The following is a 120,341-nucleotide window of genomic DNA, read 5'->3' as shown; positions in this document are numbered from 1 at the left end:
AACTTCGGACAATTAGGACGCGTTTGCATGAATTGGAGGGCCCATATGTCAATAAAACCACTTAGAATTGGGCCAAATCATAATACATGATGTTGGGGGGCCATTAAGCTACCTCCCAGCCAAAGGGAGGGTTTTTGGGTTTGGCCGAACACATCCGGAGGCCGCTGATCGCCATCTTCCACATGTACGCTCCTGATTTCATCCCAATAGGTGTAACCATCATTTGGAGCCTATAAAAGGAGGAGCTCACTTCATTCCAACACCCACAACTTTGAGCTGAATTACAAGAGACTCTATTGTATCTTTTGTATGTTATAAAATAGGTAGAGTGAAGGGAAGCTTTGGAGGAGTGACCGGAAGGTTGGCGCTCTCTCTGACTTCTACCTCGGCTAGTGTAGCTTTCTAAGAGGAATTCTAGAGGAGTACCGGAGTTGTCGATACACTCTACTCTGGGTTCGGAGAAACTTCTTCTATAAAGTAAGCATTCGGGATCATTTCTGATGTTATTTAATTACTAGAAAATATGTCCGTGCGTTGCAACGAGTGAAGTCTATTTTAATCTTATTATTGTTATATGGTTTGGTTAAGATGAAATTCACTGTGGGAGTTCGCTTGGATATATCTATTTTTAGAAAATCATGAGCTGCAGTTAGGAGTCCGATCGTCTCAAGTTAGTATGCGAGTTTTTTTAAACAGATTTCTTATATGATTCCTTCTGTATTGCTAAAAGTGAACGATCTTAAAAACCGACTCAAATACAGATATATATTTCCAAAAGCAAACGAACTTAAAAACCGACTCATACACGGATGACGTACCAAAATACCGACAAAACATCTCCAATTTTTGTAACAGTAGAGATTTAGTCTAAGTAAGATAGATTTCCATATTTATGGGTTCATTGTTTAGTATTCATACTAAGTACTCTAGTACTAGGACTCCGGATAAAGAAGGAAGTTCCTAGGCAAGTATTAGAGTAGTAATTAATAACTTAAATGTGGTGTCTAAGTTACCTTTATTTGTTGTGTATCCCATGAATTTGTCAGAGGTAAACGACAGGTGGTGACAACCATGAATCCCGTCCTAGTAACCCTCCACGTTAGGGTACATCATAGAGCTATAGCGGAACCACGCTGGCAGACCAGATAGGAATTTACCTTTAACTTAGGTTGGATAACTAAAACACATAGAAAGTCATCTCTAGCCTAGCTAGCCTACCAATAGTTGTTGTCCTTGGATAGTCTTAGCCTTAAGTAGATTACACATGTTCCCTGAGTTTGATATCCTTTTGGGGTCACCCGAAGGTGAAGTGCTACATCGGTATTCCGTGCGCTTGCGGATTTATCAATGGTCGTAAGAAATACCAACAAGCATCTCTAGCGTCGTTGCCGGGGAACGGTTGCTAATTTATCTGAGTCTAGGTCATCCTCGTATCTTTATTTTTTATTTCTTCTTCTTTTATTCCTTTCCTTGATGAAGCAACCCACAATTTAAAACCTTTCTGCTCCTCAGGTTGATCTTTGTGAGCTGTCCTGTTCTTCAAAACCAATCATTTCGGATGGCTACGAAATCAGTCCTAGCTTTATAGCCATGATTCAAGAGCAAAACTTCGCTGGTAGTCAGGGTTGGCAACGGGGCAGGGTGGGGGCGGGTTGGACAAGAATGCCCCCACCCCCGATCGCTAGCTCTTCCACCCAGCCCCGGCCCCGAAGCAGAAATCGAAGCCAAAGTTGCCCTCGTCCGTAGCCCCGTCGGGCCCCCGAAACTTGGTCGGGGGCCCGAAGGTAGGGAGCCTGATGACCGGCGACGTGTTGAGGAGGGGAGAGGCTAGCGAGGTGCGAAGAGAGAAAAGACCGCAAGTAAGGGAGAGGGCCAACATGGTGTGGAAGGAAAGAAGTTGTCGATGAGCTTTGGACGGAGAAGAAGCTGGAGCGTGGAGCGGAAGCGAGACCTGCTCTCGTCATCATGCCGTGGGAGAGAGACTACAAAAATACCGTGGGAGAGAGGCCACGCCAGCAGCGGCGCAGGCGCGCGATGCTGCCGAGATGGGAAGTCGGCGACGGTGCAGAGGTGGATGGGACGCGATGATGCAGATGTTGATGGGATATGACGACGCGGACGCATGGAGCACCGAGTAGTCCGGAGTCCCTCGATAGAAGATCTGCACGAGTGGATAAGGTCGGTGATGTCAAGGGATTTCTTCACAGTTGTATACATGTTCACCAATTTGGGCCTATTGGGTTTTATTTTGATTGGGCCATATAATGGGATATACACTTTCGGGGCCCCATAGGGTCACCCGTGGGTTAATTTTCACAACCCGCCCCCACCCCCGCCCCCAGTAACAATCGGAGCCCTGACCCGACTCACCCATGGGGCAAAAAACAGCCTCATCCCCGGCCCCATATGTGGGTGTTGGCATATATTAAATGCCGATTCTATACTGCCAACATCTATATAAAGTCCCGATAATAAAGCATCAAACATAGTGATAGGTGTTAAAATCTCACATATTCCACAAGTGTTGGTGTATATTTGTATGTAGGTGATGAACCCCGAAGTTGGGAGGAAAATCACACTAAAGTGAGAGAAAATATGTATCCATACAAGGATAGATTGTGGACTTCATCAAAATACCCGAGAGTCAGCCCAAAACTTCGAGAAATGGATAAAGGAGGGCCAGAAGAGGAGCTAGGCCAAAGGCCAGGCCAAGGGGTCCCAGCCCAGGTTCGGCCTAACCCCCTGGTTTGGGCGAACCCTGGTGATCGCCGTTGATCCCAGGTTTTGGCGTGGACGCTCCAGATCACCCCCTGATGACGGTTGCGGGGCAGTTCGGACAATTCCCCTTCCTATAACCGTCATACCTATCCTATAAATAGACATCACTTTATTCACTCTCACAAACACTTTCAAGCTTGAGCTGAATTATAAGAGGCTCTATCGTACTATATTGTATACTAGAATAGGAAGAGAGTAGAGTAGAAGAAGTCGAATGAATTCCGGAGTTGTCGGTAATCTTCTCTCATTTCTTTTATTTTGTTTATTACTCTAATTTCAATATAATATTCTTCCTGAGTAATTTAGATTTATCTTGTGAGAATTATCTCTTGGTTAGTTCCTAAATAGCATACGGGATTATTGTTCACTATAATCAACTAAAATATAGTGATTGCTTTGGTGAGTTATAAACACTAAAGTAGATATTAATTACTTAGACGTGGTGTTTAGGTAATTGTTATCCAGTAATTGCTGCGTATCCCACAGTACGTTTAAGGTAGGTGTAGAGGTGGTGACAGCCATCGAGATCACTTAAGTCCTCCCTGTCCGAGTACGTAGTAGAGCAATATCTGGGAACAACAGGTTGTCAATGCCTGAAGTATTGCGTTAGGATTAAACTTAAGCTTTCACTAGACACTATTTCTCACCAGTAAATCATCTATATCCTAGGCTATCCTTTGCTTGGTGTCCTTGGATGAACCGGAGGAAAATCTGACCACACACGTTCCCTTGGATTCGATACCCTTTGGAATACTCCGTAGGGAAGTGCTACATCGGTATATCTGTGCGCTTGCGGATTTTATCTGCGACCGTAAGAATTACCAACAGTGGGATTCTAGAGGCATTTCATAAAGGATTTCTCCAAAATTGCTAGACCCCTAATTGCCTTGCTAGCTAAGGATGTTGTTGGTATTTCTTAACGACATTACTAGAAATATAATTCCCAGCAATGGCGCAGAAATACTTATGGTATATTATGGTTACAGAGTTCATCCGCAAGCGCACGGATATACCATTATAGCATTTCACCCGAGAGTATTCCAAGGGTATCGTATTTATTTTATCCCGTGGAAAGATCATGTAGAGAGAACTCAACTAATAATTTATATATTACTTGTGACAATCATATTCTAAGCATGGGTTAAGATAATCCAAGGGTAGAGTGACACATAAGCATTAACTACTCATCCTCATAATATATCATCTAAGCTAAGTGGAAAGAAAAGAGAAAGGAAATCTATTCCTATATTTCTAGTATACATAGTATACATACATTCTAGCTAACTGATATACTAGCTAATACCCTCTATCCGATGCCCTCCTGGTACTTCGAGAAGCCACCCTGACTGCCGAGTTCCTTACGACAGCCCGTCATGACCATACAACCGGGGCTAAATACGGAGGAATACCCTCCCTAGGAAATTAACTTAGGATTATATATAGGCGCGGAGGAATACCCATACTGAGCTGTCACCATCAGCGGCCCACCTCTCGACCGCAATATATAACCCCAAATAATGATATCACGTAATCTAGACACCACGTCTAAACTACCAGATACTACTCTAATATCATCGTCATGACATAGAGTAATTGCATAAGCAAACACTATACCCGCACCAAAGCATCTCCCAGATAAGCTAGCCGTATATTCAGTATAACATGAACATAATATAAAGTAGGTACTTATATACTCGGAAAGTATTTCAATACCATAAATGTATATAGAAGAGTATTCTAATAAAAGTACAAGGCTTACAAAAGAGGAAAGGAAAGCTGCTAGAGCCATACCCGAACTCTTCCGAAGACTTCTGGACTCCTGATTCCTATTCTAATTCTATTCCACCAGCTAGATACTACTAAACTAAACTTGAGAGAAATGAGAGATCTCTTGCTTGAGGTGTGTTGAAGTGAAGAGAGTGAGCTCCTTATATAGAGGTAGTTATGACGGTTGTGGAAGGGGAATTGTCCGAAGTGCCCTTCAACCGTCATTGGGATGCAATCCTGGACGTCCATGCCAAAACCTGGATCCAATGGCGCTAGGATTGGTTCAGCCGAACCTGGGGATGGCCCAATCCAGCCCAATTTCAGCTGGTGGCCTCCTCTATTGCTCCCCTCCGCAGACCAATTCTAAGTTCTTGGCCTATTCACACACAAGTCTGGTTCTCGACATCGTCCGATTGATTTATCGTCTGAATTGATGTCGATTCTCCTCTATTTTATGATCATTCTCTGCAAAAGGTTAGTATACCTAATACTAGTGGAATATTATTATTCTAACAAATATATGTATTGCTAGCATCACTAATTCTCCCCTATTTTGGTAATATTGATGGTCGAAACTGATCGATAACGACCGTCAACAGATGCCCCGTTTGACTTTGATGATGAGTGTCTAAAATCATTTAAAATCTTTAAGGAATCACTCATCTCAGCACTAATCATCTGACCCCCTGATTGGTCGCCGCCATTTGAAATCATGTGCGATCCTAGTGATTTTGCAGTGGGTACTGTCCTTGGGCAAACTAAGGATAGGAAACACAAAGCTATCGCATATGCTAGTAAAACTTTGACTGGAGCTCAGCTTAATTATGCCACAACTTAAAAAGAGCTCCTAGCCGTAGTGTTTGCCATTGATAAGTTCATGTCATATTTAGTGGGAGCTAAGGTAATAGTTTACATTGACCATGCTGCACTAAAATACCTGCTCACTAAAAAAATATGCTTCTACTCCAAAAATTAGGAGCTACCGATAAATGACTATCTGCGTGACGGCATGCTGTTGAAAGTCACAGACTCTGACCCGTGGTATGCAACCATCGTCAACTTCATGGTCGCGTGCCATGTACCACCAGGAGAAAATAAGAAGAGGGTGATCTACGAGAGCCGCATGCACTTGTGGGATTTACCTTACCTTTACAGAGTCTGTTCAGACGTTCTACTACGGAGATGCGTTCCAGTAGCCGAAGGCATAAAGATCACTGAGAAGTGTCATGTTGCCCCATATGGAGATCACTATGGAGCATTCAAGACACACGCAAAGATCTGGCAGAGTGGATTCTTTTGGCCAACAATGTATGATGCAAAGGAATTCATTCGGAGATGCACAAGGTGCCAGAAGCATGGAGGGATCACTGCTCGGGATGCGATGCCACTAACATATAACCTTCAAGTCGAGCTATTTGATGTATTGGGCATCGACTTCATGCGACCTTTCCCAAAGTCCTTTGAGTGCGAATATAACCTGGTGGCCGTTGACTATGTGTCCAAGTGGGTAGAGGCAATACCATGCAAGGCCGCTGACGCCAAGCACGCCCGCTGGATGTTCCACGAGATTACCTTCCCTCATTTTGGAACTCCGCGGATGGTGATAAGTGACGGAGGGTCTCATTTCATCGATAAGACCTTCTAAAGCTTTTTGCAAGAGCTTGGGGCTCAATACATCATTGCCACTCCATTATCATTCCCAAACAAGTGGACAGACAGAAACGAGCAACAAACAAATCAAGAATATTCTGTAGAAGACGGTCAACGAGATGGGGAAGGCATGGAAGAACAAGTTACCTGATGCACTTTGGGCATATAGGACTGCTTGTAAGACACCCATCGGTATGTCACCGTACCAACTTGTCTACGGGAATTCTAATATATATTAAATTCTAATATATATTTTTTCAGCCCAAAAGAAGTTTAATGTAATTCCTATAATAATATTAGGTGCAATTATGAAGTAGGAACACATATACAAAGAAAGGTTATTCTAATTCTTTAAAATAATCTATGCAAGATGAAATCATGGAAAAATTTATGTAAACTATGTTTAGCATAAGCAATTCACTATAATATTGGTACAAGTTAATAACTAAGTTTAATACCACAAATTAATCAGTCAAAGCAGAAAACTAAAAGAAATCAAATTAAATTTTAATCGGCTAAAGCCATACTTCATCCAAAAAGTACATTTAACTGCACATAAGTGAACATGGAAAATAATTTATTCAAATACTAGATTATTTATCATGCCTAAATATAATTTTTCTAGAATTTTCCTCCTCTGTTTAGGCTTCCTAAAAATTCAATCTACCTTTCTAATAGCCCATCTTTGTTTAATTTCTGTGAGCAGTCTACCCATTATTTTTGAGTGAAACCAAAGAAAATGGAATCTAGGTTAATCATTTACCTCCAGAAAAATCAACACTAATTAATTTGTTCCACACATTAAGTTATGAATCTACAAAGTTAGGGGAAAGAAAATAATCTAAAAATTCGTCTAAAACCGTGTTCACCTAGAATCTTACCCACACCTCTCTCTTCCACCTAGAGCACTTCGTCCTGGGCCCACTTGGCAGCCTCTCCAGCTCGCCCTTTCTCTGTGCCTCACCCTCAGCCGACCAAGAACACAGAGAGGGAGAGATCGAGCGAACCGACGCGTGGCCACAACGTGTCGACGACCTCGGGCTTTCCTTTTCTCGCTCTCTTCTCCTCCAGTCTGAGTCGCCATTCCTCACTCATCACTCAGAGCCGAAGAAGCCGAGGGGAGCAGGTCCTCTGCCTCTCCGTCACCAGCGACCTCACCACTGGCCATGGAGGTGACGACCATCGCCATCTCCGTTTGAGTCAAGGTCACATCTATCTCTTTCGCGTTTCCATCTCTTCACACAATGCCGAACCTCTTCTCTGTTGACCACCTCCCATTTTGTGCATCACAGCCACCGGAATGTGACCACGCCAACGATGCCCTAGAGCACGCACCGGAGCGCCGCCGCTTCGACATCGTTGTCGTCCGGCCATTCTCGTCCATCCCGAAGCAAGCCGTTGTGCCAAGAATCTCGCGTCGACCACCTCTTCAAGACGCCTCAAGAAACATCAAGAACACGGAGAACACATCCTTTTCTTCCTCGACGCCGATCCGAACTCGCCTCCGCAGTCATCGTCGATTACCACTGCCTCAGTGAGCCATTGTTCGATTTCTCGCGCATACACCATCTCCTTGACCTCACAACCCTCGTGCATGCCTTCCTTTAGCAGCTCGTCGTCCCGTTCGAGCCGTCGCCGTTCACCCGAGGAGGAGCACCGCCGTTGAACCGTTCCAACCGAAGCCGCTGCTATCCAAGCTTCGGCGATTTCTTCCTACAGCTTGGTGAGCCTCCTGACCTCTTAGGAAACACATGCATGGATGCATCTAGCAAAATCAAAGCCCCTAGGCAACATGCAGTAACAGCTCATGTATACCTTCCGCTCACCCTCACCATCGGCGCTACTCCGATGTCTCCTAGCCACGAAAACTAGAGGAATGGAATCGTGAGAGCATTCTCTTCATTTTATCTTTTGACCTCATTCCCAATCGAGCCACCAATCGTCGCCGACGAGCTCGCCAAAGCCATGGCCAAGCTCCCAGTCCATCGGGCTGCTGGAGGTTGAAGATGAGGACTTTGTCCTGTAAATGATCAAAAAAATAGGGTTCAAACTATAAAACTTCAGAGATTTACATGTGGACCCACGGACCTAAATGCAGTTCATATAAAGCCTAGGGATCTTTTTGTATATTGGTTCAGCCACCGATCAGTGGACCCATGTGTATAAAAATCTGAAAATGCAAAGGAAAAATAACTAAAACATTAAATGTTTAACAGGAAAACACCCAAACTTGTAAAATCCATATAAAATCAAATGTAACTCATTTTGAGATGATTCCAGTTGCTGTAGATTCTTAAAGTTATGAACTCTATTTTAGAAATATAAAACTTGACACTCACTGTACAAAACTACAAATAATGTCTCTAAAATTTATCTAAGATAGGTCATACATAAAACATGTACAAACTTATAAAATACATAGAAAATTCATCTCAACTCATTTTGAAACAAAATCAAATTCTACAGATTCATCATCATGCACTCTCTGATTAGGTGAAATAAAAGTAATTACTTACTTTGCATCAAATGCCTCTAAAACTATTATCTCTAGAATGATTAGTTTATATAAGCTAAACTTTAGAAATTCATGTAGAACCCAATTTAGCTTAAATTTGAGTAAACTTAAGTTCTATAGGATCACAAAAACATGTATTTCCATGTTATGAAATAAGATTATATACTTACTGTGTAGTAAAAGTCTCTAAATATTCATATAAGGATTTACTAACATAGAGCAGCCTTTAATTTGTAAAACTTGTAGAAAATTCATTTTTAGTCCAAATGAAATGAACAAAGTTTCTATAGAACCAGCAAATAGTTAGCTTCAACATAGTAAAATAAAATTTGGCACCTTTTGTAGAGAACATAGATCAAAACCTTAATCTAGTGAAATAAGAATTTAAACACAGTGTTGTTTAAGTAATACATAAACATGTATAAGTATATATACACTTTAGGTCTAATTAAACCTAAATAAAAACTTGATTGACCAGTGAAGCCATAGTTCCATCCTCATCCACTAAAACTTAGAAGAACTTAGTTCATATAACAATTTCTAGGTTAATATAATATATTGTTAGTTTAGATTAGAGCATCTCTAGTTTATAAAATATGAACCATAGTAGTAAAGACCATAAACATGTGAACTAAAAATGTTTTAGTTAACCAAACTACTTCTTTTGCTCAACTTAAACATACTGTAGCATATTGTAGCATATTCTGAACCTACAACTAAAAAGTCATGAACATATGAAACACTATATGCCTAAAACACGTTGTAACTTGTAAAATCTATAAGAAAATCATTATAACTCCAAAAATTGTGAAACCAAATGAGTTATTCTTATAAAACACACCTCTACACCCTGTGAAGTCTAATATAATAAAAATCACTTTACAAAAGTATTTTATAACACTACCTAAGACTATACTACTATAAACCGATAAAACTTCTAAAATTTATAACTCCCTAATGGAACAAGATAAAATAAAAATTCTTTCACCTAAATTCATTTTAGACCAGTACCTAATCACTGTGCATAAATCATGCATTTTAGAGCATTTTAGATTTTCAGCTCTTTCGGTGTTTAATTGCATAACGTGTCCTTTATCTAGATAACTAGACGAAACCCAGCGTATTGCTGCGGAAAACTAAGGATAATCCATAGAAATAGCAAGCAAAGATATATCCCACAATCAATATAGTATTTTGTCAATTCATGCAAAGAATGGGCCAATGTATGTACAATGAACAAATTTGAGCGGGCACTGACTGGATCCATGGGATAGAGGAATGAGTGGATAAAATTTCCTCCCTAAAACACCATGGGATCATCCAAGATTTCTAAGGGTGTATTTGCACTGACAATAAGTAAATGCATGTGCGTCCGGTTTATAAAAGTTAAAGCCTACGAAAACCTTTTAATATCTTTTTTGATTTATGACAGGTTCTATAACAGAACTTGGGCAAAAAGTATATCAAATAGCAATCAAAAGAATGGAATGTATCAGGACATATATAATACCCATATTAACCTGATTATAAGCATAAGTGAAAATATATGCATGATGATAACTTTTGTAACAACGTCGTCAGATATCTGTAGGCTCGTAAACTTAACTTGTTTAAATCCTGTGTAACATAAATCTGATAGAGATAATAACAAAAAAGATAACCACTATTCTGTACTAACTCTATAAAGAATTGGAGTAAACACAAATTCTGGAGTATAAGGAGAGGCAAACCCATATCCAGATCAGCACGAACAGGGCAGTTGCAACAATCCAGCGACCAAGCAGTAAACAACACAGGGCGAATGCAGAAGCTAAAAATTATTGCAGAAATGCTGAAATTTTTTGGTATACATACCTCAGTTTTTCAATACGCTTGAATGACGCCTAGTAGAGTTCAGAAATTAACTCAATTTTCAATATTGTCATGTGGATGAATGGGAACTAAATGGATTTCTTGACACTGTCATCAAATTGGATGTGAATAAAGTAGCGCGTAGTGTTAAAAATAAAGCAATAGCCCTGTAAAACAATTTTAGTCAAAGAAAACCACTTATCATCAGGACTAAAAATAAAAATGGATAATGAATTAGATTAACCCATGATGCTTAAGAGCAGGGAGAACCTACGCTGCGTAGTGTTTGAACAGTAGTATACAGCTCCTATACTGCAATGGCAACAGTAAGATCAGTAGTAGCATCGTCTCCTCTTACTGGAGTAGTTGTAGCAGCAGCAGCAATATTAGCGTGGTTTCTGGATGAGGTTACGGAGGTCAAGAACATAGTGCATCATACCTGTAGGGAGGATCGGACCATAGTGATTCCACCAGCTTCCGCCCCGCTTGGTTGGTATAACCAATAGGCTCTGGCGCTTCTCCATTGGTGTCCAGTGCGGATGATCACCCTGCTGGCATTGGGGATGAATCGAGAGTCCTGAAAGTTTACGACGGAGTGTGGTTTTTAGAGGAACTGAAAGAGGGAAATAAATGGAATTAATCGCAACTAATGGACCACTCATTGTTGGTGACCGTTCCTGGTGATAAATGCTCTTGCTCCTAGAGGGAGATGATGGGTAGCTCAACAGCCGATCAGAAGGTGAATAGATCAACTCTGGCTATTGAAGTCGGAGATCAACATGGAGAGCGCACATCTGATATCGGATGGTTAGGACTAAAAGAGATGACGTGGTTTACTCACAAAGCAGCAAATTAGCTAGTGGGGATGACTCCTATAGGTATATAGGATTGCATAATCGGTGAAGGAGTGGATTAGGTGCTAACATTTCTCTGATCAAGGCAAGTTTTCTCCTCCCATCCTTTGAACACATTGAATCCCATGATTTGAGGAATGAAAATATTTGTTTGTAAAGTTGCATGTGAACTTAGACTATATCGGTATTTAAAATTGGGTTAAGGTAGTTGTGACATATTTGCTGCATACCCCACCTTGAATAATTGATCCTCTTGCTGTTTGAACCCCTAGAAATGGTTAGAGTACACTCTTTGTGCTCAAATGGGTTTATATATGCTCTATGTGCAACTACTTGCTTAGCCATGCTTAGAAATATGCAAATGCTCATTCCATCTATAATTAAAATGTGGTTTTGATACTTGAACCTTTGCTGGAATAAAATGAATATGATGGGTATTTGCGAATTAAAATGTGTAAAATGTGATTTTATACTTGGGCGGCAAGTGGTGTGCATATGGTGTTAGTTGCATACCGATAGGGGGGAGTGTTTGCCCAAGTCCATAAGGACCGAACTTGTGTCACCCATTTAAAGTTATTCGTACATCCACATGTGCTAGTATGGGATGGCCTAAGCTGATTAATCTATTTAGGACTAGCCTTGCATTCTGTTAGGCCGGTATGTATGAGTTAGTCGATAATTCTGAGGAATTAGTCGATGATTCAGAGGAACTTCCTATTTGCGCCGACGTGGTAGTTTAGGTGACTAAGTCTGTCCAATACAACGGTATTGTGCCACGTGGGTGGGTTCTCGTTGTGTCCGCCACCACGGCGTTAAGTTTAAGGCGTGGGCCCGCCACTTAACGGTTCTAGGCATATTCCAAGTATGCCTAGGATGGAGGAACACGTATCGTGCTAGTGCAAGGCTAGGCTCTAAGTAGTGTAAAGGCTACGTTATGACCTCTAGATCACATTCAACATGAAGAGTGTGGTGGAGTCTTGCAAACTCAAAACAAACTAGAGCGTTCATATCATGTGGGTAAAGCTGTACAAACTTTGCAGAGTTCTTTAAACTAATCGATTAGCCGTGCTCACGGTCATGAGCGCTTTGGTGATGTGTCATGAGTATAGACTTTATGTTTTAAAATGTGATCATGTGACATTGGTTTGAAATTGATAAATGTGTTAAGTTGTGTGTGTGAGGTGATATATTATGACTTGTTGTCAAAGGATGACAACAAGAGATTGATTATGATGGAATTATGATGAACTTAATATTGAAACTTAAAATTTGTTTTGTTAATTGAAGCATCAACTCCTTTACAAAAGAATTGCGAAACAAAACTTGCTTTATGCTGAAATTGAAGTACATATTGCCTTTCTTTGAATATATGCCTTACATGTAGTATGGTAGGATTGACTTGTGCTTGCCAGTACATTAACTTGTTTAATGTACTGACTCTTGCTGTTGATATAACATTTTGTTTGCAGGTTTAGATTTAGTCTTTTGAGTGATGTGGGTTCCGATTGCTTCTTCTAGGATGAGAACTTAATGGGGTAAACCCCTAGTCGGTGTGCTTGTGATTGGGTAGTCAAGCTTCCGCTGTTCTCTAATATGTCTATTTGGCCGGTCGGCCTATGTAGTTATTAAGTTGTTGTAAGTCTTAAGTTTCTTTAATCTTAGTTGTGTTTGCTATGTATAATCATGCTTAAGATGAAAGTGTGGATCTAGTGCACATCCTGGGAACTAGATTCACATGAGTATGAGTTAGGAATATTTGAGAGGTTGTAGATCTTTAGCCATTTTTGTCAAGTCTCCTGAATGTGTAACACATCTGGTCACCACCTTCGAGTGGTTTGATGGGCACATCTCAGGCTGAAGTTGACTGGCAGGCTAAGGGCTCAGCAATGTCTCCAATATTCCTCTCTCGAGGCGTCGGATGTTTCATTATGCTTGTTTGATGACTTAAATTATTCACTTCATCTCTCAAATATAATGGAAGGTCCGAAGTGCCTACGACAACGCACTAGGCTATCCGGACTTGGAACATGGACCTAAAGGGAGACGGACATCACAGGAAGATGCAGCTCTCTGAGCTGGAGGAATGGAGGGACAAGGCCTATCACAATGCCAAGATCTGTATGGACAGAACCAAAAGATGGCATGATAGACAGATCAAGCACAAGGAGTTCAAAGCAGGGGATAAGGTGCTGCTGTTCAACTCACGGGTGAAGCTATTCGGACATGGAAAACTTCGAAATAAATGGATGGGCCCATATATCGCCGTCGACACTTCATCACATGGAGCCGTCATACAATAAAAGTAATATCTTTAAGATAAATGGCTATCATTAAAAAGTTTTTCTTGATCCGTTAGAAGTTGATCGTGTTAGACGTAGTGAATTTAGTCGCTTCTAGCTTCTACCCGGAGTCCTTAGGCCCCCCTGATCCGTTAGTTTTCAATGCCCTGAGTCCTTAGGTCCCCCTCTTGTTATCTTAGGTCTAGGTTCTAATAGGTGCACTTAGGTCTAGGTTGTTTAGCTTATTTTTATTTCATTTCATTCTTGTAATGTGCCTATCATTGACGACCGTATTTGCCGGCCGAAAGACCATTATGCACTTGTACAACTAAAATGGTATAAGAAATTCATAAAATCAAACTTTTAAAGGTTGTAAAAGAATGTTCTCGAAACTTTTCAATTAGTCGAGGGGGCATATTTAGAGGAGGTTTAGATTTCGAGAAGAGCTGGTTGGAATCCAACTAGTGAAAATCTAGAAAAGCTGGGAAAACCACTTTCTGTCTTCTAGTTCATTTTCAAGATTCCGCAACTACAACTTTATAGAATCTACAAAAAGGTGGATATTTTAGGGGAGCTTTCAATTCTAGGAGAAACTGTAGCTATTAGAACCTTCCCTAAACATGTTTTAGAATGTTTCTACATGTAGCTCAAATGAAATATTGAAATGAAAAAAAATATTTTATGACTCACAAAATTAGAAAAAAAATACAAAATATCCTTGTGTATATTGACTCGACATAAATTATTTTGTGAAACATTTAAGGATTAAATCATTCCCACGATGCAATTTAGAAAAACCACACATAATTCACTTATTTTATGTTCCCAGGAAAAGTTAATATCTTTAAATGAAAATTGCTTCCTTCATATTATGTGGCATTTGTTAAAAAAAGTGTTATTTCATTACAAAACATATGCTAGGGCATAAATGGTCCTTACAAGCAAACTTAATGGTCAATTGTATTGTGGTATCATTGGAATTAAGATGTTTATTGTACCGTTTGTTAGTTGACGGATAACAATATCATCTCTGTTCTTTCTTTTCCTCCACACCTTAAAAAATGTTAAATGACATCTTATCAATAGACAACACCTCCTATGGCCATATGAAGTGTTGTCGCTTCTTGATATGGTTACAAGTGATATTTGCTATCCAAATTGAAAGGGAGCATAATTTGAGGATCATAGATCTCGCCTAGATGGAGATGAATAGGTGTTTCCTGCAATTACAAACACTTGCAGCGAAAATTAGTATTGACCGGTTAATCAGGTATCATTGCGGATAATCTAACAATACACAGTGTCAGAAAATCTAATCACAACTAGACAGTGCAACCAAACACAGAGAATATAGGAATTCGCCTATGCACAATATAGACCCGTACAATCCAACTAAGAGTGGACAACCTTGGCCTTATAAAGAGAGTGAAAACCGTAGGGAGATGGAGCACTTTGCACACTAGATATGAGCAAGACCAAGAGGCATCAACAAGAGATAAGCATGCAACAATATGATCACCAAATAGCTCAACAAGAAAGCGGTAAGTGCAGAGTAATGAGAGATAGGAGACATTGCAGTTCAAGTCAGTCGATCCTACGTCTCCGTTGAGGGCCCCGAAAGGCCAAGTCTCTCTTAACCAACTGCAACCAATCATGCATTGGTCTCTTAAAGCAACCACCAAGAGCAAGCTCATGCTCCAAGCGACCCCCACCGGTCCAAGCTCGAATGTCACACAACTTTCGTTCGACAAGGCGAAGCTCGATTTCCACTATTTACCTTTTCTCTTCTTGAGGTAAGGTGTCAACCTTCGCAATCTTCTCCCAAATACACACCACACCCTCACGAGATTCTCTTTCTCCTCTTACAATTAAGAGTGGCAATTTCCCCGTTGGATCTGGGTCCCCGCAGGGGGCTGCCACAACGAGGGTGTGGACGGATGCAGATTTTCTCCCACGGGTCTGTCGGGCGGGGCCCTGACTTTAGACATGGGCGGGGGTCACGCCCGGAAATATACACCATTTCCAAACGCTCAGTGCATTAATCCTCGTCCCAGGAGGCGAGGTACACATAGACATTTTTGATTATTACAAGCCACACTTGCAGAAACGTAAAGGAAATACTCCATCTATCTACTTTTGATAGTTATATTTCATCTTGACACACAGACCAAGGATAAATAATTCTACTTATTATCCATTTAAACATGCTACTAGTTATTCCTCGTAAACAAGCAATTCATTAATATTTACATTTCTCGATGCCCATGCAGCCAATCTTATGTGGAAGAATGGAAAGTCACGTATTAAATCCGAGAAAGTCATTAAGAGGGTAGGTTGTTGGATTAAAATATGCCTATCAAAAATAAATTTTTTAGATTTGGAAATATGCCTATCAAAAGTAGATGGAGGGAGTACTTTATTACATGGGCGACTCTAGGCCCTCACACTCAAAGATAAACAAATAAAACAGCAGAAGACTACGGAACAGCAGCAGCCACAAGCACTCGACAACGGAGCGAACTAGAGATCCAAGCCTTCATCTTCTTCAGGTCCATCCTCTGGATTATTTTTGTGAGCAAGAGTGAGTACCACCACCGTACTTAGCAAGTCACACCGGAAATGCAACAATAATGCATAGGGAAATCAAGGAAATGGCCTAATAGGGTTTATTTTGCATAAAACCATAGTTTAAACATTTTAATCAGGTTAAAGCTCATTTTAAAACACGATCCTGTTCTAAGCCAATATTTTAATCACCAAGGTCGCATGAGCCTGCGAACCTGCCTTAGCCCAGGCTAATCTCCACATGACTACACCATCATGATTTCACCCTCCCAAGGTTTTATAAAACAAAACTAACTTTTGGTACATTACTCAGCTTGCCCATAACCGAGGGCGCGGCTATTCGAATAGTTTTTAACTCTAATCAGAGGTGTACAACTTTACCCACAAGACACAACCTCAACACGCGTTGCCACGCGCCGGGTACCACCACGGTACTCGGATAAAGGTCGTGACAAGACTATCCATCTAGGTCTACCCAAAACATGAGAACCCGCTGAGGTTTCACCGCCCGCTGGTCCCTGACAAGGTAAAGGTTGCCGGATCTTACAGAGAATCAACAATGTCCACCCCCCTTACAGAGAATCTTGTTCTCGAGATTCGAAGACGCTTCCGATGAGGTGAGGATGGGTGGACTTCAGTTCGTCTTCTCTTTCCCATGTTGCTTCCTCTTCTAAATAATTGCTCCATTGAACCTTACAAAAACGGATCACTCGGCTTCGGGTATGTCTTTCAGATGTTTCTAAGATCCTTATAGGCTTCTCCACATAAGTCAGGTCTTCCTGAATCTCAATCTGTTCTGGATCTGCTTGCTCTATCGGGACTCGGAGGCATTTCTTGAGTTGTGACACGTGGAATACTTCATGAACTCCTCCCAGAGATGCCAGTAGTTCCAATTGATAAGCAACTTTCCCTCTTCTACCAAGAACTTTGTAAGGTCCCACAAAACATGGTGCCAACTTTCCCTTGGTGTGGAAACGACGAACTCCATGAAGCGGTGTAACTCTGAGATACACAAAGTCTCCTTCTTCAAAGGCTAACTCCCTTCGACGCGTATCTGCGTAGCTTTTCTGTCGGGACTGGGCAACTTTCAGGTTCGCTTGGATAACCTTGACCTTCTCCTCTGCTTCTTTTAGAATGTCAGTCCCAAAAACTTGACGTTCTCCGGTCTGGTCCCAAAGGAGTGGAGTTCGACATTTTCGGCCATAGAGAGCTTCAAAAGGTGCCATTTGAAGACTGGCTTGGTAGCTATTGTTGTACGAAAATTCAGCATATGGGAGACTCTTATCCCAACTTTTGCCAAAGTCCAGGGCACATGCCCTGAGCATATCCTCAAGAATCTGATTAACTCGCTCTGTCTGGCCGTCCGTTTGAGGGTGATAAGCAGTGCTGAAGTTCAAACGAGTTCCCATTTCTTCCTGCAATTTCTACCAGAACTTAGAAGTGAATTGGCTGCCCCGATCGGAAACGATTCTCTTTGGTACCCCATGAAGACAAACTATCCTGGCAAAGTATAATTCGGCCAACTTACTACCAGGATAAGTGGTTTTGACTACTATGAAATGTGCAACTTTGGTTAGGCGGTCGATAACAACCCAAATAGAGTCATATCCAGATTGGGTCCTTGGAAGACCGGTGATGAAATCCATCCCAATCTCTTCCCACTTCCATTTTGGGATCTTGAGTGGTTGTAGCAATCCGGTTGGCCTTTGGTGTTGGGCTTTAACCCGTTGACATAAATCACAGAGTGTCACAAACTCTGCTACTTCACGTTTCATACTGACCCACTAATATTTCATTTTCAAGTCTTGATACATCTTTGTACTGCCGGGGTGTATTGAGTATTGACTCTCGTGAGCCTCTTGCAGAATAAGCTTCTTGATCTCAGGATCATTGGGAACACAAACACGTCCGCCGTACCAGATGGTCCCATGTTCATCTTCAGAAAACCCAATTGCTTTTCCCCTCATCATATTCTTCTTGATCTCTTGGATACCATAATCACCTTTTTGGGCTTCTCGAATTTGGTAAAGGAGTAGAGGTTTCGCCCCTAAGGTCACTATTTAGCCATAACTAACTATTCCCAAATTCAAGGCCTCAAGCTCTCAGCACAATCCAGGAGGACACTGTTCATAGATGATAGCATTGCAGTAACTCTTCCGACTCAAAGCATCAACCACAACGTTAACTTTCCCCGGATGATAGTGGATTCCCACATCGTAGTCTTTAATGAGCTCTAACCATCTTCTCTGACGGAGATTTAGATCTGGTTGAGTGAATATATACTTCAAACTTTTATGGCCCGTATATATCTCACAACGGTTACCGATAAGATAGTGCCGCCAGATCTTTAAAGCATGCACCACGGCAGCTAGTTCCAAGTCGTGCGTTGGGTAGTTACTCTCATGAGGATGAAGTTGGCGGGAAGCATAGGCTACCACTTGTCCGTCTTGCATTAAGACACACCCTAGTCCTTGTTTAGAGGCATCACAATACACCTGGAAATCCTTGTGGATATTTCGCAATACCAGCACTGGGGCAGATACTAGCTTCTTTTTGAGCAATTGAAATGCCTCTTCACACTGCGAGGTCTATATGAATTTCACTTCTTTCTTTAGTAGCTGAGTCATTGGCCTTGTTATTCTTGAGAAGTTTTCGATGAACCTGCGATAATAGCCTGCAAGTCCAAGGAAACTGCGAACTTGGGTCACTGATTTGGGTTGATTCCAATTGGTCACTAATTCGACGTTAGTTGGATCCACTGCCACTCCTTGAGCTGAAATTACGTGTCCAAGAAATTTCACTTCTGAAAGCCAAAATTCACATTTATTGAACTTGCATACAATTGATGTTCTCTAAGCTTCTCTAGCGCTAGGCGAAGGTGTTGCTCATGCTCTTCTGCTGTCTTGGAATAGATCAAGATGTCATCGATGAAGACCATGACAAACCTGTCTAAATATTCCATGAACACTTTATTCATCAGATTCATAAAGAAGACTGGTGCATTCGTCAGTCCGAACGACATAACCTTGCATTCATATAACCCATATCTGGTCGTGAATGCCGTTTTAGGGATGTCTTCCTCTCGGATCCTTAGCTGATGGTAGCCGGATCGAAGATCAATCTTCGAGAACACGGTTGCTCCTTTCAATTGATCAAAGAGGTCATCTATCCTCGGAAGAGGATATTTATTCTTGATGGTGACCTCGTTGAGTGCACGGTAATCCACACACATTCTCTTAGTTTTGTCCTTCTTTTCCACGAAGATAACTGGAGCTCCCCAGGGTGAAGTGCTTGGTCGGATGTGGCCTTTTTCTTTGAGTTCTTCCAACTGCTTTTTAACTTCAGCTAGCTCTTTGGCAGCCATGTGGTACGGTCTCTTGGAGATTGGCGCTGTCTCGGGCACTAAGTCATTCGAAACTCGATGTCCCTCTTGGGCGGCATGCCTGGTAGTTCCTCCGGAAAAACATCTAGATACTCTTTCACGATGGGTGATGAGGACATAACTAGCTCGGATATAACCATTGAAAGTGCATTGATCCCCCTAGTGGGTTTTGGTGATTAATGACAAATGTGGTTAAGGGACTAATGAGTTCATTGAGTTACTTTCAGGTGCATTAGCCCAAGGTGTGGAAGATGGATGCTTGGAGACCCCCCCAAAAGTATAAAATCAAAGCGGACCGGAACTCGAGAAGTGCATGGGATAGTTTATTTATTGCAATCGAGTTTTTAGGAAAAACCGTACTATTAAGAGGGGCTCCAGGTGATGCTCTGAGATATGTCAAGTACTCTTAGTGTGAACCAAGTGTCAAGTTTCCCTAGGAGTTATTTTTACAAATACTCCATCTGTCCAAAAATGCAAGTCCGGAACTTCCTGTCTTCTAGGTCCGGAAGTTCCAGTTTGGTGAAAAAGATTTTCCTAAGTGTAGTCTAGAAGTTCCTGTCTTCTAGGTCTGGAACTTCCTGTCTAGTTTCCAGTTCAAATTGTGAGTAACGGTTAGATGACGTCACCTCATCCAGTCCGAATCTGATTTTGAGTTTTGGGCCTTGTAATTGTGTCGTGGGCTTAGCCCAAAGGGGTGTGCGCCCTAGGGCAACCCTAGGATGTCCCCAATCACTTTTATTCAATAGCCGTCATCGTTTAGAGTCGGGTTTTGCTTAGATTATTCTGTTGAGAACAGTTTCGCTGCTAGATCGGTTTGTGGAACCCTAAATTCGTGTGCTTAATCATTCATATGCAATTTGCTTGCAATCTATCTTGTTCTTGCTTGTGTTCTTCGATTCACATGCAGGGATTAGCCTTCTCGGCGAGGTCAACCAGGTTTCGACACGGTTGATAACCAGAGGGACGTGGTGCTGCGATTGCGGGGCTCAGTAGCGTGTTCGTTCAGAAGCCGGATTAAGTTGTAACAGGACCATGCACTAGGGTTCATATACTTCTGGTCAGCACCGCTTTGATCCTTGCAATCGCCACATCACGTCCTTCAAGGTGTCACGAACCAGCCACCGGTTGGACCGTCCTTAGCATTGCTGGTAAGACACTTGTAAGAGCTTGGTAAGATGCTCCATTGGGCTGAGTTGTTGAGGGGCACCACTACACCGCGTAGCAGATTATTAGGGATAACCTTCATTGTTTGTTTTTTTTGTGTTTGCAATGACAGGTATGAGTGGCACTCGAAATCAGCGATACCAACAAGATGCACGTAATGACAGTACTTTGGTGTAACAAGTGCTAAGCTCTCAAATGGAGAAAGCAGAGCAATGGCAGTACCACGAATTATTTGAAACAAAGTTTATGGTTAAGGATAGAGCATGTCGTACTATAATCGATAGTGAGAGTTGCAATAACATGGTGAGTTCAGATTTGGTTGAGAAACTTGAGTTGCCTACACAACCGCATCCTCATCCATATTACATCAAATGGTTCAACTCTTGTGGTAAGTTTAAGGTAAATAGAATTGTGAAGCTAAACTTTTCGATTAGAAATTACCATGATACTGCCAATTTTGATCTTGTCCCTATGCAAGCATGTTCTTTGTTGTTTGGTCAACCATGGGTATATGATAATAATGGATCGCATAATTTTGTTGCTAATACATACACATTTAGACATAATGGTCGGAAAATGAAATTGGTACCCATGAGTTTTATTGAAATTTTCGAAGATAATCTTGAAAGGATGAAGAATGGAATCGAGGAAAATTTCAAAGATAGTATTGAAAGGACGAAAAATAGAATCGATGAGATTTTCAGAGATACCAGGAAAGATACTATCTTTGAAAGATACCAGGGCTCAGTAGCGTGTTCGTTCAGAAGCCGGATCGAGTTGTATCGCGACTCCGCCCAAATCGACTGTTTGTCAATACCTATCGGAAGATCGGGACCTACATTCCTCATCAGTTTCAGAAGAATATATATGGAGCTTGGGAGGCACAATATATAGTAGCAAAGGAACGTAATTGTACTAATCAGAAAATGCAAAGTTGAATAATAGTTCAAAGTATTAGTCAATGTGCTGGCCTAGTCTAGACTCAACTCTAGCTCAAGCAAGCACCCGACAACACTAAGGACTAGATATGAATCAATGCACAACTCTGCACTCTGAAAACATACTCCAAGGATGAATGGTTTTTCTTTCTTGGTGTGGCTTTTTTAAGCACCTTTCTGCCTTTTTTTTCTTTTTTTTGTGCGGCTTTTTCTTTCTTTTTTTTCTTTGCACCTTTCCGCCCTTTTCTTTCTTTATTTATTTTTTTACTTTTTATTCAACAAGAACCGACCACTGACCTCGAACATGGACTCAAAATATAAATATCAATATTACAGGGACTCAAATGTAAAATGCAAAACTAAAATTAGATCATCTTAAAAATGGAATGCTCACATCATGTAGGTTCCGTTTTTATAAAAATATCTCAAATCCACTACTTAACAATTCTAGACAGAGAAAAATATAGATAGTCACAGATAGATCTGATCTGATCCCTCCCCTCAGGCGCACAGTACTCCCCTCACGCGCGCGCACAGTGGTACAGGAGCTCTAGAAATCGAGTAACTCCCAAACCGTTGGATAAAAATTTCTCCAAAATACAAAAACGGAAACCCGACGACGAAACGATTCAATTTTTCAAGGTCCCGGCAAGAACCGACAAGATGCAAAACTGGACCTAAAATTGACGTACAACTCACACGTGATAAATCCTAGACCCAAAGTGATGAACAGATGCAATACTCAAAACTAAAAATTAAATCTAAAACTAAACCAGCACTCAACATGACGATGCAATCTAGAATTCAACAAAGCAAAATCTAATAGAACAATGCAACGGCTCAAATTGTCTAGGTAAAGAATAAATATTTTTATGTGGCAATTTTCTGATTATGGGAAGATAAATTACCTAATGGGCAACCGCGCTATGATACCAACTGATGAGGGATGTAGGTCCCGATCTTCCGATAGATATTGACAAACAGTCGATTTGGGCGGAGTCGCGACACAACTCGATCCGGCTTCTGAACGAACACGCTACTGAGCCCCAAAATCGCAGCACCACGTCTCCTCTGGTTATCAACCGTGCCGAAACCCGGTTGACCTCGCCGAGAAGGCTAATCCTTACATGCGAATCGAAGAACACAAGCAAGAACAAGATAGATTGCAACCAAATTGCATATGAATGATTAAGCACACGAATTTGAGATTCCACAAACCGATCTAGCGGCGAAACTGTTCTCAACAGAATAATCTAAGACGATGATGGCTACTGAATAAATGTGATTAGAGACGTCCTAGGGTTGCCCTAGGGAGCACACCCCTTTGGCCTAAGCCCACGACACAATTACAAGGCCCAAAACTCAAAATCAGATTCGGACTGGATGAGGTGCGTGGCTTGTTTTGCAGATTCCCGGCAACTCGGTAGGAGTTTTGACGTGGGACCAAAACCATCTGAAAGTAGACTTCATAAGCTTTCCAAGAAGTACTTATGGGCCCCGAAATTCCTTCTAGATCAGTGAGTAGGTCCGTTTGAAGTTGATGCTGTCAGGAGGCCCGAATCCGAATCCAAAACGTGTAGAACTTTATCTCTTGTCTTCTATGGACCAAAAGTGACGTGGTGATATGAAAGAAGACTTAAAGAAGGTCTTGGTTTGGTCCCCAATCAACTTCTTCAATCATCCATGTATTCCTTACGCTCGGTCTCTTTTCTTTCGCCCAAGCAAGTACCTCTGCAAACAAAAACACACAAAACTCATTGTGTCGCAACGTTTGTTGAAATATATAACAAGTAAATCTAATATAGAACATAAGCACCTTTATTTGATTAATACATAAGGTAGTCATGGTTATATCCGAGCTAGTTATGTCCTCATCAATGGGTATTTCATCCATACTGACGTGGTTCAGAACTTGCTTACAAGGAAATACAGGCTTGGCATGGAAAGTGACTCGCTGGCCAGTACCCCTAGTCATAGATGTGGATCAGCTGGCACAATCTATAATACCACTGTGCTTGGTCAACCAGTTCATGCCAAGAATGACATCCAGATTCTTAGAGCTTAGAAGGATGAGATTAGCCAGAAAAGTGACTCCTTGGATCTCAATGGTTACCAATGGGCTAAAGAGCTTAGCAGGTAGTTGGCTTCCTGGGGTTGATACTATCATAGGTTTGCTAAGATCTTCTACCCTTATTTGGTGTTTTGCCACAAAATCTCTTGATATAAAGGAATGCGTAGCTCCTGAATTAAAAAGTACACATGCATGAACAGAATTAATCAGGAACGTACCAAGTATGACTTCTGGCGCAGCCTGTGCCTCCTCAGCCGAGACATGATTCACACGTCCCCTCACCAGGTTGTTGTTGTTGCAGTTGCCATTGTTGTTCTAGTTGGCATTGCATGCAGATGCAGGAGCTTGCGGACGCTTTGGCTTTGGGCACTTGTCGGCGAAGTGTCCAGGCTCATAGCTGTTGTAGCACACAAGTATCTTCCCAGAGCTATCTCTGCGTGTCGATCCAACCTGGGCAGGGGCAGAACGCTGATTGTTGTTCCATCCTGAGTTCTGCAGCTTGTTGTTCATCTGTGGACGGGGTGCACGCTGTGCTACCGATGAAGAACCAACTTGAGGGGGAAACGCATAACGTGGTTTCTGACTTGGTCCTTGAAACATCCTAGCATTGGCCAACTTACGCTTCTTGCTTTCAATCTTTCGGTGCTTGTCCTCCTGGCGGATCGCCTTGTCGACTAGCATTTGGAAATCTTCGCAGTCACCAGAGATGAGCTGGACTAACAACTCGTCATTCAACCCTTCAAGAAATTTCTCCTGCTACTCTTCATTGGTGCGAACGTCCTCAGGAGCATATCGAGCCAACATGTTGAAGTCGTGCAAAAATTCAGTTACGGTCCTGCCATCTTGCTTGAGTTCACGAAATTCTTTCTTTTTCTGTGCTACAACTCCAACAGGTACGTGAGCTCTACGAAAAGCAGTAGAGAAACGAGCCCAAGTAATAACTTGTCCAACTGGCTGGGTGGCCTGGAAGTGGTCCCACCACTCGGAAGCAGGTCCATGCAGTTGGTGAGCGGCGAAAGCGACTTTCTCCTCATCAGTACACTGGATGAGGTCCAACTTCTTATTGACCGCGTGCAACCAGTCATTTGCTTCGACAGGGTTGGTTGTGCTTGAAAAACTAGGAGGTCGGACTCGGAGGAATTCCGACAGCTTTGACTGCGGTGGAGCGTGTACGTGAGCTTGAGCAGCGGGTGCTTGCGGGTTTTGCATTTGGTGGAGCAAAGCTGCGATGAATTGGTTTTGGTTGGCGAGCACTTGTGCTAAGTTGGGGTGATCATGGATTGGCGGAGGTGGCGGCGGTGGTGGTGGAGGGGCGTGGCCTTGGTCCTAATTCTGGTTCTGGTTCTGATTCTGATTCTGAGCTGAATTCCTAGCACGAGCATTGTTAGCAGCAGTACTCCTTGTGTTCACCATCTGTAGTAACCAAGATAAGAGGGAAAAGAAGAAGGGAGAGATCAGGACAAGAACACGAGCTATTAAACCAACTTATTTAAATTTTATTAATGTGATGTTGGTTACATAGAGTTCAAGTTGCTTAAGCACCACAAAGGTATAGCTATATCACAACGGGCCGATATAGTCCATACCAAAAAGCACACAAGGCAACAAACTCCAGCAGAAGATAAACGATAAAAACATACGCGCACTAAGACTTCGCGTCTACTCTTGAGAACGACTCCTAGAGGGGCTACGGTCCACAAATGGCTCATCCACGTTGCTGATGCCGTGGCGAGGACAGGCGCTTGATCCAACAGGTGGTAGGGTCTTGACGACGGTTCCAGGCATCCCACTCTTCAAGTCCTTCAGCTCCTTGCGTAGAGCGCGAAGCTCATTCTCCTTGTCACGATTCTTCTGAAGCACTGCCTCGAACATCCTCTCCGTCATCCTGTAGTAGACCATACGGTACTTGTCCATCGCGGCCATCATCTTGGACATGTGCACAATGGTGGTGTCCCCTTCATTGCGGGCATCGCGGAAGTCAGCATCTTCTGCGAAACCCAAGCGAGCAGGGTGGTAGTGGAACAGAGTGGTCTTCAACTGGTCGGAGTGACTCTGGCAAAGGGCCCCAATGGCATGGAATGCAGCTTCTTGGCAGGCAGATTCACGGCTGTCACCTTCTCCTGTGAACCAGCAACTTTCTAGCATCATCCGGTTGGAGATGATCATCACCTTGGCACTCCAAAGTGGTTCAAGTACACCCTCGTCTTCGAAGTTGAGAACCACGCGGTACTCCATAGTGATACAGTATCCGACTTCAGCGGCCAAGGCACGAAGTTGCTCCACAAAACCGGCCAAGTTGAAGCAGCGGGTAGTCTCGAACTCAGGCATCTACAACATTTTGAAATAAGAGTCAATGACCAGTTTTGTAAAGAGTGGACAGGTGAAGATAGAATAACGAAGGTTTTCACAATTAAAGAACTAGTTTCTAAAAAAAATATCATCCTAAGGCTTAGACCACTGGCTCGTCCTACGGTCAAGGTGGCTCTGATACCAACTTGTCACGCCCGGAAATATACACCATTGCCAAACGCTCAGTGCATTAATCCTCGTCCCAGGAGGCGAGGTACACATAGACATTGTTGATTATTACAAGCCACACTAGCGGAAACGTAAAGGAAGAACTTTATTACATGGGCGACTCTAGGCCCTCACACTCAAAGATAAACAAATAAAACAGCGGAAGACTACGGAACAACAGCAGCCACAGGCACTCGACGGTGGAGTAAATTAGAGATCCAAGCCTTCATCTTCTTCAGGTCCATCCTCTGGATTATTTTTGTGAGCAAGAGTGAGTACCACCACCATACTCAGCAAGTCACACCGGAAATGCAACAATAATGCATAGGGAAAACATGGAAATGGCCTAATAGGATTTATTTTGCCTAAAGTCATAGTTTAAACATTTTAATCAGGTTAAAGCTCATTTTAAAACACGATCCTGTTCTAAGCCAATATTTTAATATCACCAAGGTCGCATGAGCCTGCGAACCTGCCTTAGCCCAGGCTAATCTCCACATGACTACACCATCATGATTTCACCCTCCCAAGGTTTTATAAAACAAAACTAACTTTGGGTACATTGCTCAGCTTGCATATAACCGAGGGCGCGACTATTCAAATAGTTTTTAATTCTCATCAGAGGTGTACAACTTTACCCAGAAGACACAACGTCAACACATGTTGCCACGCGCCGGGTACCACCACGGTACTCGGATAGAGGTCGTGACAAGACTATCCATCTAGGTCTACCCAAAACAGGAGAACCCGCTGAGGTTTCACCGCCCGCCGGTCCCCGACAAGGTAAAGGTTGCCGGATCCCCCTGGACGAGACAGGCTCCCCTTGCGCCGGGTAAAAGAAACGGCATTAATCCTGGCCCCACACCCTTCCAACCAATGGTCTTTGTTTTGAGAAGATCTAAACTTTCAGTCGGGCCTTACCCACTAGACTTGTGGTTGCACAAAGACCGGTCCTTATATTAGCCGGGGTGCGACTACCAAAGTAACTAGCTTGCACCCTGAGCCCAGCCCAAAAATATATTTTAGTTGCACAAAGCATTTTATCACCCATCCATTGACAAACCAGTCAATAGTCCATAACTAATCAAGTTTTAGTTGTTAACCACCATAGTCTAGTTTATCCAAAAGTTCTAGGTTGGAACTAAGCAGGACTATGCATTTACCTAAAGCAACTAGTCAGTCCATCATGTAGGGTACTAGACTAGTCAAGTTATAATTTTACTAGGGTTCACAAAGATTATGGATATCAAATCAACATAATGGCCATAACCAAGAGCATAGGAATAAATAATAAAACAATATTAATAATGAACGGTATAATTTATAAAGCAATGCAATATAAGTAAAACAACATAATTTTCACAATATGGGATTCAACATGTTTAAGGTAGATATGACTTGCCTTGATCGCTCACAAAGTCTTCAATGTCAATGACGATGAAGAGCTGATCTTCCGGAACGGCACGATCTACACGACCATTGCGAAGAAATACAAAAAGGCTAATAAAATCCATATGAACAGAAGCAATAAAGCACATAAATGGGTTCTACTCATTTTAAGGAGAAATTAGAGATTTGAACGGATCGATACCGAGTTCAAACGGTCAAGATATGGCCATTTGAAGTTTAGGTGTTGTTTAAACGGAAATTTGTAATTTTGTGAATTATTTTTCTAAAGGAAAACTTGAATTATTGAGAGAGAGCGCACGCGGACTGGGTCCACGAGCGGGTCCCACTTGCCAGCCGCTCGGTCCACTGTGAGCCGAGCACACCGACGCACAGGCACGGCAGCAACCGAGCCAGGCGGCTCGCCGGCGACGGCCAATGGCGTGGCGGCGGTGCGACAGAGCACGGGAAGGGAAAAACGGAAAGAGGAGGAGACGACGGTTCTCACCGAGCAGACGCGGCAGCGAGAGGTTGACGGTGTTGCCGGCGGTGAGGAAGAAACGGAGGGGTCGTTGTCATTCCCGCCGTCTTCGTGCTCGACGGAGGGGTGGACGGGGAAGAGGAGGAAGCGGCGAAGCGGATGGTGGCGACTCCGGGCTCCGACGAGGTCCCAACCACCAGCGAGGGGCGGCCGGAGTTGCAACGGCGGCGGCACAAGAAGAGAGCGGCGCGGCGGCTATGGAGAGAGGAGGGAGAGGGCGGCGGTGTGTGGGGAGAGAGGAGGGAGTCGGGGTCCCTTTTATAGGCCGGAGGGGAGGGAGAGAGACGCCGGGGAGGGAGATCGATGCCGGCCATGGTGGAGCTCACCATTAAAGAACATCATCGAAATCCACCGCGAATAATGCTGGATCGAGTGGGAAATTATGGGGGAATTGGAGAGGATGAGGTGGGAATTAATTCCCCTCAATTAATTTGATGAAACGGCGAGTGGAGGAGGCGAATCGGAGGTTGCCGTCGCTTGGAATTCGGACGAAGAGAGAGAGGATGGCTGGAGGTTAGGGATGACGAGTGGGACCCACCTATCATCGAGAAGGAGCACACCTGTCTCTGACTGGGCGCGCAGAGAAGGCAAAACAGACTTCGGTCTGTGGGAGGGGGAATGAGCTGGGCTGGCCCAAGGAGAGGGAGGGGGTGGGGAGAGAGGAGGAAAAAGTACACCGAAGGTCCCTCAACTTGTCGTCGGGATATAAAATCGTACTCGAACCACAAAAGCAGACATGCAAGATCCCTTAACTATACAAAACCGATCACCCCAAATCCTTTGTGATTTTGACCCCGGTTTTAGTCTACGTGGTGGCTGAGTAAATGTGAGACCCACGTGGGCCCCACATGTCAGGTGTCCACATCACCCTCTCTCTTTCCCCTCTTCTCTCCCTTCCTTATCTCTCTCTCACTTCTCTACAAGCTAGCCGGGGCGAGGCGGGAGGGCGGCGCCGCGACGGCCGCCGGTGGAGGCGGCGGGCGAGGGGCGAGCTGGAGCGGTGTCGCACATGGAGATGGCCGCCAGGGTGGATCTGCTCAAGGCATGGCTTCCAGCAATCTTCAAGGTACAAGACCCCGGATGCAGACCAGGGCAGCCGCGCATCCTCACTGTCCCCGCCGCCATCGCCATTGCCATCCTGCGAGCTCGGTCCCTCGTACTTCCAGATCAAGAAGCATGCCAGGACCATGCAGGAGTAGACCCAGACCGCGCAGAGCATGAACCTCCAGTTCAGCCAATACTCAGGAGCAGTGGTGTCGACGGCCATGGCTGATGATGGCATTGCTGCAGTGACGAGGCGTTATGCAGCCAGATTCATAATACAGGATATTACTACTCAAACCATGTCTGTTCTTCAACTGCAAATTAGATTCTTGCGCCAAGATAAAGAGAGGAATTATTATTGCCGACGAAGGGAGAAATGATCAGTACTACGATTCTTATCATTTCAAGACACACAAAAGAAAAAGAAAATCGACGCTAGCCAGATGCTATATATCCTGATACCCTGCAACCTGGATCCCCACGCATGCAGATGGTAAAGATGCAAATCTTTATTTCCATTTCCATGATTCCATGCACACAAAAAAGAAACGAACAAATGCCCCACGCATGCAGATGGTAAAGATGCAAATCTTTATTTCCATTTCCATGATTCCATCCACACAAAAAAGAAACGAACAATATAGAGAAGAATACCAAGAAACACGCATTGGCGCAGAGGAGGGTGGAAAACTAACCCAATCTCAACGGTGATTGGGTTCTTGTTTCTTGACTTCTCCAATGCCTCCCCTTCTCCAACCTTTTCTGCCGCCGCCTCTCTCTCTCCATCGATTCCTCTCCCTCTCGCGACCTCGAACAAACCGAGAAGAAGCCAACGAACCAACCAACCACGTACGTGCTGCAACGCCGCCGTGTTAGGAGACCACGGCCGGTACATCTCCGCGAGCACCCGGCACCCCACCACCGCGTCCCACCGCGCGTACGCGTCGCCGGCGCCGCTGCCAGTGCCGACGCGTTCGCCGGCGCGCGCGACGACACGAGCGCGCCCACGTCGGCCGAGCGGGACGAGGAGGCGGAGAAGCCGCAGCGCTCGCACGCCCCCTCCGCCGGCGGCCGTCGCGGCGCCGCCCTCCCGCCTCACCCCGGCCAGCTTGCAGAGAAGTGAGAGAGAGATTAGGAAGGGAGTGAAGAGGGGAAAGAGTGAGGGTGACGTGGACACCTGACATGTGGGGCTCACGCGGGTCCTACGCTGACTCAGCCACCACGTAGATCAAAACCGGAGTCAAAACCACCGAAAGATTCTAGTGACCGGTTTTGTATAGATAAAGGACCCCGTATATCTAGTTTTGTAGTTGAAGGACTTTTTTTATCCCGACGACAAGTTGAGGGACCTTGGGTGTACTTTTTCCGAGAGAAGAGAGGGGTGGCCGGGCTGGGCCAAGAGAGGGAGAGATGGGCTGGAAGCAGCCCAACAGGAGGAAGATGATTTCTTTTAGCTTTTCCTTTTTATAAAATTCTTTAATTGTTTTTGTTGCCCTAAAATTATTTAAAATTCAAGTAAAAATTGGTTAAATATTTTTAAGCATGGGGAATTTATTAAAAATGTCCACAAGCCAATTTTATATAAATCTTGGTGAGTTTTAATTGTTGGAGGCTCTTTTAGGCTTTTAAAATTTCTAGAAATACATTAAAGCACGATTTAAATTTAGGGCGATTTTCAGGGCGTTACAGTGGGGATGGGGACAGGTTGAGATCTCCACCCGCGGGTCCCCGTGGGGCCCTGGAAGTACTAAAATCGATGTTGAGTTCCATTGGTGAGCTCTAGCCTCGACTCTAGCATGTCTGCCTCCTCTTCTTCTCCAAACATGTGGGTCCTCGACTTGTAACTAACCCCAGCCCAAGTAGGGTCTATGTGGGGTGCACCCTAATCTGGTGGAGCACGGTCTTAGGGACCTCTTGGTCGTCCTCCCATCTCTTTAAATAGCTAGGTACCACTTCAAGGTTCCTTAGATTTCATTAGATTAATGTTTTAGCCATTGCTACTTTACCTTGTAGTTACATGTGTCGGCTAGACCACCTAATTACTCGTCTTTAGAACCCCAACTTATTGTGAGATTTAATTCCTTTTCACAATTTAGATTACTTTTATCTTGTTCTTGCTTATTTCTTTGATTTACTTGTAAAAATAAGATTGATCTGCACCGATTTGATCAACAACCCACGGAGAGGTATATCGATCGCTAAGGTGCAACACAATAATGGCCTGTACGGTTATAGTCCGACCGTCAACTTCTCTTCCAAATCATAGTTATCTCAACTCACTGAAAGATCGAGCCAATCAAAACCGTGATCGTATCAAATGGATCTCAAGGTTTATCAATAACACTACCTATTTATAGCCCCAACTCCTCCATCTTTGGTACCGTTCCTTGAGTCTACCAAAAGTTGTATAGGGTCAAAGAAAATCTGGTATCACACTGAATTGTCTAACTCTTTATGCTTTTTGAACGGTAACCGAGCAACTAGCTATTATGGTATAAAGAGGTGGACAATCTAGTTGCTACTCCCTCCGTATCTTAATGTATAACGCCGTTGACTTTTCGATCAACGTTGGACCATTGTTTTATTCAAAATTTTCGTTCAAATATGAAAATATTTATATCATGCTTAAAGAACATTTGATGATGAATCAAGTCACAATAAAATAAATGATAATTGTATAAATTTTTTGAATAAGACGAATGGTCAAACGTTGGATAAAAAGTCAACAGTGTCATACATTAAAATATAGAGATAGTGAGGTAGTATGTGATTGTCCAATTGTGCTTCTCAGAAACAATTTGGAATACGGCAGAGGACCCTAAGCCTAAGGGTTTTCTTTTTATGGCTTGGGGTTCATCTTCCAATCCAACCATACAAAAAAAATTTGACACTACCAATAAGACGGTTTCATCTAGTTTGTAGGAGGAACAAAAAGTAGTATTGCCAAAAAATTTCAAACCAATTCTAATAAAATCGCACATTTTTTTTAAAAAATAAATGGCTAAAATTTTGTTAAGGTTACATTGTTAACGAACAAAGGACAAACCATTAGAATATACTAGAGATTGGGGCGCGCCTTTGCGCGCCGCCTGTTCACACAGTGTGCTCGCTATGCAAGAATTTTTTAGGGTGCTGCATACACATAAAGATAAAGGTGAAACAGAATATGATAGCATGGTTGTTCATACAGGACAGGGTGAATTGTCTTTGGTTGCATATAAGTACAAGCAAAACAACCAAAGACAGTACGTAAGGTACCGTCAGCTCCTGTTCTGTAACAGCACGCTGGCATAATAGTTTGGGCGTGATTTTTACATGGAAATTGAGTACCCATGCAAAGCATACAAAGAATGATACTAACAGCTATAGAAGTAGCAGAGTGAAAATATAGCCTACGATATTAAAAGGATAACAGCTTGTGTTGCATGAGCATCTTGCTCACAGCACATCTATTGTTGCTTGCAGCTGATTAGTCTGGTGGAAGTGAAAGATGCAGATTGTTCCAACTTGTATGCCGTTGCTTGTTGGAAAATGGGTCCATCCTGATTTCAGGTTAAAGCGCTTTTCTGTGGAGTGGTGAAGAACCATGGTGGTTGAGGAGTGCCCTGGAATCCGTACTTCGATCTGCGATGTCTTCTTCCGCACGATTAGTGCAATGTATGTCATAGAGAATTGCTTTGAAAAGTGCTGCATGATAAGTATATGTTAGTTTTTAAGGTAAGAGGTATATAAAGGGGTAGTGGTGCAGTTATCTTACCACCTTATCCTGCTTCATGAAAGTTGGATTTATGGTTGTGACATAGAATTCGTTTGAGGGGTGCAGAAATTGCGCAATATCTTTGAAGTAGTCTTTGAGTTCAGTTGATAGATTGATGTCCCTCCCCGGTGCAGAAGCACATTTCATTGATAGTGCGTTTGGTGTTGCCTTTCGAAAGAGGAGTGAATGAATACATCAATGCACATTAAAAGAGACGCAAATCAATGGAACTGAAAATAGAAAGAGAAGTATCTGTACCTGTACAAGCTGACCCTATATCGGCTTTTAATTTCTGTTGCATGGGGTGTTGCATGTGTGGCTTAGTCTTGGTTCTTTTTTTCTGCAGGTGAATTGGCGTTGCAAGCATTAACGGAAATCAAAAGTAGAGAGTGGAATCAGTAATGTAATAGTTTCAGATATGGTGCCATAGATGAAAATGATTTGTTGTCTTGATAGGAGACGGAAAGTGGGTTGAAGATCATTTACCTGGTGGTTTTGGTTTCTGAAGCGCGTTTTTCTTTAGCTGTGAGTTGCTTGGTTTGCTTGGCACTGGACATCTAAGATAACCACTCTTGGCTTATATGATGACATGCATCTTGGAGCGTGATAAGACTTTGAAAACCACATATTCTTTAAGCTGCAAACCAGTGGCTTCTATGAACTGGGGCCATCCTGTAGTGATGTATATTTTGCCAGATGCTCTCTTTAGTTCAATGTAGACCATTAGGTTATGGGTTGTTACTAATTTGAGTCTCTGGCCATCCTCCAGCTGATATCCTTGTGCGATTGCAGCTGGTCTGCGCTGCAGAATTGAAATGATGTATTAAGACTGGCGTGTATTAAGCTAGACTGTATATGTTATATCTGTTGGTAAGGTTACCACATAGCGCTGGTTTGCTGTGGTTAGTCTAACCGTGAAAAACCTAGGTGGATTCATGGCTGTATCTGCAAAAAAAAAAAGGTAGTTAAAAGAAATTTATAAGTGCAAATTTAACAGTGGTAGGGAAGTTGCAATGTACACAGTGATAAACAAAGGGACAGATAACAGAGCTGAGATTGCAGAGGAGAGTGTTAGGTGCTTGTTATAGTGTAGTGGTAATGAGCACTGATCTTTGTTCTTCGGTGGATTTATTCAGATACTAAACATGAGTTGTATATTGTGATGTATAATGGGTCAAATAGGGGATGAGTAAAATTATACAGCAGTCTTCTTATTGTTGAAAAAGGCTCTGTTTTAAGGGCTGCTATATGGCTAATACCATTTTTATTTGTTGCCGAAGTATTATTTTCTTTCGGTTTGTATTTGAAGGAATGGCAGGTTACCAATGATTTAAGGGCTGATATGGTTAGGTTTAACCAGGGCATGAGCCATGCGCAAAGAATGTTGGAGTTTGCATGGACATGTAGTTTGAGCTACAGTGATCTGTAAGGTAGGAGGTTATTTATCTGGAAAACAAACTTTAGCATTGAAATTAATCCTTGATTATCCTTTAGCGTATCATCTCTATGCATAGCATATTTATATGAACACACGAATGGTGTTTCTTCATAGCGCTTATATATTCTGAAGGGTATAAGGCACGGCCTACATTCGAAATTGTTACTCAGGCTAGCTAACAATATTTTCAGGTCCATTTGGCACATATGACATCGCACCCCACCAGCATGTGTGAAATAGAACAATAATTTACCTCCCTGGAAGTATCAGCACCAAAATTCATCTTTGTGGATCAGGCCATCGTCGATGATGGAGCAGCTGATCTTCTACTCCAACTCCAATACCGTAAAGTCAGTGACCTGCACTGAAAAACAAATAAATCTAGAAGATGTAAAACAGCATGCTAAAATGTTTACCAGAAAGAGTTGTGACTTGTTAGGTACAAACGCAGCAGTACAATTTTATTAATTGCAACCTAAATCCTCCTTTACATCACAGCAGAATAAATAATCAATGGCAATATATTTTGTCCCTCTGAATCAGAATGTGGGTAAATGCACTACCCGGTAATAACCCACACATATTTACTAACCCACATATCATGGTTACTGAAACATCTAGCATTAATGTTCTGAATTAGATGACCATCCTAAAGATTTCCTATTTTTTTTTTTGGACAGGCTCCCAGTTTGCCCCAAGGACTGCCCAAACTAAACTGAAATACCATCACATATTCTCAATTTAAAATCAGTTCCATTCAATCATGGACCTAGAGCTAAATCTTTCGAACTTAAATATATTTAAAACTGACCTTCGCGTGAACAAGAATCACAGAACAAGAGCAGAGCACATAACTAAGGACTTGATTCAAACGCGTCCATTGCCTGTAACACACAGAGAGATGTAGGGTTACATATATTTAATAAAAAGCTGTCAATTGAACACCATAGCTAAGGAAATGCAAGAGAGCACAGACCAGTGAAGACCGATGGCGTGAAATTGTAGCTTCTATTTCATATAGGAAGCTCTTGTCCTCTGAGCACCAGCAGGATTGACGGTGCTACGAAATAAAAAAAATAAATGCGGTGAGCAAAGCACACTAACGGTAATGTGACTGAAAAGAATACGTAGATAAGAAGTCTATAAAGCATGGCATCAAGAATGCTGTACCCCTTTTTTTTCCCATCAATGGAGGCTAATTCTGCACCCTGAGAATAACAGCACAAAAGTTGTTATATCTATCAATGCTTAGTCAATAGCCGACGATAAATAGTATATTTCATGTGCAGGTAAGGAAGCACTGCATAGCGGAAAAACATAAACCACATAAGCCCTGCATACATATATTAATGCAGCAAAGAAATACAAAATCACCTTTCTGAAACAACAGCTGTATCTATATCCTTTCCTTCGGACGCGCCCACCTCAAAAGTTAGCTTCTTCGATGCACCTAGAGGCTGCCACAATAATGTATAAATCAGAACCTTGACCGAATAACAAAAAAAAAACAAATGGTCTGTCTTTCCTAAGGTAGGAGCAGAACATACAAGGCGCATAATGGGGCGTCGTTTCCTGCTATCAGCATGGGCTTTCTCCATATCACCCACAGGGGTATTAGAAGAAGCAGGCGGTGTCGAAGTATGATCAGGACACTCACTTTCTCTACATATACTTGAACCACCAGCAAAAGGTGAAATGACAGATGATGTGAGTTGCAATGTCTGATCCCTAACCTGTGGAATAGTGCCTTGTCTGCCAAAGAAGTTTCAATGCTATTGACTTGAAACGCGATGTTCCTCTGCATCAAGCTCCTTTCGGTGACAGAAACGCAGAAAGTGAATTTTTGGGACACAACACTCGCAATCTCTCGAGGAATATTGTCTGATCCTCGTTCCAACCTGACAAGATTCATTCCTTGCTATTGTTGCACAGATCTTCCAATTCTTACTCGTGGGAGATATATCACAGAACAGATCAAAAGGCATCTGAAAAAACAGGAAGAAACAATTCGATGTACATAAAACGGGAAAGTATTAAACAAGGAAGTAAATGCGATGAATTACCTATGGGAGCACTGCAACACAAGACAGGAGAGGAATCACAGTATAGCTAACTAAGGGTTGCTAATTTTAAAACAGCTGTACGACTCCAAAAATGTGAACAGGACAATGATATCTGTACAGAACAGCTATAGTATAGGCAAAAACATATATTATTACTATCTAACAGCAGAAAATATCTCGCGGTACACGATGTTCCAAGTGCGAGTAGTGCAATTGCCATTGTCATCTTCAATTAACACCTTTAAGCCTGCGCGAGAAGTGACTCGGGAAAGAGCAACGTATAACTGGCCATGACAAAAAACAGGGTTTTTCAAGTAAATACCAACTGAACGTAACCTTTGTCCTTGACTTTTATTTATAGTCATAGCGTAGCAGACACGGACAGGGAACTGCCGACGTTCTAATGTGAAGGGCCATTTTTTGCTGGTCGCAGATAAGGTTATTCTTGGGATATAAACAGTTTCCCCCGCATTAGAACCAGTTATAATACGCGCTTCGATCACCCTATCACCCAAGTTTGTAACAATCATCCTTGTCCCATTGCAAAGCCCAGCGGTCTGATCTAAATTTCTCAAAAGCATTATGGGAACACCTATTTTTAGGCACAATTGATGTTCAGGATAATTGTTAACTTTGATGCTATTCAAAAATTCAATTGGGTATAAAACATCTAAATCATCAGACTTTTCATTTGTTTTTGCAAGACGATCAAAGCTCAAGTACTCTCTTGCTTCACCAGGAAAAAGTTGTAAAACCCAAGAGTTAATAGCAGCACACACATCATTCGTAGGAGAAACAATAGCACGGTCTTGCAGATATACTGGATCATTGTACTGTTCAGCAAAGTTGGTGTAAACTGCAGCTACAATAGCTCCAATCTTTTCATCATTATTCATGACCAAAAGATCATGAGGGATTTCAATCCAAGTTGGTTCAACATCGCTGCCGTAACTACACGCTGCTGCTGTGCCATCACCGATAGAAAGGATCCAATCACTGAATTCAGCGACTTCGCGTTGCATATCAGAATCTAGAGAGGAACAACGTAAACGCATGTTGATCGATAGCTCTAAAACACATACATATGACCAAAGAGGAGATTTTGATATTGTAGCATCAATTGTTTTCGATCTAACGCCTCCTTCAACAACAGGCAAGATCTGGCGAAAATCCCCACCCAGCACAACTACCATACCACCAAAAGGAATTGATGCAGCTGAATGATCATCTTCAGAAAGAATATCACGCAATGTTCTATCTAAAGCCTCAAAACATCGCCGGTGCGTCATTAGAGCCTCATCCCATATAATAAGAGAAGTGGATTTAATAAGGTCTGCTAACATTGTACCACGCTTTATATGGCAAATTGTTGTTTCATCAATTTCTATCGGGATTTTGAATCGTGAATGAGCAGTCCTACCACCCGGCAAAAGCAAAGAGGCAACTCCAGATGATGCAACAGCAAGAACAAGCTTTTTTTCAGACCTAAGGTAGGTAACAATACAATTCCAGAGAAATGTTTTCCCAGTACCACCAAAGCCAGACACAAAGTAGAAAGCAGGTGATTTTGTCATGACACTCTGCACAATGCGTTCATATGCATTTCGCTGGTCAGTATTAAGCTTGCTACATAATAACGGAGCATTAGCACACAAATCATCTATATCATAAGACATTTCATCATCGATCAATCTATTTGCTGATCCAAAGGAACCATCGCAATTCACAGTAGGTAAATTAAAAGATGACATAGCAACACCATTGCGAAGAAAAGCATGTGTAATTCTTGCAGAACCATATTTCTAAGTTCATTATCAGGGACAGAATATGCAGCATTATTTAAGCTTTGTTGCAAATCAAAGAGAATATCATCAGACATCGCATGCCAATGTTTATTGAAAAATGCAGCTCCATCAGCAATACCACAATGAACAACCATGAGCACAAAGAGCGATCTGAGTTGCGGCCCGGTCCCCCAGCTCACAGCCTCATCAAATGCAAATGACCACTCTCTGTCATCACCAAGCAACCCTCTAGCAGCACAAGCCTCCTTAAATGTATCGTATACGACATCATTGTATGTTCTAATATCTGCATAGCTCCTAGCGCCTCTCACATACATAAGCAGCATTCTCATGAAATACCCTTCACCTGCAGAAGGATGGACATAGTACATTCGACCGATTTTATAACCATGCCGGCTTTCTTTCCAGCTCCTTGAATTTTCTTCCCAAGTAAATCGAGTAGGATACTCGCAGTATGTTAAGTCACGTCCTTTTGGGAACAAATCATTAGCAACAAACCATTCAGTTAATGTTGTTTTTTTTGTAAGAATGCATTTGAAACCACCGATGCCAGGTTTGCGTCTGATCTAAAGCTAACCGTGTTCATGTTTGGTAAATGGCATGCTAAACGCTCAACAGGAGGGTTCCTAAAGTGAATAACATACTCAAACAATCTCCAAATACATTGGTTGGCACATAAATATCGACACTCAATGAAGTCAGCTATTTCATCTATCGGTGCTGGCACAGTAAAATCAGAACCACGCATCTTTTTTCTAGAACCTGATGAACCAGTATCATCAATCGCAACGACTCAGCTTTCTTTTTTTGATCCTAGAAAATTTTATATTGGCATGATCGGGTCCTTTTGTTACATACTTAAATAGATACTTGATCATCTTTGATTTGTTGCACCATTCAACATTTATATGAGCCTCAAATTTACGCAGCAATGACACATTGTATGGCACGACCGAACGATTATCAAGCTTGATACCATTTTTAAGCACATGCGAACCATTGTCACGCCGCCTATAAACAACAAATCCCTTGTCATCTACTGTTGTTTCAGAGTTAAAATCCTTTGGGTATTTTTTAGAACAGGATCCATTTCTCATGCAAGGGCATTTTCTATTGCTATCACCGCATGGGCCATGCATCATAAATTCTTTGACCAACAAATAATCAAGTTCGTTTTCGTTAGGATCAGGGAGTTCAGCACTGATGTATGTGTCGACGATAGATGGTGTTGCATCGGTGCTTGGCGCATCACGCCACACCAGTATATGGACGTGCGGGAGGCCTCTCTTCTGAAACTCCACGCTGTAAAGCACTACACCATATGGTAGGAAAACCAACCGAACAAAATTAATAACACAACAAAAAATGCAAACCAAAGAAATAGCAAAAAAGGGAACTAACCAGCACGCACACGCCCAAAGGGAACACCAGACATAATGTCAGAAACCATTTCATCAAGTTTCATTTTAAAAACCCTGGCCTGGTTCGAACTGCAACGCATCTTCAATTTCTTGCCACTTTGGATTGCAGGTAAAAGTTGTAAAAATATCAGGTGCGCCATAGGCACGGCAAATAGCCACTACATCCTGATAATTCTGGTACATGTATCGCCTACCACCAGTGAAGCTTGCAGGAAGTATTCGTTGCTTACCTACGCTCGCACCATCTAAGGAACCCTTAGCAACTGCATCTGTAATTCCTTGCATGTGTTCGCATCTAAGTTCACGTTGCTGGTCAGCTATGAATGTTAATCTACCCTCTTCAACACAAGCATAACCATCTACTTGGCCTTGAGAGGATAAACGACCGCAACATAAATAAGGATTAAATTGATCTCGACGATAATGGCAGCAGTAACAGTAATGCTCTTGCATAGAAGCCTTTGTTCGTATATCGGTACGATTCAAGTCTACCCCTCTTAAATTTATAACCAAGCTGAAAGCCACGCTCACCATAAGGAAACAGAAGTGGATACTGCAAGGCCATATAAGCAGGATGTAAGCTAGAAACATGGAGTGGGCCAGGAATGCTTTGGACAATTATATCGCGCTTTGCATTCTCCAACGAAAAATCACCTACAATTAACCCAGCAAGTTCATCGGCTGTTGGCAATTCGTACTGAACAGGCCCATTCTCATCTGAACCGACTATTCTAATTGCGAACTGCTCATCACCATTATCAGCTAAACGATCTCTAGCAATCCTGAATTGCTTAACCAAAGGATTACAATTGTCCAGCATATCTAGCAATTCAGCAGCAATCTGAGGATCTAAATCACAGTCTTCGACTTCTTCATTAAGAAGAGCACGCATCCTATTCTCGATCTCGTTTTGAGTGTCATAATAAATATATAGTTGAGCAAACTTTAGTGGGGTTTCTTCGCTAGGTAAAAGTGAGCCTATACGATGATGTACTTGACCATTTATTTTAAAGACATAAGGACCGCCACCGCGATTTAAGCTATCGTCAATATTTGCACCCATTGAAGTGAAAGCAAACAGCGAATTGTACTGCCTTATGTGCTGCAAACAATGCCTGCTTCGAGCATCCCCATCGAACTTCAAAAGCGAATTTAAAGGTTCTGGTGGTTGTGCAAATGGAGGAACAAAAATTTTGCCGCCTTTGCAACAAAGACTATAAGACATACGGCGCTGAGTTATAGCTGAATCTCTCTTGCATCGTTCTTGGTACCAGAACTGAGCACCACACATGCGGCACTGAGTTATATCCTTCGACGTCTCTATATGCACATGCAGGTCAAAAACATATCTATATTTAGATATAATGTCGGTGCACGATAAACTAAGGCATGGAAAGGGGTAAAATAAAGTGGAAATAACTTTTTAAAAATTTGCCGTAATCACTATCAAACCTATTGGAAGACAGGGACGATATACGAGAAAGCCTTTTACCTACAGGAAAAATCAACAGACAACCTGCAAATAAGAGAGGCTGACAGGGACATATGAAGGGAAGTAAAAAAAATACCAAGCATAAAGACCTGCAGCCACCAGTCGTTTGAGAGCCAATTTTTTTGATCGTATCTGTCGTCTCTTCGAAGAGTACCAAGCAGGATAAATAGGGAAAAACCCATCATCTAGTGGAGGGGGGGAAATCACATAAACAAACAGAGGGGTGAGCAGCGATGGGGCACAACAGCAGCACAATAGGAACAAACAACGCACATACTTTTACGCTGCGTAGCAACTGTTTCCCAGGCATATTCACCACCAGCCGAAACAGGAGAGCACGCTAAACAGGAAACAAACAATTTAACGATGACACACAACAAGCTGTGGCAGATCACAAACCAGCTACAAAGGAACAAATGATGATAAAGCATACATCTAAGAGAAGCACTATGGCGTTCTAGCAATCGGCGGTCCCGTCGACGAAGAGGTGCAATCACATGACCCCCCTCCATAGAGCGACTAAACGCAAAGAGAGTAACAATGCAACGAATATTAAAACAACACATAGCCAACAAAATAAACATAATGGATGAACAATTGATTAACACACAAAATAACAGAGAGTAATGTATATACCTCCGTTGATCAAATAGGATAGCAGAGAGTAATGTATATACAAAAGAATGCTGGGAGATATAATTAATATGCTAATAATCAGACATTTTCAAGGCTAGCTTTTTACCTGTACTCTTGCCACGTGAACTTGCTGTGCAAGCTGGCTTAGCCTAATCCTACTTGACTTCAACTGTTGAATGTAAGCCTGAACAATAAAGCAGTGTATATATATACTCATCAATACAAATAGTATATAAAGCCACATTAAATTTTAGCAGAACTTATCAACTTGTGCTCGTATGTGTCCATAAAACAAACATATGAAATGAAATAATATATAATTCATGTTTCAAATAGCCAGCACCCTAATAATATAAGACTCACCGCATAATACATAAGACCCATGTTTCAAATAGCCAGTACCATCATAAGATAAGACTCATGTTTCAAATAGCCAGGACCATCATAATATATAATTCACACCTGAGACCATAAAGAAATTGGAAATGCACATATGAAAAGTGATAATGTTTCTTGCATTGGTAGGCCGGTCAAATTCACAATAAAGCCAGTAAAAATAACTATGTCCTTCAGCACATAAGTCCCAAAGAAAGAGCCAAAAACAACCGCATCACAAAGTCGGTCAGCACATTTAATCGCGAGCTAGCACTCCATGCATGCATGTAGCAAAACAAATAAAGTTGATAACAAAAGCACATATGACAGCACTTGCGTGAACAACATGTACATGTCATATACACTAACATTATTGTTAGGATATATGTTTGTACTTTTCGTAAAGTATTGTACGTTTCTGCAAGCACATATATATACAAAAACACACACACACAGTACATGCAGGAGAGATTCCTTTCTGCTAGCTTGAATTAATAAGCTGTTGAGTTTCTTGGTTGACCGACTAACCTTCTTACTAAGGCTACTTTTCCTTGGTGCCTCTCTATTCTGTGCAAGCCTCCTCAGTGTCTGCAGAATGTGCATATATATACACACACATATTCACACAATCAAGCTGTCAGTCTCAAAAAAAAAGTCATAAAATATGCAGGTTATTTCCTGCAGACAGGGATCGTTCAACCTCCTAATTACTTTTTTATGCACTTTTGTGTGCTGTTGAAGTGCTGCGGAGGGAGATCATCAAATGTATCAAAGGTATGGCTGGATGGATGATTGACTCACTAACCTTAGGGTCTAGTGTCCTCCTTCCTTCTCTTTCTAGATCATTAGATGTTGCTGCACCCTTCCCACTGTTGCTTCCTTCCTTCTGCAAGGCACATTTTTTTGGCCCCTTCAGAAGACACACAGAGGAAAAAATATATATACATATATACAGCATATATAGCCGGATTTCTATCCACTGTCTAAAAAATATAATATGAGAGAGAGAGAGAGAGAGAGAGATGAATACCTTAATGAGGCTATTATTCTTGTTATCCTTGACAGAGTTAGGCAAGGGAACAATCGATCAAATAGGATCCGCCATACAACCTGCAGGCAATATAAACGTGATCTAGATGCTATAGCATATAGAACAAAAAAGCACACCAAATTGTAGCGCACAGGTAAGCAAAAAAGACAACAAAGATGCTGGCTCGAAGAAGATAAATGGGAAAGGACCTAACCCGAACAACACACAATGACAAGGATCGAACAGAGGTTCTTCAATTACTTTGATAGCTCAAACAAAGACTCTACCATAGGTAGAACACAAATTCCCTAGCTCAAGAAAAGCTAAACTGTTATTGTGTCCTATTTTGCAGCATATGCATCTTGGTAACCTAGCAGTGCACTCAACTAAATTCTGTTGGGCCTAATGTATGTGATACTTATAGGCATCAACACAATGCACTGAATTTAGTATGCAAGTGAATTATGATGAATTTTGTGCATATAATCTCCAGTAAAAAGGACTCCAGGATACACCTAACATATACTGCCTCAGAAAGAGCCCGCCGATCTTCATGTAACACAAGTTTCTTGAAATCTCCCCATCGGGAACACTTGCCTTCAACAAAGGCTTTGATCTACCTATCTAGATATTTGCTTTAATCTGGAAGCAGTGTGCCAAACAAATAGTGGAACCCTTACGCAAAGGTGCCATAGCCTTTAAATTGTAAACTACATTGACTGTATAGATGATGTTACAAGGCATAAACTTTATATTTTCACTGCACTATATAGAACAACCAAATCCATACAAGCTGTAGAAAATCCAGGCCATGAATTACTGTATGGTGGAAGGATATGGGCTGAATAAAGGTAATTAGCCAGAGAATCACATGCAAAAAGGAACAGAACACATTTAATTTGTCTAGGACAGTAAACTATACGAAGGATTGAATTAGACAGTTTCATTTATATAAACTCGCATGTAACAGGAATAAGGGCCACCATAAATCAACTCAAGTGGTGGTTTTCAACATGAAACAGTGGGAGAATTAACTATCAAATCTGTAGTTCAGTGACCTAATGATCAGGAATACCCACCTCTTGATGCATGAAAAGCCCAATAGTACAACCTTATACTTCCCTTTGGCTTCTTGCATTTACCATCCTGCTGTAATGATAGAAGGGGAAACATTCAGAACAACAGTAAAGCATATATACCGTCTTTCATAGTAGTCATCATGTAACAATCTACCTCTAATAAATCAATTTCCTGGTGAATACATTCAGATAACAAGTGCATCCCCTAAATCAAAAGAAGGATTGGAGGATAAGATAGTTAAGCAAAACAAATCTGCAATCACAAGGATTTTTTTCACACCTACATAACTATTCTAATCTAATAGTTAATTAAAATAAATAAGCAAGCTGATGAGGAAACCAAGATAATTAACTGTAGAATTCCCAGAGGATAATCTAGCATGTTATGGCAACTCTATGCTGTACATGTGACCACACTGAAGCACTACATGCACTGATGATCTTGCATAATGCAGTATCATTTTATTAAGTATGCACCTGCCCTCAGCGACCTGATCACTAACCCAAAAAAATAAAAAGTAAGGTGGTAACAATATTCAATATATCACTGCTTATTTTTCTTGTCAAATATCTGATAACTGCTCAGTAACATGACATAGGAATAGCTCAAATGTTTTAGTGATCATATTCCTCATGCAGAGCGCCCAAAATAGATATTTTGAGCTGTGTACTGACCCTGAAGCTATATAATCTGCAGATATAACTGTGCCTCAATGCCACTTGTTGCAACTAAATGGGCACCCACATGATTGGAAGTAATCAGTGCCTATCAACAAAGATAATGCAGGTATGAGGTGAATTTACAGTTGTGGTTGGCGAGGGCACCCATTGCGGAAGACAAAGGGAAAAAAATTAGACTATCTAGGGTAGCAAAAATCTAGCTAATGAGAATCTGATTTTCCTAACCTCTGACTTTTAATTTATTTTATTGATTTAACAACTACAACTTCTTGAAATCTGAATAAAAAAACTAAATTATTTAAGAGAACTTCAAATTCTAGGAAAAGTTGTAGCTGACAAAAATTTCCCCAAGCATGACAACCTCATGAATCTACTCCAAAATCTCTATGTAGAATTGTCATTTAATATCAGAAGTTTCAAAATAGAAAATAATATGTAATCTTATGTTTCAAAGTGATCTATAGAATATTCTTTTCTAATGGGTTGGAATCATATAAAACTCCTATAATTTCCATAAAAATCGGAATGGGCATAAATTTTTACTCGCTCTGATCTAAAATGTAGTTAATCTTATCAAATTTATGGTACTACGCATCAATATTCTACGACGAAGGCAGCATAGTTTTACTTCTGTATAAATATTCAGGAGTATCGTGCCCGCACTCTACTTTTCAATGTAATATCTTCGATAAGCTGACCCATTTCAACTACCACCTTTATTAAAACCTAATAAAATAAACATTTCACACAATGTGGTGCATACTTGCTTCATACATTGACTTGTACTTGTACTGTCTACAATATAGTTCATATTAGCCCTTAAAATGTAACCAATGAATCCGAAAACCAGAAGTTCCAGAAGGGTATACAAGCGCACAATATCAGACTATCAACTGGAAAATAGCAACGCCATATTTAAATATAATCAAATATAATTGCCCTGAATCCACAAGATGCTGTCAGAAATCACAAATAGGATAATATGACATGAATATGCCAACATGGCAACAACTAAAAAAGAAATGGTAGTTTAGTGCTACCAGCCCTCTGGACAAACGCATTGTGTTTAGTGTTTACTCATAAGTCCGGAAGATAAACGAAAGAACGAGGGCAACCTGCTCATCACCGGGAATGTCCGTGCCACCATCTCGTCCCTGCCTCCCTTGACCTCCACATCTCGCACACCGCCGTCACCTTGACACCGCAAAGCCACACGAGTCAACAAGCCAAAACGTGATTCGAACACCAAGGAAAACGACCAATGGGGTTGCAGGGAGATGCGCTTACGGATTCGAAGAGGCTGGGATCGGAGGCGGGGTTGGCGGCGGCGGCGGAGTCCCTGGATGCGGCGGAGAGGGCGCTGAGGTAGAAGTCGGACGGAGACCTACCTCGAACGGCCTCGGAACTTAGGGCGGCGAAGCGGATCGGATCGGCGGCGCACGCCCTCGCCCTCCCCCGGGACGCCCCCGCGGCGCTCGCTCGCACGCACGCACTGCTAGGCTAGGATAGGGTTCCCCTCGAGCTCCAGCAGCAAGCAAGGGCGAGATGGGAGGGAGAGAGAGCAGCTAGCGCAAGCGAGGAGAGAGAAGGAGGTGGACGCGGCGGCGGCGGAGCTGGACGGGGCCGCCGGGGCGGAGGCCAACGCGGCCGCCGCAACGGTGGTGGACGCGGCGGAACAAGGGCGAGATGGGAGGGAGAGAGAGCAGCGAGCGCGGCCGCGCCGGAGCGAGAAGGAGGCGGCCGCCGCGGCGGGGGAGCTGGATGCGGCCGCCGCGGCGGAGGTGAACGCGGCGGCGGACGCGGCGGCGCGAGGGGGAGGCGGCGGCAACGGCGGCGTGAGAGGGAGAGTGACGGCGCAGGACGAGAGGGAGGAGTCGAGGAGAGGCGGGGGAGGTGGCTAGGGCTGGGGTTAGTGCGCGGAACTTTTTCGAAAAAGACCCTCGACTTTCTATTTTTACAGAACGCTCCTATTTCGCGTTTGTCCCCTCCTGCGCATGTAATATCCGGATTTTAGAAGGGCCCTTACGCACAATATCGCCTCAGGGGCACCGTTCGGCAGGGACCTACTCGGAATTACGAACAAACCGAAGGGCTTTCTCGCAAAAAAACCAACCCGGGCACTGTAGGACTAGCTTTTCGCTGACGTGGCACGCCCCCTCGCTCGCCACTCATGCCCCGCATAATATTTCCCGATATGGAAAAATGATAGCAAAATGTTGGTTGTGCCGTGCGCTTCCTCGTGCAGGAAAATATCATATATCCATTTCGGCCGAGATTAAGGAGTTTAGCAGATCGTTTGTCTTTTGATATTAATTTTGTTAGTCACCATCATTTTTTTTCTTTTGATATTAATTTTGTTAGTCACCATTGTATACTTAGGCTCATCCTTGTGCAAAGCAGGTTTCACAAGGTTTGATTGAGTGCGCGCGCCAAGAAACACCGTAGTTGAGATTTTGCTCAAAGACCTACTTTAATTAAGTTAGTAAAATCTCCTTTTGCTCTAAATCCCAATGAACAAGGAACTCAACAACTTGTAATTTGGTGCAAAGAATTCTTTATGTGGAAACCCATACTCACTCAGGCCACGCAGCATCACACGGTGAGAGGGATGAACTGGACCTGATGCATTGGAGTGCAATCAGGGCAGCAGCCATGTTCGAGTGACCTATCACAAAGGAGGCTGGATCGTACGAGGATGCAATGGTGCTAGTAACAGGATACTGGGATAGAACTGATTGCGGCGTAACCGTAAATCCATGAGTATTTTGGATACGTGATTACACGAACATGTGGCCCTGCTTGTGATTGGAGGGCTCGTAGCATCGACTACTCCAAAAATCATACAATTGTTGTAAAATATATACCCGAACCATTATGTCGAGGGGATTCCTCCGGATCGATCTCACATTGATAACGCGCCCTTTTCCACCTATCGGTAGTTTGAGAGAAGTTTCCTAGCTACATTCTCATCAGCCAAATAGTAATTAGTAGCTACAAATCAAATACTCCCCAAACAAGCAAAGTCTACATATGTCCCAAAATATAAAGGATTTTAATCCATTATAGAAGGGAGGTAGTAAAAACTGAAACAAACACAGTTGTCCTTGTCCATGAGGCTATGTGAACCACTCATTTTGATGCGGACATCACTCCTTCGGGAATTGACCGAACAATTTGACGTTTAGAATCTGTTCCGGCGCTACGACGTCGTATTTGGGCTTGTGGGCCGTGTATCATGTTGGAACCCATTAGGGTTGCATCAAGGGTTGTTTGCACAACCCTAAACTCTATATATCAATACCCGTCGTCATCTCTAGGGTTTGGGTTTAGCAATTTGATTGTAATTCAATTCATGATGATCATAAGTAGAAAGTTCATGTTCTTCAGTCATTGATAAACAGGACAGTACTCAACACAATTACCACAAAATATACAAACTCCGAAATCAATACTATAATTAAGCAATTGTTTCCTTTTAATATCCTTTTCAAATCTCCAATCCACAAGAGGTAGATCTATAGGGCATACGCGAACACATACTTCACAAGCAATACATTTATCAAATTCAAAGTGGATTCGCCCCCAGAAACGCTCCGATGTAATTGATTTTTCATAGGGGTAGTGAATCGTTATAGGTAAACGATTTGTGTGGGATAAGGTAATTATGAAACTTTGACCAATGTACCTTGCTGTGCGTATTGTTTGTTGACCATAACTCATGAACCCAGTTACCATAGGGAACATATTCGAAATATCTATGAAAAAGGTATGTTTCTTTCTCTTGTTTGAGAGAACTTTTGTGTTGAAAATATTCTTACTGTTATTGTATTATCTTATTTTATAGTGAAACAAGTTGGGAAGAAGTTGTTAATAAGAGATTGCCCAGGGAAATAGGTAAAAGAAATTTCCATCCAAGATTTAATAACTAATCCATTCTCATCCTGGGTAAAGTCCATCTTATTGTGATAGAAATGAAGAGAAATAAATAAGCTTTAGTTAATGTAATAAAGATACTCATTGTCATTTCTAAAATTCCAACCATTTTATTCATTTGGAAAAATCCAAAAAAGGATATATAGGGAATAGACAAATTCCACCCGCCTAAGCAGAGAACTGTTACAAATAAAGAGGAAACTAATAAATTTAGGTAAGAAACAAGATAAAATAAACCATATTTGATAGCAGAATATTCGGTTTGATAACCTGCTACTAATTCTTCCTCCGATTCTGGTAAATCAAAGGGTAATCTTTCACATTCCGCCAAAGAAGAAATTAGAAAAATCAGAAAACCTATAGGCTGACGCCAAAGATTCCATCAAAAAAACCATATTTTGACTGTGCTTCAACTATATCAACTGTACTTGAACTGTTGGATAATCATAGTCGACGATAACATCCCAGTTCCCACCGCTATTCCAAAACCGTACATGAAACCTTAGTTTCATACAGCTCCTCTATGATCAGGAAAAAAGGAAAGTATTGTTTCATTTCGTTATTATCTTCTTGGGCGTAGTTAGAATTATCTAAGATAAAATCGATTTCAACGTCCTAAATTAGACCAAAGGAATTCTATCTGCTAGAATAATAAAAAACGCTTCGGAATTCATCTCATCCTTTATAATATAATGGTACTTTTTCTTTGTTCAACAATAACTTAATCTTGGAATAAAACACTCGTTATAACAATTAATAAACGAAAAGAGTTGGGTATTAGTTCATGAAGAATTCTGTATGAATATGGATAAACGATGGAAAGAATAAATAAAGATCTTTTTTTTATTGCATTCCATATCTTTTGTCCTATTCTTCTTTCCCCGAGGAGTATTTAAAAAGAAAAAAGGAATAAAGGGTTAATTCGTTCTTGATAGCCATTTCCTTAACAAGTGAATGGGAACATACTCTGGATCGGAATCCGAAGAAAGTACTACTTGCTCATTTCCACCAATTTCAAGTCCTTATTATGATTCCTTTTATGAGGAAAAATATCTAATGCTTTAGATTCCCTCATTACTAATCCTTTATGTACTTTAGTGTTTCTAATCCCTCACTAACTTTTGATGGATTCCCTTATGATTACAACTTTCTGTATCAGGAATCTCTTATTATTGCCCGCTTCAAGATATGATGACTAATCAAAAAATCTCAACCTTGGGGTAAAGAATTTACACCGCTTATGTTTACTTCCATTTTTTCTTGTACATAGGAAATGAGATTTTTTCTTTTTACTACAAATTAATAAGCAGTTTTGTTTCACTCATATAGCTATCTAGTTTAACTTACTAACCTGAATATAGAATAAGAAAAGGAGGATAAATATTCAATGAATTTCAGAGGAAAAACATCCTATTTTAACGAATCGCACGTAGAGATATTGCTAGTACACAAAAAGTTAATGGGATTTCATAACTAATAGATTGAGCGGCAGCTCGTAGACCACCTGAAAAAGAATATTTATTATTTGAGCTATATCCTGCCATAAGAAGACCAATAGGAGCAATACTTGAAATGGCAATCCATAAAAAAACACCAATACTAAGATCCGCTAAAACAAAGCGATATCCCAAAGGAATAACTAAAAAACTTAATAAAATTGATATGACTGCTATAGACGGTCCAATGCTAAATAAGGGAATATCCCCTCGGGATGGCAAGATATCCTCTTTAAAAAGTAGCTTAGTTCCATCTGCTATAGCTTGAAGCAGTCCCAGGGGGCCAGCATATTCAGGACCAATACGTTGTTGTATCGATGCGGATATTTCTCTTTCTAACCACACAATTACGAGTACTATTCTATTGTGATTCCCAGTAAGAGGGTCAAAATGGGTAGAATCCATATCAGTCCATAGACTTCTTTTAATAATTCCAAGTTCGAAAAAGAATTGATAGCTTCTACATGTACCCTGTCTATTATCATTTCAACGATCAACTTCTCCCATAATGATATCTATACTACCTAATATCGTCATGATATCAGCCAATTTCATTTTTTTTACTAGCTGAGGAAGAATTTGCAAATTAATAAAACCGGGTGGACGAATTTTCCATCTCCAGGGGAAAAGACTATCATCTCCTACCAGATAAATTCCTAATTCACCTTTTAGATTAATCTATCAAGAATAGTTTCGCCGCTAGATCGGTTTGTAAGACCCCAACTTGTGAGCTTAATCATTCATCTGCAATTTTGGTTGTATTCTTTCTTGTTCTTGTTTTTGTTCTTCAATTCATAAGCAGGGATTAGCCTTCTCGGCGAGGTCAACCGGGTTTCGGCACTGTTGATAACCAGAGGAGACGTGGTGCTGCGATTGCGGGGCTCAAGAACGTGCTCGTTCAAGAAGCCGGATCGATTTGTGTCATGACTCCACCAAATCGTTGATTATCCGAACCTTTCGAAAAATCGGGAACCCTTGTCCACATCACATTTCCTCGTGAAAATCCTGCCAATCTAAGTACATATTTATCGTGTAGCTACAAAAGTTGACATATCATCTGTTCTAGTAATATAAACATAAATTGTAAGGTATAGATGCCACACTATTAATATCTAGCACACCACTCTCCCACAACTTGTTAGGGCTCGTGTTAAGTTGGGCTACAATTTCACTGTTTTACCATGCCATCTGAGGTAGGGAGACAAATCTATACTCAACTCTCCTCCCTTTGCTAGCTGAGCACAAATCTAATGCGATATTAATGGTCCGCTTACATCGTCTTACTGTATTCGCTCTAATACAACTAAGAATGATCCGATAGTTGTATTTTTATATCGGTAACTGGCAATGGCTATTACCCTGTTGAAGTCGCTCAATGAGGTTAGTCATGTTCTCTTGCCAATAATACAAGAGCCGAAATTTAGGGCTTAGAAATATGATGATTGCTGTCATATTTATGTAATATTATGTTGCTGTACTGTTTTTGATTTCATATAAGAGAAAATGTTGGAAAATAGAGAGGAGGATCAAAATTAGAGAACTTAGGAGTGAAAGACTATTCCAGCTTATTCGTGAGAGTGATATTGCTTGTATAAGCGAGCTCCGAATGGACAGGAGGACATTTCACATTCTATGTGACATGCTTAGAGACGTCGGAGGGATCGGTAGCTTCATTCTTATATATACTATCTCACCATTTAAAGAATAGAACAATAGGAAAGTTTTTTTTACCGAAATGGAGAGACTGTAAGTAGGCATTTCAATTTATGACTGCTAGCTGTTCTGAAGCTTCATCAACTTCTACTTAGGCCTTGTTTAGTTCGCTAAAAGAAAATTTTTGGATGTCATATCGGACGTTTGACCGAATATTGGAAGGGGTTTTCGGACACGAATGAAAAAACTAATTTCATAACTCGCCTGGAAACCGCGAGACAAATTTATTAAGCCTAATTAATCCATCATTAGCACATGTAAATTATTGTGGCACTAATGGCTAATAATGGACTAATTAGGCTCAAAAGATTTGTCTCGCGATTTTCATGCAAACTATGCAATTAGTTTTTCATTTTATCTATATTTAATGCTCCATGCATATGTCCAAAGATTCGATGTGACGTGTTTGGGAAAAAAAATTGGAAACTAAACAAGGCCTTAAGAAGCCAGAACCTATACCTGAGGACACCACCGACGATAGATGGAAGTATTTCAATGCAACCCATTCTAAAAAATAAATCACATTTCCTTTCAAAAAAAATCACATCTCACCACTATTAATTGTACCATATTTTATTGATGTGGTGTTCTAGATTGTAGAATTGCCTAGGTGCATTGGATGGTACACACATAAAAGTAACTGTCCCAACCAGGATAAAAGGAAGATATAGGTCAAGAAAAGGAGACATTGTTGCAAATGTATTAGGTGTTTGTGCACCCGATATGCAGTTCATTTACTTACTACCCAGTTGGGAGGGTTCTGAACATGATGGCTGTGTCCTTCATGATGCAATTCACAGGTCGGATGGGCTTCGTGTCCCTCAAGGCGAGTTTTTTTTCCAATAAATTTATTTTGAAGTGTGACACTCCACAGCCTGAATTATACTGATATTTCTTTTTTTTTAATTTTAAAGGTTGCTATTTTTTTAGGGAAACACTGTAGGGGAAGCCCCCATAGTAAAATTAATTAAAATATAAAGAAATATTTACAACAAGTTCAACCAACCCAAGAGCAGATGTCTCTCTATTACATTCAATCTATGAACTAACAAAGAGAGATCACTTTTAAAGGTTGCTATTACTTTGTTGATGCTGGTTATATAAATGCAAATGGTTTTTTAGCCCCTTACGGAGGCCAAAGATATCATTTAGGTCGTTTCACAGCACTTGACCGACCATGTAGTGCAGAGGAGTACTTTAACATGAGGCACACAAGTGCTAGAAATATTATAGAGAGGTCTTTTGGAAGACTAAAGGGTCGTTGAGCGATTTTGAGGTCTCCATCCTATTTTCCTATCAAAACTCAGTGTTGAATTATAATGGCATGTGCTTTATTGCACAACTTAATTTTGCAAAAGATGTCTAGTGATCCATTTGAGGATGAGGATGAGATACTGTCGGATATACTTAAGGGAGAACTCGCTGAACCTGAGTTTATCTCAGCTATTTCGACATCTGATGATTGGACGAATTTTCGCAACACTCTTGCTCAAGGGATGTATAATAGCTATAGGGCTCATTGAGGTTTGTGTTTTAAATGGAATTTCTAATTGATTGCAAATCAGAACTAAAAACAAATGTTGGTACAACTATGGACGCTCACTGATGTTAGTTTTCTGTTGAATTTCTAATATTGCAGTTATGGAGCATCTTGGAAGCTCAAGCATTGTGCGTGGGAGAGGCAATAACAAGAGGATTTGGACGTACTTCGAGGATGAGGAACTGATCAAGGCACTGTTCGAGATTGCTTTAGATCCAAGCTGGAAATCAGAAGGGGGTTTCAAAAATGGATACTGCCAAGTTCTAGAGAACGTGCTTGCTAAGAAGTTGCCAAATTCTGGCCTTACTGCTGTTCCGCACATCGAGTCGAGAGTAAGACACTTTAGGACCAAGTTTGGGGCAATTGAAGTGATGCTAACCAAAAGTGGCTTTTCTTGGGATGACAACAGAAAGATGATACAATGTGAGAAACAACAATACGATGATCATTGCAGGGTAAGTCATCAAACTAACTATATAATTATATGGAATACAAAATTTATTTATTGATTCATTAGTGCATTGAATTGAAATATGTGAAACTAACTGTAAGATATTTTCTGAAATTTTGTTCCAAATAAGAGGCTATGTAAAATTCCTTTGAAATGTTTGCGAAGACAACATTATGGTTTTCTTGTAGTATGCTCTCTCATAAATATGTTCTCTTGTGTTTTTCATGTAATTGTTGCATTTTTGATATGTCACAGTAGCTGCATAGGTCTCTCTTCTGCTTGCTAAACCATGACCTTAATTTTGTGTCATTCTTTGTATTTTACAGAAAAACAATGAGGCAAAGGGTCTGTATGGTGTAGCATTCCCTCACTATGATACACTAGCTGCAATTTATGGTAAAGACATTGCTACTGGAGAAGGTGCAGAGGGTTTTGGTGAGGCTGTTGCTAATATGGAGAAAGAAATTGTTCGAGATATTCAAGATGAAGAGGATGAGGAGGATGAAGAGAGAGTGTCTAGAGAAACGCCTCGACGGAGCGTTGATTCATCAGCACCTCGACGGAGCATCGATTCAGCTGCACCTCGGCGGATCATCGATTCAGCTGCACCTCGGCGGAGCATCGATTCAACTGCTTCAAGCTCTAAGAAGCGGAAGAAAGACAGCAACAAACTGAAACATACCTTGTCAAGTGACCCTTTTATGGATGTCTTTGCCAATGTTCAAGGTGATCTGAGGGATGTTACAAAGCATGTGGGAGCAATGGTGGCATCTATGCAACATGAAGCTGAGATCCAAGAGAAGGCAATGGTTGAGGAGGACCCACTACAAAAAATTCAGAATGAAGCTATTCTTGAGTGTCAAAAGCTTGGATTGACTGGTACTGAAGTTGTCAATGATGCAGCTGCTTTTGTAAAAGTGCCGGCTCAAATGAGTATGCTTCTTGCTCTTCCAGAATCTCTCAGGAGGGAGTACGTCCTGAAAATACTTGCTGGTAATTCCCTATACACATTTGCATGTTGTATTACATACTTTATTTTGAGGTCATTAATTGTAAGCATATTGCATTTTACTACTTTAGCATTTCATATATGCATTCACTGTGAACAAATTCGCATCAAATACCTTTTATTGCCTTATATACTATTTGTCTGAAACCATGAACAATTATAATGCATGTATGGGTCCAGCTGTCCAGCTCAATGCCATAGGAATTAACCTAAGGAGGCATAATTCACTCCAAACTACTCCTAGCTGGAGTATGTGCCTATGCCTTTCTTGCTTGCTTGCACCTATAAAAAAGTGGTTCAAGAAAACAAAGCTTTTCTACCAATTCCTTGTACATATTCTGTGATCAAAGTACTGTCCTATTTTTAAGACAAAAGTACTACCCTAGCTTATTTGTTAACTAATCTGGTAGTTTCACTCATGTCAATTGTTCATCCAATCCTTTATCGATTGAATTTTGAAGGTGTGCCATTGATTATATTTTGCAAAATATTATCTCTTGTCTTGAATTCTTGCTGTCAAAATTTGCATCCAAATAGAAGTGACAGTGTTGTGCTTGTTCACTGCATTTGCATCCAAACAGAAGTCTCCATATTATGTATTTTCTCGTTGTGTATCAGTTTCAGAATTTGATTTCTCAACCGACACATGTTTTGCTTGCACCTGTTAGTCTGTTACCTGGCTGCCTAACCAAACAGCGCGAATGAATTGGTATCCGTTACAGCAACTATCCAGACAAAGCACGTAATCGGTTACCGGCGGAAGCATTCCCAATTACGTTTACGTTAACATTATTGAACCAAACACCACCATGTTCTCTTGCCAATAATACAAGAGCCGAAGAGTTGCCAAATGTTACTCTGCTATTTGCAAGTTCCGCAAGGGACCGCATAACTGCAAATAAGCCTGGAGCTCAATGCTTACATGGCCTGAAAAGGTGGCCATACTCTGAAGAATGATTATAATGTATACATATCTATGTGCTGAGAAATATAAAAAACTATAGGACGAGAACAGCTAAAATACAACAGAAAAAAGAACATCTTGAGGCCAAAGGAAGCACTGAGCTTTACAGGAGGCTCGCCAATCCTTGCTAATAGTTGGTCAAGATTTTATCTGGTGATACACCATCTGCTACAAGGGCTGATGTGATCTCCTGTGAAGCAGAATACATCATCATCATCATATACAATTAATGAACGGGAATAATGGAACTCATCAGATTTTAGTTAACGATAGAACTTAATGAGATAACTCGTACCAAACTGCCATCCAAAAGAACAAGACAACAAAGACCGATAAATTCATCTGTACAATCGAAAATCCGTACAGTGCACGGGCAAACCGCAAACTAATTTGTAACTTTGCACCACTTGCACCCATGTATTGGTAGCCAAGAGCAGGCTGGCCAGTGTTGTGTGTTGAACCAAACAAACTCATCGACAATGAAATCGACATCGCAGTGCTGGCCATCGTGTTGAAACACCATGGTGGTTTGAGCCTACCACAGCTGCTGCAATCTCCACCAGAAACTTATCATGCTATTGAAGATGGCCACAACCCAAGCAAAACCAGCTTCATAGACATGAAGGACTAGCAGGTCCTTACCATAGATGACCCGAAATGGAGTGGAATGCTTAGCTGTCTAGAAATGAGTTGCAACGAATCTTAGCACAGGGCATTCAGTGAACTCACTGTGGGCCGATCATCAGCGACGCAGTAAAGGTACATCTGCCAATGGGATTGGGGATAAAAGGCAAAGCTCATGTGTAGCATGACATATACCAACTGGAAGAGATCCTCTTAAAAGGCACTGGTGAAGATGGGATCCCTTTTGCTCATAATAGATAACGGGATACTCTGTAGCTGGACGATCGCATTGGACAAGGCCCTTGCGATGGAGCTTGCTATATTGGGATGGTCAAGGGCGATGAATCGCTACTGTGTAGTTTGGATGATGTTGTACAAGAAAGCACTTGGGGCGGAGCTATATTAGGACGTTCAAGGGCAATGATGTGAGCGCACTTCAAGAACCAGTCCTTGACGGTAGGACGGCATACATAACATTCACCTTTCGGAGAACCTCAAAAAGGGGATATGCACCTACATTAGAGATGACTCCTGAAGGGGTTGCATGAGACTAAAGGGGTGGAGGTGTTCTATATTATTGTTTTGCCACATGATATTCGCCTATACAAAAGTCCTATAACAAATGTCGCATGCTGGCAGTGGCGTATCTAGGTTTTTCTATGGGTGGTCCAACCAATATATATTTTTTTAAAAAACCCTAAATATAACGAAGCTAGGAGTATAAATTGATCAAATGTGCATCAAAATGCATTAATAAGGGTGCTTTTTTTCTTTTTCCCCCAAAAAAATTCATTTTTGTATATATATGCATTGGGCTAGGATTTTTTTTAGGTGGTCCCGGGACCACCCTTGGATCTGCCTGTGCATGGTGGACACATGCAAAAGTGCAACTGTAGTTGGTGCAAGGTCTTTTGGGTGTCCTCGTCATACCATGGTGTCGGCCAACAAGTTAGCGAAATTATCAATCGACTGGCACATGGAACTTTCCACGGTGCCGTAGGAGACCATCGACCGTGCTCTAATATTACATGTTCCTTGTATCACAATATTGCATCGAGGCCTGCCTATACTCTACCCTAAAAGCATAACAGCTTACCTAATTATTTGGTGGGATCGTGGAGAGGCATTGATCCTAGATGTACTTCAAGCTAAGAGGTAGGTGAAAACTATGGAAAACATCATTGTTGCTTGATGTGTGACAATTCTCACATCATAGGTCAACGAGGAGACATCGAGATCAAGTCACACAACAATGCTAGATTCAAACAGTTACCAAATGTGCATACGGGCTCCTTTTCAGGCCCATAAGTACTTGGTGGAAAGCTCTTGGAGTCCTCTTTCCAACAGATTTAACATCATCTCTATATTCCATCAAAGTTGGCCACAATTAAAGAAAGATGGTGTTGTGCCACCTGTCATGAGCCTTTATGCTTATAATTTTGTGTGGAGACTAGGACCTCGGTCCAAGTGGGGCCCATGTGGAGTGCCCCTCAATCATGTGGAGCACAACCCTACACACCCCAAGGTCATCCTCCCATCTCCTTAAATAGCTAGGTAACCTTCAGTATTTCTCAGGTTTTCTTATATTAAAGTTAGTCATTGCTACTTTGCCTTGCAGTTGCACGTGTCTGCCAGACCGCCTAATTACTCGTCTTCGGAACCACACCTTATCGAGTGTTCGATTTATCGTGAGCTTGAATTCCTATTTGTATTATCAAATTACTTTAATCTTGTTCTTCCTTGTTTCTTCGATTTACTTGCAGAAATAAGGTTGATCTGACCAGGTAAGATCAACAACAGATGGAGAGGTGTATAGATCGCTAAGGTGCAATACAACGTCTAGTACAATTGTAGTCGGGTCATCAACTTCTCTCCCAAATTATAGGTATCATCAACTAACAGAAAAATTGGACCATCCTTGCTCATATCGATTGGAATTACAGAGTTGTGAGCGTTTCACTACTAAAGACAACCTTAATAAGTTGGATCAACTCTCACTCTTAGGACAATAACTTTGTGTTAAGGTATGTCTGCCCTGTTGAAGAAAGCAAGGAGGGAATCAACTTGATGGAGAATCTGACTGAAGTCTAGACCCAAGGTGTCACAATCGACTGCAGAAAGTGTGTTGATGTTAGGATCTGCAAGACAAGCTAGTGATCAACAAAAAATTTAAGAGCTTGGAATGTACGCTCGCCTTTGGTCCTCCAAAAAACTCCTTCACAAGCTTGGATAGCTAAACAAAGTCGTAATCCTAGATAAACGTTTTGTAGTATCCACACAAAACCACCATAAGATCTATCGCTGTAGAGGATTAGGTATTTAGCTCACATGGTGTGGCCTCTAAGCCATGCTAGGTGATGAGATGTCGAGATGGTTCTGCCACTAGAAGGACATGGGCGAGCCATCAAATTTCCATACATGTGCCAACATTTTAAACAACTATACATTGACGATGTCGAATCCTCCAAGAGGAATTGTCACCCTTTTGCTAAGCCAGGTGCTTGTCACCCAATTGTTATTAGTGATGCCAAGCTTACACGCATTGTCTCATGCACATAGTTGTGTGAGTTGTAGACCATGAGTGCAACACATTGGAGGTGCCCTTGATAGAGACTAGCAACTATTCTACTTGTGTGGATGATGATAACATTAAGTGATACCTAGATGTCCTCGGTTGGCTTACAAGGCTCTTCCAACTCTCTATAGTACAGCACCATGGGCGATGTAGTGGTGGATGAGACCAAAATTCCTAGGCAATTCTAACATAGCCGCCTGGGTTCGATTGGTCATTTTCTTGGGTTAATTAGATCCATGCCATCACAAATTTCACGATTTAGAAAAATACCATTACTATTCACCTATTTTTAACTATGCCACTGCAATACATCTGAAATCGGATCCATGCCACTCTATACAACTCAAACATGTTTGAAACGTATTTTTGCTACTGTATTTTCGTAGGGACCAAAATACCCCTCGTCCTATCCCCATAGGACCCACCTGTCAAGTTCATCTTCCTCCACCCTTCCCAATCTTCCTCTTCCCACTCTCTCCACAAGCTCTTCCGATGGTTTGCAGGGACGGCTCCTGATAGTGGAGGCAGTGACAATAGTAGCATCCGACGAAGCCGCGACCTGAATTGTGCTCTCCGCCAGGCTCGAGGTGCAGTGGAAACGAAGCTCCAACCAGCGGTATCTTCTGAAGAAAACTTAAAAAATAATAACGGTAGCTTCTGAAGAAAACTAGAAAACTGAAAAAATATTAAGGGGAAAGGGACAAATCAGATGACGGGAGCTAGCAAATCTCCTCTCCTGTCCAGGGTGCTTCTGCAAAGGCAGACCTCCTCCCATAGCGGCCAGGTCGGTCAGCTTGTCGGCCTGATCCTGCTACTACTCTCAGCCATGGCTCCGGCAGCGCGCGCGGACAAGCCTGCGAGGGGCTGGCTGGCAGTGACGGTCGAGGTGGACGAGTCCTCCGCTGTGTACTACCCCCATGGGTATGGCTTATCCAAAGAAGAGAGGCAGAGTGGAGGAAGATGATGGATCTGACATGTGGGTCCCATGTGAGAAATGGGACCAGGGGTATTTTGGTCACTATGAAAATACAATAGCAAAAGAACATTTCAAAACGGGCCTGAAGTGTACAAAGTGGCATGAATCCAATTTTATATGTATTGCAATGGTATGGCTATAAATAGGTAAATAGTAGTGGTATTTTTCCAAACCGTGAAATTTGCTATGGCATGAATTTAATTAACCCCATTTTCTTTGGGTGAGTTGATTGGACCAAGACATAAGGCCTTACATTGGGGGTGAGGGTCGCTAGCGCCCTGTTAGGGCATTGCTGTAAGCATTGAAGGTGGCTCATTGGACGCAGTTGGCTTGGCAACTGGTTTGGCTGTGATGTCCTCTATCAAACGCCATTGGAAAGTGTGAGTGAGGCACATGGCCACATGGAGGTTGTTTGGCATATTCCTCCTTAAACCTCTTAGGTGGAGTAATTCCAATTTGCCAACAGATTGTTACACATTCGTGGTCCATGTGCATATTATCTAAAAAGTGAGGTCATGAAGGACTCCTCATCACGCTCAAGCATATGGTAACATTATTGTGCTACTCCGGAGAAGTGGTGCACCGTGGTGCAACCAACCACAACCCTACTCTGAAAACAAATGTTCACATCATTAACACAGGAGAAGGTCGTACTTACGTTAGAAACTTAAGCTATCTGCGTAGTGCTGCTTTCTTAACCAACAATACTAACTTGAACTAGATAGAACTAAGGGTGGTAGTTTCTCCATTGGGTCTAGGGCCTAGGCAATTTTCTCACCCACGAGTTGATCGGGGTGAGGCACTTACTGCTTCCGAGGGGCGGAGGCGGGTTATATGTTTCATCCACGGTGATCGGCAAGGCCCCGTATACATAGGAGATGAGAAAATACATACTCCACAAAAGCCCATCAAGAAAACCCTATCCCGTTATGTCAATCTCTCGGTCCCCACAAATCCATCCCACACCACCATCGCAGACCTCCCCTTCGACATCGTGTCCCTTGATCTGCACTAGAACGCATGTAGCCAAACCACTATGCTACGTTCGTCGTTGCGGACCTATCCCTTGACCTTGACTCTGCATCCCGATGAAGTAGCGGCCAGGGCTCCTACGACACTGCAGCTGGCCTCAACCTCATATTCCTCTATCCTAAAGCGTGGTGGTCGACGGTGGCTGATGGCTGGCCTTGACCTCCTATTCCTCTGATGTGTCGCTTCATCTTCCACTTCCGTCCTCAGAGTGGCCAGGGACTGATTTCGCCCCACTCTTCACCCTGGGGCTGGGGTTGTTCTTGTCCAATCCACACCCGCCCCACTCCGTTGCCAACCCCTAGTTACATCTATTGTCACCAAAGAAGATGACATCAACTTACCACAAATCGTTTTGGACAATGACATGGTCTCCAAAAAATAACTTTAACCATTGTTTTCTATTATAATATATATAAAAATATCAACAAATATTTAGCTTTGCTTCTCAATAAATAATATTATAATTATTATAGTTGAACTAAATTCAATCTTCTTAAAATTTTACTTACCACATGCACATTGATGGTATAATACTTCCTCTATTTCACAATATAAGACATTTTGGGTTTTGAATAGATTCATGCATGGATCTAAGTATGTGCTTCATATATGTCTAAATTCATAAGGATGTTAGTAAATATAGACGAGTGATGGAGAGACCAAAACATCTTACATTGTGGAATGGAGAGTAGCATTTTGTACCCAAATCTGAATTTTATATTGATTAAACGTATGTATTGGACACTTCATGATGTGGATTATACTCCAATTCATAAGTGTGCAAACTAACATTACTAGCTCCTGACTGCAACTTGCAGAGTTCAATAAAATTTCAGGGTGAATCAAATTAGCTTTATCTCAAGATGTAATACAGATCTGAGCACACAAAATAAAGTGCAAGAGCTAGTGGTGGTTTGATATAGCTATATTTCTTGCAACAGACAGCATTGGGTTTATCACAATTATGATAAGAATCTAGGAACTACACTAAGCGCAGGGCAACATTTGATTGCTACAAAGTGCAGGGCAACATTTGATTGCTACAGTAAGTGTAAATTATTTTTCTTTTTTTGGGAACAAATAGCTATCGGCCTAGAAAAAAAAGGTTCACTTTTGGAGTATTTACTGCACAGTATTGAATTATATCCTTAAGGTTTCAGCTCTTTGGCCAGAAGAACCAAACATAATATTTGTAACCTGTAGCACACATAACAATAGGAATGTGCAAAAGTAAAAAAAAAAAAGAGAGGATAAACATGCCTCAGACATTTGTTTTTGTCCACAGAGCACTGCCCCAGTAGAAAAATGATTTGCTATGTTCTGGGCTTTCAAGAAAGCATCCTGGAAAATGAAAATGATATGATATAAGGTTGTATGTACCTATGAACATATAACAAGATTATAGTAATGTTGGAGTTTTCATATATTACCTGAACATATCCCCGTTCTCCTTTCCAACTATCATCTGCTCGTGACAATACCGGTATTATTTTAAGCCCAGTTGACTCCCAGTTTGTAAACCTATCCTGCCAGAGAGAAAAGGTTTATGTGAAGATATTGTTTACATAGAGCAGAATGAAGGAAAGTTCCAAGTCTCAACCTGATATGCCATTGTTTGGAGATTTCTGGCACCGTAATAAAGTCGTACATCAGCTCTTTGATCCGCAGCAAAACCAAACTCAATAAGTGACCGAACCGGACTGCATGATTAACATACAAATTAACCTGGGTAGGATTCCATCAAAAGGATGCCAGACTATACTTGATCACCAAAACCAGACAGTCAGCAACAATATGGAATCAGACTAAATTATCGTAAAAGATGTATCAGCATTCAAGACATATTTAGCCCTGTCTTTCCTATCCAGCAAATAAGATAACAGCATGCTGATCTCCCTTAGAAGCAAGGAAACCTTTTCCTGCTCTTGGGTAGTTACAAACAAAATACACGTCCTTGACAAACGCCAACTAACATCATGTACATGTTAGTGAAACTATCATGAAACTCCAACATCTTTTTTTCGATTGCCCTATTGCTAGGTTGATCTGGAACATTGTCATGTGTGCTTTTAATTTGGGACCTATCCTGAACAGTAATCAGTTATTTGGCACATGGCTTTCTGCGTTTGGGAAAAAACTTAAAAATCTGGTAGTCACTGGGGTGGCTGCAGTGTTTTGGGCTATTTGGAAAACAAGGAACAAAAAGCTTGTTTTGACAAAAAATTTCCTAATGATCCAACTGATGTAGTTTTCTTTGTTTGCCATTGGATTGAATCTTGGGTTCCTTTGCAGAAAGTGGAGGTAGATCAAAGAAGGCTGCTATTGGGGGCCAAACTCATAAGACAGGTAGCAAATGAGATCTTCAATTCCAAGTATGGATTGAGAGGAGGCGCAAGAAGGATTGGACTGTGAAGTCAGCTTAGATTTGAAGACCTGTGGTGGCTGCTGCCTTGCTATGGTCTTTGGATTCTTAGGTGTCTTAGCTTTACTTTAAAACTGCAGGGAGTTGAGTCCTTTGTGTCATAGGGGAGATTTTGGTTGGAGTCTTCTGGAAAACCGTATTTTGGATGTAGTTTCCTCAGAAAACTAGCTTGCTGGTAGTCCTTGTTTCCTTTGTATGAAAGAACTCTGTAGTATGCTCATTTCTAGTAATGGAAATGGGGGCTTCATACCCTTGGTCAAAAAAAAAAAATAAAATCATGTACATGTCCTTGCCAAACGCTAACTAAGTTTGCTTTGATGGTGAGGAAAGGGAACTAAACATTCTCACAATATTCTAACAAATGTGAAGCAATAGTTCATTTTAGGTCCAGTAAATTGGTACAACCATTCAAAAACATATAGGAGCAGAAAGAGAAAGCAGAACCCTTACTACTATAGTACAAATGCATTTATCTATTTAACTTTATGCATTGTTCTCTTTACTACTACAGTACAAATGCATTTTTCTATTTAATCTCTACTATTATAAAAATTGAAGATGTTTATGCCGGTCCTTTGGTATGTCATCCGTGTTTGAGTCGGTTTTTAAGTTCGTTCGCTTTTAGAAATACAGAAGGAGTCGTATAAGAAATCTCTTTAAAAAAACTCGCATGCTAACTAAGACGATCGAACTCCTAATTGCAGCTCATGATTTTGTAAAACAAATATCCAAGCGAATTCCCACAGGCAGCTATGAGACATTAACATTGGCATCTACTCCCTCCTTCCCAAATTGATCATCACATAATGGAATTCAAAATTTCTCAAATTGATCATCATATAACCGCATGGACACAGATTTCATCAGAATACAATTAATACAACATGGGAGAATGTGTGCATGCTAAGGTGTAAGAGCAGGTACAATAACAGGCTATAAGCCAGCTATAAACATATTTTAATGAGATAAAGGAAGAGAGAGAAGAGCAGCGGGCTACAGATCTGTAGCCAGCTGCAGCACAGACTCCAAGACATACAGTGTGTAGGATCATGTATTAATAGTGTTGTAAGCAACTATTGTATGAATTGGCTATTACATTGGCTATAAATGATATGGAGCTAGTAGTTAGCTATACTATTAAACTTGCTCTAACTGGAATGATGTTTTAATCGATGCATGCATTGTGGGAGAATGTGTTCATGATGACTTGATTGATGTGATTTAAATTATCATTGGTCTTGATGCATAAAATATGATGATCAATTTGGGAAGGAGGGAGTAATGTTTTTCTTTAATTTTCTTTTTCTTTGCTTTACTTTATGTTTGCCTCTATGGCTTCTTACGAATAAGAGACTACTTTGAATCTTCAATACTCTTAAAATTTCACATGAACAGATATTAAACTGGCAAATTAGTTTAATGTTCGGTTTTACATGCTTTATATGTAAAAACTATTTTTTTTTTACTTTTCCTAATCAATTTCGAGTAGTGACATATGATATAAGTTTTCCCTTGAAGAAAAAGTATTGCTATATTATAAGCTTAGCTTTCACAGAATACGATATCTTCCATGATAACTGCCATCGCCATTTTGGGCCCATGGGCCATGAGACAAAGACATGAAAATCATGATTCTTTTAAACCCTTGATTACATGATATTAAGTTAGCTTAAGTCCTACTTTCTTACATGTTTCCCTACAAGAATATTTGGGGCTAAATGGGGGGTGATGGCCAAGCAGATCAACAAAACCAAGAGTGCTGATTAACCTATACAAATTTCGTACTAAAAATTGAGAAAGCCAAAGGAAATTGCCCACTATTTGGCTTATTAAAAAAATTGGCATGCGAAAGGAAATTAGTAATACTAAGCCAAAACTAGCCAATCTGCAGACCATTCGATGGGAAACAAACAGCTCACAATCTTTTGCTGCCCAATCAGCATGCTGGGGCAGCTGGGCTGACATGGAAGGTGGTGATTGGATGCATGAAATATGCTATTGGTTTATTTAGTACTAATGCTTAAAAGATCATATATTCTAAACTAAAAGTATTTATTTTGTAATCCATTTAGGAAAAATCTATTTCTCATAACTTAGCCCAGTCAGTCCAGTCATAGAAAATTCACTTTTTTTTACATAGAGAGTAATAGAAGGAAGGTAGAACCACCAATTCGTCATAGTCATATACATATTGGCATTTTACCTTGCTCAAGCCAAAGGCTACCCGCTACCCTACCTATTTGCCAAAACAGCATGCTATCTACCCAATCCTTCAATGCCAAACATTTTGTCATGCCCAGATATCGGTTGTAACCAAATCTTGATATGGTTTATCAAGGCTAGCAATCAAACAGTCAACACAACTAAGGTTTGGCTATTTCTTCCGCCTAGCCACCGCTGCAAATTTTGGCATGACTACTGACCAGGGATGGTGGCCAGAGGGTGTGTGCCCCAACAGGCCCAGGATCACATGCTGTTTAACAAGCCATCTCAACTTGTGTCACATTGCATATGCTGTAAGGCAAAGTGCGTTGCCTCACCATACTGCTGTAGTAAACATGCCATTTAAATAAAAGTATGTAATGCAGTATAGCGTAATTGCTAATCTTCGTACACATACCATCCATTTCTCATGTTAATTTTTCATATAGGTAATTCTTTTGTGATCTATTTCATCTGTAAGGAATGTTTGATCCTTAGCAAAACAAAAACAAAAGGCATTTTTTTAGGAAAGAACCAAAGGTGAGGTACTAATTTTCTAGGCTTGATTTATATGCATAAGTAATAGATAACACAATTATGTCAGCACCTACGGTTATTATTAGAGATACTGTTGCTCGACGATACTGTTATTTTCTCATCTTGCATTCTTCCGCTAAGTCAGCCTTTATTTATTTTAGCAAACTGGATTATAGTAAGTAAATGAGTCGTCCGATTAATGAGATACATCAAAAGAAACAAGTTGCATTACAGTGACAACATGTTCAAAATTACTGAAGAACATTGCGATATCTCTAAGCTTATACATATGAAATTTGTTATAGCTCAGAACTATTTTAAAAGCTTCACTATGTGTAAACTGCAAAATGCTACTAATAAAGCAATATGTGTGACAACTGACTATTGCAGTGTTAACCACATTAAACTCAGCTCAGCATATATACAAAAACAAGCATTCATCAGAGAGAGAAGCAATCACCTGATCCCGGTCCCTGTAGCAAAGAGGAGCACAGTTTGCGCCTCATCGGGCGGATTTATCCTGCTGATGGGGAACCCATTACCCATTATCGCGCCAAGCTCCAGCACGTCCCCGTCGCGGAGCCCACACAGCTTCTCCGCCGTGGTACCAGGTACGGTCTTGACCAAGAACTCGAACGCGGCACCCCCAGGCGGCGAGGCGATGGCCATGAACGCCGGTTTGAGCTCATCCTCGCCGGGGACGCGGATTAGGAGATACTGCCCCGGCGTGGTGTAGGATGCGGCGAGGTCGGTAGCGTCGGAGAGGTCCACGGAGAAGTGGACGAGCGAGCCGTCGGCGGTGGCTGGGCCGAAGGAGGAGACGGGGGCGGGGGTCCAGACGGCCGCATCCTGCTGGACAGCGGCGAGGCGACGGGAGCGCATTCGGCGCCGGAGGAAGGGCAGCGAGCCCATTGCGGGCACGGCGAAGGCATGAGGGGAGGGAAGGAGGGGGAGGGTTGTGACGGTGTTGGCGACCGCAGCCATGGCGACCGGTGGCGGTGGGATTCTTGTTGGGAGCACCCTGGTCGACTGGGGATTTGAGGCGCCGATAAATCTGGAGGGGATAGAATCATAGAAATATAGAATGATGAGGTGGGGTTCACTGGATGGAAACACAAAGATAACGGGTAGGAGCCAATTGGTTGTTTGGAACACGTGGATTATGGGGGGGGGGGGGGGGGGGGCTATTTGAACCGAATTTTTTGGTACAGTGTTTCAGGTTACAGTACGTTTTGAATTTGGTCAAAGTCAAACTATTTTAAATTTTACTACTTTTATAGAAAAAAAATAGTAATATTTTTAACTCAAGATAAATTTATTATAAAAATTTATTCAATTGTATATTTAATAAAACTATATTGATGTTATAAATATATAACATCCCGAAAATTAATTATTTTCTAATTATGCATCATGTTGATTCTTATATTCTTAATAACCTCCTAAACCAAGGACATTATAATTATAATTAGAGGGAACTCCTAAAACTAAGTCGCATAAAACCTCTCCTTTTATTTAATTTCTTTCGTATTTTTCATTTAACTAGCAAAAATACCCGTGCGTTGCAATGGGTAAAAACATTCTAATGAAAATATACGTTTTTCATGCATAATCATGTCAATGACAATGTTTTATTTTAATGAGCGGCTTGTTTTTTATAAACAATGTTTTTTTCTTGCGAGATTTTCTCAAACCATTTTTCAGAAATGGCGTATTTCTTTCTAACAGTTTTTTCCTAGCATTTTTTTTGCTTTTTTTACTGACAAAGAAAACCATATTTTTCTCCTTTTTTTGCTTTTCTTTTCTCGTTTGTTTTTTTGCCTGTTTTCTCGCACGTTTTTTTGCTTGTTTTTTTTCGAATGTTCTTTTTTTCTTTTTTCTAATACAGGAGAATATATGACAAAATAAAAGCCGTGTAGTAGATGGCAAAAAATCGATGAATCCTATCCGACTCAAGTGTCCATCAATTTAGCTTTTTTCTGATAGTTTTTTTAGAGCGATTTATTTTTTAATAGACGGTATTTTTTCTTGCGTGGTTTTTTAAAACCATTTTTTAGAAATGGCATGTTTTTTCTGACAGTTTTTCCTCGCATGTTTTTTTAAAATTTTTTTACCGACGATGGAAATAATTTTTCTCGCGTGTTTTTTTATTTTTTTATTGAAGATGGAAAACCTTTTTAGCGTGTTTTTTTGAGCTTTTTCTGACTTTTGCCTCACGCGTTTTTTTAACCTTTTTTTCTCGTGTATTTTCTCTTTTTTTAATAGTTAGATTAGATTAGAGATAGAGAAGAGATATATACTTGTTAGAAATAGGATTTTTTCCGCCCTTTCCAAATTTTTTTTCGCGTGCATTTTTTATTTTATATGAACCAGTTTTTTATTTTTTAAGAACCATTTTTTTCGCCACTTTCTTAGGGAATCGGACGAACTTTTTTAGATGTTTTTTCGGATTTTTTTCGCCTTTATAGGAATTAGACTTTTTTTTCCTGTTTTTAAAGGAATCGGTTCTAGCCTTTTTTTTCACCACTTTTTTTTGCCTTTTATATGAATCAGATTTTTTTTTATTTGGATCTACAGTTTTTTTGGCCACTTAGGGGAAAAAAACTTTTGTTATCGTTGTTTTTCTTTATTTTCTTTTTTGTGCGGCTTTTCTTTTTCTTTTTATGCACCTTTCTGCCTTTATTTTCTCTCTTTTATTATTTTTTTAACAAAAACGACCTCAAATACCTTATTGCAAGATTATAGGGACTCAAATGTAAATATAAAAATTATAGAGACTCAAATGCAAAAGTACAAACCCAAAAATTAAAATCATATAAAAATGAAATGATCTCGACCTGTAGGTTCTATTTTTTAAACAGATTTTCAGTTCGGCTCATCAATTTTTTTCACCAATCCAGAGTCGGACTTTTTTTCGTTTCTAAAAGGGAATGGATATAGGAGTCGGACTTTTTTATTTTTTATTTTTCGCTATTGTTTTTGTTTTGACGGGAGTCGGACTTTTTTTATTTTTTTTCGCTATTATTTTTGTTTCGACGATGAAGAAAGCATCTCTTATTTTTTTTAAGCAGTAGAGAAATATATTTGGTTAAATTGAGGTATTTCTTGATGGAATCCTACATTAAACCTTCTTTCGACTAAAATTCTTTTATTGAAATTTAGTTTGAAAACCCTTTCTACTTTTATGAATTATGGTCCAAGAAAATCCTCCAATTCCAATTTTGAATTAATTGTTGACCCATCCTTTGATTCTAAACCTATCCTTATCCAAATTCCTCCTTTTTATCTAGTCGCCAATTTAATTTATGTGGCTTAATTTCCTCCTCGGTTCAAGAATAACAGTATTATAAATATCAGAATGATTTCTCTTGTGCTAAGAAGAATAGATTTTTATTTTATTCCTCTCTTCCAAATTAATTCCCTATTAGCCACAAATATTTCTTCAAATATTCATACTACCAGTTTCCATCTCTCAAAATTATTGCACTCAAATAATTAGGAAATCTCTCTTTTGAAAACTATTTCTAAAAATAAGTTCATCTCAAAAGTTAGCCACCTAAATTTCTTCCAAATATTAATTTGGATTCAAATTTCATCCTTCAAATCTAATTCGAAAATACAAAAAGATTTTTTATTCACTGTGGGCCAAAAAATTTCAATCTAGCCCATTCCTTTTCCCCTTCGCTTGGCCCAGAGGGCCCAAGAGGCAGGCGCCTCTCTCCCTCCTTTGTGAGCGCGCGTGGTGCATGCAAACACGCCGCTGCCTTTTCGCCGAGCCGACGCGCCATCGCTGTGCGGCCTTGTTGCTCCTTCTCCACCGCTACTGCCACCGACGTCAGCCGCCACCTCACCTCGCTGACGTCAACCGCTAGCCGAACCGACTCCATCGTCCAATCGGAGACAGAGCCGCCGCCGTGCTCCTCTTCTCCACGCCGCCGTCGCCATGTCGTCCTTCTCCTCCTCCTTTACGAACCAACCTCTCGCTGCCTATAAATAGAAGGCGAGCCCTCCCCTTTTCTCCACACATCAACAAAGCCTCAAGCTCTTCCTCTCTCTCTCTCCCCACCATGGCAACCACCACCGGCCGCCGTCGATCTCCTTCACCAGAGACACGCCGGCCAAACCCTCGCGCCATAAGCTTTGCCTCGACGAGGCAAATCCATTCCCCAAATTCATCTAAATTCAAAATCTACATTTTGATACTAAATTTACTATTTTAATATTTTATTTGAATATCCAATTTAAACATATATTTACCTTTCAAATATTTCCCTTTATCCCAAAATACCTATTAGCTACTAAAAAGCCGCCGGTTGGAACTTTACGTCTTCCATGGGGACGTTCATGCGGTCTACGGGTCCCGATGTCAGATCATTGGTTGTAAAGCCCGGTAGAACCAAACCCAAGGTTTAAGTGCTGCTCTTGGCACCCCACGCCTTGATGCGTACAGCGGTCAGAGCTTCACTATTCCCTTGACCTCCACCGCACGCTGCACAGTTAGCTCTCGGGCTCTGTGTGATCCTAGCCACTCCGCCGCCACCCACGGTTGTCGGAGTAACACTTCCGCCCCGCTAAACCTGCACCAACCTCCTATTCCTCTAGCCGATATGCTATCTGTTGACACCAACTAGAGAAAATACCAAACCTAGTCGTTATACTGCCCAACTCTAGCAACGACTAGTAAACAACCAAACCCTAGCCGATATGCTTCCCTACTCCACAATCGGCTTAAATATAACCAAACCCCAGACACTATACTACCTAAACCTATCACCAGCTAATACTAGCCATATGCCTACTTAGCCAGTTCAATTACCTAATATACTCTGTATCTCCAAACAACCAAAGCCCATACATAAAATGTAAGCAACAATAGTTGCTTAATCCTCTATCCAACCTAGCCTACAACCCTTTAGAACCTACATATGAAATATAATCCCTATATCCTATAGAAGAGATAGATTATACCCTAAACCCTAGCCCTCCTAGTTGTTTATCGTTCTCTTGTTATTTTATGGCTTTTATTGAATTTGGTTCTTCCTCTTCTTTAGTAGAATCTATTATATTTTGGATGACAACCTGTGATATTTCGAGGATCGGATAATCAGGTTGCTTATCTCGGATTTATTTGCGTTGGAGCAAGGCAAGTTATTATTCCCCCCCTTTGAGCATAATTGTTGTCGTGACCTAAGGGCATGGACAAAGTTGGGAGATAGAAGGGAAAATGTAATTTCCCGTCTATCCTAAGAGTGAGCTCAAAAGACAAATACCAAAGTGAATGAATGTGCTTTTTCTATATTCATCTCCTCCCGTGCTTACAGGATCTTGGTTGGCTTAAATAGTGCTCAACCGCATGTCCAAGATTTACAAGTTTGTCATTACAGGCTTACATGAAGTTACCATTTTACCCCTATAAAGTTTATGACCTATAGGGGCATTTTGGTACATTCTGGTGGTCCCTAAATGACATCTGGTGCTAGCTGGTGAGAGTGGTTGAGGTGGTCCCCATGGTACTTTCCCAAATTAGACCATTTGCTCAATGGCACTTTTCCTCAACTTCATATGCTCGAGTGAGATCACCCGTGCTAAGGCTCGAACACATTCTCCCACCTTTCAGGCTCCTTGTCACCTTAACCTGCCTGAAACACAGCTTCATTAATTAGTGATGTTAGTTTGAGCAAGTAACTTTACTCGAATGCTTTTTCCTTGGGACAGATCCTTTAGGGTGAATACATATATATTCCCATACCTAAAACTACTTTTTGGGTGGAAACTTCATTCGAGTCAATAAATAACTCGAACACATTTTCCTTCTTGACATATGTTTTCGGCCGGGCATGGGGGATGGTGTTTACCACCTGCTACAACAAGCCCCTCACGGGTAAGGGCGAAGTGTTTTCGGCCGAAACCGTGCTAGATCAAAAATGCAGGGGAGTAACCGCCGTCCCCCTGTTCGGTCGAAAACATCATTGAGATAGCTGCGGTGGAACTCCGCATGGCGGGGAATTTGCATATTTCCATATCGCTCGGCACTACACAAAGCAGAATTCTCAGTTTGAATGCATCAACTTCATCGTCGCAATTACTTTTTAGTTTTCGAGCTCGAATTTGGGTAAATGCTTTAGAGCTTTTTTTATGTCGTGTTTTCGAGCTAAGGCAAAAAATTGCTCGAAAACCGCCGTCCCCCTAACGTTTCAAAGGAGTGACGAGGTCGAACGTGTTTCCCTCGTCGCAATTACTTTTTAGTTTTCTAGCTCGAATTTGGGTAAATGCTTTCAAGCTTTTTTTATGTCGTGTTTTCGAGCCAAGGCAAAACCTTGTTTGAAAACCGCCGTCCCCCTTACGTTTCAAAGGAGTGACGAGGTCGAACGTGTTTCCCTCGTCGCAATTACTTTTTAGTTTTCGAGCTCGAATTTGGGTAAATGTTTTCAAGCTTTTTTTTATGTCGTGTTTTCGAGCTAAGGCAAAACCTTGTTCGAAAACCGCCGTCCCCCTTACGTTTCAAAGGAGTGATGAGGTCGAACGTGTTTCCCTCGTCGCAATTACTTTTTAGTTTTCGAGCTCCAATTTGGGTAAATGCTTTCGAGCTTTTTTTATGTCGTGTTTTCGAGCTAAGGCAAAAAATTGCTCGAAAACCCCCGTCCCCCTTACGTTTCAAAGGAGTGACGAGGTCGAACGTGTTTCCCTCGTCGCAATTACTTTTTAGTTTTCGAGCTCGAATTTGGGTAAATGCTTTCGAGCTTTTTTTTATGTCGTGTTTTCGAGCTAAGGCAAAACCTTGTTCGAAAACCGCCGTCCCCCATATGTTTCAAAGGAGTGACGAGGTCGAACGTGTTTCCCTCGTCGCAATTACTTTTTAGTTTTCGAGCTCGAATTTGGGTATATGCTTTCGAGCTTCTTTTTATGTCGTGTTTTCGAGCTAAGGTAAAACCTTGTTCGAAAACCGCCGTCCCCCTTACGTTTCAAAGGAGTGACGAGGTCGAACGTGTTTCCCTCGTCGCAATTACTTTTTAGTTTTCGAGCTCGAATTTGGGTAAATGCTTTTGAGCTTTTTTTTATGTCATGTTTTCGAGCTAAGGCAAAACCTTGTTCGAAAACCGCCGTCCCCCTTACGTTTCAAAGGAGTGACGAGGTCGAACATGTTTCCCTCGTCGCAATTACTTTTTAGTTTTCGAGCTCGAATTTGGGTAAATGCTTTCGAGCTTCTTTTTATGTCGTGTTTTCGAGCTAAGGCAAAACCTTGTTCGAAAACCGCCGTCCCCCTTACGTTTCAAAGGAGTGACGAGGTCGAACGTGTTTCCCTCATCGCAACTACTTTTTAGTTTTCGAGCTCGAATTTGGGTAAATGCTTTCGAGCTTCTTTTTATGTCGTGTTTTCGAGCTAAGGCAAAACCTTGTTCGAAAACCGCCGTCCCCCTTACGTTTCAAAGGAGTGACGAGGTCGAACGTGTTTCCCTCATCGCAATTACTTTTTAGTTTTCGAGCTCGAATTTGGGTAAATGCTTTCGAGCTTTTTTTTATGTCGTGTTTTCGAGCTAAGGCAAAACCTTGGTCGAAAACCGCCGTCCCCCTTACGTTTCAAAGGAGTGACGAGGTCGAACGTGTTTCCCTCGTCGCAATTACTATTTAGTTTTCGAGCTCGAATTTGGGTAAATACTTTCGAGCTTTTTTTTATGTCGTGTTTTCGAGCTAAGGCAAAACCTTGTTCGAAAAACGCCGTCCCCCTTACGTTTCAAAGGAGTGACGAGGTCGAACGTGTTTCCCTCGTCACAATTACTTTTTAGTTTTCGAGCTCGAATTTGGGTAAATGCTTTCGAGCTTCCTTTTATGTCGTGTTTTGTCACGCCCGGAAATTCACTAATAATTTCCAAACTAATTTGTGCATAAAATCCTCGTCCAGAAATCAGCCGAGGTACACAAACTGACAATTTAATATACAAATCCATCATAATAATAACGTTACATACTTACAAAAGAAAAGAAAAACAGCAGCGGAATTAACGGTCTAGCGATGGCTTCAGCTCCACTCCCACAGGCAACTCAACTGGGGTATAAGCCAAACGTCTTCTCCTTCTGGATCCCTTTTCTTCAACTGAGGTTGATTGATTATTGCAAGAATGAGCATATGATATACTCAACAAGCCACACAGCAAATATGCAAGTGCACAAGGATACCAAAGGATGGCATAATATAGTCTCATTTGCGAAAGCAGCATTTAGCAAAGAGTTAAGAGTAGTAAAACAGTAGAGTAATTAATCAGAAATTTTAATCAACACTGAACAACACACCCATGCTGCACAGGCCCAACCATCCTGAACAACCATACCCGGCTGTACAGATCTAACTCCAAACCAGGAGCTAAACAAATTATTACCAGTTATAGCATCAATAATTATTGTGAGAGGCGTGAGACTAATCACGAAAAACATTGCTCAACTCGCCCATAACCGCGGGCACGACTATTCGAATAGTTTTACTCTAGCCAGAGGTGTACCACTGTACCTACAAGACACAGCCTCAACATCATGTCTACCATGCGTCGCGATACTGGAAAGTACCCGAATAGAGGCTGTGACAATACCCTCTGCACAACACAACTCACCACAGTACACCATTCCTGGATCATAATCACCCCTTATAAAACAAGGCATGGACTCCCCAGCGACCCCCGTGGGCTTATCTCCGCCACTTCTCAGTCTGGTGCTCCACAATGAACCATGCTATACAAAAGGTAAAGCCGTTGCCCACGCTGGCTTGTGGTTGGCACGGTTAATGTTTCACAACAGTAGCTCGCGAACCGGTCCTTAATTGCCATGAGCACGACCTTCAAAACCATGTGCTCACAACCCACCATTAATCATATTTTAATTACCAATTAATTATCATAACACGATTAACCATCGTGAGCTACCATTAAATATAACCATAAATAATAATGTAGTATATATGATTCATCCCATTAGTGAGCTAATGTTTCTAAGCATGGCTAAGCAATTATATATATAACATTTAGCTGAACCAAACCAATACATAAGGTTCAAGCTAATCAATTTATTACCCAAGGTATCAAGGAATAGGGCATTCAATGCAGATTGGCCATAACAAAGGAATAGGTTCACACCACCCAGTGACATTCGAAAATAAATGCACAGTTAAAATAAATAGAGAATTTAAATATAGGATCAACATGCTCAAATGATTGTGTTTAGGATCTGTGTGACTTGCCTTGCAATAATCGGTCTCAATTAATCTTCTGAACACTCCCGACGCACTCACGAACCTTCGCAATGACGGAAACGACAAGCTAACACGCAAAACGAGGAAAAAGACTAATAAAAACCAAATAAACAGTACAAAGATCATGATTTTAGATGAATTTAGCAACTTGAACCACTCAAAACCGAGTTACGATGATTTAGTTATGAATTTCCGAAGATTTAATCTATTAAAAAAAACTGAAAAAGAGGAGATGATGACGTCATGACGTCATCGACGGCAGCCACGGCACGGGTGGCGACCTCGCCGGAGCTAGGGTGGTCGGCCGGACTTTTGGAGGACACATACGCGTAGAGGACAACATTGCGAACTCAATGGTGCTCACCGATACGACAAACGACGACGGACGACGGCCGGCGGAGAGGAAGAGCGGCGGCGACGACTTCGGTCGGCGGTGGCGCCGGAGCTGCGGTGGTCGGCGGCTTCGGGGGTCAGGCGGCCGGGCTTCTCCACCCTCCCGCGCACCTAACGGTGGTGACGGCGACCGGCGGCGACGACGGAGGCGGCGGCGCGACGCGGATGGAACTCGGCCGGCGACGATGGCGGGGTGGAGCACGTGGCGGCGGCGCTACGAGGCACGGGAGATCACGGGAGAGGGGGCAAACGAAAGAGGAGGACTAGGGGGTCCTATTTATAGCCTTGGGTTGAATAGATCGGACTCCTCCCGCAAGAAATCGCTCCGGGAAATCAAAAACTCGGTTTTGGAGATAAACTCAAAACGAGTTCGATTCGGATAAAATACTCAACGATTTGCTCCGATTTTTGGGGGTAAGGATAGAGGAAGATGAGAGGATAAAAACCCCTCAAAAAAAAACGGAAGAAAAGGGGAGAGATTGGGGCGGATTCGGCGCGGCAAGGCGGCTCGGCATGGCAGCCGACTCGGCTCGGCTGGCGGCTGGAGCTTGAAGACGCACTGTAGCGACAGGGAGGAAAAGTAGACTTCTTGCCGGGCTTTTCTTTTCTCAGCCTGATTAGAAGAGGGAGTAAAACCGGACTTTGGCTGAGAGAAGAAGAGAGGATGCAGGCTCGGGTTGGGCCGGCGGAAGAGAGAGGAAGGAAAGGAATGGGCCGATTCAGCCTAAGACAAGGGAGAGGAGAATTTTATTACTTTTCCAATTAAAATAATCACTTAAATGATCTTTGAATTGTTAAAAATACTTCCAATGCTCAAATAATTTCAAGAAAAATCCTGAAAATACTTGGACACTCAAAGTAAATAAAAAATTATAATTAGACCATTTAATTATTAATTAAATATGTGGGTAATTACTGAAATGTTCTTTGTATGATTAAAATTAGGAATTGAGCTCCGAAAAAATCCGAGATAATTCCAAAGAGTATAATTAACCATGAAGAATTTAATAAAAATTAAATCCATCCATCCTTTATATTTAGGAAATTTTATTTCCCACATTTAACTTCACTTGAAAATTAATGAACATTTAATATAAATTCTAATAATAATTTATTAAATACTTTAAAAATCCTGAAACGAAATTCAGGATGTGACATGTTTTCGAGCTAAGGCAAAACCTTGTTCGAAAACCGCCGTCCCCCTTACGTTTCAAAGGAGTGACGAGGTCGAAAGTGTTTCCCTCGTCGCAATTACTTTTTAGTTTTCGAGCTCGAATTTGGGTAAATGCTTTCGAGCTTTTTTTTATGTCCTGTTTTCGAGCTAAGGCAAAACCTTGGTCGAAAACCGCTGTCCCCCTTACGTTTCAAAGGAGTGACAAGGTTGAACGTGTTTCCCTCGTCGCAATTACTTTTTAGTTTTCGAGCTCGAATTTGGGTAAATGCTTTCGAGCTTTTTTTTATGTCGTGTTTTCGAGCTAAGGCAAAACCTTGTTCGAAAACCGCCGTCCCCTTTACGTTTCAAAGGAGTGACGAGGTCGAACGTGTTTCCCTCGTCGCAATTACTTTTTAGTTTTCGAGCTCGAATTTGGGTAAATGCTTTCGAGCTTCTTTTTATGTCGTGTTTTCGAGCTAAGGCAAAACCTTGTTCGAAAACCGCCGTCCCCCTTACGTTTCAAAGGAGTGACGAGGTCGAACGTGTTTCCCTCGTCGCAATTACTTTTTAGTTTTCGAGCTCGAATTTGGGTAAATGCTTTCAAGCTTTTTTTTATGTCGTGTTTTCGAGCTAAGGCAAAACCTTGTTCGAAAACCGCCGTCCCCCTTACGTTTCAAAGGAGTGACGAGGTCGAACGTGTTTCCCTCGTCGCAATTACTTTTTAGTTTTCGAGCTCGAATTTGGGTAAATGCTTTCGAGCTTCTTTTTATGTCATGTTTTCGAGCTAAAGCAAAACCTTGTTCGAAAACCGCCGTCCCCCTTACGTTTCAAAGGAGTGACGAGGTCGAACGTGTTTCCCTCGTCGCAATTACTTTTTAGTTTTCGAGCTCAAATTTGGGTAAATGCTTTCGAGCATTTTTTATGTCGTGTTTTCGAGCTATGGCAAAACCTTGTTCGGAAACCGCCGTCCCCCTTACGTTTCAAAGGAGTGACGAGGTCGAACGTGTTTCCCTCGTCGCAATTACTTTTTAGTTTTCGAGCTCGAATTTGGGTAAATGCTTTCAAGCTTTTTTTTATGTCGTGTTTTCGAGCTAAGGCAAAACCTTGTTCGAAAACCGCCGTCCCCCTTACGTTTCAAAGGAGTGACGAGGTCGAACGTGTTTCCCTCGTCGCAATTACTTTTTAGTTTTCGAGCTCAAATTTGGGTAAATGCTTTCGAGCTTTTTTTATGTCGTGTTTTCGAGCTAAGGCAAAAAATTGCTCGAAAACCACCGTCCCCCTTACTTTTCAAAGGAGTGACGAGGTCGAACGTGTTTCCCTCGTTGCAATTACTTTTTAGTTTTCGAGCTCGAATTTGGGTAAATGCTTTCGAGCTTTTTTTTATGTCATGTTTTCGAGCTAAGGCAAAACCTTGTTCGAAAACCGCCGTCCCCCTTACGTTTCAATGGAGTGACGAGGTCGAACGTGTTTCCCTCGTCGCAATTACTTTTTAGTTTTCGAGCTCGAATTTGGGTAAATGCTTTCGAGCTTTTTTTTATGTCGTGTTTTCGAGCTAAGGCAAAACCTTGTTCGAAAACCGCCGTCCCCCTTACGTTTCAAAGGAGTGACGAGGTCGAACGTGTTTCCTCGTCGCAATTAATTTTTAGTTTTCGAGCTCGAATTTGGGTAAATGCTTTCGAGCTTTTTTTTTATGTCGATCAACATAAGCACTGCCAAGTACCTGTGAAGAACGAACGAGTACGACAGCAATTCTCGGATGGGTGTAGACCTAGCCAATTAAGTTATCTAGCAAAGGTGGTACCTCTCTCTATAGTGGTTCTATATTTAAGTCCTTGCACAGGAGGCAAACTTATGCCGAGTAGGGCAATGGTGATATTTACTGAGGTACAAGTAAATATTTGATATAAACTGTGATATCACGAATTATTTGTAAACCCTGATTGCGATGACATGGTGTCATACAATCAGTCCTCTCTAAAGACCCCGGGAATGCCAGAACTCCTCTCGCTGCTGATAACATACGTTCAGAGTGCATGGGGACTAGAGTTCATGGAACAGGTACCACTGATGTTAGAAACCGAAAAGCTGGGCCGTGACTAAGCTAATGAATATTGGCATGTCATGGATTGCGGGTAAAGCATATATCTACTGTAGTATGAATATTCTTGAAACTATTCGAATACCTATGCTCACGGATATTGAGCATAGGGACTAACTATGGCATCTTGGTTAGAAACATAATTCAAGATTTTATTAAATACTGTTGCATTCCAAATATTACAGGCTTTCTACTTCTATAATCTCAACTTTCTGCAAGTAAACCTAGCCCTACTCAATTACTTCTATTTCATGAATTCATATTTGATATAATAGCTTGCTGAGTACATTGTACTCACCTTTACTTTAACCCCCTCTTTCAGAATCAATTTAGAGTTTTTGCCGAAGCCGGGAGTTCAATCATATAATCATATAAGTTAGTCTCATTCCAACTTAGCTCCCAAGTCTAGCATAGGTAGATGGTTTAATTCTATAGCAAAACATTAGGGTTGGGTCATCCTATAGCTTCTGCTATGTTAGTTAGCCACAAGCTTGTAAATACCCTATTATTTATGTAAAGAAGTCACCTTCGGAGCCTTATTCAAATGTATGCAATGAAGATCCAGATTGTTGAACCTGTACCAATCTACTGATCTTGGGCTTGATACAGTCTAAACATGTCAGTTTCCGAATTATTAGTTTTGGGACCCGACAAAATATTATTACTTTTTTCTACAGAATTAGTCAAACATAGAGTATTTTGACTTTGACCAAAGTCAAAATGTCTTATAACCTAAAATGGAGGGAGTAATTATTATTTAATGAATTAAATAAATGGTAAATCATAGTACTATATTGGATTTAGAGAAATAATAAGGACGCAGACTGAATCAGCGTTTGTGGGTATCAACGTCCACAAGGGGACGTTGTTCTTGCCCACGTCCATGGTATCTGGTGCAACCTGTTATGAAACCTATCTTATTGTGGACGAATTAAATTATGAGTGGGAAGCTTACTACAGAAGAAAGCTAACACCAGAAGCTAGCTTACAGAAGAAGCTAGCTTACGGCGCAAGCCAGCTTACAGAGGAAGCCAGCTTACAGGAGAAGCTAGCTTACGGCGTAAGCTGGCTTACGACACAAGCCAGAAGGTTCAAGGCTTACGATGCAAGCCTCTACCCTCCTCCGCCTATAAATAGGGCCCAGAAGGTCCAAGGCAAGGACAACCGATCTTCGGTCTCCTGCTTCTCCTCTTGTAGCTTGTACTCAAATCCAGAAGAAATAAAGCTTCCACTCGCTTATATTTTCTGTGTTCCACAGCTCTGTGTTTATCTGCTTGTGTGCTGATCAGTAGAATAAACTGGTTTCTCAACACGTTATCAGCACGAGACTCTATCGAGCTAAAAAGGTAAACCAGTGAGAAATCAGTTTCTACTGATCATCTTGCTCTTGATATGCAAATTATCCTTCTGCTATAGTTGAAATAAGCAGAAGAACATGGTACCTGAAGTACCATCCTCCGATATCCTCTCAGCAATACACGATAACATGATGGCTGCTCTGCCGCCATTATCGTTCAATTGCTAAAGTTGATACATCCTCTCAGCAACACCCAGTAACATGATGGCGGCTCTGCCACCATTACCGTCCAAAGGCTTGAGATGGTACATCCCCTTAGCACTATTCGATAACACGATGGTGGCTCTGCTGCCGTTATCGCCCAAATGCTAGAGGTGATGTAGGTGCCTGAAGCACCGGCATGGCAACTTAATGGACGGCTCTGCCGCCGTTGCCACCAAATATCGGAGGCAAACGAACCTTCTGCACGACCCTGAAGTGTCGTTATGGATGTCCTTTGTTTTATGGATATCACCCATATGGGCCCTTGACGCCTCTAAGGTCAGCTCTGCCACCATGAAGCGTGGGCACAATATGCATGAAGTGCCCATGAATGCTCTTCATTTTGTTTTACATGCTTACTTTGTTGTTTGCATGACTTTCATAACATTTATTTTATTGTTATGAAATTGATTTCCTAGCATGATTGATAATATTTAATCAAGCAATCTGTAATCCTGAAGATTACTTAAGTTAATTTGCTAGGAAAGATTCTATGGGAAATTGTGTGATAATCTTGAAGATTACACACACTAGTAATCCTGAAGATTACGCATGACCAATTCATGTTGACCCTGCACATCGTATTTACCTGTCGTAAATACCAAATGATGTTGCAGGACATGTCGGACATAGCAAAGAAGGAATTCGCCGAGCTTGCCTTGGATGGTAGTAACTACCTCACTTGGGCATTGGACGTTGAGATTAAACTCGACTCCATGGGTCTCGATCATACTATTGTGCTGCCCGAAGTTGGCACTGTGGAGTCTACGAAGGCCGAGAAAGCAAAGGCATTGCATTTCTTGCGCCACCATCTTTACCTAGACCTGAAGTCTGAGTATATGATCGAGAAAGATCCACTGGTATTATGGCAATCCCTGAAGGATCGCTTTGACCAGCAAGGGTCAATTGTGCTCCCACAGGCACAACATGACTGGATCACCCTACGCTTCCAAGACTACAAGTCTGTGGCGGCGTATAACTCTGCCCACCATAGGATCATTTCTCAGTTGCATTTATGTGGCCTGAAGATCACTGACGCTGAGATGATCGAGAAAACCTTATCTACCTTTCATCCCAACAACATAGTGCTGCAACAGCAATACAGGAACTCAAAGTACCCGAAGTACTCTGATCTTATCTCAGTCCTGTTAGTTGCAGAAAGGCAGAATGAGGTTCTTCTAAAGAATCATTCTGCTCGACCCACTAGGTCTATGGTAGTGCCTGAAGCACAAGCCAATGTTGTTGGAAACTCACATGGCCGTAAAAGAGGCCATGGTGAGAAGAAAGGGAAAGGTAAGGGAAGTATCATATTCAAGGGCAAGAGTAAGGGTAACCCAGAGGTAAAGGCGAACTCAAGAAGGTTACAGGTGAATCATCTGGGGTAATGCAGGATAACTGCTATAGATGTGGAGGCAGAGGGCATTGGTCCCGTAACTGCCATGTCCCCAAGCACCTGGTTGAGCTGTACCAACAAAGCATGAATGAGAAAAAGAGCCAACATGAGTCCCACTTCACCATTGAGCCTGAAGCTCAGATTGAAAAGCATGATGACATGCTTATCAATGTTAAGGATGGTGGGGACATCCGTATGGACGATGATTGAGACAACCTTCTTGAAAAAGATGATGACATATTTGGAGACCTGAAGTAATCTCCTATATGTCAGTCATATGCAGTGTTCGGCATGAGTAGCACATGTAGAACTTTGGTCATGAATAATGCTCCTGAAGAGCACGCTTAGTCTTTTACTGGGCCTGAAGTCCTTGTAATGTTTCCCTTAATAGAATAAACTTACTCCATGTTTAATCCCTTCTTTCTATATAATTAAGACCCAAAGCTGATTTGTGGTTAAGCCACGTCACCTGTAAAATCTCAGCCATTCAATCTAATCTGCGATCTAATCTGGGCGCTCGGTCTTCTCCTTTCTCAGCCGCCGCCAGATGCGCGCTCTTTCTCCGCCCAGCATGCGCCCACGCAAGTTGCACTGTGGGCCCGCCGTAGATGCGGATTCCCCTCGCCCACCGCGCTCGCTTCTCTTCCACCCCCGTGCGTGTGCGCGAGATGCGGTGTGGTCGATTCCCCTCCCCCAGCGGCTGCTTCCCCCAGCACGTGCAGGCCCACCAGCCGGCTTGCTCGCTTCTCCTCCCCGTGTCGCATTGCCTCCGCCGTCCCCCACGCGCCAGCCACACCGCAGCGTTGCGCCCCTGTAGCCCTAGCCTGGCACGGCTGCAGGTATCGCGCGTTTGAAGAGCCCTAGCACCATGCCAGCTTCAAACGCCCCCTCCCTCATCCTCTTCAGCATTAGAGACGGTATTCACTTCCTCCCTTAATCACCCGCATTTACAATAAAAACCGCCAAATTAATTGGGTGAGGAGGCGTAGTGGTTAATACAAGTTATGTGCTCTACTCCCTGCAACAATTTTACTCAAGATCGTCGTATCGCCTACTCATGGCCCTGTATAAAACGGCCGGCCTCTCCAGTTCTACATCCGTCATGGTCTCTCTTTGAATTCCTCTCCTCTCATATTCACAACAGGCAAGTTAAATCTGGCTCTCAGAACCATAAACAGATATTCGGATCATGCGAGTGTGAGAATGTCTTGCTGTTTATTCTTTGCAGTTGCATATGTTGAGGCTGCTATGATAATTTTCTTCTTCTTGATGCAGCGTTCACATTGGGAATTTGGGTTACCGTACCATATCCTGCACATTGCTTCTTCTTCAGTATCAAGGTTGGTCCACTCCCACTGTGTTTCTTCCGTTACTTCTGCATCACCTTTTTGCTTACATACATATATATTATATTGCTGAAAATAGTTAACCCCCAATTTTTATTGATCCAATAATGGTTAATGGTTTATGGATATGTATTTGGGCTATGTGCGAAGGGAATGAATTCAGGTACGTATCTGATAGTTTCAGAGATTTGATGGTTACGACTTAGGAGCATGGTGAAATCTGAATCACTATTTTTTTTTCTAAACAAGCTGCTCTAGGTTTGTTGACCCCCCTGTTCACAAGTTTGGGTTGCTTAGTGCAGATTGCAATTGCTGTCAGGCAATGCTAATTTCAGCTTGAAGTTTTGTTTATAACTAATGGCCAAGTAAAGTTGTTGGTTGCTGAATTTTCACACTAATCTTTAAGTTTTACATGGTTAGATAACATATACATGCTCATCTCTTTGTTTTGAATCATATTGAGTCAAATAAATCTTATGTTTTTGGTGCTTCCTGTGTCATGAGTGCAAGTCACTGAAACAGCTCTGAGAAATTAAAGTTTATGGTGGAATAAACATGATAAAGGTGAGCCTTTTTCTAAAATCATATTAGCATTTCATGAACGATTCGACAAAACCAATTTCTAGGGGTCTAAGATGTGTCCGGAATTGGTCCTTCAAAATTGTTTGTACTTTTCTGTGGGCATGATTTTATAAGACTTAGAGTTGTTTGGTCTGATCGAATTCCTTGGCACATTTCAGTAGCTAAGTGTAATTTGTTATTACGTGCTTTACTCTAATTGTGTCCTAACAAAAAAACATGTAAGAGCATGAATGGCTAATTGTTTTTCAGTTGAAGGTGATGTATCCATCAAAGAACAAAACGTCCTTCGGTGACCAACTAAATGTTAAAAATATGCTGGCCCTATCTCTCGGAGGTGCCTCATAGAGTTAGAGTGTGCATATGTGCCTTTATAGGGATAAGTGTGTGTGTATATGAGTTTGTATCTTTTTGTTGTTGTCCAATTTTTTTTCTTGATCCTTTGACAACAAGATACATGTTTTAGGGACTGTTAGGTTTCACTGAATTAAAAGATCGGAATTTCACTTACCCCAAATCAAACACTGAATTTGAGGAGGCGTGCAGTAGACTCCAACCTAACCTGAAGCAGGAGAGAGGAATAGTAAGCAATAAGCGAGTGAACAAAATATGCACAAGGGTTTAACATTTCCCTTTATTAAGCAGAGAAGATATTTAATTGTTGTACTAGATTACGAGTGTGTACGTACTGTTGAAACATTTGGTAGCGAGTATTTAAGTTTGCTATATCGATTCTCTCTTTTTCTCTCTACCTATGGAATTAGTTTATTTTACATGTAGCATATTATCTTCTCTTAAAACATCATCCATACGAATTTCATCCAAATTATTTTTACAAAATCCCGCAGCAACGCGCGGGGTATTCATCTAGTTTCATTTATGTTTATGTTCCATAAACATACTTGGGTGGGTATCCCATGGCAGAAGAGGATATATGTCTACTAGACAGTGCCACCACTAATACAATCTTAAGGGAAACTAGATATTTCCACACCTTAACTAAGAAAACTGGAAATATTATGACCATTGCCGGAAGCAATGCTCATATAGTAGGCACCGGAAGTGCTACTCTAGTTCTCCCTATGGGTACCCATATCTTTGTAAAGGATGCTCTATTGTATCCTGATTCAAAGCGTACCCTCTTAAGCTTTAAAGATATCCGTGCAAACGGTTTCCATATAGAAACCGAGATTGAGCAAGATGTTGAATATCTTCTCATAACCAAAATAGATGGATATCAAAAGCAAGTGGTGGAAAGGCTCCCTTCATCGCCATTGGGTTTGTACTACACGTACATAAAACCCACTGAGGAATATGTTGCGATGAAAACCATATTTAGAAGCCCAGAGTCATTTAGAGTTTGGCATGACAGACTGGGTCATCCTGGGTTGGGTATGATGAGGAGAATCATCAATAATTCTACTGGCCACAATGTTGAAACCAAAGACTTCCCTAATCCTGAAGATTTTATTTGCCCTGCTTGTGCAAAAGGGAAGTTGATCATTAGGCCATCCCTCCTGAAGATTAGGGATGTGTCACCTGTTTTCCTGGAAAGGATACAGGGTGACATATGTGGACCTATCCAGCCCCTGTCAGGCCCGTTTAGGTATTTCATGGTACTGATTGATGCTTTTACCAGGTGGAGCCATGTGGACCTGTTGTCCATAAGGAACCATGCTTTTTCAAAGCTAATTGCCCAAATCATCAGGCTAAAAGCTAGCTTCCCTGATAGCCGCGTACAATCCATTCAAATGGATAATGCTGGTGAGTTCAGGTCGAAGGCTTTTGATGATTATTGTTTAGCCATGGGCATTAAGGTAGAATATTCAGTACCACATATCCACACTCAAAATAGCCTAGCTGAGTCCTTGATCAAGAGGATCAAGTTGATTGCACGGCCACTGTTGCAGGATTGTAGGCTGCCAACCAATTGTTGGGGCCATGCTGTGTTGCATGCAGCAACACTAATTCAACTCAGGCCAACTACATATCATAGTACATCCCCCCTTCAGCTAGTGCGTGGAAAAGAACCAAGTATTTCCCATCTGCGTAAATTCGGCTGTGCAGTATATGTGCCGATCCCACCACCACAGCGTACTTCTATGGGACCCCACCGGAAGTTGGGGATATACGTTGGTTATGAGACTTTGTCCATAATCAAGTATCTTGAGCCTATGACTGGGGATCTTCATAAGGCTCGGTACGCTGATTGTATCTTTGATGAGGACCATTTCCCAGCATTAGGGGGAGAAAGGCATCCAGAAGAATGCCAAGATATAATATGGAATGCAACTGCGATACAGTCCTTAGATCCACGCACTAGTGAAGCTGAACTGGAAGTTCAGAGAATCATAAATTTGCAAAATCTTGCAAATAAGTTGCCAGATGCCTTCACTGATTACAAGGGAGTGACAAGGTCGCTATACCTGCAGTAAATGCTCCAAAAAGAGTAGAGGTAACCCATAAGGTTACTGACTATGCTCTTACCTCCCATCCTAGGAAGAGGGGGAGACCTCTGGGTGCTCGGGACAAGGTTCCGCGGAGACGTCCGCGGAGACAAGGATCTGAGCCACTTGTTCCACTCAAAGAATCAGTTGAAGAAGCTCAACCTGAAGTTGAGAAAGCCCCATAAGTGGCAACTCAACCTGAAGGACACTATCCTGAAGATGGAGGACCCAGTGCCTTACGCGTGCACCTTGGCACTGGAAGATCGGAACACCCCAACTCGGTCGTTATGGGAAATCACGACAAGTTGGAGGAAATAAATGAGGAGATTTCCACTAACTATGCTGATACAGGAGAGTTACATCATAGAAAGACCACTATTGTCGACATTCACTTTGCCTCAAAGGTTGCCGTCATAATGGATCCGGATCCAGAACTAAAGTCCATGATTGAGTGCTAGAAGCGCTCAGATTGGGACAAATGGAAAGCATCAATAGAGGCAAGGATGCGCTCGCTTTATAAAAGAGAGGTTTTTGGGCCTGCAGTCCCAACACCTCCAAGAATCATCCCTGTAGGATGCAAATGGGTCTTCCTCCGGAAGAGGAATGGCCAGGTGGTGAGGTATAAAGCGAGGCTAGTGGCACAAGGGTTCACGCAGAGACCGGTATTGACTATGATGAAACTTACTCTCCTGTGATGAGTGGAATCACGTTTCGATACTTGATCTCAATGGCAACTAATATAAACTTGGATATGCAGTTGATGGATGTAGTGACTGCATACTTGTATGGATCACTAGATTCAGAAATTTATATGAGGGTCCCTGAAGGACTCAAGATTCTGAATCCGAAAAGAAATTGCAACATGTATAGTGTTCGCCTGCAGCGATCATTATACGGATTGAAACAATGATGATTGTCCCTGTGTGTTCATAAAGAAATCCCTGAATGGATTTTGTATCATCTCAGTCTATGTCGATGATCTTAATATCATTGGCACCACAGAGGACATTAAAGAAGCAATGGCTTATCTTAAGACCGAGTTTGAGATGAAGGACTTGGGGAAAACCAAGTTCTACTTGGGCTGCTGCTCGAGCATCTCCCTGAAGGAGTGTTTATGCACCAGTCTACCTATACCAAGAGGGTCCTTGGTAAGTTCAATATGGATAAATGTCATCCTTTGAAAACCCCCATGGTGGTCCAATCCCTGGAAGCAGATAAGGACCCATTTAAACCCAAGGAAGATGATGAGGAAATGTTGGGACCCGAAGTTCCCTACTTAAGCGCCATTGGAGCACTAATGTATCTAGCCAATTGCACGAGACCTGATATTGCTTTTGCAGTTAATCTATTGGCTAGATATAGTGCAACCCCAAACAGAAGACATTGGATTGGCGTCAAAACTATCCTCAAGTACCTTCGAGGTACTCAAGATCTTGGGTTGTGGTTCCCGAAGAACCAAGATCCATCCATGGTGGGATATGTGGATGCTGGCTATATGTCTGATCCTCATAATGCCAGATCCCAAACTGGGTTTGTATTTCTTTGTGGTAATACTACCATTTCCTGACGGTCTATAAAGCAGACCCTGGTTGCAACGTCAACCAACCACTCAGAAATAATTGCTCTATATGAGGCCACACGAGAATGTGTGTGGCTTAGGCGGATGATCGGTTACATCCAGAAGTCATGTGGCCTAAATATTGATAACACCCCCACCATTATCTATGAGGATAATGCTGCTTGTGTTGCACAAGTACATATGGGCTATGTGAAAAGCAATTTCACAAAGCATATTGCTCCCAAATTCTTTTATCCCCATGAGCTCCAGAAGAGCGGGGAGATAAATGTCCTACAAACTAAGTCATGCGAAAATCTCGCAGATTTATTTACGAAGTCTCTGCCAGCATCAAATTTTTACAAATATGTTCGTGGCATTGGCATGAGACGACTTAGTGAATTGCAAGGATCAGGGGGAGCAAACAATTAAGAGAATAGCCCATGATTGTGATCCTGAAGAATCACAAACAAGTCCTGAAGACTTGACCAACTGTTGTACTCTTTTTCCCTTGGTGAGTTTTTTTTTCCCATTGGGTTTTTCTCACAAAAGGTTTTTAACGAGGCAACAGGTGCAACACAATATTCAGAGTGCCATGTACTCTTTTCTCCTACCATTTTTTCCCACTGGGTTTTTGGGAGGAGATTTTGATGAGGCATGTGCATAATTCAAATTCGTCCAAGGGGTAGTGTTATGAAACCTATCTTATTGTGGACGAATTAAATTATGAGTGGGAAGCTTACTACAGAAGAAAGCTTACACCAGAGGCCAGCTTACAGGAGAAGCTAGCTTACGGCGTAAGCCGGCTTACGACGCAAGCCAGAAGGTTCAAGGCTTACGATGCAAGCCTCTACCCTCCTCCGCCTATAAATAGGGCCCAGAAGGTCCAAGGCGAGGACAACCGATCTTCAGTCTCCTGCCTCTCCTCTTGTAGCTTGTACTCAAATACAGAAGAAATAAAGCTTCCACTCGCTTATATTTTCTATGTTCCACAGCTCTGTGTTTATCTGCTTGTGTGTTGATCAGTAGAATAAACTGGTTTCTCAACACAACCCACCATACTAGCCCGAGCCAAAAGGGAACCAAACATACATAGCGAGACACCGCCGTGGCGCGTCGTCGTCAATCTCTCGCAGTATCGCTCCCCTCGACTCCCACCGTTTCAGCTTATAAGATGTTTTGACTTTGGTGAAAGTCAAACTACTTCAAGTTTGACCAAGTTTATAGAAAAAAATAGTAATATTTTCGAACCAAGATAAATTTATTATAAAAATATATTTAATTACTAATTTAATAAAACTAATTTGGTAATGTAAATATTTCAATATTTGTCTATAAATTTCGTCGCACTTAAAGCAATTTAACTTTTGTCATGGTTACGGATAAGTCATACCTCCTATCCTACGACTTATGGAATATACGAGTATGGTATACCTTCACGTGCACGGGTTGTGTAACATCCTGACAACAATAAAAATAACTAAAATTTCGAACTTTTTAAAACTTTTGCATCATGCTAGATGTTATGGTTGCTATTGCTTGCCAAACTATAAATTGTCACAATGAAACATTAAATTAAAGATGTACAATTTGCAAGAATACGCTATCTATCGATTCCATAAATATTATGCACAAGGCAGAAAGCTAAATGAAGGAAAAGTTAATTATTAGTTCCTCCATTTCACAATGTAAGTCATTCTAGCATTTCCCACATTCATATTGATGTTAATGAATCTAGCTAGATTGATGTTAATGAATCTAGACATATATATCTAGCTATATTCATTAATATCAATATGAATGTGGGAAATGCTAGAATGACTTACAATGTGAAACGGAGGGAGTAATTTCTATTGGATAAATTACAAATCAAATATTAAATATTCAAACCATGTTTGATTATTTAACAAATGGAAACAGTAAGATTAAATCGAATTCATCTGAATCCAATCTCACATGAAATAATGACCACCTCATTACACTAATCCCATTATAAAAGAGTGTTTCGCTAGAATATTTAAATAAATATTTAAAACACTTTATCAAGTCTCTCAGGGCATAAAATTCATTCATATAAAATAAACGGTCGTGTAAAGTAATGGAGCAACACACCATCACTATGTCTACTTAGATTATTTTAATAAACTCCTAAGATATATCAACGCCCCCAAAATTGTCTAGGCTAATATTTGGGATTAAACCTAATTTAAATAATGCAATGGAAATATAATTGTGCCATCACAACTTTTGAGTAAAATCTAGATTTTTGGATATTAAATGTTAAATTAGGTTTCCTGGCAAATTTACAGATTAACCCTTCCTTTTTCCCTTATCCTTTCTCTTCTCTTTCTTTTTCTTTTCCTGGCGCAACTGTTCATGGGCCGCCAGGTGCTCGATCAAGTTGTGGCCCAAACCGACTGAGCCAGCCACGCCCGTGTCTGCCCACATCCATCCCGCACGCGCGCAGCCGTGCGCCAACCCAACTCCACCCGCGCCGCTTCTATGTGCCGCGCCTCCCTCCCCTCGCGCCTCATCCCTCCGCATCCGCGCTCGCGCCCGGACGCCGCGCACGCGACCGACCATGCCACCTCTGCAATAATAGGCGCTTTGTTTTTTGTGCCGGGGAGGAGGGTTCCCAACCCCTCCTCCCGAACACAACTTTAGCCGCGTCAACTTCCCTAACCTAGACCGTAGACAGCCATCGAGTGCGCCAGCCGCCGATTTTATCCTCCATGCCATTCTGGCTTATCCCTAAGCCAAGCCCCATAAAAACCCCCTTTCTCTCTGTCTTTTGCCCTCAAATACATTTCATCGAGCACCTTCTATGCATGATCTCACCGCTACTAGAGACCACCATTGAGGGGCTCCCCGGCCGGAGCTGGAGGTTGGAGGAAATGGAGGCGGAGCGACGCTGCCGCTGTCGCCGTTGGGGAGGTTGGACGTCAAGGAACGCTGACGAACACTTTCGGGCGCCATCAACGCTGTTTGCCTCTGTGCCGCGACACACCGAGCCCTACTCCGCCGCGTTTCGCCGTCTCGCCTTCTCACGGTACACCCTCGCGCACGTAGCATCCTCTAACCCTCTAATAGCTAGCGCCAGCTCCAATTTTGCCAACTAGTACCTGTGGCCGTGCCGGCCTGGCCGCCATTGCGCCGTCGGTGAGGTCGCCGTGACAAGCCATCCCGGGAACTCCCCTCTCCATCTAGCTGGTGAAATCGAATCCCCATACCCCGTAGATGTTCACGCTCCCATCAATTTTGTTGGATCCTAGCCCTAGCACCCTATCCCCTTGCAACCCGAGCTCGGGCCATGGCGTGTCCATGCTGCGCCACTCGCCCTCTCTCCGCCACGCGCCGCTGCCGCAGTCGGTGGGTCGCTCGAGCTCGCCGCACCTTCCTCGGCCGCCGCCGTGCCGGCCTCGCGCCAACCCGGCCGCGCCCAGCCGCATCCTCCCTCGCTACTTCCGCTCAGTCGGGAGGTTGAAGACGACCTCCAGCCGAGCCACTGACGAGCCGTCTCCACTCCTCCTATTTCCTTTGGAAAATTAATTATATGAAAAAGAAAATCAAAGCTTTGACCCCACATGTCAGCAGCTGTTAGGGATAAGGATATATTTTGGATTAAAAATAAATGAATTATGAACAGTGCCTTTTTACAATTTCTCGGATTAATTCAAATTTGAATCTTTACCTAGCATAACTTATTCATTTTAACTCGGATTTGAGTGAAACTTGAACCTAAATTCATAAGCTTTCCAATGGTATATACTCCCTCCGTTTCACAATGTAAGTCATTCTAGCATTTCTCACATTCATATTGATACTAATGAATCTAGACATATATATCTATCTAGATTCATTAACATCAATACGAATATGGGAAATGTTAGAATGACTTACATTGTGAAATGGAGGAAGTAATTCACTATTTAATAAAATATATTTATAATTATAAATAATTAATATCATATGATTAGGTTATGGTCAACTTAAAAATATGCTAATAAATAGAATTGGTATTGTACAGTAGAGTAAATGTAATAATATTTGTTTCTAGCATGTTTTGTCACAGTAGCAACCATGTAAATTAAGTATAAGTGATGTCTCAAATGAATGGATGTATAGGACAATATTAGTACTTATTTAATATTCAATGGCCATATAATTAAACCCATGACTTATAGGTTATTTAAAGCAAGTTTAGCCTTGTGATTATGTAAATAAAATATGAATACACATAGATGAGTCTTTGACTTGTTTATGCGAAATGATAACAGAGCTAGTGTGATTAAATCATCTATAAGGAATTAATTACTTAATGTCACGCCCCATGGAGTAGTATCTTTTAAGTTGGTAATCAATCTCAAGTTAATAAACAGTACCAACTCGCCAAATCCACCTACATCACATATACTGTATAGCTTACAGTAAATAGCTCATGCTCAGTAAATATCTAATATTAGTATGTCATTGCACTCACAACTACTGTACAGTCCATTTAAATCATACACAAGAACAATAACTAAGGAGTCTATGATAAACGTGTATAGTAGATAAATACTAATTATAAATCTTGACCTCACACAATTGTAGTTCAACCGTGACTTAGAATTATTTATTGTAAAATTATGCAATGAGATAATCTTTAACTACACTATTATGGACCACACTAATCTAACCTGCGGAGCACGGTAATTTGTTGGCCGGTCAGACCGGCTAGGGCATGCCAGTCAGACCGCCACTATGTGGCCGGTCTGACCGCCCCTGGTCAGGCTGATCACATACAAGTGTATGAAAGTGAGTTTTAGCACTAGTCTAAATGCACAATGACCTAATGTGGCAATTTAAATCATCTCTTTGCTAGGTCATTACCCCTCTTAATAGTACAGTAAAGCTATAAATAAACTAGCATAATTTTGATCGCCCAACGCCTTGATCAAATTAAAATGAAAACACTAGTTTACCGTCTTCTCTTCCTTTTGCTTTGCGCCGTCAATTTTAATCCATCGGTAGACATCCATGCGCACACATAATGTGAACCTAACTTAAAATATATAGCTCAATAGAACGGTTAGTCCAGAATTAGCGCTTGTCATTAATTACCAAAAATTAGCACCAGGGGCCTAGATGCTTCACCCCTGTTTTGACTCTGACTTATACAAGTAATATATAAACTATTAGCATAGTTTTCTCTTATCAATCTTCCCTTGGGATTAAATAAATACGATACATTGGAATACTTTCGGGTGAAATGCTACAATGGTATATCTATGCGCTTGCGGTTCATATTTGTAATCGTATTATACTAGGAATATTTCTGTGCCATTGCTGGGAATTATATTTCTAGTAATATCGTTAAGAAATACTTATCCAGGGTCTACTGGCCGTGGAAGTCTATGTCGGTCTTCTTTGTTTAGGACGGTACTAAACGGTGGGTTATGCCACGATCTTGACTTTTCCGGGTACCTTTCCGGTACTTCTATTCATGGCTAATTGATATTGTCACCACAACAAGCTGTTTTTGAGAAACCTGAAGGCACAGAGGATCGGCACCTTAAGCCATTATATGTTAAGGCTTTTGTTAATGGGAAACCCATGTCCAAGATGCTGGTTGATGGAGGAGCAGCTGTAAACTTGGTGCCATATACAACTTTCAGAAAACTGGGTAAAGCTCCAGAGGACTTGATCAAAAAAATATGGTGTTGAAGGACTTTGGGGGAATTCTTTAGAAACAAAGGGAGTTTTGAATATGGAGTTGACCATCGGCAGCAAGACAATTTCAACCACATTTTTTTGTCATTGATAGGAAGGGTTCATATAGCGTGTTGCTGGGGAGAGATTGGATCCATGCTAATTGTTGCATTCCTTATACTATGCACCAGAGTTTGATTTAATGGCAGGCAGACCAAATAGAGATTGTGCCAGCCAACAGGTCAGTAACTGTTGCTAATGTTGATCTATCTGTTTGGGAGATGGAAGGAGTTGATTTCTTGTTAGGAAAGATTTGGGAAGGAGATTATCTAAAAGTGTCTGGTTGTGGTATACAACCAGTTGGAGATGGAGAGCCCCAGCTTTTACTTTGAAGGCATCGTGGAGGGATCAAATTTCTACACCAAGGACAGAGGAGATGATTTAGATGGCAAGCTAGGTTAAGGGTTTATGTTGGCCAATGAGTTAGAGGAAGTTCATATTAGACCAGGTGATAGGCCTAGGCCGACATATATTAGTGCAAAATTATTAGATGTATTTAAAAAGAAATAGTGGAATTATTGAAAGAATACAGAGATTGTTTTGCTTGGTAATAATATGAGATGCCAGGGTGATGAGCACCAGGCTGTGAACGCCCTGATTTTTCCCTCTCTTTCACGGTACCAATCAGCAAACAAAATATAATTCAAGTGGCAACAAAAATTCAATAATAGATAACTGGCTTCAGCTTACAATGTATTGCACTCCAAACCCTAGATAAATATTCCATCTACCCGTGCTTGAATAAACACGATCAGAAAGGAGAGGAACCTGTGGTACCGAGTAGTGCAACCAGGGACGAAAGAATCACCTGGACTCGCTCTTCTTCCAAACCAACCAGCGGCAAGATCTTCAGTAGGAAACATATGGGAGCGCTGTCTATACCTTCAGCAGGGGTTAAACCCTAGACCAACCAAAACAATAACCAATCTAATCTAAATTACATGACCACTTGGCCTATTTATATGCACAAGGGCATACTGGACTAGTCCTAATCGAAGCCCATGAACATGCACTCCGGGCTTGCTCGATCAAAGCCCAAACAAACCAAAATAAACCCAGTATAATTAATCTAATTAATGCAACTAGGTAATGATGCCACTAATGACAGTAATTAGCTAACACCTAATAGGAGCCCACACTGATAAGAAATAAATATGAAACCTATGCCAGCTTTATCTCAACCAGCATAGAGCCAATTTTAACAATTCGATTCAGCTTCAACTGTTTACTTTCATTATTCTCTGTTTTATCTTGCTTCACAAGAACAGCATAGAACCAGCAGTGGTCTTGGTTAGGGATGGCAACGGGTCGGGTCAGGCACGGGCAGAGAGAAACCAGGCCCGGCCCGAGACCCACGTGCCCGTGCCCGACCCACGCCCGCAAAGCATATCGGGCAAAATCCCATACCCATGCCCATGCCCGTCGGGCACGGGCATGCCCGACGGATACCCACTGGGCTTGCCTGCCATGCTCCGCCGTGCCGCCGGCCGCCGCTCGTGCGCCGCCGCGTCGCCGGTCACCGCTCGGGCCGCCGCGTTGCTAGCCGCCGCCTGCGCCGCCGTCCGCGCTCGTGGGCCGCTGCGGAGCCAGCCGCGCGCCAGCCGCCTCCCGCCCTCGTGCACCGCCTCATCGCCAACCACTGCCCCGCCACCCGCCTCACCCCAGCCGCCGCCCGCGCTCGTGCACCACCATGTCGCTAGGCACTGCCCAGCCGCCAGCCACCTCGTCGCCAGCCATCGCCGCACCGCCACGCCGCGCTGCCAGCCGCCTCCTGGTTATTTCCCCTGCGCCGCCGCCGCGTAGAACCGATAGAAGATTGAGAGGTTGGGTTTGGGAGAAGGATAATGCTAGGGTTTTGAGTGAATGTATATATTGTTGTATGCAAATGGGCCAAACGGGCTATTGGGCCATGAGGGGAGGTTAAACTATTGAGGAATAAGTTCATCTGAGATCCCTGAACTTGTCAACGAGGCATGACCGCATGAAGGATATACATGGGCTAAAAGATTTTCGGGTCGGGCATGGATTATCCACGGACGAAATATAAAACCCACACGTGCCCACTAAGTTCACGGGTATCGGGTCAGACGTGCCCACGGGCAAAAAAAGGTGCCCATGCCTGTGCCCATCGGGCCGGGTATCTGCGGATACCCGAACCCATGGGCAATACTGCCATCCCTAGTCTTGGTCACATCACAGGACTTAGCCGATCTATAGTTGAACATCAGTTGTCTATTAAACCAGGATATCGACCATTCAAACAACCCTAGAGACGATTTGAGTCTGACATGTATGATCCTATTAGGGCTGAAATAACAAGACTTTATGATGCCAAATTCATTAGGCCATGCTGATATGCTGAATAGATTTCCAATATAGTGCCAATGATCAAGAAAAATGGGAAACTTAGGGTATGTGTTGATTTCAGAGATTTGAACAAAGCTACTCCTAAGGATGAATACCCCATGCCGATTGCAAATTTACTAGTTGATGCAGCTTCAGGATATAAGATTATAAGTTTTATGGATGGTAATGCAGGATATAATCAAAATTTTATGGCAGAAGAAGACATTCACAAGACTGCTTTCAGGTGTCCTGGTGCAATCGGCTTGTATGAGTGGGTTGTGATGACTTTTCGTCTAAAGAGTGCAACTGCTGCGTATCAACGTGCAATGAATTATATATTTCATGTTCTGATCGACTTGCTGGTTGAAATTTATATCGATGATGTGGTTGTGAAATCAAAGTAGATTGTTGCACATCTAGCCCATTTGCGCCAAGTGTTGGAGAGAACAAGGAAATATGGTTTGAAGATGAATCGAAATAAATGTGCATTTGGTGTATCGTATGGACAATTTCTTGGATTTTTGGTTCATGGGAGGGGAATAGAGATAACTCAAAGAAGCTTGAAAGCTATCAAAAATATCGAACCTCCAGTGAATAAAAAGAAACTACAATCCTTGATCGGCAAGATCAATTTTGTAAGAAGATTCATCTCCAATTTATCAAGGAAATTAGAACCATTTACTACATTGTTGAGGATTAAAGCCGATCAAGAATTTGTTTGGGGGGAGAAGCGCGACAGAGAGCTTTAGATAGTATTAAGGAATATTTGAGTTCTTCTCTAGTCTTGATTCCACCATAGAAAGGAGTAACCTACTAGCTGTATTTATCAGCTGATGAAAAAACAATCGGCTCAGTGTTAATCCAGGAGTTTGAAGGCAAGGAAAGAGCTATATTTTATCTTAGTAGAAGGATTTTGGATGCTGAAACAAGGTATACCCCAGTGGAAAAATTGTGCTTAAGTTTGTATTTTTCATGTAAAAAGTAGAGGCATTATCTACATTCAAATGAGTGCACGGTGATTTGCAAAGCCAATGTTGTCATATATATGCTATCGGCTCCTGTGTGGAAGGGAAGGATTGGAAAGTGGATTTTAGCTTTGACAGAATTTGATCTAATATATGAATCGGCCAAAGCTGTAAAAGGATGGGCAATAGCCGATTTCATTGTGGAGCAGTGAAATGATTCAATTGGTACATTAAATTAGTGCCTTCGACTTTATTTCTTGATAGATTAGTTCGCACTCATGGTTGTGTTATCGGCTTAGTAATTATACTGCCTCGGGGGGGGGGGGGGGGGAGGGAGGGCAAGTTTTGAGTTTGCTTTCACAATTATACCATATTATACTAACAATCAAGCAGAATATGAGGCAATTTTGAAGGGATTACAGTTGTTGAAGGAAGTTGAAGGTGACGCTATTGAAATTATGGGTGATTCATTATTGGTGATCAATCAATTATGAGAGTATGAATGCAAGAATGATGTCTTGAGAGTTTATAATGTGAAATATCACGAGTTGATGAAGGAGTTCAAGATGGTTTCTATGAAGCATATTCCCAAGGAACATAATGTTGAAGCCAATGATCTAGCTCAAGTGCATCTGCATACAAGCGATGTTAAAAGATATAGAGATTGAAATTGCTGCTATACAAGTCGATGATTGGAGGTACGGAATTTTTGAGTATTTAAAAAATCCTTCTCAATAAGCTTCAAGGAAATTGAAATACAAGGCTCTCAAATATGTGATATTGGATGATGATTTGTTTTATCAGATGATTGATGGAGTTTTGCTCAAGTGCTTCAAATTAGAAGCCAAAGTTGTTATGTGTGAGGTACATGAAGGAATTTGTGGAACTCATCAATCGGCTCATAAGATGAAGTGGTCGATTAGGAGAGTTGGGTATTTTTGTCCGACAATGCTAGAGGATTGTTTCAGATATTACAAAGGATGTCAAGATTATCAAAAGTTTGGGTCAATTCAGAGGACACCTGCATCGGCTATGAACTCAATAATCAAGCCATGGCCGCTCAGAGGATGGGGAATTGATATGATCGTCCAGATAAATCCACCATCAAGCAAAGGACATAAATTTATTTTGGTGGCTACAGATTACTTACCAAGTGGGTTGAAGCAATTCCATTAAAGAAGGTTGATTCTAGAGATGTGTGGACCCCCGTTTTTATAACAGGAATCAATCGTGTAAACAGTACCATTTTCCTGGATCAAGTAGTCTGGTACACACGAGTTAATAGCTGAAATACCAAATGCACATACACGAAAGTCTAGTATGAATTATTACATCAAAAGCCCGCAGGCATAGTCTTAAATCCTCGGACCGAGCGGTCCGGAATACATTCCAAAAACAGAAGTAGATAAGGCAGCGGAGTTAAGGCAGTGGCACGCCATTGCCACAGGCAACGACCATAACTAAGACCTACTGAGCGCCATCGTCTTCATCACCCTCCTAGTAGTAAGAGTAGGGATCCTCCGAAGCTTCATCTCCGACCTCTGATTAAGTTTGTATATTGCAAGGGTGAGTACCAACCGTACTCAACAAGCCACCACAACAACAATGCACATGACAGGGGTATTCAAAGGATGGCTATGGTTCTTTTGCGCAAAGCAAGTTTTATAATTCTTTTCACAAACCTAAGACCTAGCACACACTGATCAAATTTTAGTACCAGTGTTCATATTAAACAATGACGGTTCTGACCACCATCCATTGTGATCCCAAGGATAGCTTCCCGCCATTGAGTCATCATGGTTTTCTGAGGACGTCCACATTCCCGCCTCTCAGGAAGTGGCTCCATCAGTATAGAAATCATCATGCAATATCCCATCCCACACAAGTTAAGAATTTAGAGTCTAGCCAAGTGTAATACATGTCTCGGTGCTCAATAACCGCGAGCACGGCTATTCGAATAGATTTGGTTTACTCACACTGCAGTGAATGTACACTTTACCCGCACTCCGCGACTGCCCAACACATGAGCCTCATCCCAACACATGAGACGCGTCATGGCAAAGCTTTTCGATAACCTTGCATTGGCAGTACCCGCTCCATGAACTTTACATCCTCATGCACTCTAGGCGTACACGGTTTCTAGCAGTGAGAGGAGTTCTGGCGCACCCGGGAAGGGAAGACTCACACATGCATTAAGTTATAATTATGTTTAGATTCTCACATGGCAGTCCTACCGATGGCGACACCACTGTAGACACCCGCCTCGCGGTCCTACCAATGGCTGCCCCACCGTAGAGCCCCTGCCTCACACATCAAGAAACCACTATGCATGGATACTGCCTCCGCTCAGCTATCTACTCCGCTAGGTCTATACCCATACGAGAAGTGCGGTTGTACGGAGGTCGTTTCATGCTTAACTTCATGGCTCGGTCCTTAATTGACCGGGGACGGTACTAGCCTTTTCCGGATACCACCCAAATCCTCCGTCCGCCCCAGTCGAAAACAGTTGTTTAATTTTATTTCTCCTTTCACAACTCATGTCATCAACATCATGGCAATGTGGCGCTCATGTCTCCACATGCCGCATCTCAATTACATTCCCAAAGGTAATTGCCCAAGCATATAGCATTTGATAAATATGAGTATGCATGATTCTAGAATAGCATCTCTAAGCATTTGTCATTGTTGACTAGGGACTCATACGTAATCATGGTTACAAGGGAATAAGGGTAAACAATAATCAAGGTATGGCATATTCACAAATAGGATGTTCATCATTGCATGCATTCTTATTTGTAAATAAAATAATTTTGCAATTGGGATCAACATGTTCAAGGGATAGTGATGACTTGCCTTGCTCAAAGTCTTGCGGGTCTTGACCTTCGCTTGTATCCGCAACTCCCTCGGGCTCTATAATTACGTGTGAAGAAACGATTTGAATTCGGTTAGAATTCAAATAAAGATCCAAGTAAATCCAAGAAGATATCAAGCGCGGAAGTCGGTTTCTTACATTATCTATTTTCGTTCGTGAAATAGAGCTACTCCGTTTGTTTAACTCTATCCATCCCCAAACTATTTTGTGGCATAATTATTTTATTAGCACAAGTTTTTAATTTAATCCGCCCGGGTATTACATCCATATAATAGGTTAGAAATTTCTATCGCGAGCTAAATATCGGACAAAATCCTAAAATTATCTTATAATATTGTACGATTTAATTTAGTCTATGACTAAACGATTAAATATAATACACGGCTAAAATCCTAGTAATTAAATCCGAATTTCTACCGTGAATCGATGACTTATAGAGATTACCAAAAATAATCTATAAGAAATCATCTAATTGTTTAGTTATTAATTACATCTAAATTACTACCAATTTTAATCTAATCCGATCAAGAAACCTATTTCTATAATTAACCCGGAATTTTGATCGAAATACTATTACACTCTAGGAATTTCCAAAAATAATCTATGATTAACCCCGACCATTTTTTTATTTCCTAAATCCTCCTAATCTCTCCCCTAATTTCTCTTCTATTTTCTCCTTTTCTTCTTTTCTATTTTCTTTTTCTTTCTCTTTCTCTCTTTTCTTTTCTTTTCTTTTTCCTTCTCTTTCTCTCTTTTCTTTTCTTTTTCCTTCCCTTTCTCTCTTTTCTTTTCTTTTTCCTTCTCTTTCTCTCTTTTCTTTTCTTTTTCCTTCTCTTTCTCTCCATCGGCTTCTCCCTTCCTCTCTCTCTCTTGGCTCTTGCTCACCTGGGTGGCGATGGCGGTGGATGCGAGGGGGGGGGGGGAGACGGCGCACCGGCGGTGGCGGTGGCGACGATGGCGACGGCGGCGCAAGTCGCGGCACGGCGCGGCGGCCTCGCGGCGGCGGCGCGGCGGCTTCGAAGGCGGCGGCCCGGCGGCACGACGACGGCGGCGCGTGGAGAAGGGGGAGAGGGCGAGGAGGGAATGGAGTGGGGTGGAGAAGGGGGAAGGGGTATTTATAGGGGAGAGGGGGAAGAAAGAGAGGGGGAGGGGTGGCCGGCCTGATGTGACGGCGGCGCGGGGCGCGGGGCGGCGACGCGACGGCGGCGCAGGGCTCAAGGCGGCGATGCGACGGCGGTGACGTGACGGGCGGCGACGTGACGGCGGCGCGGCTCGAGGTGCGGGGCGACGGCGCGGCAGGCGGCGATGGCGACACGCGCGCGGCGACGGGATGGCGGCGCGGCGCGGCAGCGGCGAAGAGACGGCGCGCGGCGCGTGGGGCGCGAGGCGGCGGGCGCGCGGCGCGAGGCGTGACGGCGACGGGCGCGCGGCGATGGGACGTCGACGGTGATGGATGGCGACGGCGGCTCGGGGCGCGAGGCGCGGCGACACGACGGCGACGGCGACAGCGGCGATGGCGTCGGCGCGCGGCGGCAGACGGCAACGACGCAGGGCGGCGACGCGACGGGCGGCGGCGACGCGGAGCTCAAGACCGGCTAGGGCGCAGAGGTGGGAGAGGAGGGGGAAGGCTAGGGACCGCATCGAACACCTACGCCATAATGAACAATGTATTTTCCTATTTATCCCAATTTTAGTTTATTTCCTATATAAATTTGATTCTATAATTTCTAAATCTTGCATAAATGAAGTTTGCTCAATACGTGTATTATCCCAACCAATGGATCCACTCTAGATTAATTGTACCCATATTTTATTTTTATATAATTTACTTGATTTTAATTAGAGTTAATTCTCATTCCGTCGTATTTAGATTTAATTAATACAAATATGATCGCGATAATATTTTATTCGTTTCTATCCCTACCTCAACCTTTATTTTAAATTATATTTCAGTTATTTATTTTGCTCATTTAATTTTAGGTTTTATTCCTAATTAATTATTCTTTATTCGCGATCAACAAACTCCGAATTCAAAATCCAATGAAATAGGCGAATAAAATCGGCATGATGCAATTTATTTTAAAAAGTTTTTGAAGGCCCATATTTTTAGAGTTTAGATTTTTGTCGGTCGAATTTCCAGGGTGTTACAAGATGCTATTGAGTTTGTCAAGGAACATATTATATATAGATTTGGGATACCACAAACAATCACCACATATCAAGGATCTATGTTTGTGTCAATGAAATTGTTCAATTTGCTGAGAGCATGGGCATAAAGTTGTTGAATTCTTCTCCTGATTATACACAAGCTATTGGACAGACAGAGGCATGTAACAAGAGTTTGATCAAGTTGGTGAAAAGGAAGATTATTGAACAACCTAAAACGTGGCATATTGCATTAGCTGAGTCTTTGTGGTCCTATTAGATAGCATGTCATGTATCTATACAAGTCCCTCCCTATTAATCTTGAGGGTTATCACCACCTCTATACCCACCTCTATACCGAACTGTGGAATAAGCAGCAAATACAGGTACTCAATAGCATATACACCACGTCTACACTATTTAATACTACTCTAATGCCGATCAAACATTAAAGTAAACACTATTTCTAGTGAACAATATTCCAGTACGCTAATAGGAACTAAGAGATAATCCTCACAAAGTGAATCTCAATTACTCAATAAAGATATTATCAATTAAAGCAGAGTAATTGACAAGGTACAAAAGTAAGAGGAAATTACGGACAACTCCGAAATTTCTCCAACTCTTTCTCACTTACTCTCTCCTTATTCTAATGTACATAAAAGATACAATAGTGCATCTTATAATTCAGTTCATACTTGGTGTGTGTTGGAATGAAGGAGGTGAGGGGTATTTATAGGTGTAGGTGCCTTGGGAGTATGGAGATCCTCCATGGAATCCTGACGACATCTTCACTCCCCTCTTGCAATCCGTCCTCGTAATGATGGTTGGAGCACCGAAAACTGTGACAATCGTCATTGGGACGTCGGTAGTAACTGCCGATGAAATTTGGGGCCGAACAGGCCAGTTTTGGGTTCGGCTGAACCCTTGCTGGGCCATTTGGCCCTGAATTTTCTCCAGGATCATGGCAGGAAGGCCCTTAATCTAGTGGCATAGTGATTGGGCCCACATGTATTTCGTTGGACTTATGGGCCCAAGACTCCATAGGCTTGGATATGAATGTAATTCTTCCTCTCCTTTATGTATATTTCTTCTCAACTTTGATGGTTGAGAATTTATTGTTAGAAATAAACCCTACCACTATGTTGGATGTTTTATACTTTCAGATTTATGCAGGTATTGACTGTGTGAATTTGGTATTTAATAGCCATCAACAACAACCCACTCATACAGGCCGATGGCACCAGGACACCTGAAAAGCAGTCTAATGGATGTCTTCTTCAGCCATAAAAATTTGATTATATCCTGCATTACCATCCATGAAGCTTATAATCTTGTGTCCAGAAGTTGTATCAACTAGTAAATCTTGCAATCGGCATGGGGTATTCATCCTTAGGAGTAGACTTATTTAAATATCTTAAATCCACGCATACTCCAAGTTTTCCGTTACATTTGATCACTGGTACTATATTTGAAACCCACTCAGCAGATCGGCATGGTCTAATGAATTTTGCATCTTAAAGCCTACTTATCTCAGCCTTGATTAGCATCATACATCTGTCACGCCTAGAAATTCCCGAGTAGAATTCCAAGCAGAATGTGCATTAAAATCCCCGTCCAGGACCGGTCGGGGTACACAAACGACAATGTTGACATTCAGATCCACGTCTTACAAACATCATAAAAGTCTTACACAAATGCAACGGAAGAAAAGAAAGACAACAGGAGCTAAGCCTTGACTAGAACTGCAGCGGGAACACCACTCCACAGGCATCCTCGACGGCACGGACGAAGCCTACTCCTCGGAGAAACCTTCATCTGACACATACTCGAGCTCTGGGGTTGGGAAAAAAATAGAGCAAGACTGAGTACTACCCACTGTACTCAGCAAGTCATACCGGAATAGGGGTATGATGCAGGGAATTATCAAAGAAGAGCTGGAGTGGTTCATTTGCATAAAGCGAGCATTTATAAACAGAAGTTGTAAGATTAAACAGTTGTAATATTTAATTAGTATTAACTATCCACTGTCCAACGTTATCCCACGTTGCAACAGGCCCAACCATCCACCTAAACTATCCAAATTCAAAAGATTACACTAGGGTGAGACTAATCACGGTGAATCTGGTTGACCGCCCATAACCGCGGGCACGGCTATTCGAATAGTTTTACTCTGATCAGAGGTGTACAACTGTACCCACAAGACACAGCCCCACAACACGTTTCCGTGCGCCGACATGCCACCACGACATATCGGAAAGAGGCCATGACAGGACCCTTCGCCTAACCCCCTCTAGCCAAGCACACCACACCTCAGGTTTCACCCCCGTCCCCAGCGGGCAACGGGCAGTCCCCTCTCGTGCCTAGGTGAATCCGGAAGCGACAGAGGCCGTCGCAGGGCCCGCCCTGCTCCATCACGCCCACCCTTGCCTGGATGCGTCGGCTAGAGGAGAGCTACACTACAAGCCCAGCCGTTGCCCACGCTGGCTTGTGGTAAGTACGATAAGTTCTTCCAGGGCATCCCGCGAATCGGTCCTTAACTGCCATGGGTGCGACCAGCAAAACCATGCACCCACAGCCCACCATGTGATTTATTTTAATTAACCAACACCAAAGCGGTGTCACTAAACCAACAAAACCATTAGAACCAACAGTCTAAACATTAATAGGATTTTCCCCATTGTGCACTAGTTGAACTAAGCATGGCTAAGCAATCCCTAGTCCAATCTCTAGTCATGTTATAACCCCAAGCTGACAAAGGGACATGGTACAATAGTAGCATGGCTATGACAATAGGTAACCATCCCATAGTAACATTATAAAACAATGCAATATTTGAAAGAAAGCAATAGAGCATTTGCAATATAGGATCAACATGTTCAAGTGACAAGCATGACTTGCCTTGCTCTGCTGCTGGAGGAATCTCGGCGACTATTTCGAAGTACACCGGAGCGTCGGAGGAACCGGAATCTAGCGACATACAAGGCAAACATTGCAAACAGGCTATAAGACTACTGAAACAGGGGACAAAACCATTTTTAATGGATTCTACACATTTTTCTTGATTTACTGAGACTTGAATGGGCTTAAACGGAGCTCGGATGAATTAGTTATGAATTTTAGAAGATTCACTGTGTTTATTACTATAACAAAAATCCTTAAATATTTTATTGCGCAATATTTTCCAGGGCTGACGTCAGCACGGAGGGGGTGCAGCGCCGGCAAGCGGGGCCCACTGGTCAGCGGCTCAGGGGAGAGCGGTTCACCGTGGACCGGGACCACGCAGGTGGTCCACTGCCGGTCCACGGGACCGATGGCCCAGATCGCCCTCGGGCCGATCGGACGGGCGGCGATAGAGGCGGCCGCCGGGCTCGGCTCGGCATCAAAGCCGACCGGCCGGCCAGGGCTAGCGGCGGCGGCACGCGCGCGTCGCGTTGCCGGCGACGGCATCCGGCGGCGGAGGCGACGGCGCAAAAGCGGCGGCAGCGGACGGCGGCAACGACCGAAGGCGACGGCGAGCGCGAGCGGTGGCGACGCACGGGGAATTGGGGAAGAAAATGAAAGGGGAGGGAGCCCTCACCGGAGGGGACGGCGGCGTCCGGCGACGAGGAGCGACGGAGAGAGGTCGACACGCGGCGGACGGCGACCGGGACGACCTAAAGAACGAAAAGAAAGAGGTTAGAGAGGAAGAGAGGGGCCATAGGAGACGGGAATGCCGACCAAAAGCGGCGGACATGGCGACCCTCACCGTCGCACGATGGGAATGGCGCTCCGGCGACGAACCTCGACGGAGGGATGGACGGGGTGGATCTCGGCCACGCGAACCCGACGGCGGCGACGGCGCGGTGCGGCGGCAACCCCAGCGGCGGCTAGCAGCGGCCGGAGTAGCGAAGACGGCGGCGGCAAGAGGTTGCACGGCGCGGGAGCGATGGGAGGCTCGAGAGAGTTCGGCGAGATGGGGAAAAAGTGAGAGGGAGCGACGGAGAAGCTTAAATAGGGGAGGGGAGGGTCGGACGTGGCCGGGAGAGGCGGGAATTCGCCGGCCAACGTGGGAAGTGGGGGAGGAGAGAGAGGCGGGATTCGAAAATCGAATCCCGGCCATCTCGGGCGCGGGCGCGAGCGGGTGAGAGAGGGGAGTGGGCGCGGGGAACGCGGCGCACGCGCGGGCATGGTCGACGTGGCCCGAAGGAGGCGGAGACGTGGGCGCGGCGACGGTTGCGGGCGCGGCGGCGCGGCGGGAGCGGCGGGAGGTTGGGGAAGGACCCGACAGGTGGGCCCCACCTGTCGGCGACCCAGGGAGAGGAGGGCGGCGGGGCGGCCTGGCTGGGCCTCGGCCTGCGGCCGGCCCAGCAGGGAGGAGGGGGAGGAAAGGAGAGAATGGGCCAGCGGCCCATTCGAAAAAGGGAGGAAAAAGAAAAAGAAAAAGGAAAAAGGATTTTCCCTGGAATTAAAATATTGCTTGCTCAATTTTAATTAGTTAAAATTATTTCTAGGGCTCTGAAAATTCCACTAAAAATCCTGTTAGAGAATTTCGACATGTAGAACTCAAGAAAAATTCCAGATGCCAATTTTGATTATTATTTGCATTGATTTAAAAGGGTTTACTCTTGCTTTGCACCGGTATTTTCTTAGGGTCATTTATAAATTAAATTTAGGCTTGGGAGGAGAACTTCGGGGTGTGACAACATCTCAGGCTTGAATCGTCTTAGAGGTTGTTTGAACGACCGATATCCTGGTTTTATAGGGAGCTGATGTTTAACAATAGACCATGTTCTACGACGATTGCTCAAATCACCAAATGTATTAATGCCATCAGTGCACATGGCGAAACATATCGATTATCCTCCACTGCACTGAGTTTGTTGGATGCCTCAGCTTAGCATCAACCTTCTGTTCTTCAGCGCGCGTGTAGCATACTAACTTAGCTTGCTTAGGATTCACAAACATTCTCTTAATGCGGTCGGCAATAGGGAAATACCACACCACTTTTGTTGGGTCACCCCTCTTTGACTTATGACTTTCATCTTCACTTATGTCTCGCTTGTATGTAGAAGCCCCACAAACAGGGCAAGCGTCCAAATCAGAATACTATTTCTAATACAATATGCAGTTGTTCCGACAAGCATGAATTCTTTTGACCTCCAGACCCAATGAGCATAAGACTTGTTTTGCTTCATATGTTGTCTACAGAATTTGGTACCCCTTTGACAACAACCCCTTCAAGAACTCAAGAAGTTATGTGAAACTCTTGTCTAACTAGTCATTACTTGCCTTAAGCTTCATGAGTTCTAACAAAGGGATAACTTGGAGTGCTTTGGCTTACTCCCGAGACACAATGGCATTTCAGAATCTGCCACCGACTTATTGAACTTCTCAAATCCCTCTCATTATGATCTGGGTCTTCAATATCATGCAACATTTCTGATAGAGTTTGTGGCTCGAAATCTATGGCATCTCCGCCTAATGGCGAAGGGATGAAAATACCATCTCAACCTACTGGGTTGTTCACTACATCTGGCACCTCATTAGTTGCAACATCTAGTGTCTTTTGCTCTCCATACTTGCTCCAGCATCTGTAGTGGTCCACGAATCCTCTATGGATCAAATGAGAATGTACCCATGAACTCTCATCGAATATCTTCTCATTTTTATAGTCCGCAGATGGACACAACATATATTTACTCATCCTAATTTTCCTATCATTATCTGCAAAATATACGAATTCTGTGACCCCCTCCCTATACTCTGGGGTCGAACACTGAATACAGTACATCCAACTTCAGTCCATCTGCAATTAATAAGATAACAAATATAAGACACAATATGTAATATACGTTATAAAATAATTATCATAGTTTTTTTACCTCCAATTTCTAGCAAAAATTCACTCCCTTGCTCTCCCACCCAAAATGTGAACAACACACTAGGTTGGAACGGAAAGCAGTTGGCGGTTGGGGGTATATATAGGCCGCAACTCACCTCAGACCAGCTAGGGCTAGAGCCTGGTAGAGATGAATAAATCTTGTCACTGATGGGCTGGAACTGGGCTAGAACCGCGTGGCCCATTACAGGTATTAGTTCACCTGTGACGGTCCAAAACTAGCATCCGACAAAGATGTCCCTCTGATGGGTGATAGTTCTAGGCCGTCATAGGTGATCTAATGTCTCTGATGGGCCGTGGCCTGAGGCCTCACCTGTTATGGCCTCCCCATGGACCCATCAAAAGGTGAGGCCATCCATGATGAGCACTTCGGCCTGTCACTGGTGGCTGGTGGGCTGTGCAAGGTGAGCGGTTTTGGCGTAGTGACTACATATTTAAATGGTTAGATCTCTATAGCTAATGTTCTACTAGAGTTATAAAAGATATAAGTATGTGATAAAATTGGTGCTAAATATATAGTTGTACGATACACCCCCTTAAATATGTAGTTTTGCTATAGTTTAGCTGTAGTATATGTAGTTTTGTGAAATTTACATCAAATATTGTGTTCGGACACTTTGGCCTAGAACATCTATGTGCTCCTTCAATTCATGTATTTAGGGAGTTCTTAGCACTTCTTTAATTATATCCAAATTATCTGTATTTAGAGAGTTCCTTTTCAAATTATTTGTTTATTTTTATGCAATGGTAAATTTATAAAATTACTAGAAAAATACTCGTGCGTTGCAACATGTGAAGTCGACTTTAATCTTATTATTGTTATATGGTTTAGTTAAGATATTATCAAAAGTGAACGATCTTAAAAACCGACTCAAATATGTATTTCCTAAAGCAAACGAACTTAAAAACCGACTTATACACAGATGATGTACCAAAATACCGGAAAAAAATCTTTAATTTTGATAATTATTAAATATGTGATCCGAATTTTGGGCCCACAATATATTCGGATTAGTTTTCTAGTAGGAGTTCCTATTAGGTGTCTTTCTTTTATCCCCTATATATACTCTTGTAAGCCGTATGGGAAGGGGTGACGTTCCCATTGTAATTCCCCTACGTTTGTAATCATCTCCTCTATAGTATAGTGATCATTGCCGGTCGGCGCCCGTGGTTTTTTTCCGCAAGGGTTTTCCACGTAAAAATTAATGTTTCCGTTGTGTATCTATTTTTATAAGAAGTGGTACGAGAGCTTTGGAGATTGATCAACTATTTCTGGCCACCGGTGTTTTTCCCGATCGAAGAAATCGATCTCGTCGCCGGAAGCACACGTCGTTGGACGTCGCGTCGAGTGGAGTTGTTCCGTCACCAAGATTGGATCGTGTCCTCCCCGCAGCCCCGCAGCAGCGACGCACGCAGCAGCAGCAGCGCCCTCGTCTGCGCAAACATACCGAGGAAAAGCAGGAACCAATCTAGTCAGCACACGGTTCCTGAGGAATAAAAAATCAGCCGAGAGAGAGATCGGCTGTTTTGTTCTGTGCGTGCTGATTTTTCCAGGGAAAATTGCTACACGCACCAAGCTTGTGTACCAGGAAGTTTCAGATCTACGCTACGTGCACACGAGAAGTGTACCAGGTTTCGTGTTTTTGCTAGGTTTACCCTAATTCTTACTAGCAAATTCAGGATTAATTCCCATGGCGAGTTTGAAGTATGATCTACCGCTCCTGGACCGAGACACAAGATTCTCACTTTGGCAAGTGAAGATGCGAGTCGTTCTTGCACAATAAGACCTCGATGATACGCTTTCTGAATTTGACAGGAGGACACAGGATTGGTCCAACGATGAGTAGAAAAGGGATCGTAAGGCTATGTCATATATTCATCTTCATCTATCTAACAATATTTTGCAGGAGGTGCTTAAGGAGGAGACAGCCGTTGGACTGTGGTTGAAGCTGGAACAGATATGCATGACTAAGGATCTGACCAATAAGATGCACCTAAAGCAAAAGTTATTTTTGCACAAGTTGCAAGATGATGAGTCTGTGATGGACCATCTCTCCACTTTCAAGGAAATTGTTGCTGACCTTGAGTCTATGGAGGTAAAGTATGAAGAAGAGGATTTAGGTCTTATTTTATTGTGTTCATTGCCTAGCTCATATGCAAACTTCAGGGATACTATACTTTATAGCCGTGATACTCTAACTTTGAAAGAAGTTTATGATGCTTTGCATGCCAAAGAAAAGATGAAGAAGATGGTACCCTATGAAGGTTCAAATTCACAAGCAGAAGGTTTGGTTGTTCGGGGCAGGCAACATGAAAAGAACACAAACAGCAAATCAAGAGATAAAAGTTCAAGTAACTACCGTGGGAGATCAAAGTCCAGAGACTGGTATAAGTCATGCAAATACTGCAAGAGAGATAGACATGATATCTCTGAGTATTGGAAGCTACAAGATAAAGACAAGAGAACCGGAAAATATATACCAAAAGGTAAGAAAGAAGAGGAAAGTAAAGCCGCGGTTGTAACTGATGAGAAGTCTGATGCAGAATTGCTTGTTGCTTATGCTGGTTGTGCACAAACTAGTGACCAGTGGATTCTTAATACTGCATGCACCTATCACATGTGCCCGAATAGGGATTGGTTTGCCACCTATGAAGCTATCCAAGGTGGTACTGTTTTGATGGGTGATGATACACCATGCGAGGTTGCAGGTATTGGAACAGTTTAGATCAAGATGTTTGATGGTTGTATCAGAACATTGTCAGATGTGCGGCATATTCCAAATTTGAAGAGAAGTCTCATCTCTTTATGTACTGTTGATCGCAAAGGGTACAATATTCCGGTGGAGACGGAATTTTGAAGGTAACTAAAGACTCTCTTGTTGTGATGAAAGCTGATATTAAATCTGCCAACCTGTACCATCTGCGAGGTACAACTATATTAGGTAATGTTGCAACAGTTTCTGATTCATTATCTAATTCCGATGCTACTAATCTTTGGCATATGCGTCTTGGGCATATGAGTGAAATTGGTTTGGCAGAACTGAGCAAACGAGGATTGCTAGATGAACAAAGCGTCGGGAAGCTCAAATTTCGTGAGCATTGCATTTTTGGCAAGCATAAGAGGGTGAAGTTCAACACATCTACACATACTACTGAAGGTATTCTTGATTATATGTATTCTGATTTATGGCGGCCTGCTCGTAAGACATCCTTTGGAGGTGCTCATTACATGATGACTATCGTTGATGACTATTCGCGAAAAGTTTGGCCTTATTTCTTGAAGCACAAATATCAAGCTTTTGATGCGTTTAAAGAGTGGAAAACTATGGTTGAAAGACAAACTGAAAGAAAGGTGAAAATCCTCTGTACTGACAATGGGATGGAGTTCTGTTCTAAGATATTTAAATCATATTGCAAGTCTGAAGGCATTGTGCGTCACTACACCGTTCCTCACACACCTCAACAAAACGGTGTAGCTGAGCGTATGAACAGAACAATTATATCAAAGGCCCGTTGTATGTTGTCTAATGCAGGTTTGCCTAAACAGTTTTGGGCGGAAGCCGTTTCCACTGCTTGTTATCTTATCAATCGATCACCTAGTTATGCCATTGATAAGAAGACTCTAATTGAGGTATGGTCTGGTTCCCCAGCAAATTATTCAGACTCAAAAATATTTGGTTGTACTGCTTATGCTCATGTTGATAATGGTAAATTGGAGCCTAGAGCTATTAAGTGTATTTTTCTTGGTTATCCGTCTGGTGTGAAAGGTTATAAGTTATGGTGTCCTGAAACCAAAAAGGTTGTGATTAGTAGAAATGTTGTCTTCCATGAATCAGTTATGTTACATGACAAACCTTCTACTAATATTCCTGTTGAGAGTCAGGAGAAAGCAAGTGTGCAGGTGGAGCACTTGATCAGTTTAGGGCATGCACCAGAAAAAGAAGTTGTTGCTATTGACCAAGATGCACCTGTTATTGAAGATTCAAATTCTTCTACTGTTCAGTAGTCTCCAAAACGTTCTATTGCAAAAGATAAGCCCAAAAGAAATACTAAACCTCCTCAAAGATATATTGAAGAAGCGAACATAGTTGCTTATGCTTTGAGTGTGGCAGAAGAAATTGAAGGTAATGCAGAACCTTCTACATATTCTGAGGCTATTGTTTCTGATGATTGCAATAGATGGATTACAGCTATGCATGATGAGATAGAGTCACTTGAAAAGAATCATACTTGGGAATTGGTGAAGTTGCCAAAGGAGAAGAAACCAATCCATTGCAAGTGGATCTTCAAAAGAAAGGAAGGTTTATCTCCAAGTGATGAGGCAAGGTACAAAGCAAAGTTAGTTGCTAAAGGTTATAGCCAGATTCCAGGTATTGATTTCAATGATGTCTTTTCCCCTGTTATGAAGCATAGTTCAATTCGCACTTTACTCAGTATTGTTGCAATGCATGATTATGAACTAGAGCAAATGGATGTTAAGACTGCATTTTTACATGGGGAGTTAGAAGAGAACATTTATATGGAGCAACCTAAAGGTTTTGTTGTTCCTGGAAAAAAGAACCTAGTCTGTAGGTTGAAGAAATCTCTTTATGGGTTGAAGTAGTCACCTAGACATTGGTATAAGAGATTTGACTCTTTCATGCTTTCTCAGAAGTTTAGAAGATCCAATTATGATAGCTGTATTTATCTCAAAGTTGTTGATGGTTCAGCTATATATTTGCTTCTTTATGTCGATGATATGCTGATTGCTGCAAAAGACAAATCAGAAATAGCAAAGTTGAAGGTACAATTGAGTAGTGAATTTGAGATGAAGGATTTGGGTGCAGCGAAGAAAATTCTCGGTATGGAAATTACTAGAGAAAGACATTCTGGCAAGTTATATCTTAGTCAGAAAGGTTATATTGAAAAAGTTGTTCGTCGTTTCAATATGCATGATGCAAAACCAGTGAGTACTCCTTTAGCTGCACATTTCAGATTATCTTCAGATTTATGTCCACAGTCAGATTATGATGTTGAGTACATGTCTAGAGTTCCTTATTCAAGTGTAGTTGGTTCACTTATGTATGCCATAGTATGTTCTCGTCCTGACTTATCACATGCATTGAGTGTTGTCAGTAGATACATGGCTAATCCTGGCAAAGAGCATTGGAAAGCTGTTCAATGGATTTTCAGATACCTACGTGGTACATCTACTGCTTGTTTGCAGTTTGGGAGATCTAGAGATGGACTTGTTGATTATGTGGATTCAGATTTTGCTAGAGATTTGGATAGGAGAAGATCGCTCACAGGTTATGTTTTCACTATTGGAGGATGTGCTGTTAGTTGGAAGGCAAGTTTGCAAGAAACTGTTGCCTTATCTACTATTGAAGCAGGGTATATGGCTATTTCTGAAGCTTGTAAAGAAGCTATTTGGCTTAGAGGTTTGTACACTGATCTTTGTGGAGTTATGTCTTGCATTAATATATTTTGTGATAGTCAAAGTGTAATATGCCTTACAAAGGATCAAATGTTCCATGAGAGAACAAAGCACATTGATGTGAGATATCACTTTATTCGAGGTGTAATTGCTGAAGGTGATGTCAAAGTATGCAAGATAAGTACTCATGATAACCCAGCTGATATGATGACAAAGCCAGTTCCCACTACTAAGTTTGAGCTTTGCTCAAGCTTGGTAGGTGTTACAGTATAGTCCTAGAGACTATTTGGCGCGCGGTGATTTTACCTACATGAGGTATTTTTTGTGATTGATGTTTTTTATGCTACAAGAGGAAATTCGTCTCAAGGTGGAGATTGTTAAATATGTGATCCAAATTTTGGGCCCACAATATATTCGGATTAGTTTCCTAGTAGGAGTTCCTATTATGTGTCTTTCTTTTATCCCCTATATATACTCTTGTAAGCCATACGGGAAGGGGTGACGTTCCCATTGTAATTCCCCTACGTTTGTAATCATCTCCTCAATAGTGATCATTGCCGGTCGACGCCCGTGGTTTTTTCCCGCAAGAGTTTTTCACGTAAAAATTCGTGTCTCCGTTGTGCATCTATTTTCATAACAATAATAATAGTAGAGATAAAGGTATAATATAAATACGTTAACGAGCTGGAACGGTAACCTTTTTGAAGGCCTCATACGTGTTCCTTCCTCCTCTTGTCCTAATTTGCTTCTCTCTTTATTTTTCATTCAGGCAAATTAAAGCTGGATTGAGTATACTACAATGAAAGAATAGCATCGGGACCCCCAGCCGTTAAGGTTTGCAATGATTCCCCCCACAATGATAAAAGAAAGTGAAAGACAGTTGAGGCTATAGAAATTTTTGGTGCGTGCAGTGGCGGCCAGACACACCTACGCGGCTACGCTACGCCCCTATGCATCTCGATCACAGATGATGCGTATTGAGTCTGTGTACTTAAATCACCTAGTACGCACTTTTAATGCTACTGCTGTTTAGTTGGGGATTGCAAACGTAAACGGTAAGGGCATTAGATAGCACTGTGATTGTAATCAGATTACGGCAAACTTAGATTTTGTTTGGTTCTCACACGTGGGTCGAGGGGAGCGGCCGAGGCGACGCTTGATTCTTTCTCGTGTTGTCTCTCCGTATCGTTAACGCTTATCGCTCCTGATCGAGTGGTATCGCCTCTGAATTAAGCCCGTAATGGTATCCAATTACGGAGCGTCTCAAACAAACAACGGAACCAGATCTGTTTGCGCTAGAATTGGGTGCGGGCTAAATTTTACCGAACCAAACAGCACCTATAGCGTACTACCGACTACAGTAAAAATATAACTGTCAATAAGTACAGATCAAATCTAATGATACCTCTCCTATACGGTAGACATTTTTGTAACGCAATTGATCAAAACTTGATAATTTAAAGCTAAACCTGACAGGCGATGGGTTGTTGTGCTACAGTGCTAGTGCCTTGGACCGGAGATGCTACTCCTAGCTACTCCTAGATAATTAAGGTCATGAAGCTACTCCTAGCTGTTAATTTGGCTCCCCTTAATCACTCTCCTGAATTAATTAAGCAACCACCATGTTGCTCCTTGACGAGTGCGTCAGCATCTCTCATTTAGATCCAAAGCGCCCCACTAGCAATCTCGATCGAGCTAATGAAAGCGCCTGCATGTGAGCCAGCCACTCCCGCTCCCACTCCCACTACCTGATCCACCAACACAAGTAGTCCAGTACAACACCACTGGGGGGTCTCACTCTCACTCAACACTTTAGTTCACATGACCCCATCCATGATCCATCCATCTGTCGTACCTGTGCTTTGTTTTTTCAGATAATGTATGTACTACTTGTGTTTTGTTAACTAATCCCTGCACATCCGATCTGAATCATTTGGATCGTAGCTCTGTCTACCTGCCCACGCACGCAACAAAGCCACCTGTAGGCGATCCTATTGGCAGTAGAGAGAAAATGATCCGGCCAGTTCAAAAATTTTGAATAATAAGGCTCCTTTCGTTCGTAGGACTTTCAAAATGATAAGAAAAACGTAGGATTCAAGTGTGTTGACATCTTAATTCCTATGGATAGAAAAACACAAGAAAACGGTAGAAATAATCGTTTGGATGGAACGCAGAAAAAAAAACATGAATTAGATAATATAGATAGACACAAGAGAATTTTTTCTAAGAAGATGTTGAACCTTATGTTAAAAATCCTAAGAAATTCCTGTGATTCGAGACAATCCTAAGGAATTTCAAACGTTTATTCCAAAAGACTAATAGGAAATCTTTTCATAGGAATCCAATACTTTAAAATTTAAATTCGTTTGTTCCAAAGGAGCCCTTATAGGGTAGTCGTCATGTTTCTTGTAATTTTTTTATAAATTTACAAAAGATGATGAAAACCATTGTATTATGAAGGTTCTTGTCGAAGAAATTTATACTCATGATTTTCATGTGTCAATTGTAAACTTTGAAACGATACTGAATTGAAACATTCAAAAATGACATATCCAAGAAGGCATCTGTTTCAAAAAAAAAAATCCAAGAAGGCAAGATAGAAATGTTCACTTGCCCAGTAGAGTTGCGAAGCTCAGAGCATATGCAAAAGAATTCTTGTTTTTAGCTCTCCGAATTGTTTAAGTATATGGCAGTTACGATAAGATTGATTTGTATTGTAGCTCTCCTTATCTCTAATCCTTCCTTATCCTTATCCATGCATTCTCTAGTATACATGGCCCCTGAGACTCAATACAACGTGTCTATAGTTACGCGATATTCTCTCCCTCTTCTACTGTTCAACATAGTATCAGAGCGGTTGATCTAGCATCCATCTCACACATCCGCCTCCGCTGCCCCCAGGAGTAGCGAACTTCTTGGGGCAGCATCCGTTTTCATTTTTTTCGTTGTGCTTAGCCCATGAGGATCGACCTTGATCTCCTCTGGCGAGCCTAGTTCTTCATGTCATCGTCTTCATGTAAAGCAGCAACCAACAGTTCATCGTCAACCAGTGAGACCGCCCAACGCCGTCGCCGATGCCATCCTACCAGGGGGACCACCCAACACCATTGCCGGTGCCATCCTTCGCGTCTCCAGCTCATCGCCAACTCCATCCTTCTCACTCTCCACACCATCTAGGCTCAGCTTGGCCACCGCCTCTACTCCAGCCGTGTCGTCCTCTCCAAATCTCGGTCGCCAGCACTGTTCCAAGGGGACCCGCCACCGACCACGCTGATCTGCTCCGCCCAAGCCGCCGGGACTCTGGTCCACGGTCATCGTGGAATGCTCGGCTCTCTGCCGCTGGCCCCATCACCCTATGACCCCGTCTTTGTCATTGACATAGTGGCCGCCTCCCGTTCCTCTAGATTCACAGGTCAGCAGCTGCCTCGACCCCGCCACCGCTTCGGGGAAACTCTCCACGTGGTTGTGCCCATTGCCGCGGCCTCGACGCGCAGATCTATCACTGCGGTGACAGGCCACTTGTTCACCATCAACGCTGCCACCTCTACGCACGCCATCCCTCTCCACTGCCTCCATCCTTAGAGCGATTGCTTTCCTCAGTGAGCTCTGGCCCCGATGACTCATCCATCTCCAGCTCCTCTCCACGCCGACGTACCTCTTTGGCTCCACTGCCGGCCACCAAGTCTTCTCCAATGGGCTGCTCCTGACGCAACCCGGATTCCACCGATGCCACCGGTGCCACCGATGCTCGCCCCAGGGCCGGTCGACCTTTATGCCACTCGCCTCGTGGAGCCCCTTAGCCCTTGCTGCTCCTCTCCTAAGTTGACCTTGTGGCTGGCCTGCTCGAACTCCTCTTTGCTAGCTCTCTTTGAGAGCAGGGAGAGAAAGGAGATTTAGGCAGTCTGGCCAGTGGTCTATGGACCATGTGTATGGACCATTGAGGCATGAGAGGAGCAGTGATGGATTGCTACTGTGGACCACTATTTGCTGCCTATATTTTTTTTCTTTCCCGGTCATCGATCGGGTTTGCGTCGCTCACTGCTTCATTGGCATATGCGCGTCTCCAACATTGGCATCGACTTCAACTTCCTCTACAACTCCCCACCCTACGCAACTTTGGCTTGATCACCTGTTCAAGCACCTAGCTACAATGACACCCTACTACCGATCGTCTTCAAGTACATGTCTATGCCATCAAGCTTCGGCCGATCGCTGCATCACCCCTTCGGGCCGCAGTGTCGCTACCTGTGGTCCTTATTCACTAGTTGTGGCAGTGCTAAGAGGCGCCCTCCTAAGCATGGCTTCATCACTGGCAAACCCGGCGTGACATCTCGTCCTACACAGTTCGACTGCATGGCTCTTCGGCGTCATCTTCCATCATGACTACCGTGATTGCGTCAACATCTTCATCCTCAATGCGTCCTCGTGCACCTTGGTCCATGATGCCCTCCCGCATGCATGTGACCACTACTTGCACTCCTTGTGCACCTGTGGCTCAGCTTCCTCGACATCGGCTTCCCAACTTTACCTACATCAACCATGGCTACTCTACACACGGCTTCATCGACCACAGCTCCTTCGCTTTGACTACATCAACTATTGTACAATAGGGCTATCATCCGTGTTGAGCACTCTTGAGGGTTTTTTCTCCAGTCTAAGCGTACGCGTTGCTCACGCTTAGACTACGGGGTATGTTAGAATATATGGTAGTTAGAGATGTATTACGATAGGATTGATTTGTACCGTAGCTTTTCTTATCTCTAATCCTTCCTTACCTCTACCCATGTTTTCTTCTATATATACTGGTCCTTAAGGCTCAATACAACATGTGCAACAGTTTCGTAGTATTCTCTCCCTCTTCTACTATTCAACACAAATGTGTCTATTCGGTTAGCTTGTGTTGGTATTTGTTATGGTCACAGATAAATCCACAAGTGCACAGATACTGCTTTAGCACTTCACCTCAGAGTATTCCAAGAGTATCGAATCACAAGGAACGTGTGTGTAGAATCTAAGAAGGATTCATCCAAGGATAACAACTAAATGGTAGGCTTAGGATAGAGAAAATTCCTATGAGTTAATAATCTTAATTAAGTTAAGGTAAATTCTATCAATTGCTTCAGGCACCAGCTCTACCCTGGTCTGCAAGTTGAGTTCGGCCTGTAGCTTTATGATGTACCCGAATGTGGAGGATTACGAAAGACGGACAAGGCTGTCACCACCTCCCACCTACCTTTACATTCCGTGGAGCACACAGCAAACAAGGAAACCTCTAACCTAGACACTACGTCTACATTGTCGATTACTACTCTAGCCTTGACCAAGAACTTCCTCCTTTATCCAGAGTCTTAGTACTAGAGCATTTAATATAAATACTAAGGGACAAACCTGCAATGATGAGAATATATCTCACTTAAATAAGAAAGCATCCGTCGAGGTACAAAATCGGAGAGAGTGTTGACATCTCCGGCACTCCTCCGAGACTCCCCATGCAGAGAACATCAACATCTCCAGCACTCCTCTAGAACTCCCACGGAGAGAACTATGACATTTGGGGCACTCGTTTCGGATTTTCCCCTCACTCTCCTCTTATATTCTAACTAGCCCAAATATGAAAGTGAGTTGTATTCCACTTTGTTGTGTCTCGAGAGTGAGGGCTTTTCCTCCTTTTTAGAGCTCCAATGATGGTGGTTTAAGTCGGTAACTTACCGGGAGTCAGGTATAACCACCATTGGGGAGGCCTGAGGAAGTGGCACGTGGAAGCTTGGGGCGATGGGTCGAACTAGTGGTTCGGCCGAACCACTTTCACTGCCTTTCTCCACTATTTTCGCCCGATTAACTGTTTTGTGGGCCTTAATGACGGTGCACGGTGAATTGCCCTCAAATATGTCGGTTTGCTCTGACTTGTGAGCCCTCCAATCCATGTACATGCGTCTGATTGGCCAAAGGTGTGTTTCTTTGCACAACAGATGTGTTTTTCATACATAATTACCTACATACAAATATTCACTAACACTTATGGAAATGATTAGTAATAAACACAACCACTAAGTTTGATATTTTATTTCATTCACTTTTGTGCAGGAACTTGTCAAATTTGGTATTTGAGTACCATCAACAGCTTGCCCAAAAAAAAATAGATAGTCAAATTTGCATTTCACTCCAACCGCCTCTCTACCACTCTCCAATATGACAGTGGGTCATGTATATCAACCTCTCTTTAATTCTTCCTTCTCCCTCACACTAGATTTTTTCCCACCCACCCACCCACACCTATGCTAGACTCCATGACTGGCCGTTGTCGCTACTCCCTTCCTCCCTTGCAGTTGAGCCGTCCTGCCACCGCCGCGACCATCCGTGGCTGCGAGCCTTCCTCCCGTGCGCAGATCGGGGGTGTCATGGCTGACCCAAGCTCACCGTCGCCATCGCACTGTTCCTTTCTCCTCCCTCGCTATTGCGTTGCTCCCTCTACTGTCAGCTCTCCCCTTTCGCCCACACACGGATCTAGATGGGGGCCGGTGGATCCAGGCAGTGATGATGACGCGGGTGGGAGGCGGTGACGGCTGGGAGGCCGGAGCGCTCCTTCACTAGGTGACCTCTAGGTGTTATCACGGGCAGCGGATAGCGGTAACGAGGTCGCAATCTTGATGGA

The 120,341-nt window shown here is 42.3% G+C and overlaps 3 protein-coding genes and 1 long non-coding RNA gene across 23 annotated transcripts; 1 reads left to right on the top strand and 3 right to left on the bottom strand.

Moving 5' to 3' along the window:
* Positions 1-25,289: 25,289 nt before the first annotated feature.
* Positions 25,290-30,446, bottom strand: LOC107280041 (uncharacterized). 5 transcript variants are annotated; one of them, XR_010739156.1, is made up of 4 exons: positions 29,998-30,446; positions 28,226-29,542; positions 27,734-27,799; positions 26,328-26,579 (listed from the first exon to the last, which is right to left on the bottom strand). XR_010739156.1 is itself a non-coding variant. In XM_066307212.1 (2 exons), the coding sequence occupies exon 2, from the start codon at positions 26,140-26,142 to the stop codon at positions 25,474-25,476; it is 669 nt and encodes a 222-aa protein (XP_066163309.1). In that variant the 5' UTR covers positions 29,998-30,446; the 3' UTR covers positions 25,290-25,473. The 5 variants fall into 5 exon arrangements, 1 of the variants encoding a protein (XP_066163309.1); XR_010739155.1 differs by lacking the exon at positions 28,226-29,542 and having other exon boundaries at positions 29,957-30,446; XR_003240515.2 differs by lacking the exon at positions 28,226-29,542.
* Positions 30,447-32,451: 2,005 nt separating this feature from the next.
* Positions 32,452-46,955, bottom strand: LOC9272156 (uncharacterized). Of its 16 annotated transcripts, none has more exons than XR_001543783.3 (20): positions 46,367-46,955; positions 46,195-46,273; positions 45,074-45,164; positions 44,553-44,603; positions 44,399-44,468; positions 43,320-43,399; positions 43,095-43,175; positions 42,818-42,877; positions 42,021-42,098; positions 36,045-36,482; positions 35,872-35,954; positions 35,668-35,705; positions 35,474-35,557; positions 35,309-35,381; positions 34,751-34,861; positions 33,940-34,004; positions 33,546-33,861; positions 33,318-33,399; positions 33,060-33,227; positions 32,452-32,989 (listed from the first exon to the last, which is right to left on the bottom strand). It is a non-coding gene; the product is annotated as an uncharacterized lncRNA (long non-coding RNA). The 16 variants fall into 16 exon arrangements; XR_001543785.3 differs by having other exon boundaries at positions 44,399-44,465; XR_003240930.2 differs by lacking the exon at positions 44,553-44,603.
* A 5,288-nt stretch (positions 46,956-52,243) lies between these two features.
* LOC107277073 (uncharacterized) lies at positions 52,244-55,889 on the top strand. Its single transcript, XM_066307614.1, has 6 exons — positions 52,244-52,254; positions 52,951-53,021; positions 53,861-54,216; positions 54,539-54,749; positions 54,816-55,205; positions 55,840-55,889. Exons 1-6 carry the CDS (start codon positions 52,244-52,246, stop codon positions 55,887-55,889), a joined length of 1,089 nt encoding a protein of 362 aa, XP_066163711.1.
* Positions 55,890-56,064: 175 nt separating this feature from the next.
* On the bottom strand, positions 56,065-67,603 carry LOC4329197 (fruit protein pKIWI502). Its single transcript, XM_015767225.2, has 5 exons — positions 67,014-67,603; positions 62,993-63,092; positions 62,823-62,918; positions 62,653-62,733; positions 56,065-56,375 (listed from the first exon to the last, which is right to left on the bottom strand). The coding sequence occupies exons 1-5, from the start codon at positions 67,535-67,537 to the stop codon at positions 56,313-56,315; spliced, it is 864 nt and encodes a 287-aa protein (XP_015622711.1). The 5' UTR covers positions 67,538-67,603; the 3' UTR covers positions 56,065-56,312.
* Between the last annotated feature and the right edge of the window lie 52,738 nt (positions 67,604-120,341).

Source organism: Oryza sativa, chromosome 2 (assembly GCF_034140825.1).
Source record: "Oryza sativa Japonica Group chromosome 2, ASM3414082v1".
Classification (NCBI taxonomy): domain Eukaryota; kingdom Viridiplantae; phylum Streptophyta; class Magnoliopsida; order Poales; family Poaceae; genus Oryza; species Oryza sativa.
This window is presented reverse-complemented; position numbering and strand designations above follow the sequence as displayed.

Excerpts from the sequence above, each read along its gene's own strand:
- LOC4329197 (XM_015767225.2), bottom strand. The coding sequence starts at position 67,537 with ATGGCTGCGGTCGCCAACACCGTCACAACCCTCCCCCTCCTTCCCTCC. Across the intron at positions 63,093-67,013 it reads GCTACAGGGACCGGGATCAG|TCCGGTTCGGTCACTTATTG; the intron begins GTGATTGCTTCT and ends TTAATCATGCAG. Across the intron at positions 56,376-62,652 it reads GACAAAAACAAATGTCTGAG|GAGATCACATCAGCCCTTGT; the intron begins GCATGTTTATCC and ends TCTGCTTCACAG.
- LOC107277073 (XM_066307614.1), top strand. Across the intron at positions 54,217-54,538 it reads AATACGATGATCATTGCAGG|AAAAACAATGAGGCAAAGGG; the intron begins GTAAGTCATCAA and ends TGTATTTTACAG. Across the intron at positions 54,750-54,815 it reads TAGAGAAACGCCTCGACGGA|CTGCACCTCGGCGGAGCATC; the intron begins GCGTTGATTCAT and ends TCATCGATTCAG.
- LOC107280041 (XM_066307212.1), bottom strand. The coding sequence starts at position 26,142 with ATGCCTGAGTTCGAGACTACCCGCTGCTTCAACTTGGCCGGTTTTGTG.